Below are 144,179 nucleotides of genomic sequence, written 5' to 3' on the forward strand. Positions count from 1 at the left end.
ATATTGAGGAAGCAAGGTTTTACTTGAAGAGGTGTAACAGGTATCCTAAGCACAGTGTTTTTGGCAAAGTAGAGAACAAAAGTTTCTACAATAAGCTATGAGAGAAGCATTAGCTATTATGGCTGTCAAAGGAAACAAAGCTGCTTATCATCTCAGGGTCAATTAATGATGATTACAGGAGGAAGATTAATGGCTGTGGCTGTCTGCAAGTACTATAGGGCAGGAGAGTATAATGGTAATCACGAGAACCTCTTGTGATTTGTCAGAACAAGTCCTTGAATAGTAAGACTGAATTATTGTAAATGTGGGCTTAAATATATTAAGCCAAAGATTACAATTTCTCAGCATATTACCTTTTTCTGGGATAAGATAGTCTTGAAGTTAGTATATAAAAGTTCAAGGAGTGTGGAGAGAGCTTGATTTCCACATCAGGGGTACAGGCTGGCTTGAAGTCTGCAAAATACATCTTCAAAGGAGAACAGAGATGTTTGACATTCGCTGTTCTGCTGTATTTTTGGATTGAGCATTTATGTGTAGGAGAAATGGTTGATAAACCTACCAGTTTTTCCAGAGATGGCTTGCAACTCTCCTTTCATGGCTTTTAGTATGTCTAAAACTTATGCTGCCTGATAATGGATAATTTTTTAAGCAGGGCTCAGCTTCATGAATTCCAATGTAAAAAAAAAGATAGTTGGACCTACATTAAGGAAACACTTGAATGCATTTGTATAGTTACTAAATCATGGTTACAGTATATTGGCAGTGCTGCCACCATTCCAGGGATAGTATGTACCGTGCATTCAGGCCCTCTGGAAACTGTTGGGATGTATCCAGATTTATATGTAACCTTATCATCTTATACCAGAATCTGCATGACACTAATGTTGGGCTTCTAGAGGTCCTGGTATAATCCATTGAGAGCAACAATAACTTTTTCCATCTATAGATCCCCTTTCATATTAACTAACAACCAATTATCTTAACTCTTTAAATAGACTTTTCCAATATCATGTAATAAAAATCTACCAATAAACTAATATGTATTATGCTTATAAACAAATGTAAAAAACAATTTGTTAATGCATAGATTATTATGACATCACATTTCATGTAGTCAGTAATAACATATAAAATTTTTTTTTCATCTAAAAACTCAATATTTTAAAAAGTCAGCATAATAATAATACTTGTATAATTATCATAACTTCACTGAGCCAGAGTTTAAAAACACTAGAAATAGCCCTGATTTAGGTAGAATTTTAGGTGAAACTTCCCTATTTGTATATTGTAAAAGAAGAAACATGAAAAGTTAATGACATCTGGCATGTATAAATCTGCTGTCAAATCAGGTAGTCACAAGGATGGAAAAGGGGCCATAAATGTGGTTCCTGTAACCAATGTCCCTCCATCTTGGAATGTGACAAATTAGATATTCCAAGTGAAATAAGAACTGTTATTTATCCCAGTGATTGCAACTGTGCAATGCAGGGATTAGATTACTTTGAAGTGTTTTCATCTTATAAAGTTTTTTATGTAGGAAAAACAGAACAGCCATTTAGAAAAAGGGTTTGTGAGCATATTAATTACAGTAAGATAAAAAAGCTCCCACTAAGAATACCTTATATAAACACAATACTACATGTCTCCTTTTTAAAATGTTTCAGTTTCTAACTTTGGAAACCTTCCTAATTAATTGTAGGGGAGATGCTTGGGAGAAATGGATTGGATATAAAGATTTTTTTTGTCTTTGACAATGTAGAAATATGGAGCTTTGTTGACTGTGTCTATGAAAATTGGAAGTGCGGTGTTATTACTGTGAGAGAGGTGGAAGCCGTTTGTGTGAGAGATAGGAGTTTTCTTGATGGAGATAGTTTATCAACTGCTTTTGAATATATTTTAAGTTTGTATAGGGAGATATGATTGCTATTGGTTTTAAGTTAGTTGAATTGCCTCCTTTGTTTACAGGGATAATGTGTGATTTTTCACAAATGGAGGGAATATGGATTTCTGGATTGATCTGTTCATAAGGATCGAGACTGGGTAGGCAATGATATTAATGGATATTTTGAGGAACTCACTTGGAAGGTCATCAGCTGAAGTGGAGCATGATCTGAGTTTGAGTAATTTTTTTGTAGGCTGAGGGTATAGGTTTCAAAGCAAAAGTAGATGTGATGCTATATGGCTGTTAAGAGGATGTGGTTTAAGTTGAGGGGGGTTGCTGATTAAGGATGCTGTACTTTCTGTGAAGTAGGAATTAAATTATAAAGCTGGAGATTATTGGGTGAGGGTTTAGGGGTGATTTTTTTTACCAGGATGTAGGATTTCTTTGATAGATGCCCAGAATTGTTTAGGGTTGCTCTTTGTATTGTTCTAAGAGTTGTGGCAAAATCATTTTTTGTCTTCCTTTATTCCTTTTTAGTAAGATTATGGAGAATTCACTGTTTTCAAAATTCTGTAGTGTTTTATGTTTTTGCCAAATGGAAGTATTTAATTTTAGTCTTTTCCTTCTGGATGGTTCTGTGCTATTTAGGATATTAAGGAAAATGCTAATGAATTAGTTTAATGCTTCCTTTAAGGAGATGGTTTTCAAGACATTCCATGTAACAGAAGATAGGGTGATAGTAAATGTTTCTCTGTTAAAGTTGGTCAAATTATGTGCTGTTTTGTAGACATGGTTTAAGGGGTTGTGTGAGATGCCTGATTGAACAGACTGGAGGTCATCTCTGATAGAGTCTGACATTGTACCTGTGGAACTGAATTTACTGGAGTTTGATACTACTATCCAATCTTGTAAGGACGTAGATGATATAGTGAGTGGGGCTCTTAATTGTTCATATCCATGTAAGTTCATGCTAGATATAGAGGAGTTGGAGGTTATGTCCAATTTATGCTGACATCACCTACTAGTACTTTTTCTTACAGAATTTTAATTAATAGCCAATGTAGGATATCTTCCAGTATAGCCATATTGTCGCCAGGTGGAATGTATAGGGCAGTAATATATATCTGTTTATTTTTTTTATTTTCAAAAAGTAATAAAAAGTTCTGCTGAGTTGAATTTTGTTATTGGTTTATTGTAGGGGAAATTATGTAAAGTTTCATAAAAATTAAAGATACAACACTGTCTTTCTTATTTATGTGGTCCTTACAAAGGGTAATATAGTTGGGGTGTTTAATTTCAGAGTCATTTATGGAGGGTTTATCCCAGGTTTTTGCTGATGCTCGAATATATAGGTGTTATTTGGTTATTTAGGTATATAAGTCTGTGATTTTATTATTTATGCTTCTGTGACACTCGTGCCCTGGCCCAGCAATCAAGGAACCTCAGTCCTCATCACTAACATCAGAGAAGGTGCCTCATATGAGAGGAAAGGATAACAAATACACACAGTAAAGTGCAATTTCCCTTAAGAGCACGCAAGATCACAGTCAGTCTGGGGCTGGTTGCTCCCTTGCTCCCCAGGTTCCCAATAAGACTCCCCACTGACACAGCTATAGGGTACAGATCTCACCCTAGCTAGGCAAGCTAAAATCTCCAGCACCCTCTCTGTCCAACCAGTGCTTCGTGTCACTGCCCAAGTAGATGACACACACACACTTTGAGATAAGAGTTTACACAACCACACAGACACTTATGGGGAAGGCTGGCACAGGTTCTCCAGCTGTGCCCCTTTTACCCAGACTATACGGGAGTACCCTGCCACCACCCAGCAAATAATTATCAGCTAGGGTGTCCAATTATTACTGTGCAATATTATCCATTTGGTAAGTGTGACTAATCAGTCAAAGTTTATTCGGAGTGACTTGGACAGTAAACTCTATAAATATGCAGTCTATAGCTTAAATTACCTCTATACAAACCAGCCACAGTTAAAAGGTTTAAAAATATTTAATAATAATTAAAACCACAAGACGATACTTTCTACTACACAGTCAGTGCTAGTCAAGAGTTCAGAGATCACAGAGAAATACTTAAAATAATTCAGTAGTACAGTTCTGACATCACAGAAAAACACTTAGTCTAATCTTTCTGATTTTTAGCTATTTCTACAAGAAAACACACTTCTAAAATAACTTACTTACATAGAGCAAGGTAGAGTGATGTGAGTTGGATAGTCAAGACAAAAATGCTTAATGTCTTCTGGTTCTCTCTGTTTAAATTGAAACTGCAGTTTTGATAAAACATTACATCATTTCACATTTTTTTGGTGTTCCCAGGCTGACAGAAACTGCATGTACATTATTTTACACTTAGAGCAATAAAGGACATTCCACATGTAAATTCTGGTCATTAACTGTAGCCTTAAAACCGTAGGAAGGAAGACTTCATCTAGCCCGGCCGGAGCCGAATTGTAAACATCAAAGGCAGCGATGAAATCATTTTCATTTCAAAGGACCAACAAGAAATTCTTGACTTAGCTTTCTTTGTAGCAGATGGCAATGATGCCACATTGTTTTAAGTTCAACATATCACAGCATATTCTTTCATTTAAAAAAAAAACAAGCTTGTAGTTCAACATTCATATTTACAAATGATAGAATTATCTGCACAATTCTATCTGGCTAGGCTGGCAGCCTTCACCTTTCTCTACCAGTCTTCACAGCTTCTAATATTTCTGTGGCAAAATTTTGGTTATTAGATTGAAGGTTCAATACCTGTGAGATTAGCCTACAATTGAGGGATGACTCTTTAGGTTGACTATGATAGGTGGGGCCAGGATTGGGTTGGATGTCACCTCCTATGAGGAGTCTTTTAACATATTGTGGTTTTGTTGTTTCTTGTTTCTTGAAATGATTTTTACATTTAGTTTTGTTTTATTTTGAGCTGAGGTAGAGTTAATTAAACTATACTTTGGATAAAGATGGGTGGCACCTTTAAATAGGTTGGGGTGATGTATGGAGAGTTTATGGAGGAAACATGGGTTTTTGGTTTGGCTAGACCAGGAGAGGGGTGTGGGTTATTTCTGAGTCATGGTAGAATGAGACATGGCTTATTAGGAAGAGTAAGATAGAGGAGAGTTTGAGGAACAATGAGATTAATTAAATGAATCTGCAATAAATTAAAAGCTGATGGTAGAGCAGATAGTATCCAGAAGTGATTAGGGGGAATGCTGGATTAAAGGTTTTGTAGAAGAGGTAGGGTGTTCTAGCATGTGGGCGTATGTAGCGTGTAAGGGTATGGGCAAGATGGAAGAGTGTTAGTGTTGATTAAGGAGACTATGTATAATAATTATCTTTGTTAGTGTTCAAAAGACTACAGTAAGAAGTGGGTTTAGGTGGACAGGAAAGGGAAAAAGAAGGGATGTAATGTGCAGGAAGGGAGAAAGAGGTCTTACTAAAGAAGTGAAAGTGGGTGGATGAAGATGGATATAAATGTAAATGTCATGGGGTGGGTGGGAATTGGGGGTAGTGTAGATGAATGGCATGGACTTTAACCCTATGGTGGAATTATCACCAAAACTATCTTTTTACAGGAGACAGACTTAAACAATATAAATGTAAGTAGAGGGATCTAATGTAATGTTATAAAATATTTGAGAAGAAAATAGAAATTACACAATAATGGTCTAAATAGTTTTCAGTCCCAACCAAGTCCTATTTTTTACAAAATATTTGTAACAGTCCTTACACTTATCTTTTCTTTAACTTTTCTTAGTAGTGTCAGGCACACGTCAGTTTATTTTCTGTGTAGAACAGATCTTGTTTAAAGTTGCTGGTGCAACATCAGGGTTATTTTAGACAGATGTTTCTAGTGTGTGCTACATGTTAAACAGCTGGTCTTTTCTTTTAATTTTTTAGTAGTACCAGGCATACTTCAGTTTGGATTCTGTATATAACTGATCTTGTTTAAATTTGCTGGGTTAGCATCAGTGCTATTTTAGAAAGAACATTCCTGTTAATACTTTAAACTGCTAGTTGTTTCACATAATTATTGTAATTGTGTTGGGTACACTTCAGTTTATTACCTTTGTAGGGCTGATCTTGTTTTAGTCATTACAGCTGTGCAACACCTTTTGGTGTTTCTGCATTTGCATCCTACTGACACCTCTAGTCATCTAATATTGCTTATTCATATTTACATTAATAATTTGAAACCCACATTACATGAGAAGTATTAAAATGTTTAATCGTAAGACTTACACAATTGCAAATACAACTGTGTTGATATTTGGCATTGGTCTAATGAAGGTAAAGAGATATTAATTGTTAATATATTTATATTGTCATAATTTTCATGTTTTTCTAAATAGCTTAACAACAAAGTAGTATAGACTGAGCTGCTTAGCCTTGTATGAAAGTTCTCAGCTGGATGTAAAAAATGCTACTAACAGCATGTGTGTAACTTGAGTGGTTGCTGAGATATTGTACATTGTTTAGCAAATATTACAGACTTCATAGTTAATTTACGGTGACTTAAAAAATCTAGTTTAAGACATTGAACTTAATGAAAATGATCACTATAACAATAGTTTGTGCTTAACAGTTTACCCTTTACAATTATTTAATAATTTTAGACATATGAACATTTGTTTGCAATCTGAGGACATAATTTGATTCTATCAAAAAGCTTGGGCTCCACCCATTGGAAGTTACAGTGCAAACTTCCAGAGCTCCATTGGAGGGAATGAGTTAAATTTGATGGTGTGGCATCAGAGTTATTGTATAGAGAGGTTACCCATGCACTCTGGACTTTTATTGTATTTTTAAGTAGTGTCAGACACACTTCAGTTTGCTTTCTGTAAAGATTTGATCTTGTTTAAAGTTGAAGAGTTGGTATCAGGGTTATTGCAAGGGAGGTTTCCTATGCATGTTATACTTTAAACACTGGCGATGAGGTTGGAAGTGGTCTTATTGTTATTTTGACAGTGGAGATTACTGTACTTGAGTTTCTAATTGTTGTGAAAGTAGAACTCAATGGACTATGGCTAACCAAGTTTGCTAGTGACTGCACATGTCTTTACTATTATGAACTCCTCCTTTGATATCCAGATACTCTAACAATTGGTAGACATGACCAACATATTTTGTCACAGCAATTGGAAAAAGTCTAATATACTCTTATTATGGAAGCAGAACTGCACCAGTGCTTACACCAACCTTAAAACTAATACACTGATTAAAGCTCTGGGAACCTTTGTCTTGAACAAATGTTCCTTTGATTACTATGTCTCTGTCATTGTTAGAAAATCATTCTACAGGGCCATGGCTTCTATTAAAAGATGCATTTTGATTCCTCAATACAGCTGTCATATATCTCATCATGGAATACAGTGTTATGGATGTCTCCAAACAGATGAACCAGTCTGAATAACCTCATTGATTCCAAACAAAGACATTTTTCTATTATTAATTCCCTAAACTACTAGAACAGACAATAAGCATCTTATAACAATCCATGTAAAGCAACATGATGCATTAGAGTTTCTTCATACCCAAATAACCATCAGAAAGGTCCCATACCTTACATTAACTATTGAAAAAAAAGTTTTTTGTTTTTTTTTTACTTTTACTTTGAGGCTAAATTAGCTACCCATGCCAAAGATAATCACAATGTCTTTTCTAGTAATGCTCAAAATCTCAAAATCACAACACAGCAATATGCTGATCTGATTGTGAATGATGTTACCTACACTGAGGCCGAAGATGTAGCAAACCTATTGGCTGACAAATTCAGCTCTAACTTTACCCCTCCCTCCCTCCCCTCCATCTTTCCCTCAAGATATACCTGAAACTGGATTACCTCCAGCTAATACACAAGGACAGATCCTAAAAATGCTATCAGAAGCTAAAAATACTACATCAATGGGTTTTGACAGCATGCTAGGATTCATTGTAAATAGAATGAAGCATGATTTAGCCCCTAACAATGCTGCTCATCCTTACCCACCATACAGGTTTTGCACCAAACAAATGGTGAACAAATGCAGTTATTTCCTTTGCATAAGGGATAACAATCCACACACCCAGGCAATTACAGATCCATAAGTCTGACTAGCTTCATATGCAAAGCCATGGAAAGGCCTACCATGGAACTGTCAATAAGGACATAGGAAACCTCCAAACACTCGACTTCTTTCAGTTTGTATTCATCAAAGGTAGGTCATGCTTACAAATCTGGTTTAATTTTTTGAAAAGGTCACCAAAGCAATGGATGAAGGTAAAGCAGTACACTCTGCACACATCAGTCTGGCTAAAGCTTTGATACAATTCCAAACTTAGGCATAACTGAAAAGCTAAATAAACTGTCAATAAACCCCTCTGTTGGATTGCAAACTGGTTTCCAGACAGGACACAGGAAATCAAAATACAGGAAGTTACCTCCACAAAGACATCAATCAAAAGTGGCACAAAGACATCAAACAAAAGTGGAGTCTTTAAGCTTTCTGTGCTGGGACCTCTCCTGTTTGGCATCTAATTCTGTAACGTAAAAGCCAATGCCAAGGGGGTCTGTCTACCTAAATGTAAAGATGACTGCAAGCTAGGAGCAATCATTGAATTGCCAGGTAACTTAGCCATCTTGCAGGAAGTTTTGTCTCAAATAAATAACAGGTGCCAAAATCATGGACTGAAACTAAATGCCAAGCAATACCTTATCATAAAATTTGGGAAATCATCTACCCCAGTAGAACTACCACATTGACAATACTCCCCTAAGAGTCGACCAAGCTGTTTGGGATTTGGTAATGTATGTGGACAGTGACCTAACTTTAACCAACATATTTAAATTGTCATATGAAGGTCCTTCTATATTGTTCAGCTTATCAATACAGGGATTGTGTCTATATCTAGGGATGTCATTGTTCCCTTTTACTCAGACTTCAATGGGTGAATCATTGAGTATAATGCACCATTTGATATGTATCTGTTCAGACACATACAATGAATGGAATGCCCACAGAGATACTTTACTAAAAGGATAAAAGACCTGAACAATATGTACTACATGGATCGACTGAAAACCCTGTCACTATACTTGGTATGCTACAGACTGTTAAGAAGTGACCTGTGTCTGGCATACTAGGCATCCCCTGACCCAATACTGATGGATATACTGCATATCAGCAAGCCAAATTAAATCAGAAATACTCTGTCAAGGGATTTAAATCTCTTCTGCAGCTTCAGCAGAGCAGTATGGAGAGGGAGGTATAGCTCTTAGAGGATACCACTGCTCTGGAGTAGACTCCCCATCCATGTCAAACAAAGCTAATTGTAAGAATTGAAGAGACTGTACTGTTTAACTGGAAACAACTGAAATGAGACTGAAACAAAAGTCTTTATCTGTTAATTACCCAATTTAAGGCCATTGTCATTGCATGAACTATTAGCATTGTCTAAGTTATGCTGGAGCAATTGTGAATCATTAGAAGATCAAATGACAACTCCCAATTTGCTGTCATCTGCACATCTAAATGTTGGCATGAAGGTTTGAGAATTTAATGCCAAGTAGGAGATGGTACAACACTGAGCTCTTTGGTACAAAACTGGTATCTTTTTTTCAGAAGTGGTATCTGCTACTCTAACTTCAAGGGTTCTCTCAGATAGCCAGTTAAACATCCACTAAACAACACAAGGATTTATACTTAATTTTACAAGTTTGTCAATAATGCCTGCATGGGGAACAGATACAAAGGCCATGGCAAGGTCCAGATGTGCTGTATATATTGTGTAACCACTATCTAGTGCTTTGGTGCTTTTTTTAAGGAAATTAATAAATTGAGACAGGCAGGACACTCCTTTGACAACTGAATTGATGATGCTCCAAGGTTAACCTATTTTCACTGTCCAAATTAATGGTGTGAGACATATTGCATTCCATAACTTCATATATGATGCTATCTAGACTTTTGGGTTTATAGTTACTAGTGTATACGGTTGGACCACTCTTGTGTAATGGCATTACAACAGATGTTTTTCAGGCTTCTGTAATGTAACTATTGAAGAGGCTTCGAAGATTAAGTAAAGGTTGAAAGTGGCCATAACAGGCACTGATAATTTCACAATCTGGTATGTTATCTGAGCTCATGGATGAGGTGCCCCTAGCTTTTTGGGAGGGCTAACAGGAATTGTTCAATTTATTTATTCCAGTTTGATTACCGGGGAGGTCTACTGGGCTTGAGGGCCCATTTTCAGTGGAGGCCCAGGGAGAAAAGGTCCACAGAACAAAGTTTATTAACATGAAAAATTTCAAAGGTAGTTTGTAATACAAACAATGGGTTTCTTCAACAATAATAAGACAAACACAATTACAGTTTTGTTCAGAAAATAAAAACAAGCTTATAGCATAATAGCTAGATTTTACTATTTAGTTACATAGATGAATCAGCAGTTGAGAGATAGGTTAAGAAGGAAAAAAGGTTAGCCTGGAGTGAAGGGGGAGGAGGGCTTGAGAGGTATGGGTGGAAGAGTGCAGTTGCATTTCCTGTTTAGGTAGAGGTAGGAATGAAGTTGAGTTTTGAAGTTATTATGGTTGTTACAGGTCCTTGGAGAGGAGGGCAGAGCATTCGATTTTTTTGCTAGGGTAAAGGATAAGAGAAACTGACCAGCTGGGCGCTTGGGTTTTTGAATGGTGATCAGGTTTTGGTGAGAAGATCTAAGGGGTCTGAGGGGGGTATATGGTTGTAGTATATTGGATAGTGCAGGGCAGTTAGTGGGTTGGAATAATAATTTGTGGGCTGTGGTTATTTGGTGAAAGTCAAGTAGGTTGGGGAGTTCAAACCAGTTTAAAGAGTGAAGGGAGGTGCAGTGTTGAGAGGAGGATTTGGCATTGGTAGCAAATCTGGAGATTTTGTTGTAACATACTTCCAGTTTGGAGGTGAGTGTGGAAGATAAATTAGTGAGTAGAGGATCGCCATACATAAGAGAGGGAAGGAGATAGGTAGAGGCAAGTGTTAGTCTGGTGGAAGGAGAGAGGACGTGGTTGTTTCTGTAAAGTAGGCCAAGTTTTATGTGTGTTTTCTTGATGTTTAGCTGGATATGAGTGTTAAATTTTAATTGATTGTCAATTGTGACACCAAGAAGTTTGGCAGAGGGTACGATCTCGATAGAAGAGTTATTGAGGCTGGTAATTTGAAGAGAGTTATTATCAAGAGGGGAGGATTTTGAAGGGGAGAATAGAAGGATTTTAGTTTTGTTGGCATTTAGTGAGAGGTGATTTTGGTGCATCCAGTTTTCAGTGGTTGAGAAGGCCTTTTGTGTCAGAAACTGGAGCTCTGTTAGGTTAGTGGCGCAGCAGATCAAAGTGGAATCGTCAACATATTGCACAATTTTTGTGTTAGGAATGGCTTTGTGGAGGTCATTAATAAAGATATTGAATAGCAATGGGCCAAGTATGGAACCTTGGGGTACTCCAGTGGGGGTAGGAAGGAAAGTGGAGGTGGCTTGGCCCCATTTCATGGCTTGGGACCTGTTTGAAAGATAGCTAGAGAACCATGAGAGAGTTTTTTGGGAAAGGTTGAGTTTAGAGAGATGGTTTAGAAGGTGGGTATGAGAGATGGTATCAAAGGCTTTGGATAAGTCCAGCAGAACAGAAGATACCATATTACCAGAGTCACTGGCTGAGTTGACAGAATGTAAGAAGGAGAGAAGGGTGGAGTTAGTACTATGTCCTGGGCGGAAGCCGTGTTGGGTAGGAGAGAGTAGCTGGTATTTGGTAAGGAATGGCAAGAGCTGCAGGTGGATGCATTTTTCAAGAATTTTGGAGATAGGGGAGAGGATGGCTATGGGGCAGAAATTGGAGACATTACAATTTTTGCCACCCTTGTGGAGTGGAAGAATAAATGCAGTACACCATAGTTTGGGTACATAAGATTCAAGTAGTGATCTACTGATTAGGATGCTGATAGGCAGAGCAATAGCATCTGAAGCTATTTTTAGGAAGGAGGACGGAATGCTGTCAGGGGCATTGGAGCAAGGCTTTAGTTTATAAATAAGTTTCTTTATTAGATTGGTGGAGATGGGTTTGAGTTTGAAATTAGGGTGGAGAGAGCAGGGAGGGGTGGAAGGTTATTGTTGGTAAAGGTCTTAGCTCAGCGATAGAAGAGGTGAAGAAAGTATTGAATAGTGAGGCAATTTCTGGGTCAGATTTGCTGGCGTCTGGACAGGGGTAGTTTTTTGTACCTGGCCTGAGGAGGGAATTAATAGAGATCCAGAAGTGTTTGGGATTTTCTGCATGATTTTCTTGTAGTTTGATGTAGTAAGACTTTTTATCTCTAATGACTTGTTGTTTGGCTAAGTTTCTCAACTGTTTATATTTAAGTAATATTTCTGGCTGTTTATAGCAGAGGTAGGTTTTCCAGGTTTTATCCCTTTGTAGCATAATCTTTTTTGTATCTTTGGTGAGCCATGGGGTGGTCGTTGTTTTAACTCTTTTAGTTCTAATTGGAGCTAGGAAGTTAAGGACAGTTAAGAATGTAGAACTGAAGTAGTTAACGGCTTTGTCTAATGGTAGCATTTTTATGGGGTTCCAGTTAGTTAGCTTAAGGGAGTCAGAGAAGGTAGTAGGGTTAAAGTTAGATAGGTTATGAGTATGAATGTATTGGTGAGAGTGTGAGGAAGTGGGTGTAGCTCGAAGGGTGAAGGCCGGGAAGTGGTCTCTTAATGAGTCAGGAATTATACCAGATTTTATGACTTTGTTAGGATGAGATACTAGGATCCAGTCAAGTATGGAGCCTGGAGGGTTGGTTTTCTTAGGCCTAGTAATGGAGTTCGTAAGTTGAGTGAAGTTGAATAGGTTGATCGTTATGGTGGGATTAGGGTTGATAATTTTTCCCCAGTCAATATTTACATCTTCCATGATGTAGGTTTCTAGCTTAATATTGGATGAGGTTCAGGAGAGTATGTCTTCCAGGTTATTGGTGTTGTTACCAGGAGGAATATAGAGGGAAATGATACAGATGCTTTTATGGATGTTTATTTTTAGTAGGCCAATCACAAGTTCAGCATTAGAGAAAGAAGGGATGGGGTTAGGGTAAGGAGTGATGGACAATCGGTTGGAGTAGTTTAAAGCTACACCACCACCTCTTCTACTTGAGCGGTCAGATCAGAGAGAGTGAAATCTAGGGGGAAGGAATTCAGAGTCACTTATATGAGGTTTTAGCCAGGTTTCAGAGATGGCTACTATGTCTGGTAAGTTATGGTTGAGCCAGGCATGGAAGAGGGCTAATTTATTTATTAAGCTTTGGATGTTGATGGTGAAGAATGTGAGGTTTTTACTTGAGGATTTGTTGTTGGTGCTGGGGAGATGTTTGGTCCAGGATTGGGGTGGATGTCGCTGACTAGGCAAAGGTAAGTGGGATGTGGAATATGTTTATTAGGTTTGTATTTGGATAGAAGAGACTGGTAGAGATTCGGTTTGGGTTTGTAGTAATTAGTAGAGTTTAGGAAACTTTTACTTTTAGGAGAAGGATAGGGTGGGGAAGAACTAAAGAGGCTGAGATATTGTGATAGTGGGATGTAAGGATTTTGTGAGGAGGAAAAGGGGGAGGGTGTAAATGGAAATCAGTAAAGGAGGTGGCATGGTAAAGAGGTAGTAGAAGGAAGGGCAAGGATATGGAGATAAGGATTGTATGAGGAAGGGTGGGCATGGTAATGGAGTTAGTCAGAAGTGATAGAGAGGAGGGTAAAGTGATATTAGGTGGGTGGGGGGAGTGGTAGTGACAGTCAGGTGGGTTGGAGGAAGGGGTGGGGTCAGGTGGGTAGGCGGAAGGGGTGGGGGGAAGGTATATGAGGATTGGTTGGGGAGAGGGAGGGATTTGTAGGAGGAGGAATAAATGTAGGACTACTGGGGGCGGGTGGAAATTGAGGGCAGGGTAGGGGAGTGGAGTGAGCCCACAGGGCAAACAGAGCGGGAAGAGCCAAGAAGGCAGGAAGGAACAAAAAACAAACAATCAGAGACTTGAGTCTGGAAACGGAGAGCTACTGCTAGGGTGCAGGTATTCTGGTTACTAACTTTGGTTTTCCAGTTATTAACTTTGAATTTTGTGTTTGGTAGGTTACACTCTTTAGAGAAAGTGCATGAGTGTGTGTTGGAAATTCCACTGATTCACTGGAGAAGGGCAGAGACACTTTTAGGCAGAGTAAATAAGTGGAGCAGAAAAGAAAAAGGTGTCTACAGGACTACAATCGGTTTCTCTCAACATTTAAACAGATTGAACTCAGTTCCCTACAAAACAGTGTCTACAGGACTGCAATCAGTTTCTCTCAATATTTAAACAGATTGAACTCAGTTCCCTACAAAACGGTGTCTACAGGACTGCAATCAGTTTCTCTCAACATTTAAACAGATTGAACTCAGTTCCCTACAAAACAGTGTCTACAGGACTGCAATCAGTTTCTCTCAACATTTAAACAGATTGAACTCAGTTCCCTACAAAACGGTGTCTACAGGACTGCAATCAGTTTCTCTCAACATTTAAACAGATTGAACTCAGTTCCCTACAAAATGGTGTCTACAGGACTGCAATCAGTTTCTCTCAACATTTAAACAGATTGAATTCAGTTCCCTACAAAACGGTGTCTACAGGACTGCAATCAGTTTCTATCAACATTTAAACAGATTGAACTCAGTCCCCTACAAAACGGTGTCTACAGGACTGCAATCAGTTTCTCTCAACATTTAAACAGATTGAACTCAGTTCCCTACAAAACAGTGTCTACAGGACTGCAATCAGTTTCTCTCAACATTTAAACAGAGTAGGTTGCACACACAAAAAGCATTTGTTAAGCTTTCTCTTACAGTGCTTTGTAATTAAGCAGGTCACCATATTGGTCAGCCATAGAGCTCGTTGTTTCTACTTGAGTGGTTGCCTCCTTCACCTGTAACTGAAGTAAATTGGCTCTTACATTAAGAGCTGTAATACTTAGCTTATAGCTTTAGGACACCTTAGGAAACCTTGTAAACTGCAATAGCCTGACATTTGAACAAGTAACCCTTGTAAAAATTCCCAAACTTGTATACTGTTGGTCTGTCTTTCCTGCTAAACATAAGTGAAATTACAGTGCTGAGTGCAAGTAACATTAAAATTAAAGTACTAAGTGCAAATAACACAGTGTTGAGTGCAGATTTTAGGCCCTTACATTCAACTTATCTCTGGAGTGGTGTCTTGAGTCAATCAGGGTATTCCCTGTAACCACTCCCACTGCCTTCTCTTTTCCCCCACCTACCTCTTTCCTCAAACAGGTTAAACTGCTACAATTCAGTACAGGCATCATTTTCAAATCTAGGTGTTTAGGATTTCCCTCTCTCTTTCCCCCTTGGCTGACCTGGTGTGACTTAGTGTAAGTTTATTCATTGTATGGATCTTTTACTGTTTTTGTGTAACTGGATGACATGCTGCTAAATTCTGATTCTGCACAGACTGCTCTATTTTTTCCAGAGGCTCTATAAGTAGCTAGTAACTTTACTGAATTTCTGTGGTAATATTAGTGTTTAAACTGAACCTGTACCTACAGAAAGTGTATAATCAGAGCTCCTCCTTGCTGCATGTGTTTTTTAATGTTTAAATTGCACACACACATTGAAGAAGTGCTTTTATGACTTGAATATCTTGGGCTAGCTATACCTGAAGTGCTTTTACTGGCAATTTTCCAGTTGTACAATTGTGCATAATTGATTTAGTTTTTCAGGTATATCTTTAAAAATTGGCAAGTGTTTATTTACTGCATTGCTCTCTTGCTTAGGTTTCTTAGCTATAAATCTTAGTTCATTCTGAAGTATGCTACTTTACCCCCCCCACCAAACCTTTCTGAATGCATTAGTATATAATAACTGCCTGTTATCTCTGCTTTTCTCTTTTCCTAGTTGAACTCTACAGTTCCCTACAAAACGGTGTCTACAGGACTGCAATCAGTTTCTCTCAGCATTTAAACAGAGCAGGTTGCACACAGAAAAAGCATTTGTTAAGCTTTCACTTAGTGCTTTGTAATTAAGCAGGTCACCATATTGGTCAGCCATAGGGCTCTTTGTTCTACTTGAGTGGTTGCCTCCTTCCCCTGTAACTGAAGTAAATTGGCTCCTACATTAAGAGCTGTAATACTTACCTTATAGCTTTAGGACACCTTAGAAAACATTGTAAACTGCAATAGCCCCGCTACGTTCGCCTCGCTATGCTCGGGCTCTCTTCGCTCCCCTCCATGCCCCCAATTCCCTCCCACCCCAGTACCTCTAAATTTATAGTACTATGGCCACTCCCCACTTTCTAGATCCTATCTGCTTTCATCTGGGATAATTCCACCCACCCCATTCTACTGCCTACATTTTAATAACGCCTATTAGCTTTCATCAGGCATTCTCCCATCCCCCTTCCAGTACCTTTACCTCACCACTCTATCTTCTGGTGTTGTATCACCAGGTAAAACAGTTCCTTAACTCACTAGCTGAATCACAGATAATGATATACTCCTCTTTACTACCCCTCTTGTTCACACCATACCTCCTTACCTTGTATGAAAACCAGTTTCTCATGGGATTTCAGGTCCCAAAAGGCCATACTATCACGCCAGCTATAAATCCTTCCACCTTCAACCATACTTACAGTACCAGATCCTATCCAACATCTTGTTCAGTCTATCAACATCTCAACCCCAGGCACATTAGCTGTAGATCCAAACACTACCACAAACTAATAAACAAATTCCTGAAGTTCATCACCAAGTATAGACTCAACCTAATACTTGCTAGTGATATTCACCCCAACCCTGGCCCACTCACTTCAGATACACATACCTCCTCTACTTGCAATCTAAGCTACAAACCTACAATTAATAGGCCAACTAAATCTCTCCTAGTCTGTCATCTCAATATTAGAAGCATTAATAACAAGGTACATGAATTGCATGCACTTCTGGATGTCCACTCCCCTGTGATTCTCTGTTTATCTGAAACCTGGTTAACACCTAACACTAAAGACAATGAAGTATTACCACCTGGGTACAACATACACAGGCTGGATCGTGCTTTGAGGAAGGGGGGTGGGGTAGCTGCACTCTATAAATCTGAGTTGAATGTCACCATAGATGTAATACAACCTCCTCAGATTAATAACTCAGAGATTCTTGCCACCAAATTGCAACTTAATAAAAATAAATGCATTAATATCATCTGTATGTACTTTCCCCAGGTAACAATATATCTACATTTGAAGATATCCTGCACTGTCTATCATGTCACTACCCCCAAGAAACCCTACTACTTGGAGACTTTAACATAGACTGGGACATCTGTTCCTCAGAATCCCCAACCACCCATATTAACCTGCATGCATTTACACAAATCATATCCACCCCTACCAGGATAGGTAAACCCAACCAAAAAGAAAGTATACTTGACTGGGTACTCATAAACAGTCACCCCCAACTGTACACCTCTGGTACCCTCCTTAAAGGCCTAAGCGATCACCTTCTCACATATGTAATTAAGCACAAAACCATTAATTCCCAACAACCCTTACTCAGAAAGGTTAGAAACAATAAAAACTTTGACCCTGTCAAATTCCAACAAGAACTAAACTCATGTAATTGGTCTATTCTAAAGGTTGAGTTTAGAGAGATGGTTTAGAAGGTGGGTATGAGAGATGGTATCAAAGGCTTTGGATAAGTCCAGCAGAACGGAAGATATCATATTACCAGAGTCACTGGCTGAGTTGACAGAATGTAAGAAGGAGAGAAGGGTGGAGTTAGTACTATGTCCTGGGCGGAAGCCATGTTGGCTAGGAGAGAGTAGCTGGTATTTGGTAAGGAATGGCAAGAGCTGCAGGTGGATGCATTTTTCAAGAATTTTGGAGATAGGGGAGAGGATGGCTATGGGGCAGAAATTGGAGACATTACAATTTTTGCCACCCTTGTGGAGTGGAAGAATAAATGCAGTACACCATAGTTTGGGTACATAAGATTCAAGTAGTGATCTACTGATTAGGATGCTGATAGGCAGAGCAATAGCATCTGAAGCTATTTTTAGGAAGGAGGACGGAATGCTGTCAGGGGCATTGGAGCAAGGCTTTAGTTTATAAAGAAGTTTCTTTATTAGATTGGTGGAGATGGGTTTGAGTTTGAAATTAGGGTGGAGAGAGCAGGGAGGGGTGGAAGGTTATTGTTGGTAAAGGTCTTAGCTCAGCGATAGAAGAGGTGAAGAAAGTATTGAATAGTGAGGCAATTTCTGGGTCAGATTTGCTGGCGTCTGGACAGGGGTAGTTTTTTGTACCTGGCCTGAGGATGGAATTAATAGAGATCCAGAAGTGCTTGGGATTTTCTGCATGATTGTCTTGTAGTTTGATGTAGTAAGACTTTTTATCTCTAATGACTTGTTTTTTGGCTAAGTTTCTCAACTGTTTATATTTAAGTAATATTTCTGGCTGTTTATAGCAGAGGTAGGTTTTCCAGGTTTTATCCCTTTGTAGCATAATCTTTTTTGTATCTTTGGTGAGCCATGGGGTGGTCGTTGTTTTAACTCTTTTAGTTCTAATTGGAGCTAGGAAGTTAAGGACAGTTAAGAATGTAGAACTGAAGTAGTTAACGGCTTTGTCTAATGGTAGCATTTTTATGGGGTTCCAGTTAGTTAGCTTAAGGGAGTCAGAGAAGGTAGTAGGGTTAAAGTCAGATAGGTTACGAGTATGAATGTATTGGTGAGAGTGTGAGGAAGTGGGAGTAGCTCGAAGGGTGAAGGCAGGGAAGTGGTCTCTTAATGAGTCAGGAATTATACCAGATTTTTTGACTTTGTTAGGATGAGATACTAGGATCCAGTCAAGTATGGAGCCTGGAGGGTTGGTTTTCTTAGGCCTAGTAATGGAGTTCGTAAGTTGAGTGAAGTTGAATAGGTTGATCGTTATGGTGGGATTAGGGTTGATAATTTTTCCCCAGTCAATATTCACATCTCCCATGATGTAGGTTTCTAGCTTAATATTGGATGAGGTTCAGGAGAGTATGTCTTCCAGGTTATTGGTGTTGTTACCAGGAGGAATATAGAGGGAAATGATACAGATGCTTTTATGGATGTTTATTTTTAGTAGGCCAATCACAAGTTCAGCATTAGAGAAAGAAGGGATGGGGTTAGGGTAAGGAGTGATGGACAATCGGTTGGAGTAGTTTAAAGCTACACCACCACCTCTTCTACTTGAGCGGTCAGATCAGAGAGAGTGAAATCTAGGGGGAAGGAATTCAGAGTCACTTATATGAGGTTTTAGCCAGGTTTCAGAGATGGCTACTATGTCTGGTAAGTTATGGTTGAGCCAGGCATGGAAGAGGGCTAATTTATTTATTAAGCTTTGGGTGTTGATGGTGAAGAATGTGAGGTTTTTACTTGAGGATTTGTTGTTGGTGCTGGGGAGATGTTTGGTCCAGGATTGGGGTGGATGTCGCTGGCTAGGCAAAGGTAAGTGGGACGTGGAATATGTTTATTAGGTTTGTATTTGGATAGAAGAGACTGGTAGAGATTCGGTTTGGGTTTGTAGTAATTAGTAGAGTTTAGGAAACTTTTACTTTTAGGAGAAGGATAGGGTGGGGAGAACTAAAGAGGCTGAGATATTGTGATAGTGGGATGTAAGGATTTTGTGAGGAGGAAAAGGGGGAGGGTGTAAATGGAAATCAGTAAAGGAGGTGGCATGGTAAAGAGGTAGTAGAAGGAAGGGCAAGGATATGGAGATAAGGATTGTATGAGGAAGGGTGGGCATGGTAATGGAGTTAGAAGTGATAGAGAGGAGGGTAAAGTGATATTAGGTGGGTGGGGGAGTGGTAGTGACAGTCAGGTGGGTTGGAGGAAGGTGGGGTCAGGTGGGTAGGGAAGGGGTGGGGAAGGTATATGAGGATTGGTTGGGGAGAGGGAGGGATTTGTAGGAGGAGGAATAAATGTAGGACTACTGGGGCGGTGGAAATTGAGGGCAGGGTAGGGAGTGGAGTGAGCCCACAGGGCAAACAGAGGGAAGAGCCAAGAAGGCAGGAAGGAACAAAAACAAACAATCAGAGACTTGAGTCTGAAACGAGAGCTACTGCTAGGTGCAGGTATTCTGGTTACTAACTTTGGTTTTCCAGTTATTAACTTTGAATTTTGTGTTTGGTAGGTTACACTCTTTAGAGAAAGTGCATGAGTGTGTGTTGGAAATTCCACTGATTCACTGGAGAAGGGCAGAGACACTTTTAGGCAGAGTAAATAAGTGGAGCAGAAAAGAAAAAGGTGTCTACAGGACTACAATCGGTTTCTCTCAACATTTAAACAGATTGAACTCAGTTCCCTACAAAACAGTGTCTACAGGACTGCAATCAGTTTCTCTCAATATTTAAACAGATTGAACTCAGTTCCTACAAAACGGTGTCTACAGGACTGCAATCAGTTTCTCTCAACATTTAAACAGATTGAACTCAGTTCCCTACAAAACAGTGTCTACAGGACTGCAATCAGTTTCTCTCAACATTTAAACAGATTGAACTCAGTTCCCTACAAAACGGTGTCTACAGGACTGCAATCAGTTTCTCTCAACATTTAAACAGATTGAACTCAGTTCCCTACAAAATGGTGTCTACAGGACTGCAATCAGTTTCTCTCAACATTTAAACAGATTGAATTCAGTTCCCTACAAAATGGTGTCTACAGGACTGCAATCAGTTTCTCTCAACATTTAAACAGAGTAGGTTGCACACACAAAAAGCATTTGTTAAGCTTGCTCTTACAGTGCTTTGTAATTAAGCAGGTCACCATATTGGTCAGCCATAGGGCTCGTTGTTTCTACTTGAGTGGTTGCCTCCTTCACCTGTAACTGAAGTAAATTGGCTCTTACATTAAGAGCTGTAATACTTAGCTTATAGCTTTAGGACACCTTAGGAAACCTTGTAAACTGCAATAGCCTGACATTTGAACAAGTAACCCTTGTAAAAATTCCCAAACTTGTATACTGTTGGTCTGTCTTTCCTGCTAAACATAAGTGAAATTACAGTGCTGAGTGCAAGTAACATTAAAATTAAAGTACTAAGTGCAAATAACACAGTGTTGAGTGCAGATTTTAGGCCCTTACATTCAACTTATCTCTGGAGTGGTGTCTTGAGTCAATCAGGGTATTCCCTGTAACCACTCCCACTGCCTTCTCTTTTCCCCCACCCCCCTCTTTCCTCAAACAGGTTAAACTGCTACAATTCAGTACAGGCATCATTTTCAAATCTAGGTGTTTAGGATTTCCCTCTCTCTTTCCCCCTTGGCTGACCTGGTGTGACTTAGTGTAAGTTTATTCATTGTATGGATCTTTTACTGTTTTTGTGTAACTGGATGACATGCTGCTAAATTCTGATTCTGCACAGACTGCTCTATTTTTTCCAGAGGCTCTATAAGTAGCTAGTAACTTTACTGAATTTCTGTGGTAATATTAGTGTTTAAACTGAACCTGTACCTACAGAAAGTGTATAATCAGAGCTCCTCCTTGCTGCATGTGTTTTTAATGTTTAAATTGCACACACACATTGAAGAAGTGCTTTTATGACTTGAATATCTTGGGCTAGCTATACCTGAAGTGCTTTTACTGGCAATTTTCCAGTTGTACAATTGTGCATAATTGATTTAGTTTTTCAGGTATATCTTTAAAAAGTGGCAAGTGTTTATTTACTGCATTGCTCTCTTGCTTAGGATTCTTAGCTATAAATCTTAGTTCATTCTGAAGTATGCTACTTTACCCCCCCACCAAACCTTTCTGAATGCATTAGTATATAATAACTGCCTGTTATCTCTGCTTTTCTCTTTTCCTAGTTGAACTCTTCAGTTCCCTACAAAACGGTGCCTACAGGACTGCAATCAGTTTCTCTCAGCATTTAAACAGAGCAGGTTGCACACACAAAAAGCATTTGTTACGCTTTCACTTAGTGCTTTGTAATTAAGCAGGTCACCATATTGGTCAGCCATAGGGCTCTTTGTTTCTACTTGAGTGGTTGCCTCCTTCCCCTGTAACTGAAGTAAATTGGCTCCTACATTAAGAGCTGTAATACTTACCTTATAGCTTTACGACACCTTAGAAAACATTGTAAACTGCAATAGCCCTGCTACGTTCGCCCTCGCTATGCTCGGACTCTCTTCGCTCCCCTCCCTGCCCCCAATTCCCTCCCACACCCAGTACCTCTAAATTTATAGTACTATGGCCACTCCCCCACTTTCTAGATCCTATCTGCTTTCATCTGGGATAATTCCACCCACCCCCATTCTACTGCCTACATTTTAATAACGCCTATTAGCTTTCATCAGGCATTCTCCCATCCCCCTTCCAGTACCTTTACCTCACCACTCTATCTTCTGGTGTTGTATCACCAGGTAAAACAGTTCCTTAACTCACTAGCTGAATCACAGATAATGATATACTCCTCTTTACTACCCCTCTTGTTCACACCATACCTCCTTACCTTGTATGAAAACCAGTTTCTCATGGGATTTCAGGTCCCAAAAGGCCATACTATCACCCCAGCTATAAATCCTTCCACCTTCAACCATACTTACAGTACCAGATCCTATCCAACATCTTGTTCAGTCTATCAACATCTCAACCCCAGGCACATTAGCTGTAGATCCAAACACTACCACAAACTAATAAACAAATTCCTGAAGTTCATCACCAAGTATAGACTCAACCTAATACTTGCTAGTGATATTCACCCCAACCCTGGCCCACTCACTTCAGATACACATACCTCCTCTACTTGCAATCTAAGCTACAAACCTACAATTAATAGGCCAACTAACTCTCTCCTAGTCTGTCATCTCAATATTAGAAGCATTAATAACAAGGTACATGAATTGCATGCACTTCTGGATGTCCACTCCCCTGTGATTCTCTGTTTATCTGAAACCTGGTTAACACCTAACACTAAAGACAATGAAGTATTACCACCTGGGTACAACATACACAGGCTGGATCGTGCTTTGAGGAAGGGGGGTGGGGTAGCTGCACTCTATAAATCTGAGTTGAATGTCACCATAGATGTAATACAACCTCCTCAGATTAATAACTCAGAGATTCTTGCCACCAAATTGCAACTTAATAAAAATAAATGCATTAATATCATCTGTATGTACATTCCCCCAGGTAACAATATATCTACATTTGAAGATATCCTGCACTGTCTATCATGTCACTACCCCCAAGAAACCCTACTACTTGGAGACTTTAACATAGACTGGGACATCTGTTCCTCAGAATCCCCAACCACCCATATTAACCTGCATGCATTTACACAAATCATATCCACCCCTACCAGGATAGGTAAACCCAACCAAAAAGAAAGTATACTTGACTGGGTACTCATAAACAGTCACCCCCAACTGTACACCTCTGGTACCCTCCTTAAAGGCCTAAGCGATCACCTTCTCACATATGTAATTAAGCACAAAACCATTAATTCCCAACAACCCTTACTCAGAAAGGTTAGAAACAATAAAAACTTTGACCCTGTCAAATTCCAACAAGAACTAAACTCATGTAATTGGTCTATTCTAAAACACCTCTCCTTAGAGGAAGCAGTAGCATACTTTAACAACAAATTCCTTGAGATCCTTGATTTGCATGCACCTGTTCTTTCAAAGAGAACCAAGGCAAAAACTGCACCATGGCTTTCTATAGAGTATAAACTCAAAATTACCCTTAGAAACAAAGCATGGTCTTTATGCTGTTCTTCTAAAGACCCTCAAGATCACATTAAATACAGGCAATCCAGGAACGAAAACAAAAAATCAATTTTACAAGACAAAAAACAATACTACTGTAATTTACAGACAGTAAATCAAAATAACCCTCAGAAGTTTTGGGCAGGTTTAAATAATCTACTACATCCTGGACAAACTTCAACCCCAATCCCTGCTGCTACTATTGATAAAACCCCTGAAGATGTTTCTGATAGTTTTAACCAATTCTTTACTGAGACAATTCAAGCCCTAGCTAGCCAACTACCTCCTAGCTCCCTGGTCCTGAAAGTAGCACCCCTAGAAACCTACTCGCTCAGCTTCCAACCAGTCGCCACTTCACTTATCCGTACCTTGATCAAACATTAAAACCCACTACACTTTCTGCTGATCAACTCCCTGCTGAGTACCTACAAAAATCAGCTGATGCTATTGCTTACCCCGTCTCAATACTAATCAATCGAACTATAGCAGAAGCTAAAATTCCCACCATCTGGAAAATATCCTATGTAATCCCACTTCACAAAGGAGGCAGCTCTACTGAATTCTCCAATTATAGGCCAATAGCTATAATCTCTCCACTTGCAAAGATTATGGAAAAATGTATTCATAGACAACTCATGCACCGCCTAATCCAGAATCACCTTATGGCAGACACTCAGCATGGCTTTCGTCCTCATCACAGCACTACTTCAGCCCTCCTAACCTTTACCAACACCATAAACCATAATCGCAACAATAATTATATATCCTCAGCTCTCTTTTTGGATCTTTCCAAGGCATTCGATATGGTTGATCACCAACTTTTAATCCACACTCTGCAAACATTCTGTCTAGATACTGGAGCCCTCCAATGGTTTCAATCCTACCTGAATGGTTGACAGCAGGCTGTCCTCTGGCGGAACAAACTCTCTAACCTTCTACCTAACACCCTTGGAATTCCACACTTCTCTATACTAGGGCCCTTGCTGTTCTCCATCTTCATTAACAACATTTATACTGTCATCCCAAAAGTCAGCTGTATCCAATATGCTGATGACTCTACTCTGATTTGCTCAGCCACATCTCCATTAGAGTTATGGTCAGCTACCCAGACCATCTTTAGTGCAATAGAAAACTGGCTTTCTGAACATCGTCTGATCCTAAATCCCCAAAAAACTAAAATGCTGTTATTTTCAACAACACGTAGGTCTACCGCTTTCACCTTTACCATAAAATCAAACGATGGCACAATAATCTCCCCTGACCCATCTACAAAACTATTAGGTGTCATCATAGACAATAATCTAAAATTTGACCTACTTGTTAACCAAACTATCAAAACCATCAATAAAAAAACTAGGGTCACTTTACAGAATAAAAGCCTTCCTAACCCCTCCAGCTAAAATTGCCATAGCTCGCTCTCACCTTCTTTCAAACCTTCTGTATGCATCCCCTCCACTCTCGAATTTAAACAAGACTGTCCTTAACAAACTCTCAATTTGCTACAACCACATTGCCAGCTTTGCCACTGGGCTACCTTTTAGGACACATTGCATCAATCTAAATCAGCTTGGGTGGCTTGAACTACCCAGCCTAATCCAGTATAACCAACTGATTATGGCCTATAAAATCCTCTATAATCCGGACAATACTCCTGCACTTAAAAATATTATCACCCCCTATAACAATCCTAGACCGCTTCGATCCTCTAACAAACTACTAATTCAGAATAACAAAATTAATAACACAGTCGGTGATTCTCTCTTTGCAAACTCTGTAAGTAGATCCTGGAACTCTCTTCCAGCTGATATTACCTTACTTTCCACCTTAGGTCAATTTAAAACTAGATTCAAACAACATTTGTCACTTAACTAGATATGTCAATGTATCAAGCCTGGCTAACTCTCTCTAGAATGTGTAAAAATCTGTTAACCAGTTTACTGTGTAATTTAATTTAATCCTGACTTGTGCTCAGGATTAACTGTAACCCGTGGAACTTGTTTAACTTGCTTACTTATGTAATTTCTGTAAATAGTCTGTTTGTAATATGTAATGCTGGTATTATGTAATGCTGTATTTGCTTACCCTTGGAGCTTTTCTCCCCGGGCCTCCGCTGAAAATGGACATGCATCCAGTCGGACTATCCCGGTCAACAAATGTAAAATAAAATAAAATAAAATAAAATAAAAAGGTTTATTGCCGGTCTTTTTTATCAGGGGTATGCTGCCACCTAGTGGAGAAAGGTGGGAGGTACACTCAGAAAAAGAGGTTCCTCTGAGAAGTTTATTTATTTATTTATTTATTTTATATTTGCTGACCGGGCTAGTCTAGCTGGATACATATCCATTTTCAGTAGAGGCCTGGGGAGAAAAGCTCCAAGTATGAGAAGATTACTCCATACAATAGTTAGAATAAAAAAAACAGGCTTAAAATACATTATAAAGCAAAAAATGTTTGTAAAGAGAGTACAAGTAATTTGTGTGATTCAAGTTACAGAGTCATGGTATAGGTTTAAGCAGCAATCAAGCCATGAGTTTTCTGGTACAATCAGCACAAGTTTATACAATATTTGAAATAAAAAACAAATTGACATTCACTTAGTCAAAGAGGGAGAAAGAGAGTAGACTGGAAAATATAAATAGTAGTAAAGAGTTAGCTTGTAATAATTAAAAGTGTGGTGGGGCAGTAGCCCAGGAGGCAGGGGAAAAGGGGAAGTGAAAGGAGGATAAGTAATGTTTAGTCAGGCGTCGAGCAGGGACAAAGCCAATGTATTTTTTGGTGATCTTTGAGGTGTTTCTTAAAGAGTGGAGTAGATGAGAGAGAGGTTAGTGTTTTAGGAAGGTTGTTCCAGATTCTGCCCACAACACTGGTAAAGAGTGAGTCACCAGCTTTGTTGTTGGATTTATTGTTGGCAATTAGTAACTTGCTAGCTGAGCGTAGTGTTGTAGGATTTTTACATGGGGAGATCAGGTTAGAGAGGATAGGAGTATTAGTAGGGTGGTACAGAATTTTTTGTGTGATCACAAGTTGATTGTATCGTAGTTGGTTTTGTAGTTCTAACCATTTGAGTTGTTTGAGGTTGAGACAGTGGTGGGTTCTATAGGGAGAGCCAGTGGCAAATCTGACTATATTATTATAGCTAGTTTCAAGCTTGGTAAGATTGTGCTTAGATAGATTGGTATAAATGGCAGAAGAATAGAATAGGGTAGAAGTAAGATGAGCCTGGGCAATGGTGGTTCTAGCCAGTTGTGTAAGGGATGGTTTGATTCTATACAGGGAGCCTAGTTTTTTATTGATAGTTTGAATAGTATTATTGATATGGTCATCAAAGCTGAGGTTATGATCAATGGTTATGCCCAGAAGGCGTGCAGTAGGATCAGGGGAAATACAAGTTCCATTATAGGAGGTAATAGTGAAGTGGATCTGTGGAGATTTTTGGGTGGGAGTGAAGAGTAATAATTTGTTTTTTTTGGGGTTGAGGAGGAGACATTAATCAGTAAACCACTTTTCAACAGAGTTAAATACAGTTTGAGTAAGGGTTTGGAGAGAGGATGAGGACTTAGCAGTACAGATTAGAGTAGAGTCATCAGCATATTGTATGCAAGTGGCTTGTGGAACAGCAGTGTAGAGATTGTTAATAAAAATAGAAAAAAGAAGAGGGCCTAGGATAGAGCCTTGAGGGACTCCAGTGTTCACAGGAGGTGTGGAAAGATTATTGTCCCAGAGCAGTGCTTGATGTCTGTTATCTAGATAGGATTTAAACCAAAGAATAGCTTGTGGGTCAAGAGATTGGGCTTTTAGAGTACTGATAAGTAAGCTATGGTTGACCATATCAAAAGCTTTTGATAGGTCTATAAATAGAGCAGATGAGAGAGAGTTATTGTTTCGATTCCTGTTAATACAGTCAGTAAAGCTTAGTAGGGCAGTAGTGGTGCTATGAAAGGGTCTAAAGCCATGCTGACAGTTAGCAAGTAAGTTGTTATGGAGGAGGTGTTGAAGTAGTTGATGGTGGATCCATTTTTCCATTATTTTGGCTAATGGAGAGAGTAGAGCAATTGGTCGGTAGTTGGAAATGTCAGTGGATTTACCTCCTTTATGCAAAGGGATTATATGGGATATTTTCCATATGGAAGGGATGGTACCTTCTATGATTATTATTTATAAGGATGGATATTGGATAAGCTAAGGCTTTGGCAGCTACTTGAAGGTATTCTGCTGGGAGATTATCAGCAGAGGGAGTACAAGGTTTGAGTTTCTGAAGGAGTTTACAGATAAAGGAAGTTGGAACAGGTTGTAAATGTAAGAAAGGAATTGAACTGTTTGTATTTTGAGAAGGAGAGGGGGTGGTGGGTGTTAGTGTTTTTGTTAGAGTTTGAATTGCTTCAGTGAAGTAGTTGTTGAAAGTATTGGCTATTTGCAAAGGACTATCATGGGGAATAGAGTTTGGGGCTGGAGTTCTAGCCTGCCCTGGTTTGAGAAGTTTATTAATGCCTGACCAAAACTTTTGAGGGTTATTAGAGTGTGATTGTTGTAGTTTGGTATAGTAGTGTTTTTGTCTAACAAAATGTCTTTTTTGGTAGTGTTTCTTAATTGCTTAAAGTATAAGTGATCAGCAGAGTTCTTTGAGGCTCTCCATTTAGCCCATATTTTGTTCCATAGGAACATTTTTTCTCCGGTTTGTTTTGTGAGCCAGGGGGCTATTTTAGTCCTTACACAGGAGGAGTGGATGGGGGCGTGGCTATTTAGGATTTGAAGGAATGAAGTATTAAAGTAAGAGACTGCTTCATCCAGTTTGAGTTGCTTTAGAGGTGACCAATTACAGGCTTAGAAAGTTAGGTTTAGAAAGTTAATTAGAGGCAGTGAGGGGACTATGAGAGTAGACTGTAGACCAAGGTTGGGGGGGGGGGGGCAATGCAATGGCCTGCGGTAGGCTACTTTCAAGCACACCAAGGTAGGATGCTGCTCAAGTTTAGATAGTCACTAGAATAACATATTTAAGACTAATTACATACACTGAGTTTCTTTAGCAATGGGGAGGCAAGGTCCCAGTATATTTAGTGTAGCTCAAACAGATTGTCCATGGACATTTTCTCTTCGAAAGGAGGGATTTTCTGTTAAATAGTAACAAAGTAACCCGAGGGAGCAGCTGTAAAAGGAGAGAAGAAAACAATGTTAAAATGGGGGTAGGGGGAAAAATAGGATGAGGGAAAGTGCAGGAAGAGGTCAGTTCAGAGTAGAGCAGGGTAGTCTTACAGAGTGGAGTAAGAGGAGGAGAGAAAGGGAGAAGGGAAAAGAGAGCAGGCTGAGGGAGACAGAATTAAGAAGTAGACAAAATGGAGGCAGAAACAGTTGAGCAGTAGTTAGGTCCACAGATTGTAACAAACTTTCACTTCAAATCACATACAAACTGTAGTTACATGACAAGAAAACAGGTGCTATGCAAATTCACACTAAAAACAATCAGTGACCATTTAAGTCACCCAAATAGCAATAAATAAGCAATGTTCCTAGGCAGGAGATTATACAAAGGATAATTACAGGTTGTGGCAGGCCTAAGGGAAATCTAGAGAATGTCTAAATATATCTCAGTGATAGCAGTGACTGCAATAATACTAATAATATTATGTTGCTAAAATCAGCAGGCAATAATATTCTGACTTATTGGTACGGCTTCTAATGAGTGGAAAAGACACAGTTAATGCAGTTACAGGTTAAAAAGCATTGGTCACTAAGGTTCGAAGGCTAAATGTTGTGTCAGCAGGTAAGACACTGATTATGCAGTTGCAGGTTAAAAAAAAATAGATGGTCGCTAAGGTTCTAATGCTGAAAGCTGTTTCTACATATAAAATACACTGTTATGCATTTAATAGTCAAAAAATAATGCTCGCTAAGAGTATAATGTTAAAAGCCATATCAGCAGCTAGATTAGTTAATGCTGAAAGCCGTGTCTGCTGGTAAAAGACACTGTTATGCATTTAACAGCCAAAAACAATGGTCACTAAGAGTATACTGCTATAAGCCATATCAGCAGCTGGAGTAGCTAATGCTGAAAGCCATGTCTTGCTGGTAAAAGACACTGTTATGTATGTAATAGTCAAAAAAACAATGGTCGCTAAGATTATACTGCTGAATGCCATATCAGCAGCTAGATTAGGACACCTCTGGATAAAGAGTGAACACGTTCAGTCCCTAGGTAATAGTGCAACACATTAAACCAGAAATAATGTCGATGACAAACTGTTAAAGCTTGCTGAGACACTAGCATTATGTGCAGCTTCTGGTGCTGCTTAATAAACACTTTTAAGCAGATTATACGGACATATAGCAGACGCTAAGTAAATATAACAGAAAACACAAAAATAAGTGCTGTACTACCAGAGCAGTGAGTAATTCAGGCACATTGGTGCATAAAATACGGTCATAACGCAATTGCTATTCTGAAAGAACAGAAAGCACAAGAATACACGCTGCTCTTCCTACGCGATGTATAAATCAGACCCAAATCCAAGGTGAGATGGAGTAATTATAAAATATTAAACTGCAAAGGTAGAGGCAGCAATAAAAATGAGTGAGTTTCAGTATTTTTAGCAACATAAACATATTAAACAGTAAAACAATTGAATCTGTTGCACTTATTAAGTTTCTCTTTTGAGCTACACCTACTGGGAAGCAAAAGCAGCAGCCCAGACGCAGGTCCGATGCACAGAGGATAGAGGATGCGTGTGGCCCAGATTTAAAAATGGTGCTGCAGAAATCACTCCAGTGAAGTAACTTTCAGGGCGGGAATGAGCCTTAGGGGGAGGGGATAAGTAGGGGGAGATTTAGGAAGGGAGAAGAGAGAGGGGGAGGGATGTAGAGCCAAGAAGGTGGGAAGGACCAAAAAAAACAATCAGTGACCTAAGTCTGGAAAAGGAGAGCTACTGCTGGCTCCATAATAATTAAACAGAGGTGCTGTGATTGTGTAATAGCTCTAACCTTAGGGGGAGTAAAATTTGCACTAAATAAATCATCTTAGTCATTATCTATTTCCTGTAGGTTAGAGTGGCAGTATTATGGACTAGCTCTTAACTTTTTGCATTAATTCTTAATTTCATGGCGTAGTTGGAGAAAGATTGGCAGTTATTTTTTATTTTAGTGGCTATTTTAAGGATTTACCTTTATAAAGGCAATACACAGTCAGGCAAACAGCAAGTGTTTGAAAGGCTGTTTGCAAATTTTGCAAACGCCAAAAGAAAAAAGGTTCAAATGTGCAATGAGCGAATGCACAGTGACATTCGCTCATTGCACATTCGACATTGTGGGGCAGATTGCACTATAGTGGGGATCGGGAAATGGTTCCTTTCCCCACTGTAGTGCGATCTCAGAGTTAGAATAATAAAGTAAGGGGGTGTGGGGGCACAGCCCCCCACATGGGACGGTGCAGGGGGCCTGCCCCCGCTTACACTTCATTTTTTTTTTGTTCGACATTCATGTTCGAAAAACAGCAAATCTGCTTTTCGATTTGCTGTTTTTTGGACATTAAGGACTGCCGACGTTTTCACTTTCATGGTTTCGAGTCGCTCATATGAGCACTCAAACCACTGTGATTCGAGTTTATGAAGGTAAACCTATTTTAAGTTCTCATTTAACTGTTTGCTGCTTAATAGTTTCATTAAGTTCTACACTGGTTTGTTTAAGTGATTTCTTATGTTAAGTGGAATGAAAAATCTTACAAGCATTAAGTACTTTCTTTTTATTGTTATGTAATTTATTTATTTCTATGGGTGTTCTAATAATATGGGTTTGTTTTTAAATTTCTCATTATATTTGCTGTGAATAAGGAGTACCTTTAAAGTATAACTATTTAAGTCGGGGTAGAAGTCAGAGACATAGGTAGTGGCCTTCGCAATTAAATCCACTGGATTACAGTGGAATTCATTTAGGGCATTACTAATTAAAGAATGTCACGATACATATGGATGTGATCAAGAAGTGGCCATATTTGTCAGGATGATATGAAGGGTATCAGGGCCCCGAGTAGGATACTTAACTATTTGCACAATGTCAAGAAAGAATTGCCTGACATGTCAGACACTGACAGTGTAGCCAAGCCAGTTTATTGATGGATAATTACAGTCCTTCAGTTGATAAGTATTGTATTTTATTTCAGTTAAGGTGCTAAGAAATCATGAACATCTAGGTGTTCAGATTTTGTGTTCTGAGGTAAGGTGATTATATGCTTGACAAATGTTGATACTTCCCATTAATTTATAGAAGATCTGAAGTTATAATAGGCACTAAATCCAGTAATAGAGGGAGTACTTTCATTTCTTTAAAGCCATGTCTCTGTAACTGCACATATAAGAATTAATTTAAACTGCAGCAGAGCCTCAGGGTCAGGTATTTGTGTTAAAACTCCAGGCATTAAGTTGAGACACATTAATGTGCTTCTTCAAATTAGAATTTAATGTAGTAGAATGTCCAACGGATAGTGTCTGCTTAAATAAGGCACTATTGGACAGCAGTGTCTTTGGCCAGAATATGAAAGCCATGATAAGAGAGGCACAATTCATCCCTGGTAAAGCAGGAAAGCTTGTCAGTCATGTAAGACATACTGGATCACCCTAGAATGACACCAGCTACATAACTAATTATCTTAACAAATTACCTTGTCTTTGACGTATGGAATCATTCTGGGTGATGGCATACTACTACTCAAGACCAGCTTTTTTCCTCCCTCAGAAACATGCGTTGCAAGCTCAATCATATCCTTCTGTATGTCTCTCTGGGTAGACCATTTAAGGACATTCACTCCCCCAGTATGGGTTATTGTCATGTCATAGTCATATTTATCAGAATAAATGGTTCTATGAATCCTTGTCAGTAGTAGCCCTGTTGTCAGCTGACAGCATGCAGTTATGGTTGCAGCTTGACATCACATGCAGTGGTGCACTTATGTCTATGTCAGCTGATGAAACCTTTTGATAGCACATTATCTTCTCATCATTTGCAGCAGTAACCATTCGATATTCTTTTTGCGTCTTTCGGCTTTTCCCAGTTAGGGGTCGCCACAGTGGAACTCCAGTCCACTAATGATTGGTAGTTGATTTTTACGTGCCGAGTTACCAGCCCTGACACACAACCTTCAATGAAGGTACGCCCATTCACACATGTCTTCATGCAGAAGACGCTCTAGCTAAGAAGCGAACCGGACAGCGTCTTACTGTGAGGCGACAACGCTACCACAGCACCACCACTGTGACTCATAATTATGAACCCTGGAATAGTGAGACTGAATGCACACAAATACAAACTTGCATATGCTAAGACTGAGACTGCTGTTTCTCTAGAGTGTTTCTATTTCTTTAAGATATGGCAATCTCAGAGTAGGAATATATAAGTTGGTTGGATGTAAAGGGGTTGTCCGCCATGACCAGTGCAAAAACAACTTTAAAGAAGAACAGCAATGTCTGACATTGTGTTACCCTGTATTTTTATACTATCTTCTAATAATTCCAGGGGTTGCACTTATGAGCCTTTTGTGGCAGACAGCTATAAGTTTAAGTTAAAAGTTATTGAAGTTAAACTGATTAATTATAGGCAGTGCATAGTCCAAGTCCGTCTATGATTACTTCAAAGAAGACTCTACTTTTAACTGGAAAGCATTGGAAATGGGAAATGTTATCCTTCAAAAAGGGGATTAAAATAAGATACCATAGATTTTCCTATGTATTATTTGTTGTTAAGTGGTGCCATGACCATCAGCCACTCCTCATAACCACCAGACCATTTAGTGTATTTTTTTTTCCAAACTAGATTAACCTACTAGAGAAGGAAATATATCCAAAAAGTCACCAAGAATGATGAGGTCAGGCAATGTAGCTGGGATGGCCCAAGTGCAGTATCTCCTCTAGCATCTGCTGTAAAATTTCTGTAACATAATTTCCAACATTCCACTCACCAGTAAGCATACTATTACTCCTGGATATATAGCACTAGGCCATATATTTATGCTACCAGTAAGCATGCTATTACTCCTGGATATATAGCACTAGGCCATACATTTATGCTGCCAGTAAGCATCCTATTACTACTGGTTATATTGCACTAGGCCATACATTTATGATCCATAACCCAGGGCCAGCTACAAACTGCAACTCTGCTTAGTAGTATAAAGTACCCATTTCACTACCCAAACTGTTGTTCACTCAATATCATGCCCACCTCTAGGAGGTGATCAAGTAGCGGAACCTCAATGCCGCCCTCTCTGTTATGTGGACAAATAATAATTATGTTATTTACTACTGTTCAACACAATAAGTTCTATAGACACCAGGGAATGCTAGTTAGGCTGTGTCCCTGGGGCTGTAATCAGAGCTCACCTCCCCTCTGCCACAGAGCCAGCCTATGCAATAAAACATAGTTGCAGTTTACTCTAAACTGCCTCAAACATTCTCAAATAATAGCTTGTTTAGCCAAGCATGAATGATAATAGCTGATAAATGTCCGAGCAGATTCTAGCCATTGTTACCATGATCTCATACTGAGCAAGGATCTGTTAAATAAAACAAAAACTCATCATTCAACTGCATGGACTACTGAAAGAAAGATCTAGCATTATTAAGTGCTTTTATTTATCATATACCTTTCTCTAACTTTAGAATAAGAAGACTGCACATGAAATTACTTCATATAAAATGTAAATAATTGACACCAGAGCCCCCTTAGTTTTAGTCTGTATTTGAAAAATGAAAGCTATTAAAATGTGCATTTTTTAAGGAATGCAAAATCGATTTCTTCTTGTTGACTAAGCATTTAAACCTATGGTAATGCAATTTTAACGTGCAAAGCATATTTTGCATGATTATTTTGTTAACAAATGTCTTTTACAAATGCATTATTCTTATAATCTGATAAAGCAAAACAACAGAACATGAGATACAAGAAAATCTCTGACAAAGGACAGGTTCTAGTCTTCCATTGATTGCACATTACTTTCACAAAGGCAAGCATCCTGCAAACCACTGTAGGCAATGTTATCATTTTTAGTTGTCTCGCAGATCACAGACCCCAGACCCATCACAGTATGTCACTGCAGAAATGGTGTTGGCGTTTGTATACAGCTAGAGCTGTGCTAGTACTTGATAAACCATTACTCAAACCAATATACCTACGCAGCAGTCTGCCGCTACTACCTTAAGTGCAAGTTTAATCTCCAGTTATTCACTCAGAGGTAACTGAGATGATGCATTCATACTTACTACATCCCAATTTGATTCAGTTACAGCAGCTTTCTTTAACATTTACTGGGCTTTCCGAAAATCAGTTATGCGCAGAAATCAGAAACCAGAAAATTCTGCATGACTTTCAAGACATATTAAAAGCACACCTTTACAAATGGCACAAATACAAATTACACTGCAAAACACATAATTTGTAGAAAACTGAATACAGATGTGCACTCCAATATATATAAACCACATATCTCAATTTTATTACATAAGCTTAATTTTGATATGGTTTGCAGTCTTTGTCTAAATGTATCAGTTGTTTTCATAACCAAAAAGGGTTTGTGCACTTACCCACTCACATAATAATTAACAAATAGACAAGGACATATACAGGTACATGAAATAACAAAACCACAAATAAAGGTCTGGGGGTTTCAAATAAACTAGGAACACAAAGCAAGAACCCCAATCAATTGTCGCTCACTGCCTGTATTTTGTTGATTTTAGGATTCTTTTCTAGCATTTGATGCTATTGAGGCACTGAGTGATGATCACCTGGGGCTCTTGTTTTGTGTTTAGGTAAATGAAATAAGCTAGCTAATTAGTAACATAAATATCCCCTTAATCCTTTCTCAGGCTTTAGAATGGGCTAGGTGGGATTTATCAGCCACTCCCCCTATCAATTGATATGAAATGGAAATACTGTTTGCAGATATGTTTGCAGTGACACTTAACGTGAATTTCTTTAGTTACCTTGTTTCGTGGAGGTAGGTAAAGTAAAATTGTATTGTTTTTTCTATTTTGCAAAAACCTTTAGTGCTCTTCTTCTCTGATGTTGATGGTTTCTCCTGACAAAGAATTAATAGTACTTTTGTTAGGTTTAACAAATGATGATGCCATCATATGGTGATGGCAGAAATCCTAAATATTCCAGCCCTTCTCACTCCTAGAAAGATTGGAGAGATGACATTCCGTCATTCACTCTTCCCCTTCATATAATGGTTGGTGCATGCGCTACTAATCTAGCGGTACTGATACACACACTGTCTCTACAGTACTGGATCCATTCTAAAAGCCAATCAGCTTCAGATGGAAATGGAATTTGCCATCATAGTACTCAAAATACTGAATTTCTATCATACTGATGAATCAGTACTAATAAAAAAGCCAGCTCTGATAGTAGAGAGGGATAAAACCCTAGCTATAGCTTGGATGATATGAGTTCAATGAGCAAATTGACTGCTTGATGGAGCCTTCAGGGGAGGATGGCATGCCCTTCATGGTGGGAAAGCAGACAGGACTAGGACACACACACAGGCACCAGGGTGGATGGGCATGCCCTTCATGGTGGGAGAGCAGGGAGGACCAGGAAACATACAGCCACAATTTCTCAAAAGAAGTGTGACATCACATTGCAGATCCTGAGGTGAGATTACAGCTCACCAAGCTTCCATCTCATGGTATCATTCTTTAGCAAGTGCACAGGAGTACACATGCGTGGGGAAATGAATTCCATGTCAAAGCAGTGAAGTGAGTAATTCATAAAAGGAATAGGGTTAGGTTAATGAAATGTTCTAATAGCTATGATGCTGGTAAGGACACAGGCAACCCTCATGGCTACTTGAAGGATGCCTCCTGTAAGTGGCTATCAAATCTGGGGAACTTCCCACCACTGGATTTGAGTCCACTTCGGCAAGACTTGATTAGCGATAGACATGGGGATAAAAATAACCTCAAAGAAACAGTAATGTAAAAACAATGTAAGTGAGTTCCCACCTGAATGGATCCAGATATTTCTCATTCTGACATCAGTTTGAACTCATAATAAAGTTATTGATGTTTTTACTCACTCCTAAGTTAGTACAATTAGTGCAATCAGATTTTAAGACAGTTAATTATTTTTTCAGCTGAGAATATAATCGTTTTCATAATTTTGGGACAAGCCAATTTGCATTAAAAGTCTGTCGGTATTTGACTTTTTGATGGTTCCTTATTGAAGTCTAAAAATGTGTATTGATGAATCCAAGAAAATTGAAAAAAAGACTGAGGCTACAGGAGAAGAGCAAATACTAGGCAAGTTTTTTCCCTTTTAGACTTTTTTTGCATGGACAAGCTGACCTGAAGTTACCAATGTGGAGGGGTTAAGCCCCCACATACCCAACGTATACATGCTAACTCCAAAACTGCCATAACTTGGAGGAGAAGGGAATATTTTGAGAGCTGTCATTACTGGACTTATTATATATAACTTTGAATTTTTGGCCATTTGGTGTCCATATTTTGGGACTCGCAATGTGGATCCCAAAATTTTAAATGATTACCCTTTTTGGACTATTGGGCTCAGTAATGGCATTGGTATTCGATTATGACTTTGTTTAATAGAAACTATCTGGAGGATATTTCCTTTATACACAACTTACTAATTAAACTAGCACAGAAAAAAAGACCTTGTAGGATTAGTTGATCTAACTAGTCCAGAGTATCAGTACCTTTACAACAAAAAAAAAGCTTCAATAGCTTAAATGATACATTTCAGTAATAAATTAAATATAACTTTATAGAAAAACAACTAGATTCCCAGAAAAAAACTTCTGTCATTTTGAATAGGTCCACAATGACCCATTGTTGGATCAAATGATGGGCATTTTTCCCACTTTGTCAAATTAAAAGGCTTTCCATCTGCCCATAGCCGTTGTCCAGACATCCTTTCCTTTCTTAATCCAATACACACACTGGTGTTTCTGCATTCTTAGCAACCTCTGCCCCTCTAGGCTTGTGATGCTTACTAAACTGGTGTAATGGGACTGATAGTAAAATAAAGAATTTATCCATGGTTTCTTCTCTTTGATTAGCTGCAGTCCACCTGTGGTGTTTTCTGTAATTCAAATATAATGAATTATCAGGTATTTATGTTGTGGGACATCATAACACAAATAGACATGGCACATGCCATACAGAGAAAAACATCTTTTCAAAGACCAGGTTACTCTTACCAACTTTCAAACATAAAGGTAATTAGCATTTGCGTGTCTTTTCTTATACTATTTAATCTCATATTGGTAAAACAAGGTAGTGGAAACTTTTGCTACAAAGTAGAGAGTTCTATAGTTACTGAAAAGATCCAGATGAAATAGAACAATACAGTACAAAATGATGTGCTGCCCTGGTTCTACTCTGCATTCAAACTACCAAAGAAGTCACATCGCTATTGCACACTGAGACAGAAACTGTGCAATCAAGAATTAAGAGGTTTAGTAATCCACCTATATATCTTTTATCAACTTAACTTTGGAAACTTGTTTCTATGTATGGGGGTCACGAAATAACACATAAATATTGACTGATATTTTACTTAAAAGCAGCTGGGTGGTGTGCTAGAATATTACTGACAGGTGCATTACAATTAATAGCACAACTTAAGCTTAGCAGAGACAGCCATTTCAAGATGCACCTTCTTAGGTATCATAATAGAAAAAAAGGTTTAATGAAAAAAAACGTACCTATTGAACATCTTGGGACACACATTGCTCAGTCCCCAAATACGGAGTCCAAATAGCCAAAAAAATGAGACTCACATTATGTCTAATATTGCCATATCTGTTCCTTAAATCTTAGAAACATTTTGACTTAATAAGTATAGTAATACTTTATACAGTGTTTTAGGATAATCTAAAAGGAAAGGCTTTAAAATGTTCCTCTTCGTTTAGTATGCAAAGAGATATTCTGGTGAAAGCACTAAAGGTTTAATAACTTGAAATAAAGAATAAGATATCCCAGTTTCAACTGTTTTACACACACACACACACACACACACACACACTTTCATTTAAATGAGTTAGTCTAGTGAGGCAAGGCAGGTCAGTAGTGGAAAAGTGGAAACCTAGAGAGAAAGGCTCTAGTAAGTAGTATAGAATAAAACAAGAATCTATAGAAACACGCTAGAGTAACCTGAAAACTAGTACAGTTTGTACAATATTAGTAAAACCACAAAAAAGGCAAAATAAGTGCAAACAATCCAGAAAAACAGTGATTTGTATAGAGAATAAATTGAGCTTATTGTTGAAAAAGAATCCCTAGTTGGAAAATCTGTAAGAACACTTAAACTAAGACTTGCAACAAATAAACTTCTTTCTCTCCAAACCGTAAAAGCATCCTCAGAAAATGTTGACCAACTTAACTGCTTTCATTCTTTGTTAGGTTAGAACTTCTTCATAAAGCTCTTGATCGAATGAAGAATGAAAGTGCTTAAGCTATTCAACATTTTCTGAAGTCATTTTTGTGGTTTAGAGAAATAGTCAGGCAATCTGACCGGTAAGTGTGAAGCTAAAGATAACCAAATAACAAGGAAAAAAATATTCATTCTTTGAAGATTTCTAAATAATAAATACTTTTCATGTGAACTGTATAATCTGTTACTACTCTTACCTTCAGCCTTGACCCTAGCTTATGGCTATCAAATCCACACCCAATCTAGTCTCCATGGGTACGTCTATTCAATCATGAATGTGTCTCTTCACTAGGTGAATCTTCAGACCCCTTATGAATTTAGTTTTATGGCAAAAATCCTAGACCCTAGGAGGAAGGACCCAATAGGGACCCATGAACCTGGTACAGGATGCCATAATTCTATCGCAGTAGTTTTCATGATCCTTACCAGTAGGACAAGCTATTTGCAATGGCATTGGCATGTCTATCACTTCTAACAGAACATGCTGAACTATGAGGCTGTTGCTCTGCACCAGAGGTCTCACTAGAGCAGTTCTTCCTAGCTTTTCTCTGGGACAGTAAAATTGACCATCAGCTTTATAATGATACACCCCCCCCCAAACCAGCCTCACCAATGGCCTGCACCCATTCCCATACTCAGGTCAACTTTTACAGTGCAAGGCTGTATTTAGAGCGTATTCATGTGATCGCTAATATATAGATGGAAGCTTGTTTGTACAGTATAATAAGTGAATGCCTTTAGTTAGAACATAAAGCTACATCCTGTGAAAATAATGTAATATTAATATTTAGGTATTAAGTGAAAATGTGTAGGTGCCCTGTAATGTACCAACATGATTGTAAGTAACTCCTCAACTAGGACATTTAGATGGCAGTTTGATGACTTAAATAGCTTTTCCCTCAAATTTAGCCAAACAAAAAATGCTTGATGCATGCAGGGGAAAATGTTATATATTTGTGGAACACCTATGCAGTAGGCAATGTATGTTTGCTGCAGATTATCACCTAGCTTTAAGCTGCTGCATGAGTATAATGTATTTTTGATAAGGATAATATTAATGCTCAGCAGGACCCATATGAATTTAATAATGTGCTTAGTTGGTTGAAGTATTATTTTTAGCAGTGCCTTGGTAAGAGAGTTGTCATTCTTTGTTTCTCTTAGACCTATTTGAAACAGTAACAAAAAATGGAACTCCTTACCTTTAACTAACAGAACTTTTAATAACCTGCCCACCTTTAAATGTTTCCTAAAAGGATACCTTATAAAATCATGGACCTACTGATGTGACAATCCTGGCTGAACTTACTCACTATATTTCACTCACCCCCTTCAACCTAGATCACACTTCCCAGACCCCACCAGCCTCCTATGCCACTTCTTTTTGTTTTGCCACTACTTGCCTTATTTAATTCATCTCTGCAGACCTTTCCTCTACCTCTTCATCTAAGGTACTTGAAGACACCCTGCGCTGCACTCTTCTTACAATCTCCATCTCTCCATCCTTCTTCCTTTTTCCCTCTGTAACCATAACACCTCTCTCATACTAAGACATCACTCAGTTTCATCTCACTGTCTCTAATCATGTAATCTCTGATATCTCTCTAAATATCCTATTAGAATTGTCTCTGGTATCATTTATCGCATGCTAATCTATGTAACAAATACTATGACTATTGAGTTGTTCCTCACATATTCTCTTCAGCTGATGTTATTGTTTTTATTACTTCCCTGGCAAACTCTTCAGCTGAATGATCATCAAGGGCAAATGGCACCTGCATTGTGCTACGCAGACAGGCATGGATGAGGCTTTGTTATTTCATGGGGCCCTTTAAGGTGTCTTTTGTCAATGCCCCCTTTGATTGGTCTTCTTTGGTCCATCAGTGAAGGACACCCTGACCTGCAGCGAGCAAGAGGGTAAGACCTTGTTTGCCATGGGGATCAGGTTTTCCAGCCCTAAACGAACATATTCTAGAAATCAGAGGGGCTAAGAAGACTTGGTTCTGGAAATCACAAGGTTCCTTTCCTGATCAAAGTGGAGACTACTCCTCCAAGGCAGAGCAGGAGGGTTTAATAGGAGATGCTGCCCTAGAGGCAGAGTGGGCCCACAAAATCAGGGCTCTAGGGAACCATTTTCAGACAAGCCCTTTCAATGCTCCTGAAGTGCTACCCAACTGTCTGACTCTAGAGGCAGATGGGGGCTGTTTTTCCTTGCACACAGGCACCTGGGCCCAAATAACAACAAATGCTTGGGTGCAAAGCATAATATCCAGAGGATACTACATTCCCCTTTTCTCTCCACCCTCAAAACATTTAAAAGAAGCTCCTCAACACTTCACCAGCCAGAGGGAGTTGGCAGTTTCAGAGATCAAAAGATTATTGCAAAAGAGAGTCACCCAAGAGGTCCCAGCCAAACAGAGAGGATCTGTAACTTATTCCCATTTCTTTGTGGTGCAAAGAAAACATGGGACCTGAGGCCTATCCTAGACCTAAGCAAACTCAGTTTATATATAAAGAAAGAGAAGTTATGGATGGTTATGGTTCAGTCCATCCTTCCATTACTAAGGAAAGATGATTGGATGTACCCTGTAGACTTAAAGGATGCATACTATCACATAAAAAATAGACAGGTGCTCCAGAAGTCACCTGCACTTCCACATGGAAGCCACTCACTTCCAGTTCAGAGCCCTGACCTTTAGACTCACTACAGCCCCCCCCCCCGAGTGTTTATTAAATGCATGTTAGTGGTTACAGTTTATCTATGACTGCAAGGGTTTCAGGTATTCCCATATCTAGACAACTGACTCCTAACTGCCCCCACCCAGCATCAACTTTCTCAGGCCAGAGATTATCCATACTGGATATCCATTGAACTAGGCATCACCAAGTATCCAGACAAGTCACAACCATTGCCTGTTCAAACTTTGGAATTCTGTTGAAAACAAAAAAATGCAAAGTGGAAAACTCGGTTTATACAGACCCGAATTTTATTATTAGCGCTTTCATTTAAACATTGCCAGACTTCTTCAGATCTAACTCAAAATTGCATGCATCAACTTTAAAACTTTTCCTCATCACATGACCCACTAGTCCCCACTGTAGTTACTAGATCTTAGATACCATGACCAAATATTCCATCAGAAACTACCTTAAAGATGGCTATTAAATAGCAGAAAACATTGCAAATGTAGTACAACAAAATAAGGTGCCTGACATTCATTCAATACATGTCATGTTATGATAATTTCCAGGAGTTAAATTATTACTTTATTGTAAAAGCTTAAGAATCATTGTCGCTGTTGTTGTTGTACCACTACATTATAAAATTACTGTTAAAATGCTGTAAAAAACTGCCACTTTTTAAAGATTTATATGGATAAATATATAACCCAGTGTATAGATAAAATGCATATAAAAGCCATATGAAAAAAACATAAAAAAATACAAAAAGCATTATAAAAAATATGCAAAAAAGCATTTAAAACAATACATCCAAAAAATAATACATGCAAAAATATACAAAAAAAGCATGAGAACCCCTGCTTGTCTATGACAGTAATTATACTATGCTAGAAGTACTAAATCTATCTATTCAAGGCCTATGTTTAAGCACACTATTGACAGATGAATATTAATTCAGACCTGGCCATGCATATGCATTAAGCATGATTTGCCATTTTAATTTTTTCTCGTCTAATTGCAAAGACCAAGGTCCACCCCTTGGGCTGACCAAAACTTCATGACTGTATATTTAAATTAATGGCCCTCATTACTAATAACATGTTTGGCTAGAGCATTAGTTAAATTTTGCTTTTTAATACCATATTCATGCTCATATATTCTTTCTTTCAAGGTTCTCTCTGTTTTCCCTACATAGTATGAAGGGCAATCTTGACAGGTGGCCAAATATACAACCCATTTTGTGCAACAGTTGTATTTACCTCCCAGCTTGTACTTAATACCTCTTATTTCAAAACTGTCCCTTACATTATTTAAGGCACAATAATGGTACATGCCACATTTTTTCATTCCTGGGTTCCTTCCATTTGTGCTTTTTGCTCTCAAAGAGCCTTAATATTTGTACCTCTTCTTGTAATTAATCTAGGTATTTCTTTTAGTCTGTCCCTTAGATGGTCATCTTCCTTAATAAGTACCCAGGTTTTACTAGTATGTTTCTTATTGTCTCATAATCACTAGTGTAAGATATAATAAAACTAGAGGTATAAGTTACTTTATCTGTGTTGTTGTCACATATATTTGCACCTCACTTTTTTTCATTAATTAATATCAGCTGTAAATAACCACTTTTTGTTTTTTGGGAAACCTCTCCAATCAGTTCTGTCAAAAATCTGTCTGGATAGCCCCTAGTTCTAAACATTCCCTTCAAGTTGTCACATTCTATTTGAAACTCTTCATCTAATGTGACCATCCTGGCTGCACAGGCCAGTTGTCCTTGACAACTGACCTCTTTCAATGGGCAGGGTGTACAATATCATAATGCAAAAACGAGTTGGAATATGTTTCCTTGCTACATATTTTAGAAAAAAATCATTTAGCATATTGATCTTTATGCATGTTTACATCTAAATAAAAATAGCAGTGTTGCTCATTTCATATGTAAAGGTTAAAAAATCATTAGTGCCATTCAAGTAATTAGCAAATTCCTTTCAGTCATTTTCATCTCCTGCCCACAAAATAAAGATGTCATCCAGGTATCTTAAATACTGGAGCATTTTCTCTCTGTATTCATGCCTATTTAAAATACACTTCATTTCCCACTGGGCTATAACCAGATGTGGAAAAAACGGTACCACATGGTGACCCCATGGCCACCCCTGCTTTCTGTAGAAAATACCTTCCCTCAAAATATATGTAGTTGTTTTGTAGTACAAGCTCAAATAGATCCACATATAAATTAATTTCAGATTGTGATACAGTTTTTTCAAATAGGAACTCACTGACCCAGTCAGTAACCAGCTGTTGTGGGATCACAAGGAAAAGGTCCTTCACATCAATAGTAAGAAACAAATAGGCATCATTATACTCTGCTTCATTTAACAATTTCAAAAATGCCACGAGTCTTTCCATATTTGTGTTTCTTGTTGCAAGAAACCTTTTAACTTAAGATTCAAATACTTAGCACAAGCATAAGTGACAGAATTGATCCTAACGACTATAGGATGCATAGGGAGTTCATTCATCCCCTTATGAATCTTCAGTTTACCAAAATGGTATTGTCGGAAAGGATACAGTGAGATAGTTATACAAGTCGGTATCAATAAGTCTATCAAGAAACATGTCCTGCAGGGTTGCTGTTCTGTTTTTGTAGGCTCTAATTAACTTGATTTTTGGAAACTTCTTCATATCTATTGGTTTCCAAACTTTTTGTCATTCTCTTGTTGTAGTCATGCATATCAATAGTCACTAACCCGGCCCCCTTGTCAGGTTTCATAACTCTGATATTCTGGCCTTTGAGATATGTTAACAGTTCCCTTTCATTACTTGTTAGATTAACTTCAGCCTTGTTGCTCTTATGCAGCGTGTCCAGAGTCAAGTTCACATATTTTCTCATAAATCATAAGAGAAGGGTGGAGGGGTGGGTTGAATGTGTTAGCTATATGTGTGTCAGCAGACACTGTCATGCCACCTTTGAACAATAATGTGAAATTAAGCTTACATAAATAAAGCTTTAGATCAATAACAACTGTTGCGATATTTGTCCTAAACCTAGGTACAAAATGTAGTCCTTTACTAAGAAAATCAGCCATGCTGAAATTAACCAAAGTCTGTGAAAAACTGTGTATTTTAAAGTCCCCATGTTTGTTTGAAAACACTATTGGGCCTTGTTATTGCAAGTTAGTTGCATAACCTATCTCTGGTTGTTCCTGTTCTGGTAATTGTTCCTGACCTGCCTGCCTCTTTGTGGCCAATTCTGTTGAGGCACCTTCACTGATTCCTCCATGAAGGTGAATAAAAATCCTGGTCATTAAGATTCAAACAAGTCCTTGCTTTTTGGTTTCTTTCTCTCATTTTTTTCAGAATTTCTTAAGTAAAGAAATTGTTGTTGGTCATTAACATTAAATGACTGCTGATTATCATTAACAAAAAAGTACTCATTTTGTATCGGCTGATGACTTTCCACCAGGAGCTGTGAATATTCAGGAGTATTGACAACATCAGAAGCATGTTTTTTTTTCTACCGCACTGTTGACTTTTTGGAAGCTTTGGGTACGTTACCCCTCTTATATACTCATCTCTCTCTCTCTAGTCAGCTTTTTTTTATTTTATTTTCCTTGAGCATTATTAAATTTTGTTCAGTACTGCTATAAATGCATTGATGCTCAAACTTATATCTAGCATATGTCTCATTCTGCTTTATGCTATTATCCAGTTAGTCAAGTTCCTCACCCAAATTATCTATGTCCTTAGTATTATATTTGATTAAAACTTTGGGGAACTCACAACCATGTCTTTTAAATAAATCGACCAGTTCAGTATGCAGAGGGGAATTCGCAACTAAGCCTGTGTGGTAGCAACATAATCTTAAACCCTTTGGTATAATATTATTACTTAAACATTCCTTCAGATAAGCATTTTCAATCTGTAATTTATTTGAAGTTATGCAGCTTACAAAGTTATTTAGTTTCTCATACATACTGTCATTAAATGTTTGTGGAGCAGGGGAATTACCAGAAAAATTGAGGCCCCTTTTAAATCAGTATCTAAACGCAGGGGCTTCCATGTATTGAATGAATGTCAGGCACCTTATTTTGTTGTACTACATTTGCAATGTTTTCTGCTATTTAAAAAGCAGCTTTAAGGTAGTTTACTGTTTTTAATGGAATATTTGGTCATGGTATCTTTAAGATCTAGTGACTCCAGTGGGGACTGGTGGGTCATGTGACGAGGAAACGTTTTAAAGTTGATACATGCAGTATTGAGTTAGATCTGCAGAAGTTTGGCAAGGTTTAAACAAAAGCACTAGTAATAAAATTGGGGTCTGTATAAACTGAGTTTTTCTGCTTTACATTGTTTTATGTTTTCAACAGTTTTTGGTTGTTTTTTTCAGTTTATTCAAAGTTTAAAATTCATCAGGCCTCAGCTGAACACATTTATGCAGGTAGCTTCCTTGCCCCAACATTGCATCAATACTTTGACTCTTCAGGTACAAGCTATTTTATCTCATCCATCTCCTTCTGCCAGGTTGATTCTTTGGGCTTCGAGATCTATGGTAGCTACTATAGTTCTGATACCTCTAGCCAGGTACTATATGAGCATTCTACAATGGACACTGGCTGTTCAATGGTCAATTTTACATCAGCCCCTCTCTGTTGGTATCAGACTGATAAATATTTGCAGAAGTCATTTAGAGTGGTGGATTTGCTCCAATCTGTTGGTAAGCAGATCCTTCATCCTTCTCCCTCCAATAGCCACAGTGCCACAACCTAAGGTGGGGGGTGGGGCATTTTGAGGGGAAGATGGTCCAAGACACGTGGACTCACCTAGAGACCAAATTGCATATAAATGTCCTGGAGATGACAGCTGCCCTCCTATCATTGCAAGCCTTTCAAGAAAGTCTACCTCTGGAAGCCATTGCGATTCACAATGACAACATGTCAGTCATCTGGTATATCAACAAACAAGAAGGAACCCATTCATACCCACTGTGCAGAGAGGCCATGAGGGTATGGGAATCGGTGATCTTTTCACACCACTTTCTACTTGTAACACATGTACCAGGGAAATCCAACATGTTGGCAGACAGGCTCAGCAGGTCCATTCTGATGTCCCATGAGTGATCCCTCAATCAGTCAGTAGCAAACAAGAAATTCAATCTTTGGGGTCTCCCCTGCAGCGATCTCTTTGCATCCCTGCACAACAACAAGTGCAGCAGTTATTTCTTTTTGATCCCTCCTTCAGGGAGTTCCCCCAGAGATGCTCTAGTCCACAATTGGCCTCCCAATCTCCTTTATGCTTACCCTCCTCTTCCTCTGATCCCAAAAGTTTATTCAGCAAGCCAAACAATTGAAGGGTATTGTGATCCTCATTGCCCATTTTTGGCCTCATCAGATTTGGTTCCCATTTCTCTGGTCTCATCTGAGATATCCTCCATGGATACTGGAACCCAAACCAGACCTCCTGTATCACCCCACACTAGGACTCCACTTGGATTTCCCCACCTTCAAGTTAACCACTAGATTTCTCCAGTTTCCTTGATTGCTAGAGGATCCAGGTTTTCCTTGCCTGTCAAAGCTATCATTCTAGCTTCCCAGAAAGGTTCCACCAAGAAAGTATATAAAAGCAAGTGGAAAAGATTTTCTATTTGGCCCGCTAATCATAACATTGACCTTTTTTCAGTGGCTATTCCTTCAGTTCTATCATTCCTTGAGTCCTTATTTAAAGAAGGTTCCAGATTTGTGACTATTAAGCTCCCGTTAGCAGCCATTTCCAATTTTCATTAGGGATTACCTTCCAGATCTATAGCTTCAAGTAGAATATGTAAAGCTGTTTTGAAAGGTGTCTTTCTTCTCAGGCGTCCAGTCAAACATCCCACTCCCGCATGGGATCTGACTATCATTTTGCAAGGGTTGACCAAAAACCCTTTGAACCAGCTAATGATTGTGACTGAAATTTTTTTCCTGGACGTCTGCTGTTCTCATAGCCGTTAGCTCAGTAAAAAGAGTTTTTGAGTTGCAGGCACTTTTGTCTAAACCTCCATACATTACTTTTCACAAGGATAGAGTTTCCCTAAGTACTAATCCATCTTCATGATAAAAGTGGCCACAGAGTCTAACATTAATCAGTGCATTGAGTTACCAGTGTTCTTTCTGTATTATTCTAACAAGGGAGATAATATGTTAGATTCCTTGGATGTTCACAGATGGTTATGTTTCTATCTACATAGAACAAAACAATTCAGAAAATCTGAACAGTTATTTGTCTCCTTCTCCTGTAACTGTAAGAGCGGAGCAGTTTCTAAAGTGACAGTAGCAAGGTGGCTAACCAGTTGCATAACATTTATTTATGAGAAAAATTGTTTGAAATTGCCTAGTCTTCCAAAAGCCCATTCAACAAGATCAGTAGCTGCATCAGCAGCTTTTTCATCTAGAGTTACAATTGATGATATTTGTGCTGCAGCAGTTTGGTTTAAGTCTCATACCTTCATGACCCATTATAAGTTGACATGGTCTTCAGCAGCAGGACATCTTTTGGCTCGTCAGTGTTCCAGCATATCTGTCCTTGAGGCCACCCAAGAAATCATGCAGCTGGGGACACTGACCCATCAGTGAAGCAAACTGAGAGGGACAGCATCAGATTTGTTAGTTATGTACTTACCATAATGTGGTATATGTGTTGTCCTTCTCTCATTCTGCTTCACCTTCCCACCCAGCCATTCCCCTCAAAAAAAGTCTGTTTTTTAGAGGAAATGAAGAAACCTTTTTTGGAACCTACATTCTAGGTTGAACCCTTGGTTCCTCTTTTCTTCTGTCTACTTTCTGTTAGAGGCAGCAAACTCGATCTGAGGAGGTAGAGCTAGGGGCAGAGGATTATGGGTAGGGGAGGAGCTTGAGCCTGGAAGCTAAAGTCTGTCGAAGGTGACTGAGTCAGATCTGAGGATTGGATCTGTAACCCATCAGTGAATCAGAATGAGAGAAGGACAACACAGATACCATGTTATGGTAAGTATGTTACTATTAAGGACTCCGCACAGTCTAGCTAGCAGAACTTCATTGTAATGCATCAGCCTGGGTGAGAATACAGTGCTAATTCTCCCCAGGTATGCTTCTGGCATGATTTACACCTCTGAGTGATTCATAAAATCACTTGTCAGTGCAAAGTTTTATTGCTGGAGGAAAAGTGAACATTGTCGACTGACAGTACTCACCCATTCACTCTTAAGTTCAGTGAAGATGTAGGGGGTAATGGTGTGTTAGTGAGTGGAAGCGTGTGTGTTTGAATCTCTGTAGAGCATGAATGAAGCTACACGTGTGTGCGTGTTTGCGTGTTTATCTCTGTGGTTGCACTGGGGTGTAGGAAGAGATTCAGGAGTCTGGATGTGAGTCAGTATAGGTAGGCTGAAGCATGTCTGTGTGAAAAGGAGAATGTTTCTGTGACTGATAACATCTGGTGACCCTTGTTGATTGTGTGTGTGTGTGTGTGTGTGTGTGTGTGTGTGTGTGTGTGTTATATGTATGGATGTTTGAATGCTTGTGTATGTGTGTAGGTGTATATGTATGTATGTATATATGTGTGTATATATATATATATATATATATATATATATATATATATATATATATATATATATATATATACACACACACACAGGTGGTACCTTTGGCAGGACTGCTATCTGGTCTGACAGTAGTAGAGTTAGAGTGTAATTTAGAGATATGCAAATTAGTCAATAATGAGGTCTTTCTTTGCATCTATTGGTGTCTTCGAATCACATTTTCTCACCATTGTGGAAAATGTAGGCATTTTCTGTGAGTAGTGAAGATATTTCTGAATCAGAATGGTTTATTTTATTAACTTTTTAAGTGAATTTAAGTAAATGTTTAAATTGTCGTTTGATTCTGGGCTTTTCTCTCCCCATTATTTTTAACTTTATCCAGAATTCTTGAGAAAAGGAGTTGAGAGATATGGTCCCTGGCATGAAGCATTCACCCACCCCCATTATTTTTATTCTGTCCAGAATTCTGGGCCAAAATAGTTGATAGTACTCATTAAAATCTGAATGCAATTTGTGTGGAGTAAGTTGGAATATTTACTTTCTTTTTACTGTTTATGTGTTGAATAGTCTTTGTGTTTGCCTGATATTTTTGGCCCATGCCTGATAAAATTATGGTTTACTGTGAGTAACTGAGGATTGCAGGTATAAGATAAAAGGGCAAGTTGTTAATAAAAGCAACTTTTACCCTCTTATCATTTAGTTAAAGTCTTGCTTTCCAGGGCTAGTAAGAATTTTTGTGAAATTCATTGCAATATTTCTTTTTATAGCAACTATTTAAGTAATACAAAGTTGATGCTATCCCTGATTTTACAGAATGCCCCTGGCTTTGACTCATATTTGTGGTTTGTACTGTAAAGCATTTATGTTTTTTTGGTAAATCATTGAGGATTCCATCAATAAATAAGAGGGAATGGCTGTGGATAAAAACAACTTACCTTCTTGTTGTTGTGTCATTTGAAAATTTTATTTTATAAGAAGAATGTACATTTATATTAAATACAATAGATTTTTTTTGTCTGGTGCCTGTGTGATACAAAGTTGTCACTGTCGCTGATTTCACACAACACCCACAACTTCATTGTATTTTTTTTGTCTGTGCAAGATAAGATTTATAGTTTTCTGTCAAATCTTTGAGGATTGTAGTCACTGAACGCTGACAAATATTTGATTTTTTTCAGACTTTATATCGTTCAGAAAATGCATGCTAATTTAAAAATGATATTCTAGCAATATTCTATATGTATAAGAGGAGTATATCCCTAATTTAATGCTTTTGTCTCTCATTATGCTTTTGCTTTGTCTCAGATTCTTGTGAATGCAGGCTGTGAGGTATTTTTATCACAGCCAGATGAGAGGCACATAACAAAGTAGCTATAACTGGAGTGGGACTGGTAGCTGTCTGGGTAAAATAACTTACCCTCTTGTCTGCTCAGTTTTAGCAGTGTAGATTTGCAAGAATAGTGTGTTCTTGTATGTAGCATGTTGTAATACTTAGGCTACTGTGTATTTGTGTGACACAAACTTGAAATATGTTGTTGTGTCCATAATTATTTATTTTTTACCGCAATCTGACATCTGAGATGTGTACTACTAACAATGAGGCTATAATTTGTCATTATGAGGACTGTCTGTGGATAAGAATAGCTGACATTTACTGTCATGATAAAGTTAAACAGTCTTTAGAACTAGTATGCATTTGTGTAATGCAAGTTCATATATGTTACTGTGGCTTTTTTATTACAGCTGGATATTGAAGGTGTATAATTGAATATTGACATTTGTGGATTGTAATGAGAGAAGTTCAAATGGTCTTAAATCAGGACGTTCAATTCAGAAGAACATGACCATCAATTCATGGTCAAAAAGCACGTGTCTGAGGTAGGTGGTTTGAAAACTGCCTAAGTACTCAATGTACGCTTAATCCAACACTGATTGCCAGAAAAAAAAAACATAGTATTGGTTAAGGTAACTAGAAAGCTGCATTTAGTGTACTCTTTTATTGCTTTTTCTGAAGAGGTATACATGGGGTTGTTATACTAACTTGTTGTGGCATTTTTTCTTTAACATCATTCATGTGGCCAGTGATATTTTGTTTTTAAAATTAAATTCATCCAAGACTTTAAACAATAGTAGTCATATGGATAATGGGTTGTATGTGAAAAGTACCTACATCCCCCATTAATGCCACCTCCAGTTTTATTTGAAGAATTACATGAGCATGGTCTAAAGAAACTGAATGGAGAAAGGAGTAGCATTCATTTTTTAAATCTTATTCAACAAAAGAATGCCTTGTTACATACCATTATCAAGGTCTGTAGTATTAAGGTAATGAAACTGGACAAAGGTGGTAGGGTGGTAATCCTGAAAAAGAAAATTGACTATATGTGTAAGATGTTACAGGGGATTTGGTATAGTGCTATGTTGCTCTGACTCTAGCCCACAAGGTCCTGGGTTCAAGGCTTGGCAGTGATGACTTTTAGGCCTCAGTGCCAGTAGCCTAGTAACTTCTTATGATCCTATATAACTGGATGGGAAATAGAAAATACATCCCTGGGATTCCATCCATATCCCTGCTGGACAGGGGCATCAGATGCTGATTTGTCTATACATGGGCTAAACTTTTGACTAGGCTAATAAGGGCCAATAGCCTATTAACTTCCTATGATCCTAAATATCTATATAAAAAAGAATTCTTTGAACCAGTCACTAAGAGTGAGATTTACATGGCCTATCATAAAACTGATATTTGACTCAATAATACTTTTCTTGCGAAAATTGCACAACTGATGTTTAGAAGTTTTTAACTATTTCCCACCCAATAATATCTGCTATTTTGGGATACCCAAAACTCTTAAGGCTATACTTGATCCTCCTTTAAGACCAGTGATTTCTACCAGGAGTTCTAAGTCTGAACTCATGGCTAAAATGGTGGATTTAAATCTCAAGTCCTTTTTTGATGATACATTGTATACTTTGAAGGACTCCTGGCATTGTCTTAAACTTTTATCTAAGACTAAATTTAAGAAGGACATAAGTTTGGTCACAATTGATATGAAAGATTTGTTTTGGGTGATGCCATATGTGGAAGCATCGGACTGGTTTCAGGAAGCATTGGTGATGGGAACAGGTTTGTCCCAGCCTGAAATTAATACAGTTGTGGAATTTATGGAAGTGGTGATGCTGAATAATTATGTGTTTTTGATAATGAGTATTATAAGCAAACCAAAGGGATAGCAATGGGGGTGGCATCAGTCCCACTGTTTGCAAAGTTTGTATTATGGTATTGGAAGAAAACACATCATCAAATCTGGTTATTAGAGATACATTTCAATTGTTTGTTAATTTTCTCTGAAACTTGGCTGCATAGTAACATTACTGACAATGCTATGAACCTAGATGGGCTAAGTCTATTTAGAGCAGACAGATGTAAAACACAGAGTGGTAAAGCTAAAGGTGGTGGTGTCTGCATCTATGTTACTAACAGATGGTGCAAAGACTGTAAGCTGGTTCAACCATATTGCTCCAAAGATGTGGAAATATTGACACTAAAATGCAGACCTTTCTACGTACCAAGGGAAATCAGTTTGATATATGTCACAGCAGTGTACATCCCCCCAGTACTAACACCATTGAAGCTCAAAATAAACTCCATAATATTATCTGTGAGATACAAAGCAGAAACACAGATTTTGCACATGTGATAGCCAGTAACTTCACCAGAGCTGAGCTTAAGGAAGTGCTACCCCATTTTTATCAGTATGTGAATCTCCCCCACCAGAGAGGAGAATACCTTAGACAAAGCTTACAGGAATATTAAAGTAGCCTTTAAACTGCACCCCAAAATAGGCATCTCTGATCATTCTGCCATCCTGCTTCGGCCTACAGCTTTGATCACAGAAAAACAACAACTAAACAGATCAGAGTCTGGCAAGAGGGTTCCATGGATTGTTTTCGGGACTGTTTCAATACAACCTGCTGGGAAGTCTTCATAGAAGCAACTATGCACAACCTCCAGTTAGACATAGACACCTATACCAAATAAGTTTTTGCCTACATTAATAAATACATGGAGGATGTAACCACCACAAAAGCGATCAATATAAGAGTTAATCAGAAGACCTGGCTCACCAGGAATATCTATGAGCTACTGAGGGAAAGAAACACAGCCTTCAAGGCAAATGACAAAGTAAGGTTCAAGGAGGCCAGGTCAGATCTGAAAAAGGGCATCAAAGAGGGAGTATGGGAGGAAAATTCAGATCCACATTCAAGACATGAGGTACATGAGAAGCCTATGGCAGGAGATACAGCAGCTCATAGACAATAAGACCAAAACACCCCAATGTGATGACAGCTTGGGATTCATAAATGAACTGTACTCCTTCTTTGGCAGATTTGAGGAGAAGAACACTGCAGTACATTCTAAAACAAATAGTGATAAAGAGGAGATAAAGCTCACCTTAAACTCTGAGAAGGTGAGACTTTAGCTTATGAAGGTGAATCCTAGGAAGGCTGCTGGATTAGATAACATACCTGGCAAGGTGTTGAAGGTGTGTGCTGATCAGTTATGTCTGGTACTGACAGACATCTTCAACTTATCCATTGCTATGGAGAAAGATTCCTCATGTTTCAAGGAAACAAGTATTGTCCCACTTCTGAAGAAACCCAACCCTGCCTGCCTCAATGACTTCAGACTGGTTGCCTTAACCTCAAACGTCATGAAGTGCTTTGAGAAGGTTGTGAAGAAACATCTATCTGTGCATCTCCCTAAGTCCTACAGTCTGCTCCAGTTTGCATACCAGGCAAGAAGATCAACTACGGATGTGATATCAGTCCAACTATAGCTTGCACTAAAACACGCAGAAGGGGGGAATAACTACATAAGGTTGCTGTACTTCGACTTCAGTTCTGTGTTCAACACTGTGATACTGATGCAACTGGTGGATATGCTTGTGAAACTCGGGAGAAACAAGCACCTATGTAACTGGACTCTTGCCTTTCTGATTGGTAGACCCCAATGGACATGCATTGGAAACAACACATGTCAATGCATAGTCCTGAGTACTGGTGTTTCCCAAGGTTGTGTGCTCAGCCCCCTTGCTCTTCTCTTCACCATCCTCACCCATGACTGTACAGTAAATCATAACTCAAACCATATTATAAAATTCACTGATGATACCACAGTCGTGGGTCTCATTAGTGATGGGGATGAACATAACTACAGGGTTGAGGTGAACACCTTGATTGCCTGGTGTGACAGGAATGATCTGGACCTGAATGTTAATAAAACCAAAGAAATGATTATATACTTCAGGAACAAGGCAACGGTTCACCCACCACTTGCCATCAAAGGGGAGATAGTAGAGAAAGTCAAAACAACCAAGTTCCTGGGCCTTCACATCTCAGATGACCTCTCCTGGGCTATCAATACCAACCAAAGGCTCAACAAAGGCTTCACCTCCTGAAAAAGCTCAAAAAAGCCAGGCTCCCACTGTCTGCAATTACCACTTGATACAAGGAGCTATCGAGAGCATCCTGACTAGCAACTTCATAGCATGGTTCAACAACTGCACAGCTGCTGAGAAGAAGAAATTACAGAGAGTGGTGAGGGTGGCTGAGAAAATCTTGGGCACAAATCTCCCTTCTATTCTGGAGCTTTTCTTTACAAGAGCAAGAAAGAGAACATACAGAATACTAGCTGATTCAACCCATCTGGAAGGAGGTACTGCAGCTTCCGCTGTAGGACTACCAGATTCAGAAACATTTTGTATCCTACAGCTGTGAGACTTATTAACTCAGACACCAACCATAATACATGATACACTGAAGATTTTTTTTCATTTAATTCTGCTGCCCTGAGCAATTACTGTCAGTATTACTATTATGCAATACGATGACTATACTGAGTCCTGTCTAAGGTTAACAAGTGCAATATGGTACCTAGATAGCTGCTATTCACTAGTCTCTATTCTCTGTCTTAAGAGTGATGGGGTTTGGTAGTGGGTATTTATTTATCATTGGATAATGGGTGTTGAGTGTGTTTATGTACTGTGAACTACCTCTTGCATGTTATACGTATTATTTTCTTTCTTATGTTATTCTCTGATACCACTGTATCTATGTTATTTGCACTGCATTTCTCTCATGAGCTGACATTTGTAATTTTGTTTAGGCTGTACTTATTTGGTCCTAAATGACAGTAAAGTTTCTTTGAATCTTTTGAATCTTTGAATCTCCTTATAGCTTAGATTTTTAGATGACATATTATCATTTTGGACAGGGAGCATTATGTTACTTCATGAATTCATGGAATTTCTTAATACTGCGGCTTGTTTAAATTCTGCACAGTTATAATTTTAATCATATTGATTACTTAGACATTACTATTTATAAAAAAAAATGATTGACAAAAGTTAGAAGTTGGTTTTATATCAGAAGCCTGCATGTTCTAATTTACTTTTGCAGTTTTTTCTAATTTTCACTCATACTGGCAAAACAGGAATTTGGAGAATGGGCAATTTGTGAGATTATCTAGTTTTACATCACATGATTGTGTGCTACATTTTCTAATTCATATTTGCATTTTCTTTCTAGTTTTTACTCATATTGCAAAAGAGAAATTTTGGAGAAAGCGCAATTTGTGAGATTATCTAGTTTTACATCAGATGATTGTGTGCTTAATGAAGAAGCACTAAAACATAGGGGACTGTTTTTGGAGAGAGCCTATCTAGAACAGCTTGTAGATGACATGTTTAATATTGTTCTGAAGGGTAGGAAGTCAAGGTTTACCCCAATTGTAATTGTAGCATCTAATATGGAGGAGAATAAGTCAGATTCTGTATGTCCAGATTGTGATCAGGCTATAGTCCTAGCATATAGTAATCATGGGAACAAGGTCAAGGAATTGATTAACAAGAATTGGAAGGTATTGGTTGAATCATTCAACATGGGGAATGTTATGAAGGGAATAAGTGTTTAACAGACAACAAAATTTAAAAGGCATTGTTGAAGGTGCTCATAGAGGCAACAATAGATAAGGTATGGTAAAATGTCTTTTTTATTCCCTAGTGTAGGTATATATATGAGGGGATCCAATATTTTTCTGAATTTATATCCTAAGATTATTAAAAACAATGCTAGATGTAATTGTAAGACAAAAGGCATAGTTTGCATCACATTTTTTATGTTGTGCGATGGTTTCTACTTTGGGAAGATGGAAAGGGAATTGAGATTTAGAATTTAAGATCACCAGTATGACATTGAGTGTCTTATATAGATATACTTTAGTTTGTAATAATGTAATAATTTCACTTCATTTTTGTTCTTTTTGTTGGGAAAAATTCTGGTACCCAGTGTGGGTGTGTGGGGGGGGGGGGAGTGGAGGCCTAACTGGAATGCACAAATAGAAGCCACAGAATTAATCTGTCAAAAAATGGGCAGCGCAGTGGTGCAGTGGTTAACGTTGTCGCCTCACAGCAAGAGGTTCACCAGTTCGATTCTCAGGTGGGGTGCCTTCTGTGTGGAGTTTGCATGTTCTCCCTGTGTTCGCATGGGTTTCCTCCGGGTACTCCGGTTTCCTCCCACATTCCAAAGACATGCATCTGGAGCATTTCTCCCCGGGCCTCTGCTAAAAACAGGCTCTGTGGAACCTAGTCGGACTTTCCCGGTCAACAAATGATAAATAAATAAAATAAATTAAAAAAATAAATAAGACTTGGAGCAGATTCAATGAAGCCTACATGATCAGCTAAGACTTTGTGTGTGTCATGATGCAACACGCACATGGTAACATACTGTTTTGGATTCAGTAAGCAGCTCGGCATGGTATGTAGAACCATGTAAACATTGTGGTATGCTAATTACAGCTGATTTGAATGTTAATCAACCAGTCCAAGATGAAAGAGCTATTCAACAAGCTATAAGGTAACTGTGCAGACTCAGTGCTGATTTTCACTGTGAATTCCAAAACCTATTGGAGTACAGCTCCATAAAGAAACCTGCACAGAAAGAATGTTAGGGGCTGCTGTTGCTTTAATTCATATGTAGTGCAACAAGCTGAAGTCTATGCTGCTGCTGCTGCTAAAAGACCATGATCAAGAAGGAGAAGGGTTTTTAGACCCCATTTAACTTACCACAATCTGCATGAGGCACAAATTGTAGAGTGCTACATGGTGGATAGAGACACACTAGAGCAACTCTGCAACCACTGTCGTCCTCAACTCAGAACAAGGGCAAACAGAGAAGAACCAATACTGGTGGAGACAAAGGTATGGTTAGAACTTAGAATTTTAGCTACAGGAACCTTTCAGAGACCAACAGGGAACATACTGGGGGTGTCACAGGCATCAGCATCCAGGATCCTCCATCAGTTCCTGACTGCCATGCTGCAACATGCCAGTGATAACATATGTTTTCCCTGTACACCCTAGGACAGGGCCACAAATATGCAGGAATTCTGCCATGTAGTAGTATCACACTACTGTGAGGTACTGGGTGCCATAGAATGTACACATATAGAAATCAGCACTACCTGGGGAACAGGGAAGGATGTACATAAATAGAAAGGGCTTCCACTTCATTAACTGCCAAGTCATGTGTAATGCTAAGGAAATCATCTTGAATGTGTCTGCTGGCACACCAGGCAGTTACTATGATTCATATATCTATATCTGGTACAACTCTCAGCTGTATGAGATATACCACAGGGTCAATAACTGTGGGCTGCAGATTATGCATTGGAACAGTGGCTGATGACGCCCATCAGAAATGCACACAAATCAGATAAGGAACGCTATAATGAGGCACATACTCAAATCAAAAATACCATAGAGTGTGTGTTTGGGCTGTTAAAGTCCTTGTTTCAGTGCCTAGATATATCTGGGGAGCCCTGCAGCATAATACACATACATGTACTGAAATCGTCACCTCCTGGGCCATGCTTCACATTATCATCCTGAGAACCATAGCTTCAGCAGGATCAACAAAGGGAAGGGGCACACATCCCACCATCACTGGCAAGGTCACCACAGGCACATGGAAGTGAGGAGTCAGAGGGGGAGCCAGCCGTTGCTGTGTGTCCAGGCAGACGTTGGCATGTTCAATGTGTCCTTGCATTGGTTAAGAGGCAATGCATAGCAGACTCACGCACCACCTAAGGGGCTAAAATCTTCATCCTTCACACATACATACATACACACATACACATAGTAACACTGATGCCAGGCAATGCTCACAATCTTTACCTACCCATGTAATGGTGGTGTACACCTAGTATCAGACAGACTCATAAAACTGTAGTAACTGCTGGATTTATAAGGTAAGTATTGCTTGGTATTATAAGTAAATAAAAGGTGGGAGATTTTTACAGCAATGACTTCAGCTTGAAACAGCAGTGACTTACTTGTATATATATATATATATATATATATATATATATATATATATATATATATATATATATATATATATATATATATATATATGTGTGTGTGTCCTCTATCATGTAACAGGCCTCAGACGTCAAAGATTTACACATGCATACCTCTCAGAAGTACTGATGGTCAGTGAATGTCCTCACTTTAGCCTCATACTTTTGTACTGGCAAAGCATTAAAGAGAGGAGTTAGAAATTAATGACATACATTTAAATTTCAGACTTCATATCCATCAGACTCAAACAAATCTTAAAAATAGTGATGCAAAAACTGTTTAATTCTATCAGCTGTCTGACTTTGTAAGCCCATAATATTTGAAAAGTCTCCATATTATTTAGCCTTTGTCCCACTTTTGTTTATGGCTTGGTCCAGCTTTGTTGTTGTAAGAGTGTGGGAGGCATGTACACATTACAAAAACCTGTAAGAAAGCAGTACAATTAGCAAAACAGCATCAGAAACACAGATGTTCTAAGCACCAAGTCAGCTATGCACCCTGAGCATCAGACACAAAAGATTATCCATCCCCGAATCCAAAAGATAGAAAACAAGGATATGGCACAGTTATCACTTGCACAGAGTGTTATGTCAGGGGGTACAGAAAGCCTAGGCTGACACAAAAAGGAAATGAGTGTATGTGAGTAAGAAAGAAAAACAGGCAGACATTTGTTTAAAGTATCAAATGGCTATTGAGACAGAATGAGCCTTAGGCCTCATGACTGAACCATGTAACTGTTGTGTGTGTGTCTGTATGGGCACTCCAGGTAAAACTGGTGTGCGAGGGTGTGGAAGAACACAACCAAGCTCTCTGCTAGCTCTACATCTTGGTATGTTGGATAGGTGTGAGCCATGTATGGTAGAGGTGACAGTTCATCATAGTCGTACCCGTCAACAAGAACTGGCTCTGCCAGGAGTTGCACTGGCACATTTACACCCATGGTCAGATGCACTGCTGCTACCTGTACATGACTGATGTCTGCTGGAGGAGCTCTCCTCACAAATACGCCCAGGACCATGACACCATCACCCGCCATGTCTGGGTGTGGACACCTCAACCACTGATGGAGCACTGGAAGTAATGCCACTATGGAAGCATGATTGGGCATGGCTATGTTGGGTAATGTCAGATGATGTGGTTGACCTATGCCCACATGGATGCCGTCCTCCATCCAGTGATGTTCAATCACAGACATTGCCTGTTCTAACATGTCATTTATCTGATCCATTGAATTGTCAACACGGTGGAGGCAGTCATACATCTCAGCTTGTGCCATATCTACAACCCTAAGTATTTCCTCAGAGGTCTCATTGGAACATGCCTGCACCTCCATGACAGTCCTAAACAGACACTGAATGACAAAGAAAGACACACCTGGATAAGGTGGAGAATGGACAGCATGCCACCTCTGAGCACCCCTAACAACCTTCCTGTGGGGTACCTTGCCCATACTTTGGATACATCCAGAGTCAAAAGGCACTGCAGCCACAGTAACCACACTACCCTATTTAAGTGTCTCACCAGCTACCTCTCCAGTATCTGAGAGCTGACTGGAATGGGTTGACGTAAGCTTGCTGGCTGTGTCAGATGGAAGTACAGGGGATGGCTGAATGTCAACTGCAGTGTCATATTCAACCTCTGCACCCCCAACTGTGCCTCTGTTTGGCCACCACCATCATCATCATCAGAGTCTGCCAGTAGTCTAACGTCAGGTGGTAAGAGTCATACATTTCCACTGTAAGGATCACCTGTGATAATAAGCAACAAACAATGGAAAGAAATTAATAGCTACACTACTACAATTAAATATATGCCAACAAACTAACAGTGGTGCCACGATTAGACAGTACAGAGATGCACACACAATTCTGACATCCACATCACACATAAGGATAAAATGTATATTTCTATAAACTGCTCATCAGTACTGAAATAAAAGCATTTGGCTTACTACGTGCAGATGACTCTACATATCCTAAGGAGGACGGTCCTGGAAGAAGTTAAGGTAATGGTAAGGAAACCATCATCACAATTAACAGTAAAACAAGGGTGAAACTTTTGGTGCTTTATATGTCCATTAACAGTACATTTAACGGAAACTTGGATGACACATCCACCCCAAGCCCATGTGTAATGAACCATAATGTGTTGTTAACTGTATCAATCTATAACTAGTCCCCCCCCAAAAAAAAAAAAAATTAAACTTAAGTATTGCTGTCAGTATTTTACCTTACAAAAAATATTTAACAATTGACATAGGTAAGCTTACCTGGAAGCTCCTCCTGGTGCATACTTGTCCACCTTGAAACAGCAACACCAATGTCAATCAAATGCTGTTGTGCACTTTTCACTGAGCTCTCTGGATCCCTCACAGTGAATAGGAACTTTTCATTTGGTATCAGTCGTGGCTATGTAGTAGCCCCCCCCCACGGTAGTCATCTATCCATGGGTCACTGCAGCTGTTCTCCTCTGGGGAGATGAAATCATGTCAGTGGCCCTACGATGCACTTGATCATATGTCTTGCTGCATCCCCAACAGTGTTTACAACTTCCACTATCAGCTTCCAAATTTGCATTCTTCCAGACATATCTTCACATGCTCTCTCAAGCAGAAGGCACTGTGTCACCTAAATGCTTGGATAATGACATCATTCACAGGGTCACTGAAGGGGGGGTTATTTATTTATTTATTTATTTATGGAGGGACTGGGACACTTGGGTGCTATAACCCTAGGTGACATAAAACATGAAAGAAGGATACTACATTACACATAAATATCACACAAATAAAAGTTGCTTAGATATAACACATACGTAGTTTTTCAATATTATCCATGGGAGAAACAAAAAAGGTTCAAGATATTGAAATATAAAAAAGGATTTTATGTGGTTGTAACATATCACTGTCACACACAAAGCAAGGTTGGATCCAAAAACAATTGTAGTAACAATAAAAAGCAAACTTCTGTACAAGCATTTATGTTTGTGCCAACACATGTATGTGGCTCCCCCACCTCCAAAACAACAGGCAAATGACAGTTTGCTAATAAACAACGGAATAAAACATCAGTGAATTGTTATAATTGCTATCAAAGAAACTGTCCCAAAACATGTGTATACATTTACCACAGAACATTCATTTTTATGCAGTTGTGAGTCACCTCTACCTGTGACCAGCACTCCTTTAGAGGTGTCTATGTGCCATCCTAGAAGGCTAACACACCTGTGTCATTGATAATACAGAACATTTACATTTCACTGAAATAACAATAAGAGAGTGTGAAGCGAAACAGTTGTAACATTAACACTTGTGATAAAAGTTAATAAAGCTGTGCATCTGAGCAAGTAAATCACCATGACAAAAATTGTCTATTCCATCAATAAACTTCTAAGAAGTACATACAGATAAAAGTAGCATCTGTTAATGAATATATATATATCTATCTATCTATATATATATATATATATATATATATATATATATATATATATATATATACACACACACACACACACACACACACACACACACACACACACACACACACACAGACACACACACACACACACACACACACACACACACACACACAAACTTAGTTTTCTAAGTGACATATGAGCATATCCGGTATATAACTGAAAAATTAAATCATATCTTGTTGTCAAGGTCAGTAGTCTTCTATGCAGATAAATCCAAAGTAATGGCAATCTTCTGTTATCCACATAAGCAAGTTTCCTCACCTTCAAGTTCCCTAGCTACACAATTCCCTTTTTATGGTGTAGATTCATACATGTGAGCATGGTCAAGATGCAAATGAGGTATGAACTCATTAAATTTTTGAATCCCATATTCTTGGCTCCTTGTAGCACGTGTAAACTAAGTGCAGGCACTCTCTTAGTGTTTCTTCCTAATAGACTGCAGCTGTGAATGATTACTGGTATGGAGAAGTAAAACACAACAGCAATTTTGTGTCAACCAGGTTAGACTTACAAAGTGTAGAAGTTATTGTATCAAGGTTTTAAGTGTAAGTACAGCAGAACTCCTTTCACAGTTTCTGCTCAGTAACATCCAGCCTCCCCTGCATTTGTTGAAAACTGTATATTATTGCCATTTAATATTCTCACATATTTCAAGGGAAATTTTACAAAATGTCTTACAGACTGCATGTCTCAGATTACTGCTCAGATAAGAGAAGAATGAACACCATACAGAGATAAGACAACTGCATTTCTGCAAACAGTGCTCATAAAAGGTTGTGTGATCACTCATTGCACTACATATGAAATGAATACATGTATAAGCAAATCAGAAGTGTACAAGTGCTGTAGGCCATGGTGATATTGTCAGTGATGTTGGAGTTGCTTGTATGCACAATCATTTTCATTCTCTGCTGCAAAGCTGTCTCTGTGGCAAAGGGTGATAAGGCACTCTTGCTGTGTTTTGAAGGTTCATTGGTGTGAGAGTTCAAATCCAGACTTGTGTAAAAATCTGTCATGTTTACTAACATATATTTTGTAGTGTTGTTTACTTTAGAGATTTCTTTTCTTTTCAGTTTTTAATGTCATTATTTGTGCTGTGTGCAGCTTAGTACAAACATGGGAAACAGATAAACACAATAAATGACATGTAAAGTTCTTTGATAACCAGTACATCAGATACAGTTGTGAATCACTTGTGCATGTAGCATATCTGGTAAACATGTTGATCCATACAGCATATACTATCTGTAGATCAGGGTTCAAGTCCCTCCTTTGTCTTTTAAGGATGAAACATAAATATTATTCACAAGGCTAAAACAAGTTTAGAATTTCTTGTCCTGTTTATGCCACGCTTACCATTGTGCAAATTTGGAGTAATGGCCTATACATGAAGTAGACAGAATACCTGCAGATAGGATTCAGACATTCTTAATTTTAAAAAGGATGCATTGTTTGCTTTCCATCTCACAATACTGCTTAGTGATGTAGCTCAGCAGTTAGCAATCTTCCCCAACACCTGCAGGTCTAGAACAGCTGCAGAGATGAAGCAGACAGTAGACAGTTTCAAAATGGATACATTCTATTAAGCATATCAGGCACTACACAAATATGCTAAGTGGTGTTGCATGGCAGTTAACACACAGATGTTAATAACAAATAGGGAAATATCCAACTATTATTCAACTATTCCTATGGCAGCAGGTGTAAGTGTAGTGCTGGAATACAGATTGTCCTTGGTTCTAATACAGGAAATTCCAAATATTTTTACTGTTGTTCCATTTCACTTTATATTAAATGTCACATAATAAAAGTTAAACATAATTATAAATAACAATAACAATAAATGTGTATAGCAGTGGAGCTCATATGATTTATATGTATGACTAAGGGTATACAGAGTACTAGGTTTCTGTAATTATAATTGTGCTATCTGACCTTGGATGGCTTTCAGACTTCAATAAGACTCATGCACACATGAATGTATAAGCCAGAACCTTGTCAGGCCACACACGTACATGGTTAACCCTTCAATCTGACATGTGTATTTAGATATAATTCATGATTATGTCTGAGAAGCACTTCTTCTGTGGCAAAGATGGAAAATCACCAGTGTAGAAGAAAATGTTTTATCTGTTATGCATAGGTTTGCATCCTCATAGATTCATAGATTAGTACTAAGCTAACTGCCCTTGTGGTCCATTTTAAGCCTAGCCAATTATCCCTTGTGAGACTCAAACCCTGCACTTTATATTTGCAAGACAAGCACCTTAACCATTAGGCCACCCATCCAACCCTAGATCCTACATTGTAAAAATCATTATCATTATATAAAGCCAAACCAAAAATGTATCAGGTCATGAAATGTATGCCTCCCGTACATGTCTGCAAAGTGAGATCATCTAATAGTTCCATCAGGAAACAAGCCTCAAACTAATACCAAGTCTCAGATTAAACAAAAATAGCAACTCTCCGCACACGGGGAGAAACCACAATACTGATAAATAAAACCATCACTAGGTTTTAACACAGTTTCACATTTTGTACTGGTGATAGTTTTTACATTTGGTGTGCATTTTTATTATCATAAATTCTATTGGAATGTTTTGATGTTCTTTTTAACCATGTGTTTGAACTCTGCAGATCTCATGATGGTTATTATACTTGATTTTCACTGGCCTTTTAATTAATTGCAACAAGTAAGGGAGGTTGACGTCATATTGTATTGAGATGTTTTATGGTGATTCTGATGAAGCCTAGAGATTGAGAGGTGAAAGCAATTAGTCACTTTTGTTTTTTTTGTCAATAAAGCAGTGTTTTTTCATTTGACCTCAGGTATGGTTCACCTGGTTACTTTTATTATTTTTTATTTACAAGTCTCAGATTAACCTTCTATTTTCTAAAACTGCTTTCCTCTCTGTTTAGCACTTTTGCTACAACAAAATTGCTAAATTTGCCACTGGAACCTAACCTCCTACCGCAGCCATCACTATATCTCCCTTAAAGAACTAAACTGGCCAGAATTCCCACAACTCCTTCACTTTAATCAACTCACCCTCACTCATAAACTTATTAACCACCCCCTTAACATCCCTTCCCTTCAAACCCTCATCCAACCCTATCACTCCACTAGGCCTCTAAGATCAGGCAACAAAAATCAACTCACTGTTATCAAACCCAAAAACTCAGCAGGAGAAGCCATATTTTCATGTACCATATCTAAACTTTGAAACAATCTTCCACCCTCTGTAACTACTCTACCTTCCAGCAGCCTTTTCATGACTGTGCTCAAATTGCACTTAAATTTGCACTGGCTTTGTCCTTGTTCTAATCCAGACTAACACCCCCCCCACACACCTAGACTCTTAACCCAACTATACTACTGCCACTACTAACCACAGTCAGAATTAGATAGTTGTCTTTACTTTGTTACTAATATTATAAACGACAAAAAAAGATCTTAACTTGCAACATTTACTGTATATACTGTTGATAATCAATATTTTGTTAATGTATTAAAGCCAGCAACCTGTAATGTTGTTTACTATTGCTGCAACTTTCTATCTCTATTTATCATGTAAATGATGTGGAGCTTTTCTCCTCGGGCATACGCTGAAAAGGACCTGCGTCCAGTCGGAATTTCTCGGTAAACAAATGTAAATAAATAAATTAACATTGTGCAAAAGTGGTTGGCATTGTTCAGGTTTGCTCTGTACCAGTAAAAGTGATAATATGAATAGGGAAATCATTATTAGCTATTGCTGTTCTCTCTGGTTAGACATGTCTGATGGTAGAATGGAAGATGCCTAATTTAGGGCGCAGAGGTGGGATATTGAGGAGTCCAGAATCGTTACTAGTCTACTTGTAAAGTGCCACAGTTGAAGGCTTTTGCAGGGTGACTCTGCCGTTTCCAAGTACAAGTCTGGAGACTCGTAATATTCTTGCCAAACTGTTTCCAGTGCAACTGGCATTCCATGCACTGGAGAACAGTGTAGGCATCACTTTAATGACATGAAAAGGCACAACAAGGATACACTCAACTAGTGGCTGGATGAGTTCAGAACTAGTAGCATCCCACAGTTGTGTAAGTATACTAATAAAGAGAATTTATAATAGACAGAAAGCTACATACATGCAAGAATGGTATGAATAATGATCTTCTGTTCTCTCTTCATTCTACAGCTAATGCAGAGATTACTACAAATAGAGAAGTATATGCTGAGCATCTAGAGAGACTTAGGGAAGCAAGGGTTATGTATGCAGCACAAGAGAAGCATTATTGTAGCTTTTAAATTTAAATTTTACTTTTCTATACAGTTGTTTCAAAGTAAGCATGCATATCCGAAATATAAAAGCAAGCGTGTGCTTCAGTCTGTAGCCCAAAACCACTGTAGGAATCAAGTGTAAGACTGCACTCAGACATTGTGGATTCCAGTACCACAAGTAACAAGTATAAAATAGTGCAATTGTTTAAAAATATTACATAAATTAATTTCTACACAAGTGGCATAATACCTGATGTTAACTCAATCTGCATAACTTGACCAAACATGTGCAGTATCTGCACATTGCAAGGATTACTTTGATAAATCCTTAATTATAGTTTGTAGTTAAGTATACTTAAATATAAAATTCCTGATAAAATACTTTTATTATTGTGATAATGCATCAGATGTGACATGATGGTACTAATTTTATTTCTCTTTTATTTGTCACCCCAACCCTTATCTCTCTTTTTTTGTGTGTCATCGAAATGTTTTCATGTCATCCATCTCTAACACTATAGCACAGGGATGTACGGCAACCCCAGTGGCTCAGCTTGCCCCTGCTCCACTGGCTCCAGCACTGATGTCCAGCACATTTGGGACCTAACCTGGCAGTACTGCTTCTGCTGTCCCTGCACTGCCTGCACCCTCAGGTAGCACTACCATAGGTGGAGGTGGGGATTTTATCACCCACCAGGAGATGCCAGGGTTTATAGGGTCATACACAGCACCATTGGTGCATGCCTATGCCAGATAATGAGGCTCATCTCCCTCATGATCTCTAGGAGGAGACTACTAGCATTCCAACAGCTGGTAGTGTAGGGAGATGGTGATGATAGTCCTGTGGGTAAGGTCTAGATCCTCACTGTCCCCATGTTTGATGGGCATGGGCTTCTGCTGTCAACTCCCTAACCTCAATCTTTTGTGTCCCTTACCATCTCTGTGTCTTGTCTTGTCTTGTTTGTCCTGTTTGTTTGCATATACTTTTTCATCTACCCTACTTACCTGACCCAGGAATACCTACATCCATTACCTAACGTTCCTCTCTAACTGAAGGAAGAAAAACATGGGTACATGTCCCACAAAAAAATGTCCCACAGATTGCTCTTCACTTCACACATCTTCTTGACAAATTTGATTGTCCAATTGGCTATACAACATAATTGTGTTGTTGTCACCCCCCTTTTTAAGGTGACATTTCAAATTCAGCTAATATTGTGTACATATTTTAATTTTACACTGTTGAAGAAGTGGATAGCTATGTTTTTTCCTACTTCTCTCCTGCACATTCATAAATTGCTTTCCCTTTGTTCTTCCCCATGCTTGTCCCCATTTCACTCCTTTCCTATTTACCCCATTTTAACACCTTTAATTTGGTCAAAAATAGAATCACACACAACACACATAAGAAACAAAAAAGCAGTGCAGCCCTTCACTTTTTGGGCTCTCTGCATGGAGTTTGGCATCTCACATTAATGCCAAGTGATGGTGAATGGCTGTCCCGTGGTGCAGTTACCTCCATGCAATGCCACTTAAACAGGCTGCACTAGGGTACCGCACAATAATGCACAGTGAATGTAGTCCAAAGACTTATTTCATTGCATTATCATTATTTATTTAAAACTATTACATACATCTGGATTCAAACCCTATATCATCTGGGCTGCAAAAGAAATGTGTCAATGCATTTACTCCTGCTGCCACAGAGTGAGCTAAGCAGCAAGTGTGTTTCATACACTCAGTACTGAGAACTTTTATAATTGTAGTAATGAGGTTCATGTTTGCTCACCTCTTAACTATGTACAAACAGGGAAAGCTGTAGAAATATCTGTCTCACATACTCAAACACTTTGCCATCATCCGTGAAAACCAGCTGCTTGATGGTGCAATATAGAAAGTGCACCACAGCATGTATTATTTTGGTGTAATGTCCATTTTGTCTTCATCCCATGAAAGTATATATGAAAACACAAACAAAAGTAAGGCACTCTTCAAGAAAAGAGCACATATTTACACTGCAGCCATCTGTTACCTTCCCCCATGCAGTACAAACTTGGTCTGCCAGTGTTTGCTCACAAATATATTAACTACACTACAGAAGTAAATAACAAATGATTTCTTATATACCATGCACACTTTTATAATGACAATACACATTCAGATTTTTCAATACTTGTAATGTGGACAGCTGTTTGCAAATAGTTTGTAAAGCTGTCTCTTAAAGTATACCTGCACATTGGAAACACAACAGCAAATACTACACATTGCACACTCATTAGTCTTGTAACATGGAGAACATTAATATCTTGACAGTTGGACATGGCTAGCTGTCCATTTCATGCAGGCCTCCCAAAATCATCTCTCCAACATCCATTTCTGATGTCATCCTTATCCATTATAAACTGTCCTGCAGCCTTATAAAAGTCAGACTTGTGCCATGTCACTTGCATAAAATGCTGAGTTCTCTAGTCCATGCACTTGGGTAGGGGTTCTAATCTCACTGCATTCAACTGGTGTGTGTGTGTGTGTGTGTGTGTGTGTGTGTGTGTGTGTGTGTGTGTGTGTGTGTGTGTGTGTGTGTGTGTGTGTGTAATCAGAAGAGCATAATTGTGTATTCTACAGTTGCCACTACAATCCCATTGAGTACCAGTATTTTGACAGTTGGACATGCCTAGACATCCATTTCATGCAGACCTCCCAACATCTTCTCTCCCACATCCATTGCTGATGTTACCCACTATAAACTATCCAGCAGCCTTGTAAAAGTCAGACTTGTGCCATGGTACTTGTGTAAAGTACTGAGTTCTCTAGTCTGTGTACTTAAGTAGATGCTCTAATCTCACTGCAGTCAACTGGGTTGTGTGTCTGTCTGTGTTTGTGCACTTGCTTAACATTAGCGAGAGCATTTTACACCAGCATGTGGGACACTGCTATTACCATCTTCACCCCACCAGACACTGCTGATGTCATCAGCTATAAAGTATTGTCTGACACTCTATTGACATTAGAGAGAACATATTACACCAGCATGTGGGACACTGCTATTACCATCGTCTCTTCACCAGACACTGCTGATGATATCACATATAAAGTATTGTCTGACACTCTATTGACATTAGAGAGAACATATTACACCAGCATGTGGGACACTGCTATTACCATCATCTCCTCACCAGACACTGCTGATGTCATCACCTATAAAGTGTTGTCCAATACTCTCCAAGTCAGAGTTGTGTTGTGATATTAGTATAATACAGACAGTATCAACACACAACAAAGATTGCCGCCACAGCCATGAAGACACATGAGATGACACATAAACATGGGAGGATTTCTAAAATTATGAAAACAAATGTACAACCCATTGGTAATATAGACATCATACCCCTATCAGCAGACCAAGTGGTATGTGACCTATGTACTAAGGTAGATGATATGCGGAACATCCACCAGCATGTGCCTACAGTGGTGACTACTCCCTTGTATGCAACACATCTCCTGAGTATGTGCAGGACATCCACATCAAAGGCCATGATACTACATAGTTCACAGCCTTCATCACACCAATAACTGAGTACAATGCACCCTTCTTCATGTACTTCCCTACACAACTTCCAGGGATGCATAACTCAAGTGTATCACCTTTCCCACAGTGAGTTCCCACACATCTTATTGGCCATACATAGGTATTTTTTTTCTTGCATAAACATTACTGTCTGATGGTGCAGAACCCCCATCAAGGTTGTATAACAGATGCATGTCTGATACCTATTCTGGTGATGTACACAGTACCTACATAGCTGTTTGACTACATTGATGGCATGGGTTAACATTTGTGATAGTGCAGATTCTGCCATATATATGCCATACATACCTGTCAGCTAGACTGGATTGATAATAATGACACATGCAGGTATAGTAGTGTCCCTTCTAACACCTCCAACAAATGTTACAGTGTCAGGAAGTCTGCTTGATTACCCTCATAGATTGCTGATATATCATAATAGTTGTACAAATGTGTTTGTGCAGAACCATCTATGATCACTCACAATCACATATGTTATGTCATAGACATGGGATTACTGTGGTGGTATTCTGATATTGTCCATGATTGTGCATGCTTCTGTTTACTGTTGTCCATGAGCCTGTAACTGTGTGTCCTACTTGGTGGCGACCTATGCTGACATTACAGTCATAGTCAGACAATTCATTTTCCACCTAACCTTTTATTGTATATAACATCCCAGATAGATATTCTCTCCATTTTTCATATCAGGATGCTTATATTACAAAAAAACATCGTCTCCATTGTTATGTCACCTTGCGTGACAGTAACATAATATATAGTTTCACTGTTCAGTCCATACTGTATCATGTTGATATGTGATTAGTGTTTCTCCTACAGATTCAGTTACATGTCCTCATCTGCTGTACATTGTTGTTTCTCCTGTCCTCTTTCCCTGTATTCATGCCAACAGTTCATCTGTGTGTCCCTATTTAATACACACATTTCTCCTGACTGTTTATTTTAGATGGCAGTCCATGTAACATTACAGATCATTTACACAACTTTTGTACAAAATGCCTGAAATGGGATTCCATAATACTCTGCAGTGTATACGCTGTCCTGTACTGTGTTTGGATCATATATATTGCTATATTATTAACCCTGGTAGTCACTGTGGCATTCCATGCAATCCCGTAGACCTAGTTTGCCCATTGGTAAACAGGTCTGCATATCTGCTGCAATCCATGTTACTTTACATGGTTTACTGGCTTACCACATTGTTGCCAACCATAAAACTTGTTTGATTATGTAAACAAAGTATGTGACATGAATATGTAATTAGAACTGCTGCTCGCCATACAAACGCGTAAACTCCTTGTAGGCTTTGTGCAAAGTCTACATGGAGTTATTGAATTTGCAGTTTAGTGTGACCCATCCACCGGGTCTTAATGTCAGGATGAGTTTAAATGGAATACTGGACTTGAGAGCCATGAAGGTTTAATTTTTTTTTTAGGTTCACTATTTTATTATTATTATTGTTGTTGTTGTTATTATTATTATTATTTTTATTATTATTATCATATCTATTTTACTGGATTATGTATTGAAAACTTTATACACGTGTTCATTTTTATATTAGGGTAGACTATTCATTTTTTTATTTTTTTCACTTCAGTTTATTTCAGTATTGTAACTGTGGTTTAATTAATGATTTAATTGGTATTTTTTTTTTGATTGGATGGATTGCCTATGAGATTTGGAAGTTAAATTCTGTGGAGAGCTGCAGTCAATACCTCTTAACTGTCCAGATTTTTGCCTCGTATTTTTTAGTCTGTTTCCCATAAAATCTGTGATTTTCTGGCAAATCACTGGGATGATCTGAGGACTGAAGTCACTAAATAATGACATACAGTTGAGATTCAGATTTCATATTCTTCAGAAAAAATGCATGCTAAGGAAAATCCTGTTTTTCTATCAAATTTCTAAGTTTATAAGAGTGATATTTAAAATCTGTCACTATTTTTGGGTCTTTGTCCCCCATTATGTCAAGCTTTGTCAAGATTTATTGCACTAAGAGGTCGAGGTGTATAGTTGCAGTGGATTTTAATCTGATGACTTCCCTGACTGTATTGGGGGATGTAAGTGCATATTTCTATTTCCATTAAATTTGTGTGTGTGGCATCTCTGTTGGTGTTTAGTACTCTGATTTAGGTCACTATTGGTGGCATTACTAGTTAAATACATAATGAATTAAATCTTTTGGACTCCTTAGATATAAACCCCCACATCAGAAAGTGATCGAAACATGCATATAAATTATCCATAACATTTCAATGACTGTCTGAATTAATGTAAACAGTAGCTATAAAAGAGTGCCTAGTTTACTTGAGGTTAGAGGCATGCATCCTGATCAAAAGAAATCCAATCTAAACAAAAAGTATATACCTTATATGATTATAGAATATTCCTGCTATATATAATATACTGCTATATATAATTAATTACTATAATTCCAAGGGTACATGTCGATCCATTGACAATTATTCCAGTGAATGTAATACCTTGGGACATAATGATTAAAACCCTTACTACAATGGCTCATGTACTTAAAGTACCTTATTAATCAAAGCATACTTTGCTTTTCTGTATGTGCTTATGTGTAACTTCCACAGTTACGTATGCCATATTTTTTTTGCATTTTATTCAAGGATACAATTATTTTATTTATTTTAGTAATTGTTAAATAATCTAAAGTACAGAAGAAGAATTTGCATTCATCCTTGCCATATTGAATGCAATTGGGCCAACCAGGCCTTATTATGCTATTTAACAGTGTGGCCCTAATTTACATGTATTTTCACAATATAATCACATATGACATAAATTTTCCTTTCATACTTTTCCACAAGCACAGGGAAGACAAATTTCAGAATTTTTGTATCTCTTTTGCAGGAAATTAATTTTATGTATTTAAGATTTGTAACTTTCCCCTACTTTAGCAAGTCCCTGTATACATTAATGTTCTCATTAATCAATTTACTTAACAAAATTTAGAAAACTTGCCACTTCTAATGCTATCTTTAGTTTTCTACTTTCCATAATTCTTCTTTAGCCTTTTAATAGTTGATATATGCCAATTATAGTTACTTTTGGATAGTTTACCATAAAACTCATCCCATAATTTCCTAGTATTTTTTATGAAAGATGTAAACTTATATTCTTTTTCCTATGTATTTCTTTTCATTAGAATTTGTCCACATTATATTACCATTATCTAGCATTATGTTTTTAAACCAATTTGTAAAAATAAAATCTTCTATCCATTCATACATACTATTTCAGCATTCCTAATTCTTCCCTCAGATATACTTCCATGGAAATATTTAGAAGAATCATTCAGTAAAGTAACAATCTACAGACATTAATTAGTAGCCAGTTATTTTCATTTATGACCCAAAGCTTCAATAAATCAAAATTCAAACTGTAAATGATTGATCTTAATGTTGTTCTGAGGGGCCTTATATGGTAGTTACCAGAAGTTTTTTTTTCTTCTTCATTGTTTGACAATCTATAAACTACTTTTTCTATTTTCAATGTTAAATATTTTAAATGGTTATTCCAGTAATTATTCAATGTAAAGTGCAGTCCCAGATAATTATACATCTGGATGTGCTCAATATTCTTATCATTATTTATGATAGTCATGTTTCATTAAATACCAATAACATAGTTGTATCTTAATTTATTTCTCATTTATATTTCAGCACTTAATTTTCTAATATTTGGGACTCCTTGTTTTTGGTGGAAATGCTAGCATAAATATTACTAAATCATCTGCATGTCCCAACACTGGCATTATTTTTCCTTCAAAGTTGGCATATTTGTCTCATGTTTTGAAAGCTCATTGATAATTTATTTTATGTAAGCTATAACCAGGGTCCCAGAAGGCATCCTTGTGTCACATTGCTTTCCATGGAAAATCATTCCATATATCTACAGCATAAAAAACAACATCTCATGGAACTAGAATGAGAATTCCAATAAACAGACTGTTTAAAACTGTAATTTATTAAAAACAAAACAGACTCAGTAGGTTAAGCGCTTTTGTCCACCACAATACAGGACTTTTCCAAAACAAATAATGCCTGTAAGCAAACTCAATTTATAACTACATCAATTAAATAATTAATCAAATAATCAAACAATAAAACAATTAGAGAAGTTAAATGAACAAGCTATATAAAAAAATCAATAGCTTCATTGTAAAAATGCAGAAATAACAGCTCAGGAAAACATACTAAAATGGTAAACAATACCACTATAAAACTGATGCCCTGTCTTTTAATATGGGCAATAATGAAACATGATCATTTAGCCCTGGGGGCTAGTGGCATTTAAAAACAATTGCCATCTAAATTCACTCTTATGAGTGAAGAGTTATATTTAACTTTTGCTTGTTAATGTACAAGATTTTAATTATTGCAGTCAGCTTCCTGAAAACCTTTTTTGCCATTATTTGCCACAACCTGTTTTTTTTCTATACAGCCAGGACATCAGTTAGGCCTAAGAAAATAATTTTTGATTCATATACTTAGCATATTTTTCTCTTAATCTTGTAGAGCATAACAAGTACCTAAAAAGGACTAAGTTTCTAAACACACTGCAAGTCTAACTTATTTACCCTTTCAACATCATGTTTTTACTTCTTTAAAAATGTTGAGGAAAGGATCTGTTTAACAAGAAATATATTAATGTAAATGTATATAACAGCCAGAAATCATCCCATTTTACATATTTGTATGAATAAACTTTTATTCAATATTTTGTATGATTTCCTTATCCTGAATGGCATGAGTGATTTCTGGTCATTAATATTGCAATGTGTTTTTTTTTTCTACTTAATATTTTGCCCAGTCCTTGGATATTACCTGACATGTGTAATTTGTAACTCATATAATCATATATTGATCTTAACATTTTGATGATTGCTTTCATTTTTCTTTGGGATACAGAATTGACATAGGTATAATTAATCTAAAACTGTCACTTTCTTGATCTAAATTTTTAATTTCAAAATGTTCTTTATAACATGAAAAACATTTTTCATAATATATAAACCAGTCTTCAAGTGCTCCTCTTTTTCCTGTCCAGTTAGCAGCTAAGCTCCAAAAAGGCTTGCACTCTGGAAAATCATCTAAATGTATTTTCCATTTGTACTGGAAGTATTTTTCTTTTTTCTCTCATTACATCTCAGTAACGCCTCCAGGGTCATCTGCAGTTAACTCCTACTGATGCCTGTAGGTGCCAATTATTGCTTGTTCATATTTGCCTCGATAATTCCAAAACCATATTATGTACAAGTTTTAAAAGATTACATCATAAAGCTTACATAGTGGCAAACTCAACTGCATTAATATTTGACGTCTGTCTAGTGCAGTTAAATGGATATTAACTGTTGTTCTTATGCTTTCATAGCAATTTCTTCCTCTTATTGTAAAGCCTGTTAATGGCAGTTGTCCACCAGGCAGATTTGGTGTTCCTTGATGAGCTTGTTTTGGTACTATCAGGTACGGCTGAGTCAATGCAGTTATACAGGTGTTTGTATAAAGCACTGGTGTAGGTCTTGGCATAGCTGCCAGTTCCACCTGAGGGGGGGAGGTGCAGTGAAGCTATCTATACCATCCCTTGTGAAGTTATAATCTGCTTTGGAGAAGTTTTTTAGTTTAGATGCTGCTGGGGGGGGGGTGGTCAGGTGTGACAGTTACTTCAAATGAGACTGACTTGTGGTCAGATCTTACCAGGGAAGACCTCCATATTGGTAAGCAACAGATCCAGGATGTTGGCACCCCTTGTAGGGGTGTCAACCAGCTGGTCCAGGGCATTGAAGTTAATGAAGTCGGGGAGCCTTTGGGCAAGTGAGTTTTAGCACAAGTAATTTAACCAGTCAATGAATGGGTAGTTAAAGTCACCCAAAACCATGGTGTTCAGATGTATTTTGGTAGTCTTAGAGCCAAATAGGCATAGTGGGTGTCCTGATTCATGGAGAGGGTCCTGTAGCTGCCAATGACTTGAGTACATGTCTTAGCAACAGCTAATTGCATCTGAAGTATCTCCAGGGAATCAAGCTGTTTAACCAATCTGGAGGTGTATTTATCTTTAATGAATATTGATACACCGCCTCCTTTAGTTTTCATGCCTTCAGTTTGTGGTCTTACCATGTGGAAGGAGGTGTAACCAGGTATGGCTGGGATGCTTTCCACAACCTTGAACCAGGCCTCCATGATTGCACAAATGTCTGCATCTTCCAAGGTGAGGTGCTTTCAGTGAGTGCAGTTTCGTGTTAAGACTCCAAATGTTTGGGAGCATAGCCTTGAGGTTGTTTTTAGATGGAGTTTTTATGTCAGGAGTTTTGTCCTTGAGACACTGCCTAAAAAAGGCACTTTGGGGGTGGCAAGAGCCCTAGCCAGTAGCCGAAATCTCAGGGGTAACAGATGAAGACCATCTCTGGCAAAGCATCAAGGTCTGTCAGTCATGTCATCCCAGGCTGACAGATACTGGATATCCTTAGAATGACACCAGAAACTAAGCCAATTATTGAGGTCAGTCATTTTCTGTTTGTGTTGAGACATCATCTTAGGTGAGGGTAAAATGCTGCTTAATGCTGGGGGACATACCTGCCTGAGACACACAGTCTGAGAGCTCAGTCATGTATCTCTTCATATAGTCTGAAGTTGTTCACACCAACATGGACTATGATGGAGTTATAATAGTACCCGTTGCTGACAGACTAGAGTGCATGTGTGATATGGCATATCTTGGCATCTGACAGACAGCTGACTGTAACCTTTTCCTTTCCAGCCTGGAGAGAGGGACATCTCTGTGTCTCACGATGGAATCACCTATGCCTAACATGTTTATTTTTGTGGTTTGCCTTAAGGGCTTGCCAGGTGAGACATTGGTGCATGAGCTATTATGTGTATTGTGCTCTGCAGAGGAAGTAGTATGTGTAGCACGCTTGTGTTTGTGTTTGTGAGGTCTCTCATGTTTAGATATGTTTCTGGTGAGAACCTCTGCACATGTAAGTATGTGTGATGTGGGTTTGGGTGGAGAAGGAGTTGAGGTGTGCATGCTGACAACCTGCTCATTCTCATATGTACTAACTGGTGTGTGAGAGAGCATGGATTCAAAATTCTCACATGTTGAGTTTGTATGGATTAGGAGTAGAGGGTTGTTGGTGAACATGACGGCAGATGCTACGCTGCCTCAGGATGCCCATATTGACCAAGCTGGCTGGAGAAACTGTGGAAAATTCTGTCCACAGTGTTAGGTAAATTTATATGGTCAGAAAAAGAGGTTAGCCCCTATTTACATTTATTGAAGGTACTAGAACTTGTCAGAGATTTGGCATGCATGGCTAAGCTTAAAAAGGCTCTTGTAGTTGATAGTCCAGTAAACAAATATGAATCTATGATCAAACAGTGCAAATGCTTCCACATAGGTAAATGGATCCAATTTTAATATCCAGAAACAAACAAAAAAAAAATATTCAGCACTCGAAATAATGTCCAGTAAAACAGGTTTTATTAAACCAGTGTCTTCTAAAACTCATAAACTGGTTTCATTTAAACAAGCTTTGATATTGTGGTGCACTTAACAAACCAAAATTACCTGCTTATATATAGGCTGTTATTTGTATCTCATGATCACTAACCCAATATGAAAAACTTCCTGTACGTGTTTAACAAAAACTTCAAAAGGCACAAAAGGTCAAGTGATATAAATCAAAATGTAAAACAATTAAAAGAATCAAAAGCATGTTTCTCAGAAAGCACATTATCATTTTTAAAGGTTAAGTACATCGAAACACAATGGCTAAAAATCATACCAAAATTCACCATACTTTAATAAGTCAGCTGTATCACTACTCTTTCTAAGTGTAAGAGTACTACATATTAAAGGAGGACATACATTAACAATATATCTCAAAGGAGAACCTAACTGAAGAAACTGTGTTTATTGTAAAACCAAAGTAAAACCTTTTTTTGTTTTGCAACCCAACAAAATAAACAGTTCTTTTATTACCTTTGTTGTCATCACATATTCAAAAGCAAGAGTACAAGGCAGCTACATATTCAAAAGATATATATTTGGACCCTAAGTACATAAAGTATATAGGAAAAATATGAAATAAATTAAACAGTGTAGAAATCCCCATGTAAAATAAATGAGCATTTCAAAAGCAAATAAATCCATATCATAAATACTAGCCTAAATAAGTACATACAACTTAGCAAAGTGTAAGAAGTCTGCTGCAACATCATACTCCCTTAGTGTGGTATGAAAGAACCAGGTATGCCTAAAGCATTCATGCAGTCCATATAATAGGGGATTGATTAACTTTCCAGCAACATTTTCCAGGGGAAGACACGACTAAAACATGCCCTTTGCAAAACAAAAGCTTTTCTTCTGCAAGCCAAAGAAAAGTAAAGTGGTTCAGTTACCCTTGCTGCCACCATGTGGTCAGAATCAGTAATGCAAGGAAACATTCCTATTGTCATATATATGCCTAAATGCAATATATTTGTATAAAATTAACAAATGTAAAAATCCCTTGACAAAAACATACATTATATACAATATTAATCATGTTCTATGAACAAGTAATCATATATGCTCATTTTTGCTGGGGGCATAAAGGGCAGACCCTCTGTCATTTATACCTCCCAGCTGTCCGGATTTCTGCAGAATGCCCAGATTTCTGTCTCATATTTTTGGTCTATTCCTCCTAAAATTTGTGGTTATCTGGTAAATTGTTGAAGATTGAAGTCACTGAATAATCATATACATTTGAATTTCAGACTTTATATCCTTCAAAAATATATGCTAACACAAATTCTGTTATTCTAGCAACTTTCTATGTTTGTAAGAGTAATATTTAAAGTCTTTCCCTATTTTTGGTCCTTTGTTGCCTGTTATTTTAGGCTTTGTCCAGATTTCTTGCACTAATAGGTTGTGAGGTATATCTAATCAAAACCAATAAAGGTAAAAACAGCTGTATTGTGTTTTAAAAATGTTTGTACAACAGTATTCTCTCTCTTTTACAGTTAATATCACTCATGAGTAATGAAATTCTTTTTTTCCACGGTCTGCTTGTCTGACCCATATGCACTACAGGAGCAAACAACCATGTATATTACCCATTCAGTTGTGCAGGTGATAAGATGTCTAATTTCAAATAGATGTAGAATATTTTGTTCTTTATACTGTACCCCAATGTGAACACTTATGACGTGGTTAATATCCCCTGAGTGTATCTGCGTTCAACTTCAATTTATAGTTGGTTGCCTACACCAAGTAAAACTTTGGTCAACCATATGACCCATTCATAAACTAAACCTGCATATATCTGGTACATAATTTCCAAAAAAAAAAAAAAAAAAAAGAGAGAGAGAGAGATCACTGCCAGAGATTTGTATTTCTCTGTTTTGTCTGATTTATTTTTTATGAACTTTCTTGTATGTAATTAACTAACTTCAGCTATCATTATGGGTCTTTCATCTTTTTAATTTAAATACACATTTTCATAATAATTTATGCTGCATGTCTTCATTAGCATGTACCTTTTCAAGTAACTGTGGGTAAGATTCATGAACACCTACAATAAGCATACATGATCTGTATTCAAGAACATCGCTACCACATGTTTTGTGCTGTCTATTCACTCAGAAAGATTACACTAAATGTACACATAGTCTGCACTTTGTAGTAACCTTTATGAATCCTCTTCAATATTTAAGCCCGCAAAAAAAAAAAAAAAAACTAAAATTAGGAGGAAGAAGGTGGGAGTTATGCTTGTGTAATCTATTCACTTAGAATGGTTTACTCTTAGTGTAGACATTCATGAATTTGTCACTATATGTACTGAACTGGGACCTTTTCAGTTTTCCTTTCAACCTTTCTGACAATTATTACTACATTCCTTTTTAGCACATTCTCATATGTTCTCTTTCTTGCCCACAGATGGGATACCTCCTCTGCTTATGTTCTACGGCTCTAGAAGTGGATGTGTTTTTAGGCTTATGTACTTAATACTTTAAATATTCACCATTTGAAAATGAGAAGATGCCAAGAAATACATAAATAGCCTAACTTTTTAGGTGTATATATGCAATATGTTTTAGAAGAGTGAGCTTTTTAGAACCAGAGGTTAGTTTAAGCCGTCAAAGCAGGTTCTAAAATAAAACTTGATATTCTGATATATTTTTTATTACCATTTCATTCCAAATATTAATTTTATTCTATTTGCTGTACAGTGATTGCCAAACATTTGTCATGTCCAGTTATCTTAATGCACATCTGGGCTTTCTTAAATTATTATTCCCCTAGTCATTAATCCCAAAAACATTATAAGGCTGATCAGTAAACTAGCAAGCTTAAAATTATCAATGTCCTCTAAGGCTTTACTCGTAGGTTGGCACTAGGCTAGTGGCCCTAGGGCATATACGCCATAACAATTCCCTAGCTATTTCTTCCCACAATATTTACTTCCCTGGACCCCTGTCTAGCAGGGCAACTGACGTGATCCCGGGGTGAATCTCCCATCCAATTGTCAACTTTCCTTTTGAAGAGGGCCAAAGAGGCACTCTACTTGACATGTATGGGCAGTCTGTTCCAGAGTCTAGGGAGTCTATGGGTCAGAAACCTATCCCTTCAGCATGTTTTGTTCATTGTGATAAGAAGGTTTAGATCCCTGGAGTGTGTGGCTCTGAGGGATTGGGATTTCTTTAAGTGTAGCATGTCCAACAGCTCTGTGTTTGACATGGCCTTGTATGTTAAGCAGAGATCGCCTCTGAGTAGATGATATGCGACAGACTATAGCTGGAGTTTTTTTAGACGGTCAGCATAGGGCATCTGCTTTAGGCCTGTGATTCTTTATCTTCTTAAAGAATGTTATATTGTGTTATTTTTACATTTCTCATAAATATAATGCCTGAGGTTGAAGTTAGCAACATATTTAGTGTGTTACACAAACACACACACACTCAGACTCACACAAACACACACACACACACACACACACACACACAGATGAAAGCACATGGACAGATCCTCTGCTGAGTAACATATTACCATGAAAGAAAATTTACATACTCAAAGTCAGAACTCTGTTGGCTTATTTATGGATGGATTCTTGTGAGTTTTCCTACTGGGACCAATCAGTTCACCAAACCATTTTCTAATTGGTGCGCATATGTAGTGATTTGCACATGTATTCTGTGCATGGAGTATAGTGTATGCTCAATGGGGTAAAACAGTCTAAAGTGTATTCCTTATTGTGTAGTTCTTTTTATGAATCAAAACAGACTGTGACACACAAAACTAAAGTGCACATCTAGACTTGTTTCATGGTACCAAACACCTATGAATAGCATCCTTAGTATTTACCTGTTAAAGAACCCACTTTATTGGAAAAAACCTTTCAAGAATGGAATACTGACATTTAGCATGACCATATTTCCTTCTTCTTCAAGTGATAATGGATTTTGTATTCATAGGCCAAGTGGCACTGGATGGATTCTAAATCTATTTTCATACCAGTCATGCTTGAAATGAAGTATAGATCAAATTAATGCAGATACCATACTGGACTAAACCTACCTTAAGGTCCCAACAGAATTTTGCAAATTTCATATCAAATTATTCCGGGTTTTCTGTCTTTAAGTGTATTAAAAAGATCATTTTTTATATCAAAGCAGTGAAGAAAAAAATTAATGTACCCTGCCAAATCCAGGGAGGTCCTAAATTGCTTTTTCCTAATAGTCTGCCAGTTTTGATTAATGTGTCTACTATTGCCTAACACTATCTTATGTTTCTCATGTTGAATATAACATTTTACATAAAACATTTTTGCTCACTTTTCCCCTATTGTCTAGTGATTGGCTGCCTCTTCTATCCAACCAACCCCCATTCATTCCCAGTCTTTGAGATGATTGACAGCCATCATGGTTGATTTGTGATTTTTATGTTTTTCTTCCCTCACCTCCCCCCATAAATGCAATATAACATGATGACAGAGGTGAGTAATGGGCCTTCTAGATAGGACGTTCCCTCACTTCCATAGTGGTGTTTCCCTTTATGTAGCCATAATCCATTCCATACAAGAAGCATGGAACATGGTTTCCCCAGGCTTTGTGATAAAAATTATATATTTGCGTACTTTCTAAATTAAAATATAAATGCTGCAAATTCACGTTCAATACTAAGACCAACAATTTTCCTTTCTCTCAGTTGTAAAACTATATGTAATTGAAGATTGATTTTTCTCATTTTTAATAAATATCACTGGATCATGTAAGTTTATCACTCTTCCTCTTTTACACTACAATACATTCAGTGTGTGATGAAAAGAATGTCAGCATGCCATAAAATACCTTATATAAATAAAGAAAATAAAGAGGTACTTATAGTAGGTTTAGACATAGAGAAAGCTTTTGACTCTCTAAATTGGGGTTATCTATTTAGAATACTATCACTATTTGACTTCCCCGCTTGTTTCATTCACTTACTAGAAAACATATATATAAACAATTTAGCCTATGTTAAATTAGGCCTATTTGCATCGACTCTATTCATATAACAAAAGGCACTAAACAAGGCTGCCCAATGTCACCCATTCTTTTTGCTCTAGCCATTGAAGTATTTGCAGAAACAATATGCAATAACCTAAAAATAAAAGGGGTGGATGTTTACAATCAATATAATTCTAAAATAATGCTTTTTGCCGATGACATATTATTAACCTTAATTAATTCTTAAGAGGCCTTGGAGGAATAAGAAGTAGAGATTGAGAAATGTTACTTGATCTCAGGTCTTCACTTCAATAAGTCAAAATCCAAATTTTTATTCTTAAAAAGAAAGAAGTAAGCACCTGTTACAGAAAACCATATTGTAGGAAAACAAGAATCCACTCCTAAGTATTTAGGAATAGTCTTATGTAAAGATCCAAATGAGATAACATCAGTAAACTATAACAATATCATTAACACAATGCACATTTCTGTTGATAGATGGAATAAAATATTGTTAACTTTTGAAGACAGACTTCAATTAATAAAAATGGTTTTACTACCCAAGATTCTGTATGTGGCTACAGCTATTCAGTTGCTTCCCGACAGATGTGTTTTCAAAGAAATTAATTTAGCTTTCTTAAAATTTTTATGGTTCCCTAACAGAAATAGAATAGCCTTACACATCACATTAGAACATGGAAACTAGGAAGATTAAACTTTCCAGATATAGAAACATATATAAAGGCATCCATATCCAAAACTACTATAGACTTTTATCTAAAACACTGATCCTTTTGAATGTGAATGAAGGTCCGCGTCTGACTAAAACAAATATGTATCTCTTATGGATAACACTTGGAATCTCAAGAAAATGTATAACCAGAAGATGGAACTCAAATATAACACCAACGTTAGAAGATTTTTACACCTTATTAAAGAGCTCAGTTTTGATGGAGATGAAAATTAAGGAACTAAGGACTTTTCCAAGACCATTGGTAAATCCATGGAAAAAGGTTTTGTCATTGATTGATACTTTACACCAATGAACAGTCACCCTGTGATAAGCAGACTTTTATATTCATGTACTATTTGTTTTCACCTGTAACTATTATTTATGTCAGGCTGATGTATATATTGTATATAGTTATTTAGAATGTCACTGATAAAATATTATGAAATTATATATCATTTCCTGAAATAAAAATCTTTTGAGTAATAAAAAAATAAATAAAATATCTTATATAATTTTTGAAAAAAAAATGCTGCCATATGAAAACTTAAAAGCGCATCCTAGGAATCTTTAATAAACTAACAGAAAATTGAAAAATATTTTTAATTCTCGTTTGCAGTTTGGGACTACCAGCATTTTTCCAGGTTAAGGAAAGAAAATATACAGCCCCAATTCCTTTGTTCCAGTATATATTCTGTATGTTCCATTAGGTCTGCACTGAGTATTATTATTTCTTTAAGTATGGCAGAGATCAATCCAGACTAGATGCATTTGGATCTTGTAGTCACTTAGAAAATAGCCATTTACCAAAGACTCTCCTGGGATTTTCTCTTCAAATATTATATAATAACATCTTCTCATATTTTCCCCTTCAAAGACAGTGGTAATCTTTCTCTTTTAATGTATATTACAGCATCCATCTTAACTTGATTTTGTTATGCATCATGAACTGATCCCACACCCCACCAAATTAAAATCATGCTACTGGTTTAAATCTCAGGGACTTTAAGAATAAGAAGTTAGTCAATGATAGTTACTCAAATACACATCAAACCTCAAATGAATTTAAATGCTTTTATTCTACAAACTTGTGTTCTTAAATAAACACTGACTTGTGCAGCCAAACACCATCTGTACTACTTTCTGGGACAAAGGACTCATATTCTGACATTTTTCAGAGATGCAGAATGTCATCTGGGATCTGTGTGATAAAAAAATCACAAACAGAAAAAGTTCAACTTGTTTTGATAGTTTTATCATTTCTGTATATGTCTTCTCAGAAAATACACGGTGAGGATGAGGTATTAGAAATAGCACAGAGAAATAGGCAATTCAACAAAAAATAGTTCACTAGCTAAAGAAAACACAGCTATATTATTATTGATAAAGAAATGAAAAAAGAAAACAGCCATAATGTTTTATATACTAACACTATGAGCATCTTTTCATTTAATTTCTGTCAAATTCCTTGTTGTTTATCCTAGACTGTACTGTGGGGCTCTTGCTAGATACATTACTTGTTGTAAATCCTTATACACTATGCAAACTTTTCATTAAACACCATGAAAAAAGACAAAAATACAATCAGTTAAACCAGAGTAATCATTAATGAATGCAGCAATAGATGAAATGGCTTTTCTGACAAGTGACTGCATAGTATTGTCCTGCTTATCTTTTCTCATTTATGTGTTTTACGTCAGCAACTAATTTCCCTGTCTTTACTTAATCGTGAATTATTTTGACTGTAGCCTGTGACCTTGCTGCAGTGTTTGTGTAATAAAGTGATACCTGTTTTTTTTCTTTCAGTTTCATAGATACTTACTAGGCTGTTAATCCATGAAGATCTTTAGAAGCCTAACCATACATTCCCATGAAGTGTTTCACCCTTATATGTTAAGTGCAGATCACATGTAGAAAAGGAGAATATTTACATGTTGTCCTTATCCTTGAGGGACAAGGGTGCTAAACGAGTATGAATTTGCCATTACCCATCCATTTGTCCAGATTACATTTGACTACTGTTACAGAAGTTCTTTGTTTATGTGGAAAGGAACACGATTCCAAAGAAACTGTATTCTCTGCGATGCACATCTACCCCTCCAACATGTTCTATTTATATTGCAAAATAAATTCGTATTTCTTGAGTAGGCCTAGGTTTTCACAAAAAATAATAATGAAATAAAAGATTGCAACCTACCTTTGTAAAACATTTTAAACACAATAATCCCATTGACAGTGAACATCTCCCTTAGTGTCTAGGTAGGCATACAAATTGACAATGTGCACCATGACCAAACACAGAGAGTAATAAATTCATGAAGATAATAGAACTGCATATATAGCATTCAAAATTCTGAATTTTACTTTGGCTGGCATCTGACAAATATCAGAATCCTCTGTGAAAAGCTACGACTAAAAGCAAAAACAGAGCAACTCTAATTACTGCAAACCAGGCAGATTGTGAAAAGTGGATAATGACCTTTTAGGCAAATCCAGTTCAATCTGTAAGTTTAAAATTAATTGTAATGACCATCCCATGTCTACCCCAACCATCACCACCAGATTATTTGCCAAGCATTTTAAATAGCCACTAAGTACCCATCCATACAAATCCAGAACCTTAAACAGAAGGCTTTACTCCCTTTATTCTTATATATCTGACCACCCCATATATATATATATATATATATATATATATATATATATATATATATATATATATATATATATATATATAACACATGGCTTTGCTGATACTAATATATTTTACCTGTACCCAAGTCACTATTCTTTCAGATAACTGCAGATTGGGTGCATTTGTCAATTTCACATCCGACATTCAAATTCTCCAGCAGGGCATATCTCAGACCATTGCCTGTTTTGTCATTTATGCGCTCATCACTAACATCGGAAAATGCAAAAAAAGTTAAATCTGATAAAAACACCATTGCCACCTCTTACCACATTCCTTAAAATAGACACAGTCATCAAGGACTTGAGTACCTCTATTAAAATCAGCTTTCTGTTGACCACTGTGCCTCTGTCATGGGGAAAAGTCCTTCTGCCTTGTATAGCTAATTCATCTGGCTGTCTCGTCCAGATCCATTGAAGTCTTGATCCAAATATATTCCTCCCTGATCAGACCTACTTTAGAATATGATGCCCCCTTTGAGCTGCATCTGCCTTAGCACCTTACTTAGCTTAAAGACCCCCAAAGATTTTTCAACAAAATAAACTCTCTGGCTTAGTCAACGTTACCCTAATAGTTTGATAAGCCTTATTCTCTTTCTCTCTCTCTCTTTCTCACTAGTCCATATAATATATATACTTTTGAGTGGTGACTTCTGCCTAGCTTATTGTACAGTGCATAACTCCACACATCCCAACCCCTCCATGTTCAACTGAATCTTACAAATTCCCATTTAAATTAATTTACCTCTGTTGTATTAAAAACATCTAGAAGTATGATCAGTTCTTCATAGATTGCATTTGTTGCATTTGGAATCAACTATCTCTTTATATCATGAACAGAGCAGCTACTTGGCTATCGTCCAAGGCAACCTAGATGAGATGAAATGCCAAGCCTTTGGAGGAATCATCTATCTTTATTTTAAAACCTTTATTGAATTATCATTTGACATGGTAATGTTCTTTTAACTAGGGAACACCACCATATTCATACTACCGCTCAGTTGAATTTGCCATGCTTCCTTGTAATAACTTAGGATTGGCTTATTAACATGTACCTCTCTGTACATCATCCTCTCCCTGTGGTCCATTTATCTGTGACCTACTGAATCTAACCACAGTAATTCCATAACAAGGTTCTCCCCTGCTCCTCCCTTCTTGCTGCTCAGTCTTGCTTTTATCACACCTATCAAAATGTTTAGAAGAAGCAATCACTCTTCATTGACCTAAATAAATTTGGCCTTCTTAGCTAAGAGCAACATGGCATCTAAACGAGACATAGTACTCTGACAGTTGCTCTCACTTTTGATAATATCCTGCAGAGCATGCATTACTGAAGGCTAATCAAGCCAATCTTTTCGATCAACTTAAAGAATTTGTCATAATCCAACAATTAAAATATTAAATGAACTGTCCCTTTTGTGGTTGCTACCTTATGTCTCTTGACTGGACGAAAAGTTATGTTTCAAACAGAACACAGCACAAAAACATATAACACTTTCTTTTACTTTAAAAGGCAGTTATGGGAGTCCCAAGTAGGTTCAGTTACATGGTCATCATCATTTTATATATGCCCTAATATCTTCATCTTCTCTCAAACCAAGATTATTAATTCTGTTTTATGAAAATAATGTGGTCATTTGGTCAAGTGACTGGTCTGACTATAAAATGAAGAATACACTGTTTCATTTCATTAACATATATTCATCTGCTATAGTGCTTTTGGACTCACCATAGAAAAAAAAGGCTAAAGTTTCTGTGCAGCCAGTTTTCATTCTACTGATTATCATATGTGTAGGTTGGATCCTATCCAGAAATACTTGGGAGCTCCAATAACCTTTGGCATGTATTATGCAAACTATTCATTTAAGTTAAGAGCCTATAACCATTATACAGCAAAATCCCTGATTTCTTGTTCCAGAAGTAAAAGCCACTAGTGAAAAAGGCATCATGATTCCAACCCTGGAATATGACCTGCCACTAATCACATGGAGTTCATCTTGTGGTTGCAACAGATTTTAGAAATCACTAAATAAAATAGATCCAGGGTTCAAATGATCAGACCTGAGCACATTCTTCATAAAGAAAAAAAACGTTCTATTCCTTAAAGAGCAGTTATCTCCATGATCTTCAAAACTTTTTTTTTTATTTCTTATTTATTAATGTGTTTGTTTGGTTCTTTGTTTATTTTGAAGCACTGTCTCACCTTCCGCTCTCTACATAGGTTGAACCTTTTTACTCATCTCAATTTGGTGTATCCATGCTCACTAGAGTGCTTTAAACGGCTTTTTCCTCCTGGACTCTAAAGCCTGTAATGCTCTAAAGCTGTCTATCACAAATATTTCAACTCATCAGGAATTCAAGGCCCATCTGATAAATTATCACATAAATCAAAACAGTGACTATTTGCACATGTATCTAGGCAATGCATAGAGAGTAAACACCATGAGTGAAAGAGGGTTATGAGGAATCTACCCTAACCTGTGTTGTGACATGTTTGTCTAACCCCTAAGGTTTAGCAGCTATGATCTTTATAATTTGTTCCAACTCTGCACTTAAGCAATGACATTACGTATACTCCAACACATCCTACCACCCTCCCTCCAAAGAGGTATAAGGAAGCTTTCATTGTCATTCCCACCTTCCCCTTGATTAGCTCCTCCAGCATTTGTGGGTCTCATAGAGCCAAGGTAATCTGGGTAATAGTCAAGGATTCAGCACTTTATGCATTGGAGTTGTCATCTCACAATCTTTTAAAATATGCATGGATAAAGTGTAATGGTCAGGAGGCATGGCATCAGAAGGGGTAAATAACTGTGTTTTTTATTAATTATCTTGCATAACTTTATCAAGAACAGTTTAATGTTAATCCCTCCATATGCACTTCAGTGTACACTAGCATGAATTAAGCTGTACACGGATTCATGAATGTGTATACAAAGTGTACACAATCTATATTGAAAAACATTCCTACCACGTTTTTTGTGCTATTTACTTAGAAAGATTATACTAAGTGTACCCATAGTCTATACTTTGTGGTAACCTTTAAGAATGCCCAGTATTTAAGGATGCAAGAAAATCTGTAGGAAAATTCAAATTAGGAGGAAAAAGGTGGGAGTTATACTTGTGTTGACAATTCACTCAGAATGATGTACACATAGTGTAGTGTAGTGGTTCGTGAATCCGGCCCTATGTCTTTAATGTCATTTACAGACTTTAGTCACATTAATGACATGTCACCGTAACAGGTTTCAGAACTGCATACAGTGCACTCAAGACTCAGTGGGATGGCAGAGCAATAGGTAAACCTACCAGATTTTTTATCATCATGAGACCATTGTGAGACACACAGATATCCCTCCCACCAGGCTGGATTTGTTTATTTTATTTTATTTTACATTTGTTTACCAGGAAAGTCTGACTGGACACATGTCCTTTTTCAGCAGAGGCCCGGGGAGAAACACTCCAGAAACAACAGTACAATACAATACAGCAGTACAATACAAACAAGAAACAACCAATAAATGCAAGTAACACTTATAATGTTTTGAGATGTTTCCAGGAAAAATTATGATCTGTTACATATTTACATTTAATATATTTAAATATAATCTTAGGAATAAACAATGCATAAGAGAGCAGTCTAAAGATATAGATGTAGGAGATATACTATCTTTGTTTGACTAGAGAATTGGGATAGGTAGTGAGATAGTAGAGGAATTGAAGAGCAGCAAGTGTAGATGGAAATTTGGACCTTATTCAGGGGTTGTGCATGGGCAGATCCATTTGCTAAGCAGATAGTTTTTTAGGGTTGGTTTAAATGTTGTAATTGATGATATGGAGGTAAGATTGGATGGTAGTGTGTTCCAGAGTTTACTTATATAGCTAGAGTAGAGGAAACCGGCTGCTTGGTTTTTGGCCACATAAGTTTGAAAGTGGTTTATGGTGGAGGATCAAAGTGGTCTATTAGTAGCATAGGGTTGCAGAGGAGTTTGCAATGCAGGTATTTTATCTGGCTCTGAAAGAATTTTGTGGGCCATAGAGAGTTGCATATAGTATAGGAGTTGCAGAAATTCTAGCCAATTTAGCTGCTTGAGTGCTAGGCAGTGATGTAATCTAGCTGACGAATTAGTGGCAAATCTTAATATTTTATTGTAACAGATTTCGAGTTTTTGCAGTTCAGATTTCTTTAGATTAGTGAGAATGGGAGCTGCATATAATAAGGTGGAGAGTAGGTGTGTTTGGGATATGGATATTCTGGTATTACTTGTAAAGAAGTGTTTATTCCTATATAAGGTACTGAGTTTTTTTATGTACCTTTTTAATTGTCTGAGATATGTGAATATCATATCTAAGTTTGTGGTTAATTTCAACTCCAAGTAGCTTAGTGTGAAGTGATGGTGTTATACAGGTTTTGTTGTGGGAGGTAATGTGGAAATAGGGGAGGGGGTAGTTTTGTTAGGGGAGAATATTAACAGTTTGGTTTTTTGGGGGTTTAAGATTAACTTAGAATTAGTTAGCCAGGTCTCTACATCCTGAAAGGCTTTCTGGGTAAGTTTTTGCAGTTCCGAGAGGGAGGGTGCAGAACATATTACAGGTGAATCATCTGCATATTGGATGAGAGATGTGTGAGAGGTTGTGAGGTGGAGACTGTTAGTAAATATGGAGAAAAGGACCGGGCCTAATATGGAGCCTTAGGGGACACCACGTTTGACTGGTATTAAGAGTGATGGGGTCTGTTCCCATGAAACAGTTTGTTGATGGCCTGTGAGATCATCTTTGAACCATGCAAGGGTGGAATTACTGAACTGGAGGTCTGAGAGGGTGCTGAGAAGGTGGGAATAGGAGACTATGTCAAAAGCTTTTGATAGATCTAAGAAGATGGAAGAGACAAAATGATTTTTACTTCTGTGGAGATTTATGGTGTTAGTAAAGGGCAAAAGAGCAGTAGTTGTGCTATGGAATGGTCTAAAACCATGTTGGGGATTGGTTAGAAGTTTGTTATTTAGTAGGTAGTCTATTTATTAATAACTTTTCCTAGAATTTTGGAGAGTGGTGACAGTATAGCAATTGGTTTATACTTGTTTAGCTCAGTTGATGGACCACCCTTATGAAGGGGAATGGTATACGTGGTTTTCCAGATGGACGGGACTTGGTGCTCGGCTATTGATCTGTTGATTAGTATAGATATGGGGTATGCTATGATATCTGCCATTAGTTTTAAGTATTTTGTGGGTAGACCATCTGCAGCTACTGTAGTGTTCTTTAGCTTTTTCAGAAGTTTTTTGATAGCATTGGTTGTAACTGGTTGTAGTGAGAAGGTTGATGTGGTGTTAGCTGTAGGGAGGAAGGGTTTATTTTTTAATGATGATTGATTTTTAGCTAGTTCAAGGATGGTTTCTGTAAAATATTTGTTAAACTGGGTGGCTATGTTTTCTGAGTTGATGGGGGGGGGTCCTATTTTCCCAGGGTTAAGGATATTATTTATTACAGACCAGAATTTTTGTGATGCTGGGCTTGTATTTCCATATAGTATTTAATTTTGTCAGTTTTAATCTGTTTTTTAGCTTTATTCCTAAGTTCTCAATAGGTTTGATAAGAGAGTTGGGATTTATTTGTTTTCCAGGAAGACCATGCTTTATCTCAAAGCCTGAGGAGATGTAGTGTTTCTTTTTTTAACCAAGGGGCATAGTTAGCTTTGACACTTTTTTCTGATTGGTACTTGTGAGATTAGAATGGCTAGGAAAGTGGTATTGAAGTGAATTATTGCATCTTGCAGGGGGAGGTTTTTTAAAGATGACCAGATGCAGTGTTTGAGGGTTTCTATAAGGTTGTAGGGATTTAATTGCCTTTTGTTTCTTATTTGTAGGAGAATGGATTGTTTATTTTGCAGTGTTTTCTTTCTGACTAGAAAAGTGGGTAAATGATTACTGAGCTTGTCAGGTAAACAACCTGATTGGGGGTAAAGTGTTGGTCTGTTTGTTAACATCCAGTCCAGGGTGGAGTTTCTGTCTGAATTTTTATTAATTCTGTTTAGAACTTGGATGAGTTGTGAGAAATCATGTAGGTTAATATGAGTTTTGGGTTGTGGGGTGTTACATTCTTACCAGTCAGTGTTTAGGTCACCCATTATAAGTGTTTCTTGATGTAAGTTATTAAAGCACCAGTGTCATAAGTTTTCTAGTGCTGAGATATTACCATCCGGTGGCATGTAAAGACCTATGATATAAATGTATTTTTGGGGCTGATTTTTAGTTTGGTATATAGTATTTCTGAATGTTCAATTTCAAAGGTTTGTTCAGATAGTGTTTCAATGGAGATGTGTTTTTTTATATAGTAGAGCAACACCACCACCATTTTTATTTATTCTGTCAGAGCATATCATATTATAGCCTGGGGGTAGTATTTCGTTACTGTTGTTGTTTGGTTTTAACCAGGTCTCTGTGAGTAGAGCAATGTCTGGTGAGTAGACATGGAGGTCATGAAGTTTATTGTTTATACTCCTTATATTCATGTTAAGTATTAGTATATTAGTAGGTCTTATTTTCAGTACTGGGGATGATTGGTGGCAGATTAGTGTTTGTTTTCTGGTTAGGGTGTAGTGTTGAGACAGGGGGAATTGTTGAGGTTGGGGGATGGTTGGTTGGGACAGGATTTGGATGTATGTCCCCACACAAGGAATGCGTAGATAGAGTTTGGGTTATGTGTTTCAGATACTTAGTAAAGTTTTTATCATATTGTATAGATATAGTAGTTGAGTCTGATTAGAGAGATTTTGGCAGTGTAGCTTGGGTAGAGATTGTAATATTAAATAAGGAGCTACCTATATAAATATTGCATGGTTTGAAGTTGAGGGGAAAGATGTTTGAGGTGGAGTGGAATGGATGCGGTTTGATAGGGTTGAAGTTTGAAGAAGAGACGAAGGTTATTATTATTAGTAGCTTTAGTATTGCTATGAGGAAGAGAAAGTAATATGTTGATAAACTGAGTATTTGGGCTGGGGCAAGTTTAAATGATTTTGGAGGTGGTATTAGCGTGGGCATTTGAGGTATTTGCTGATATTACTTATTTATGTTAATAGGATATTAAAGAGTGAACTAGTAAGAATGGTATGTTACTGATATAGAATTTTGTATTGAGGGAAGCAAGGTACTTAAGGGTTCAGGTGAGTTTGAATTTTATGAGGTAGCAGAGGTGGGATTGAGGGAGGGGTAATGGCAGTAAATTATTATTGGGAGGTAATTGTTAAGGGAGTGGAGATTGCAGTAATCTATGAGTGGGAGGGGATTTTTAAGGTAGCAAACTTTTGATTGGTAAGTGATAGGTATAAATCTAGTAAGAGTAAGGTTGGGTGAGAAAGGGAGTAGTGTAGGGGAGTGAAGTGGAGCTCGAGCGAAGCGAGGGTGGAATGGAGCGAGCCCGCACCCTGTTCACAAAAAACAATCTCCAAACTAGATCCCAGGTAAGGAAAGTATAAGTGAAACAATAATATATACTACAGTTACCGCTTTAAAGGTAATTTGTAGGAGTTACTAGGGGAGAGGGAAAATTATAAGTATCATGGGGTGATGCCACTAATGTTGGTAGGGTTAAGGAGAGAGCCCACATTCAACTGAAATACCCATAATGCCAAACAGCTGTCATCTTGAGGGAAACAAAAGGGAACAAATGCATTTGCCAGTTGCTAGCTCATGTTCAATTAACATAATCCAGATATTTGTTTTTAAAATACCTTAGCAGAGTGACTTCTGCAATTGTTTGTTATAGGTTGTACAGAATGGAAACATACAAGTCTTTCCTGTTTGTGGGTTACAAATAGTTGCCTCAATTCTGTTCCATGCAGAGATATTGTTTGTTGGAAGATGACCTTGGTAAGGACTGAACAGGGATGGGCTGGACAAGTTATTATCAGGGACAGCACAAAGTCTTTCCTGTTTGTGGTTTACAAATAGTTGCCTCACTTCTGTTCCATGCAGAGATTTTGTTTGTTGGAAGATAGTCTTGTTAAGGACTGAACAGGGACAGGCTGGACAAGTTATTATCAGGGACAACACATATGTGGTCACTTTCACTTCAGGGCGTTCAGCTGTTATGGCTATTGGTAAGGAATGGTCACAGTCAACTGTCTGTCAGGTGCCAGGATCTACCATATCACACATGCAATCAAGTAACTCAACAACAGGTACTGTTATGACTCCATTATAGTCCTTGTTGGTATGAACGATTTGAGATATACCTCTCTGGACTATATGAATAGAGACATGGCTGAGCTAACAGACTATGTGTCTCAGGCAGGTATGTCCCAGCCTTAAGCAGCATTTTACCTTCACCTAGAATGACGCCTCAATACAAACAGAAAATGATTGACTTCAATAATTGGTATCATTCTATGGGAATACAGTATCTGTCAGCTTGGGATGACATGATCGACAGACCTCAATGCTTTGCCAGAGATAGTTTTCATCTGTCACCGAGGGAATTCAGCTACTGGCTAAGGCTCTTGACACCCCCATAGTGCCCTTTTTAGACAGTGTCTCAAGGACAAAATTCCCAACATAAAACCTCCATCTAAAAACATTCTGAAGGTTATGCTGCTAAACGCTAGGAGTCATAACATGAAACTGCACTCACTGGAAGCAGTCCTCACCTTGGAAGACGCAGACATTTATGCAGTCATGGACACCTGATTCAAAGCTGTGAACAGCACCTCAGCCATACCAGGTTACATCTCCTTCCACATGTTTAGACCACAAACTGAAGGCATGAAAACTAAAGGAGGCAGTATCAACATTCATTAAAGATAAACACACCTCCAGATTGGTTAAACAGTATGATTCCCTGGAGATACTTGAGGTGCAGTTAACTGTTGATAGGACACCTATTCAAGTAATTGCCAGCTACATTATCCCATCCATGAATCAGTACACCCACTCTGCTTATTTGGATCAAGATACATCCGAACACCATGGCTTTAGGCAACCTTTACTACCCATCCACTGGCTAGGTAAATTACTCATGCTCAAATTCACTTGCCCAAAGGTTCATCATATAAAAAAATGTTAACAATATCTGGCTGTATACTATGACATGCACTCTGTGGTTTATATATAACAACAGATATGCCATGGTATCATTTATAGGCTCATCATTCATCTATGTTTAAGAAGGTACAGTAAACTGTTTATTTGAACCACGCAAAATAGAAATCACTTTGTGATTGATTTTTGACAGCATAGAAGGGTTGTAAGCTGAACGATTATGTTATAACATGTTTGATGTTACTATATCTTTCATTTGAAAGGACCTAGCTACACCACAGGATAGACTTGGAGGGATATTTAAATGTGTGCAATATGACTTGATCCATGAATGTGTATGTAATGATGTATTGATATGAATGAGTCGAGCGAGTGCTTGACCATATAATCAGTTATACCAAGTAGGAAATGTTATTCCACAATGGTATAAATTTATTATTGTGTGGTGATCTATATATAACAAAAGCAACTAGATAGCTAGTTGATCTATAATGCACAACACAATTTATGCTGCTAAGGATGAGATATGCATATATTTTAAAGTGGAGTATGCATACAATTTTATTATGTGATGAATTTTGAGTATTATAATGTGGATTTTATTTATGTATCAGCAACTAAATAGTTAATTTGTTGCTGTTTTAATCTGTTTATGATGTCAAGCAACTAGGGGCATTTTGTGCTGAACTGATTTGCTACAACAAACATTTGAATTTAATTAGGGGGAGGTGTTATGTATAAATGGAAATGTTTGGCAGTTTATGCACTTTTACTTGTAAATGGTCTGATGACTGCGGTGGTGGTGCTGCGGTAGCATTGTCACCTCACAGTTAGATGTTGCCCGTTCAATTCTCAGAGTGTCTTCTGTGTGGCGACATGCGTGAATGGGCATTCCTTCATTGAAGGTTGTGCGTTAGGCCCGGCAAGCCAGCACGTAAAAATCTACTGCCAATCATTAGCGGACTGGAGTTCCGCTGTGGCGACCCCTAGCCGGGAAAAGCCGAAAGACACAACACAACAACTTGTAAATGGTCTGATGAAGCCACATTTTGTGGTGAAAGCGCTTATCTACTTGAAAATAAATGTGATTTTATTTTACTGAATGGTGATACAAGTCGTGCTTCAGTTTATCATTGCTGTTTTCTGCTATTTTGCCTACATTTTACTACGGGGACTGTTTGCCTACTGGGGAACTTTCTTTCTTGGATAAAAGACATGCTACCCTACTAACATAATTTCTTAAATGACACTTTTTTTACTTAGCATTTTCTTTTCTTCACCACAGTGTTCTTATATCTGATATTATTACAAAATCTTGTAAAAGTTGCATTGTATTTCACTTTCATTACTACAACATGGTCATAGTTGAAATGTGAATGTTAGTCCAGTCTATTTACCTAAACAATAAAAATAATAAAATACATATATTAGAAGTATACTAAAGACAATACTGGAGAAATTACTTTTGTTAACTGTAGTTAGTCCACATGCTGGCCTGCAGGGCTATCAGGAACAAAAGAAAATATAAAAATATAGTTAGAGGTTTTCTGCTATATCAATGCATATGTAGGGATCCGCTGTGGTCGTGCTGTGGTAGCGTTGTCGCCTCACAGTAAGACGCTGTCCGGTTCGATTCTCAGCTAGAGCATCTTCTGCGTGGAGACATGCGTGAATGGGCGTACCTTCTTTGAAGGTTGTGCATCAGGGCTGGCAACTAGGCAAGTAAAAATCAACTGCCAATCATTAGCAGACCGGAGTTCTGCTGTGGCGACCCCTAACCGGGAAAAGCCAAAAGACACATACATGCATATCTGTAGGTCTCATATGTATTGTATGCTTGTGTGACTTAAGCTGATGTGCTTAGCCAGTACATGTGAGTTACTGTGTGAGAACTGTGCAGGTGATATAATAGAGGAGAAAAAGCACTAGAAACACACATTCAGAGCTGCTGCTATCTGAAATTTGGGAAAGAAAAAATAAATGAATGAGACTACAGGTTTAAAACGGAAATTCCAGGCAGTGTATGTCTTATAGCATTTGATTTAGTTTTAGAGAGAGAATATTTAAATTTTCTACCTTGATACATATAGCTTGTTTAGGTCTACTTTGGTTAAAGGCATTTTCATAAAGAAAAAAAAGTAATCTGATGGATGGGATACTAATAAATATTCCAAAACTGCCACATATGTAACCTCATAACCTAATCATAATCTGCCTGTCTGCAAAATCCCAGCTATTAAATGCACATTAATTTTTTAAGTAGTAGTGCTGGTCTGCTTCACTTAGAAAAATAAATAACTAAATACATTTTTAAAATAAAGCCAAATTTGTATCTGAAAGCAGTGCCAACCGTGATCCAAGGTCAACTATCTCCAGTTCAAAGAGATGTATTTGCTTATGGTTGAACATGCATGCAAATATTGTTTCTTTGTATATAATATGACTCTTCTCTATGCCTTATTAATAATTGTACATGAAAGCAAACTATAGACTTTTTGTATTCAGCAGAGTCACCAGACAGCAGATCAGATTTTGATGTAGCAGATAATAAAAAAGGTGCAAAAATAGTTGTGATCTTTATCTTATTCATAAGTCTGTATTTATATATGCTACTCACATAGCACAGTAAGGTACAGCCAAATCAATGAAGCTAGATGGCTGTGGTGAATCCCCCCCCCCTTTTTTTTGCTCATCTTTTTTCTTGCACCTTTAACTTCAATCCAGTCCTGTCCATGCTGGGTCTACAAGCTCCTAACCCCCACTCTCAGACTTAATTCAGTGTTGTTTGGCTCAGTTGAAGAACAAGGCATCCAGGGGGCTTGGCACATCTGTACTTCTATCCAGGGGGTTGGGGGGTTTTACTTTAGTTCTGCTGATTATTTCATCCCCTCCAGCCCTTCTGTAAGTTTGTGATGAAGTCCCGGGATGGGTGTACAATGGGGGTCTATGTTCGGTTATGGAAAACATAAACCCTCAAATGGCTAAATATCGTATGGAAAATATTGATACTAAACATTACTGAACATGAGTAACTGCAAAAATAAATTTGTCGAATAGCCATAGTTGACCAACATCTTGAACATACACAAGGTGGGTTCTCACCCCCACACCCTTCCTAACTATATATACCAACTCCAAGATCGCACTACAGTGGGGAATAGAACAACTTTAAAAGATTTTCTTCTCTTATCTTATTCATCGTGTTACTTCCTGGTTGTTGGCCAACTCTGGCCATTTGATGAATGCATTTTCGAAATTCTACATGATCGGTAATGTTCGGTATCTATGTATTCCATACAGTATTTAGCCATTCGAGGGTTTATGTTTTCGATAGCCAAACATAGACCAGTGCAATGGAGATGTGTGGCATTTTGCCTTGCCTCCACAGCAGCCTAGCAATATCTCCATCCTTAAACCCCACTTTAGTTCCTCACACCTTTGACATCCTCTGCTTACACTTGAGATTGTTACTGTGAGGACTCATGGACCTGCCCCCCCAAGGATGGTCATGCCCATCCCTTCTGTCGCTCTTCTGTCTTGGCCACAATAGAAGAGTCTTCATGGGTTCTGTTCAAGCAGCTTTATTTTATACAAATGCGTCTTGATAGAAGATTACTGACTTTAAGTAACATATAAACTAACTGCAGGATTCATACATGCTTACTCTCTGGCTCCTCTCTCAAAATGACACTACGTATGACACGTGCACAGTCCTTATACATGCACGTTACATCTTTGACATTTTTCTTAAAGATATAGTACACAAAGCAAGTGCACTCTGATCTACATCCTCTGTCTTGAAAAAACAAAAACATGCAAAGTTATAAGTCTATTTGGCATGCAGTTATAACATATAGTTTTGTATCATGCAATTACACAAATGATATACATACATGCATACATACATACATACACAGTTAAATCCATGTGACTGCATATTTCACGCTGAGCCTGGATACTTGTCCATATCATGTGACATAAAACTGGGAATTGGCTTAACAACTGGAACAGTCTCCATGTATTGATCAGTCTTTGAAGAGTCTGAAACACCTTCAGGACTGGAATCAGAGAAAGTAACACACTCTGGGATGGAAACAGCATTCGATTCACTCTGAAATTTAGAGTCTGTGTCCTTCAAATGATATTGTGATGATGATTCTGGTACAGGGAGTAAATATCTGTGGTTTCTCCTGTACTCCATACCCTCAGATTCTATTAGGTAGGATCTTGGCTTGGTACATATACCTATAACTTAACCAATCTGGTCTAAACCTTTCACCGTTTGTACTCTCACTGTTTCTCCTTCCCTCAACAGATGAAGAAATCTGCTTGATATATAATAACTAGACTTGTTAATCAAACACTTTTTGAATAGTTGAGCCTTTACAGTTCTGTTGTTCTTTGCTTTAGGTCTTAATAAACTGGAACAAATAGGTAGCATCATTTTAGTTTGCCTGGAAAGAAGTCTTTGAGCAGGTGAGCCAAGAATATCGTCATCGGGTATGTTTCTGAGATTAAGTAAATTCAGAAAGACATCTGTATTGTCATGCTTTGAGCTTTCGTGTAATTGCTTTGCACTCTGCACTGCACATTCAGCTATACCATTGGACTGTGGATATTCAGGACTGCTAGCAGCAAGAACAAAGTCCCAGTCTTGTGCAAATTTCTGAAACAACTGACTAGTAAATTGAGTAGCATTGTCAGAGACAACTTTGTGTGGACATGAGACCATGGACTGAGAAATGACATTTCAACTTAGTAATAACAGTAGAGGATGTTAGGTTAGGTAGTAAGTCAATCTCGAACCAGTACGAATAAGAGTCTACCAATACTAAATAGTGTTGATTGTTCCACTCGAAGATATCAGTGGTTCTGTCGACCAAGGTAGTTCAGGGACTTGACTTAGATGAAGTGGTTCTCTTTGCAGATGTGGCTTAGTACTATTGCATACAGAACAAGAAGAAAGTACTGTTTCAATGTCTCTCAGTAATGACGGCCAAAATACTAATTCTCTAGCTCTTCTCTTAGCAGATGATGAACCTGGGTGACCATGATGCAAAATCTGGATATTCTTGTTGTAAGGAAGCAGGAACAACAATTTTAGGACCTTTGAAAATAATGCCATCTTCCATCAATATTTCATCTCTGTAAGGAAAATAGGTTTGCAATTCAGGTGATACACTGGACTGTTTTGATGACCATCTGACATTAATGTAGTGATTAAGCTTTTGCAAAATTGGATGAGTCTTAGTGTGATCTCTTAACTCAAGTCTAGTGGTAGAACAATTACTCACTGCCATCACATCAAAGTCAACATTCTCTGCAGCAAGCTGTTCTGTCATATTTCTGAGTGATCTGGTTAAGGTAACAGCCAGATAGAGTAGTTTACCTTTTGTCTAGACTATTTTTAAGTTAAACTTTTGCAATCTAAGGATCATTCTTTGTAATCTTGCTGGAGCTGAATGCATAAGCTTTTTTAGAATAGTAAGTAGAGGATGGTGATCAATTTCTATCTGAATAGCTCGACCATAAATATAATCATGAGACTTGGAACATGCAAATGCCATTGCCAAAAGCTCTTCCTCAATTTGAGCATACTGCATTTCAAGTTTGGGTAACTGTTCTGAAAGCATAGGCTACTGGTCTGCCCTCTTGTAGTATAACTGCACTGAAACCAAATTTTTAAGCATCACAGGAAAGAGTGACTGGTTTGTTCACATCATAGTATCTTAACGTAGGCGGAGTGGCAATTTTCCATTTGAGATTTTCAAATGCCTTCTGGTGGCGTTCCATCCATGGCCATACAACATTTTTGCACATTAGCTCCCTTAAAGGTGCTGTCAACTCACTGAAGTCTGATATAAACTTGCCTAAATAGTTGATCATGTCTAGGAAACATTGTAGAGCTTGAACATTGTCTGGTGCTGACATCTCAAGAGTAGCTGCTTGTTTGGTTGGATCTGGCCTCAAACCAATACTGGTAAACAAATGACCTACATATGTAACTTCTGGAAGTCTGAATTTGCACTTCAGATGGTTGAGTTTCAAGTTTACTTCATGTACTCTATCTAGAACTCTCTTTAGGTTTCTGTCATGCTCTGCTTCAGTATTGCCTCCAACCAATAAATCATCAACTATTATGGTACAAAGCACAAAGATAACTGGAAAAAATTTGCTCCATTGCATGCTGAAAGACTTCACTTGCAGAATTTATTCCAAATGGCATTCTTAGAAACCTGTATCTGCCAAACAGGGTAACACAACTGGTTAGCAATGAGGATTTGCAATCAAGCATCACTTGCCAAAATGAACTCTCTGCATCCAAAACAGAAAAAAAACAGTAGTGACATTTGGTGTTAGACCTGCAATCTCTTGTGTGCATGGGATGATATGATCTCTTCAATGCTTTGTTCAGATCTCTTGGGTCAATACATATTCTGATTACATCTGAGCCTTTTTTGTGGGCTGCTACCATAGATGACACCCATTCATTTGGTTCTGTAACTGGACAAATTACACCTTGTTGTACCAGTTTATCCAAATCAGCCTTGACTTTAGTCTGCATAGCTACTGGAACTTTTCTCACTGGTGTGACCACTGGAGTGACCTCTGGGTCTAATTTTATAGAATATGCCACTGGAAGTTTTCCCAACTTGTCATCAAAAACATCAACATACTCTGAGAAGATAGCTTCAGAAGAATTAGAACTCAGAGATGCACTTACATGATGAACTTCTTTGGTAAAAGAAAGCAGATTCATTCTCAAACTATCTTTGAGACCCAATAAAGACTGTACTGGCCTTCTGACTACATAGAATAACAAGTTGTAACAGCTCTTGGCCAAATAACATGAAAACATCACTGAACCTTCGGTTTGAATTTATTCACCTCCATAAGCAATACGTTTTGCACTACTGGTCGCATTGAGTTGCTCATTAGCTCTCTCTCTAGCAAATGTGTCTGCCAATATGACATTATACTTTGAACCGGTGTCTACTGTGAGCTCTGTGGATTTTCCATTTATCCAGACAGTAAAAAATAATTTGCTCTTTGCCAATAAATTCCCTGCATCAACTCTTTCACTAAGCACTGATACACCATCTACGTACAAAACTGACTGTTGTCTCTACTTGATCAACTTGCTTTTATGTGAGACCTTTCTTTGCAACTGTGTGGGTTTTACTTGATCTGCAAAACTTTTGAACATGGTTCCATTTTTTACACTTGTGGCATTGCTGACCAAATGCTAAACATCTCTCTCTTTTAGACTCATGATTTGCACCACAATTGTGGCAGTTAACAGTAAAGCTGGACTTAAGTTTTGCTAATTCACACTTGTACTGCACTGAGGATGCTCCTTTAACTGCACTAGCCTTAGAACTTGCTGGAAAGGTACGTGGTTTCCCTGGTGAGTTAGCAGGGACTGTGGCTGCCATGTGTTTAGGCCTACTTCTGTTTGCCATGTGTTGCATCCTATCTATATTTGCTCTACAGCTTGCTGAAATCATGCTCTTGTCACTCGCAGGCATACTTATGTGCTTTTCTGTCACTTCATGGATCTGACAAATCTCTGTAGCTTTACTCAGTGCTAAATCATTGTCACAAAGCAAGATCTTTCTCACAACAGCACTATTAATACCACATACAAGCCTGTCCTTTATTAACTCATCTTTTAAGTCACCAAACTGACACATTTTAGCTTTGTTTCTCAGCTCATTTATGTAAGCTGTAAAAGTTTACCCTGGTTTCTGATCTCTCATGTAAAACAAATGCCTCTCTAGTGTAATATTTGTCTGGGGGGATTACACATTTCTATGAACTTGCGCTTCAAACACTCAGGGTCTTCCCTTGATTCAGCCTGTACAACAATATTATGGTTTTCACCTTCTCCCTCATTTACTGCTGGTGCATACACAAATGAAGACTCTCTTTTGTGGCATCTGACCCCGCTAGGTTTAACAAAATGAATGCCTTGGTGCATGAATCTTTATCTGAATAAGCTGCTTGTATAAAAACATTGTACTCTTGCTCAAATATTCTTCAGTTCTCTGCAATACTCCGCTCAAATACAAGTTGTAAGGGCTTTCAAAATCCATCTGCCATATTAACACATATCAGTGAAAGATTCTGCAAATAAGCACAGACACAAACACATATGCTAGTATTTGTAACTTTGTGCTTCTGAAATTATGTTTTTAGGCTTTACTGCGAAACAACTCTCTCTGGCACTGTAACACCTTTGAATCATTATTACAAGAAGTCACCTCTTAGTGTAAGAAACATATCAAACAACTGAATGACACAAGTCTCTATGCAACTGGACTTTGTGAAATAAGTCTCTAGAGCACTGTAATAGAAATTATTGTCTTGTAAAGTAATTTATCAATATTTTAAGAAGCATTTCAAACAACATCACGATGCAAATGAACTGGGTAGGAGAAGCTGAGTCAATAACATCTCGAAGTAATTGCGCTTTGTGAATAAACTGTACAAAGCACACTGAAATTTCCCCAGAATGGAGGTACTTTGCTAAGCAACTCTTTAAAGTGCAACGGACATTCTGTAATGGTGGCACTTTGCGAATAGACACACCCAGCACAAGAACCTTTTCAAAATGACTATACTTTGACTGTAAATCATGAAATAGTTGCACTTTACACACATATAAGTTCTCTGGAATACATACACAGTGATAAGCATACACTGTAAGTACTTTTATACACTTTGAGATATTTTGAACAACTATAGTTATGCCCTTAATACAATACGAACTTGTAGTTATGCCCAAACACAGCACTTTGCTAAAAAACATACAGTTGCCTTGCTTTATTTATGCTTAATGTGCCCTTTTTGCTCTTATTATATTTGTTGTGCTCATTTAATCTCTTTTCATGCCCATTGTACTTTTCTTGTGCTTGTTTTAGTCTAAACATGTCTGGTTTGCCCTTAAACTTGCTTGGTTTACTTTAAACATGCTCGTTTTAATTTTCTGATAATTGTTTTGTAAAATGTCATTCCCCCGGATTCACTAATCCTCCGTGTAAGACTTAATAAGTCTTACTTGGAGGCTGAAGTTGAATGGTATGACGTCAGCATGCCATGAATATGCATGAGAGCATGCTGACTCAACCGCAAGTCTTACACGGACTGTGTAAGAAAGCAGGGGGCGTGTCTGACTGCCAAGCAGTCTAAATGTCCATGCCCCTGCAAGAGTTTTAAAACTAAACAAAGCACACACACAAGAGCAAGTCCGCTCAAATGTCCCTGCACCCAACACCACACTCCCTGATATTGTAAACCCCTATCACAGTTCTAAAATGCAAAACATTAAATATATTTTTTTAAACCCCCAAAATAGCTGCCTGTATTTGCACGTGTGTGCGCAGGTGTGCCTATTATTTAGCTAAAGTTAGCAATTCTGACATGGAAGAGCATAAGAAAGAATGTTAATTCAAATCACACCAAATAGCAATAGCGTAATGGTAGAGCGTTCGCACAAAGAAGAGGCATTCACAATTCGAGTCCCACCACTCCACTTCGTATTTATTTTTTAAATCAGTATATGAAATAATACCTGACAAATATGTTTAAACATTACTAAAAAGCAGTGAAATGGCCAATGTATCAGTAAACAAAATAAATATTTTAAAGGATCTTGATATAAAATTGCCTGCAGTTAAGCAGCGCTTCACCCAGCGCAATAGAGTTTCCCATAGTTTAATAATGCTTTACCTAGTGCAATAGAGTTGCCCATTGTTTCATAGTGCTTTACCCAGCACAATAGAGTTGCCCATAGTTCAATGGCGCTTTACCCAGTGCAATGTGCTTTTGCAGACATGCTCGCCGTGCCAACCAGGGCACCGTAGGGCACCGAGGAGCAACATAGAGCAAAGTTGCTTAAATGCAGCCACACCCTCTAGCCTGTCTGGATAGTATGAAAATAAAATGAATGACAAGGTTCGAACCCAGGACTCTGTGCATCAGAAGCAAAGTACAGAACCACTAAGCCATGACAACATAGGGGAAACAGCCACTATTAACATTCATATACTTACGAATGGTAGTTTAACCATTACTAAGCAGGTCTGCAGTCAGCAGAGAATTTTACAAAACGGCCAATCACAAAAATGTGCGGGAAATGTAGCATATTTAAGCCCCACAGGCGGGAATACATGCCATAACTGATTGTAGCTCACATCTGCAGTTAGAATGTCTGGTGTTGGAGAGGGAACATGCTTCCGAGCACAACATTGGGGCATCGAGGAGTCCAAATACATGGTTTGGCTCCTTGTCCACCGTCACGAGTCAAGACTCCTGCAGGGCCAGTTCCAAGGGATGGAGTACAAGGCAGAGGCTTGGAACCCGTTAGCTCTTGACCTCACCAGTGCCACAGGCGTTCCTCGGACTGGTGAGCAGGTCCAACACCACCATGCAGACCTGAAGAGATGAAAGCAGGACTGCCTGAACCAATGGATGCAGGAGGCCCATGGGATGCGGGATGCCCCACAACTGAGTATGTAGCCATGGAATGCAGTATGTAAGATTTGATAATGGAGTATGTATAATGGATAGGTATGTCTCAATATCCCTTCATTTACTTTACAGCTGCAGGTGACCATGCTATGAAGCCTATGCTGATAGGCTGCTAAGGCTGCGCCACCAGGAAGGTTAGTGATTATTCTGCATGTATTGTTATATAAAATATGGGAGAGAGAGCATGAAAGAAAGTGTTGTAGTCCAATAATACAGCCATAAAATTGCCTGAATAAGTCCTCTACATGTACTGTCAGATAAAAACATCAGAGAGGCAGAAAAAGAGTGTAGAAACCCATTAAGAAAGGTAACATATGTCTAGAATAATATCTCTGCAGGCACTGTCATATAAAATAAGTGAGTGAGCCTGAAAAAAGATTGTTCTAACCTATTAATAAAGGTATAATTTGTCTTGAACATGTCTGCCATATACACCGTTAAAACAAATAAAGGAGTGAGCCTGCGGAAAAGTGTGTAATGTCATTAATAAAGGTCTAAAACCCAGAGTGTGCCTGTGTCACAGAGTCTGAAATGTTGATTTACCCTTGCAGTATACAAACAGTACTGTTTGAAAAGGTGCTGGCAACCCAGAGTTGTGCAGTCCCATATAAAGTAGGTGATGGAAGTACTAGTAGCTGTGAAACATATATACAGTCCACAACAGGCAGTTACTGGCTGGCATGAATAAGTAAACCTGGCACACATGTAGCATGTTATTTTTCCCCAGAAATGTGAGTGCGTGTCAAGAAATGCAGGGTTCTGTACAAATCGAAGTGAAAATGTCATGTGAAAACATCCCAGATATGTAGATAAAGAAATATAAATGCAATCAAGAAATATGTAGCAGTAACATCTGCATCCTGGACAGTTAGTATGTCAGATATAGGTCAGGCATATATTAAACTAGCCAAACCCAGTACACAACCTAATGTATGGTGGCAAGTGTAATAATACAGGTAGGGGATATACACTTGCAGTCACTAGGAATGTAGTGTAGACTAAAAGGTCATTATAAGATGTTAACCGAGGTTTTTTATACATCCTACTGTATGTGCATAAACCATGCAATTCCACACCTCAATGGATATGTGTAATCTTAAATATTTGTTGGGGCATATGTCCTATTGTTCTATAAATATTTGCATTCACGTTGATGCATGTGCCATGTTTAAACACCACAGTCATGGTGGCCTCTTGCTACCAAACATCCCTGCATGCTGTTGGAATAACCACTGTGGTTCAAAATATGCATGTGTTATGCTTGCTGCTCAACTGTTGTACCCTTGGTGTGTTGGGTTAATAGGAATATTATTGCATGCTGTTACAACTAATCTGGAATGCTGTTTTGCTTATGTTGTAATTAAACACACCTAATCACAGAACGTATGGGAAGGCTGGTCCCAGCGGACCCACCTGTCCCTCCTCAGCCGGCGAGTGCACCTGGCACCAGCAGGTCCGGTGCCCAGCCCGGGCAACCTTCCTCCATTGGTCCTGTGCCACCTTCGGGTGGAAGCGCTGCAGGGGATGGGGCTCATCCCCCTGTGCAAGCGTGGACGGAGAAGGGCCACCTGTCACCCTTCAAAGGTTCCGGGCTGTGGTGCGTAGGGAGAGCCAGCATTCAGTTGCTGATCCCCTACGCCAGCTTGAGGCGAGAGTGGCACATCTCACGGGTGAGCCTGCCCATCCTATGCAGCCCCCAGCAGAGCCACCCTCGGGGCTGTGAAGGTTCAGTGGTGACTGCCCATGGGTGGGGATCTCAGTTCCACTGTTATCATCTGTGGGCTCATGGGCTTGCGATTTCCAAACATCTGACCCCGTCAATTGTGTCACCCACCCCATGTGTCATACACTGCCCCTGTATGCATCTTGCCTGTCTTGTCTGTTTACCTTCCCAACCTACCTCCTTGGACATACCTACTTCCTCTACCTCACTTCCCACTCTCACCTGAAAAAAAAAAAAAAAGGGCAATCTGTACCCACAAAAAAATTACGCCCCATACATAGCTGCCCATTTTGCACACATGTCCATCGGACAAACATGTAAGCTGATAATTAGAATTGGCAGTACAACATACTTTGTTGTCCTCACCCCTCTCCCAGGGGTGGAAGGTTTCAAATTTCACTCCAAATTCATTGCATATGCACAGCTGTTGCTGTTAAAGAAATGGGCAGTTATGGACTTTCCCTACACCCATCCTGCACATCCCAAGCTTGTTTACCTACAGTGTGTCCCTCTTTGTGCCCCCTGTTTTCACATCTTTCCTATCTCCCCATTTTCTTTTCTTTAAAAGAAATTAGCACAGGGGTTAGCGGGAGTAAGCACTTTTAAGCAGTAGTTAGCTTTTTTGCACCAGTGTGCGCATGTGTGCGCTTAGCTAAGCATCTCTAAGCATCACGCAAACCCGCGCAAACCCGCTTACAACTGCTTAAAAGTGCCTTAGTCACTCTATGGCAGGGCCCTTGTACTGCTCAGCAACAAAATAAAATACCCCTGTCAATCTCCAACCCCAGACCTTGGACTCACAAGACTGCATGAAGTACCACTAAGCCACAGCAGATATACAATAATGTGATGCTGAAAGAAATATATCATGCATTACAATGAGTGAATGTAAAGGGAGAATAGGAATGGCATAACACAAATCTTGTTCTGTGGCCCTTAACCAGCAAGTGTTGTGGAATTGCATGACATGACTGTGAAAAGAGAACCAGCCATGCTAGTAGGGAATAATGTTACAGTAGCACCTTACAAACCCCACACAGTATCAGAGCAGGATAAACACTGGCATATTTGAATAGGTCAGAGGCCAGACCTCCCAAATGTGAATGATTTACAGGGATGTCCATGATTTGCAAACAAATGTTAGCTGTGCCCCTCTGACTCCCTGTGAAATGTACAGTAGGCAGAAAGGTGGGGGATCTCACTTAATGAAAAATGTCAATAAGTGAGAGTAGACACTGCTTGCACGTCAGAAAAGGTGTAGTAATACATATGCTCAGAATCCCCCAAAGTCTCAACAGCAAAATATCTGAAATATATCACAGGTGTATCCCACTTATATGTACCTTTCCCTGAGGCTGTTCAAATATTTACCTGAGAGTATCTGAGGCCTGGAAGTGTCAGAAACACACAGGCATATCAGCTTGTCTGCTGTTACACACTCAGCAAATAGCTGTAGAATGAATTCCACAAGCATGCCCGTATGTAGGAGTACACCACAGAAATATCAAAGGATGTAGCCATGTACTGCTAGCAACCACCTGTGACAATGCTATTGTTCAGGTGCTGAAAAGACTGGTGTGGTGCACAGTCAAAGGATAATAGGCTAACCTCTGTCTACCATCTGGATATGTCCACAGGTGGGAGCTACTGATACAGACTACTAGCCTTTATAGACTAACATGTACACAGCAACTCTGCATGTTCAGCAAGATAAACAGCACACAATAATAAATAATGCTCTCCGCAGTTCTGCACCCCTACCCAAATGTACCATATACCTTTATAGTCAGGCACACCCACGGGTGTAGGTAGGTATACACAGTACTGAAATATGTCCAGTTGTCCAGAGCAGACTGTGCTAATGTCAACACTAACAAACCACAAACTGTTCAGAAGTGAGTAATGTACTAACGACAGTATAGCAGTTCACAAACAGTGCATGAGCCTGATATTCATAATTGGTAGTACAACATACTTAGTTGTCCTCACCCCTCTCTCAGGGGTGGAAGGTTTCAAATTTCACTCCTAATGTATTGCATATGCACAGCTGTTGCTGGTAAAGAAATGGGCAGCTATGGACCTTCCCCACACCCATCCTGTACATCCCGAGCTGGTTTCCCTACTGTCTTCCCCTCTTTGTGCACCCTTTATCACCACATTCTTATCTCCCCATTTACTTTTCTGTCAAAGAAATGAGCATGGGGTTAATGAGAGTAACCACTTGTAAACAGTAGTAAGCAGGTTTGCACCAGTGTGCACATGTGTGCGCTTAGCTAAGCCTCGCTAAGCATCGCGCAAACCCACAAAAACCTGCTTACAACTGCTTAAAAGTGCCTTAGGCACTGCGTATGACAGGGCCCTGTTACTGCTCAGCAGCAAAATAAAATACCCTTGCCAGTCTCGAACCCCACACCTTGGACTCACCAGTCTGCATGAAGTACCACTAAGCCACAGCAGATATACAATATCTTGGTGCTGTAAGAAATATATCCTGCATTATGAGTGAATGTAAAGGGAAAATAGGAAAGCCATAGGAACACATTGCAATAACTACTGTTGTATGCCAGTTCATAGGTTCATAGGTTCATACTAGGCTATCTGCCCTAGGGCATTTATAAGCCTAGCCAGAGTGTGTGTGGCTTTCACCACCCCTTAGGATGAGAATACTATACCCATTAGTTTGCTGTGCCTCTGTCCAGCAGTGATACAGAGATGATTCCCGGGGTAAACCTACGATCTCCCATCCACTCGTCAAGATTTCTCTTGAACAGAGTCAGTGAGGGGCTCTGCCTCACATGGACTGGGATTCTGTTCCATAGTGTAGGGAGTCTCTGGGTGATGAATCTGTCCCTCCAGCACGTCCTATTTATATCCGTGTTGAGATTTAAGTCTCTTGCTCTCGTGGCTCTGGTAGATTTGGATTTTTTGAGGTGGAGCATGTCCATTAATTCTGGGTTGGACATGGCCTTGTATGTCAGGCACAGATCACCTCTGAGCAGATGGTATGCGACTGAATAGAGCTGGAGTTTCTTCAGTCAGGCATCGTATGACATATGTTTGATCCCCTTTATCCTTTTGGTGAGGAACTTTTGAGGTCTTTCCAACTGCTGCAGGTGTTGGGTAAGGTACATTCCGAATGGGGCGTTGTACTCAATCATTGGTCTGATAAGTGAAGAGTACAGGGGTACAATGACCTCTCCTGATCTGGATGTGAATCCCTTCATGATCAGGTGGGCAATGTAGAAGGTCTTCCTAACCACTTTGGCAATGTGAGTGTCAAAAGAGAGGTTACTGTCAACTTGGGTCCCCAGATTCCTGATAACTTCTTTCGTGTTTAATGGATTACCACCTATGTGGTAATTAGGGGTTACCTTGTTTTTCCCAAAGGGTATGACTATACATTTTTTGGCATTTAGCTTAAGGCCATGGCTCTGGCACCAGTTATCCATTTCTATGAGACCTTTCTGGAGGATGTCTGTGTCTGATGGAGTGTCAATTATGGTGCCCAGTTTGCAGTCATCTGCAAATTTTGTCAGCCACAATCCCCCTATGTTTGCCTGCACTTCAGAAAAATAAATGCCGAACAAGAGGGGGCCCAGGACTGAGCCCTGTGGGACACCGCTCGTGACCGGCTTAGAGTCTGACATGGCACCAGCAACTCTAACCCTGTGGGTTCTGTCCTTGAGCCAGTTTGCAACCCATCTTGTGACATATGGGTTTACATCTAAGCTGGTGAGCTTTTCTATGATGCCCGACCGGGGTATTGTGTCGAATGCTTTTGCTAGGTCAAGGTAGGCTGTGTGAACTGCCTTACCCTCATCAATGGCCTTAGTGACTGTTTCGAAAAAGTCGACCAGGTTCAAGAGGCAGGATCTGCCCTTGACAAAGCCAAATTGGGTAGGATCCAGTGTCTGTAGGTCCCCAATGTCTTTATTTATGAGTTCCATTATGATCCTCTCCATAGCTTTGCAGACAAGGCTCGTCAAGCTTATGGGGTGGTAATTTCCAGGGTCCGTAGAAGCACCGCCTTTGTGGAGTGGGACCACAGTTGCCGTACACCATTCTTTGGGTACGTAGCCTCTAGTAAGGCTAAGACTAAACAGCCGCCTTATGTGTGGGTTTAGTTCCTCATTGAGTTCGTAGCACACAGCCGGGACACCGTCCGGTCCCATTGATGCTGTGTTTTTGCTTTAGAGAGAGCAGCTCTCACCTGGGCATCTGAGATGTTTGGGAGGCTAGACTCTGGTGGGATAGATATTTCTCCTTTGGGGAGGGAGGAGAAATTTGCATTGAACCTGTCTGCCAGTATGTTGGCAATGTCTGTGGGTTCAGTGATTTTTTTATCATTTTGGACTAATTCTGAGCATATCTGGGAGTTTCCACCCAGGTTTCTAACATAGCTAAAGAAGGCTTTATGATTGTCTTTTGTGTCATTAGCGATTTTTCTCTCAAAGTTGGCCTTGGATGATTTTATGAATGATCGTAGTTTTTTGCTAGTATTGATCAGAGATACCTTCCCTTTTAGGGATTTTGCTCTGTCATGTAGTAGCTTTCTCCTCTTGTTGTAGAGTTTGTTTGTGGCTGGAGTCCACCAGACCGGGTGCCTGCCTTTGGTGGAAAGGGTCTTGATTTTATTAGGGATTGCTTGATCCATACATTCCTGGACGTGCTCGTAGAAGGCATTTGTAAGGGTTTCAGCAGCATGGGTTGTGGTTTCCACTGGCTCGGGGGCCTTGAAGGATACCACTCCAGTCTTAAGAAGTGTGAAGTTTGCTTTTGAGAAGTTCTTCACTGTGGTCTTTTTTGCTGGGGGTGGGGGCGGGATGTGGATCTCCAGTGAGATTAATTTATGATCTGATCTCACCAATGAGGGATATACTTCTGGTGTGGAGCATTTTGTCCCCATGTTTGTGATGATCAGGTCTAGTATATTTTCTCCTCTTGTGGGAATGGTGACTAGTTGTTCCATAGCATTTGAGTTTATGAACTCAAGAAACCTTTGGGCTAGGGTGTTGGGGCTTGAGTAATGTTCCCAGTCTATGTTTGGGTAGTTGAAGTCACCCAATATGATGGTGTTTGGAGAGACATTCATACTCTCCAGTGTCTTTAGGAAGGCTGTGTGGGTTTCCTGAGTTTGAGAAGGTGGTCTGTAGCATGTTACAAACTGTAAGGCAGTTTTACCTATAGTTAATTGCACCTGGATGGTCTCCGATGCTTCGTGTGATGCCACTAACCTGGAGATGTGGGTATCCTTTATGAATATGGATACTCCCCCTCCTTTTGTGGTTCGGTCCGGATTTTGGGGCCGGAACGCATGATATGAGATATAACCTGATAGTGCTGGGGTGCTCTCAGGAGCCTTGAACCAGGTTTCAGTCACAGCACAGACATCGATCTTCTCCATACTGAGGAGGGCTTCGAGGGCATGCATCTTGAGGTTTAGACTTCTGGCATTGAGCAGTATTACCCTTAGTTTTTCTCCATTTTTGTTTTCTAGGGCGGTAGGTTTATCATTTGAGCCTTGCCTAAAAAAGGCACTATGGGGGTGGCAAGAGCCTTTGCCAATATCCAGAAGCCCAGGAGTGACAGGTGCAAGACGTCCCTTGCGAAGCAGTGTGGCTTGTCAAGCATATCATCCCAGGCAGACAGACATTGGATCCCCTTAGAATGACACCAGTAATTAAGCCAATTATTAAAGCTGATCATTTTGTCTCTGTATTGTGGCATCATTCTTGGTGAGGGTAGGATACTGCTCAGGGTCAGGGTCATACCAGCCTGGGCTACATAATCTGAGAGCTCCTCTATGTCTCTTTTCATGTAGTGCAGGGAGGTACGTCTCAGGTTGTTCACACCGGCATGGACAATGACTGAGTCATACTTGTACTTGCTGTGGAGTGACCTGAGTGCTTGTGTTATGTGGCGGATTCTAGTGCCTGACAGGCAGCTTACTGTGATCTTTTCCTTGTTCAGTCTGGTGAGTGGGACGTCAGTGTGTCTGACTATGGAGTCACCTATAACAAGTGTGTCTGGCATTGTGTTTGGCCTTAAGGGCTGTGACTGTTTAGCACACTGACTTTGAGAACTATGTGTTGCATGTCTTATGTCTTGAGGTGGCAGTTGCTTGGGTGTCTGCTTTGGAGGCCTCTGTAGTTTTGGCAGATTTTTGATCAGTGCCTCCGAGTATGTCTTTGTGTGTTTATGTGTTTGTTTTGCAGTTGTGATAGTTCTATGTGAAACTGGGTTTGCGGTGTGCGTGGTTTCCTTCTCCTCCTGTCTGGTCTTGCCAGTCCTGAGATGAGAGAGCTCAGCCTCCAGTTTGGCTATATAGTTGCATCTCTCACATGTATTTGTGTTTTGTGGGAGAAGGAGTGGGTTGTCTGTGTACATGAGGCAATTGCCCAGAATTACCAGCTGAACAGGAGAGGAGGCCAGCAACTGACCCTTCGACATGCTAGAAAAAGTGAAAAAGTTTGCTGTGTAACTGAGTCAGAAGGGACCTATAGGGAAATGGGTACTCAAGGGGATTCTAGGCTAATGTAGTACTTTGTTTAGTATACAAGTACTTTTACCTATATAAAAATGCTTTAGGAGCAAGTGCTGAGCTTTACTTATATAAAAATGCTTTAGGAGCAAGTGCTGAGCTTTTGAGATAGAGAATAGACTGTTTAGATTGCAAGTAGAGCAGTTCTAAGGGAAAAATTGAAAAGCAGACTTTACGGAGCCAGAAATAGTTTAACCTTGTTTAACCGGCGCTGCCCGATGGTGCTCTATGGGCAACTCCGCGCTAAATCACGCAAAAGCGCGCTAAAGCGGGCTTTATAGCAGGGGGTTGAAAAGAGCTAGGAATTGACCCAAAAGGGCAATAGACTACAGGTTTCTGGCTGGAACCACTGCTCTAGGGACAAATAGGCTGCTCAGTGCTCCCCACTCCCACTGGTTAATTCTCTAATTTGAAAAGAAAGTACATACTCCCATGTATCCAGTGTTAGCATTAGGAGGTGTGAGTAAACCTACACACTGAGAAGAGTGCACTGGAAGAAGCAACAGTCAGGTTTCAGTACAACATGGATATCACTGGCTACAACCCTAGCTTCAGATATGAGACATATACCAACCTTCTGACTGAGACAACAGTGTCCTCAGCAAACAAGCATGGCTATCACAAAGCACAACTGAAAGGGCTACGCCTACCTAAAGTAGCATTTTATAGCAGTGTCCTGCAATCACAGTGAGTACTGCAATTACCACACAGCAGGCTGCATGCAATTACTAAATGGTGGGCACCAATTGGTGCAGAGGCCATCACATGCACATGTGCAGATACCTAGAAAAGCAGCCTGTACTTGCTATCCACACATGCAATAATATCATTGCACCAACTGAGAGAGAGAGAGAGAGAGAAACTGACAGAGACAGACAGATGGAGACAAACAGGCTGTAAGAGACAGACACTGAAAAGAAAGACCAACACACAGAGGAAACCAAAACCAAAAAATAAATAAATAAACAGCTACAACAGATGGAGGTGAGGAATACAAAGGTAAGGTATGTAACAGATATGTATTAGCTGGCATCCGAATGATGTGTCTGAAGGGTACTCTACATACTGTGAATCATCCATATGTGGCAGCAGTCCTTATCTATATGTATATGCACATGTGCATAGGGCAAGGGACATACTGCAACTGTTAGTGAAGGCTGGACATATAAATGTTGTTGAAGGTTGCTATGTGCACATATGTATGTAGGTTGTAGTGTGTGGCATTGCAGACAGCAAGCAGTGCCGGTATATGTCATGTGGTGGTTAAATGCTGTGGGACTGAGCTACAGGCAGTGAGGCCTGCTACAACTATATGGCCTGAGGACAGCAAAATGCATTCTGCACAACACTGTGCAATATTATTACATAACCGTATGTCTCACAACTGTTGCATAATTGACATGCCCACCATGAAAGATGGGCAGTATATATGTCTATATGTGCATCTATATGTACAGCAATGGATGTATACATGTATGTATATATATATATATATATATATATATATATATATATATATATATATATATATATATATATATATATATATATATATATATATATATATATATATATATATATATATATATAGATTGATATATAGATATAAATATATATACATATATAGATCTATGTAGATATAGATGTATATGGATAGATATGGTTATAGATGTATATATATATAGATATATGTATGGATATGTATAGATATGTATATATATATATATATATATATATATAGATATAGATATATATGTATATATATATATATATATATATATACAGATATATATATAGATATATATATATATATATATAGATATAGAGAGAGAGAGAGAGGGAGACATGGGGTCATACGTACTGCAACAGGTGCCTGTTGACCAAGGCATGGACTGAACACCAGTGTTGGTACGGTAGTGCCATACCCCATTCTAAAACACTTTACCCAGTAACTACCACATAGGTGGTAGCCTGCCTAACACTGAAGGTGTCAGAAGGGAACATGGGACACAGGTGGACAGTAGCCTCCCCTTTGATAATCACAGTGCCACACTAGTCTTGTAATCTGTCTACGTGGTATGTGTCATCACAAAAGGTGTGTCATCTAGGGAAATATAGGTCAGTGTTCCCCTCTACTCATCACAATGCCCCATGTGGTATGTACCTCACATGACAACTACAGCAAGTGGAAAGGCCACAGACATACCTCACAAAAAGTAATACTGCCCTCAAACACATGCCCTATGCAGACTGACAGCTAGAGTGCGTTGCATACCGCCCACCCAGAGGTTACCTCTGCTGGACATACAGAGGTATGTCACACCCATAGCAGTCAGCCAACCACCATGTCAACACCTCACAATCCCTCCAGGCTACATGACCTAGGGCCCTAATCATCGCCACCTCACTAAACAGCACATGCTGGAGGTACAGGTTCCTATCCACAAATATGCCATACTCTGGACTAAACCACCCAGCATTAACAAACAAGGCTCCTCTTTAGCAGATGTCATACACTCCTCTGATGATTGTTTGGGAGATAGGTAATATGCCCTTGGAGTCACCTCTGTGTATCCGGTTGACAGGAGAAAGTGAAATCACATTACATCTGTGTCAAAGACCAGGGTAGCATATGGCAAGGCTGCTGTAGGCCCTAGGGCCAATAGCGTATTACCTACCTATGACACAATGCACACACACACATGTACTCAGTGCAATACCTGCTATGTGAGGTGGAATGAGTGCGACAGTGAATGTGTGCAAGGTCTGTAAAGGTGTGATAGCTTAGTGTGAGGTTGTTTCTGTCATGGTAGTTTGTGTCCTAGGTGTGAGGCCAGAGAAAGATGTGTCAGTTATCGGGATGCAGACATAGTAGGATGGCATATGTTGTGACGTAGTTCCTTGTGTACGACTGTGGTGTCCCATTGTAGGCTGAAGCAATACATGTAAGTGGTACTGCTGGTGAATCCAGCTCACATATGAGCTGTTGCACTACCTGAAGCTGTAGGCCTAAACAGCACAGTATGGTGTATGTTCACATTCCCTGGTAAGACTGTCTTGTGTTTTTCCTGTAGTTTGCACAGATTACATACCTCAGGCATAGGTATCTGTAAGTAGGGGCACACAGTACTGTAAGGTACACAGGTAATGCTCATCTTTGCCGGCATACATTTGTGTGTTGTATGTATGTCTGATGTGTGTGTAATGATACCTGTCCCATGCCCGCAATCACATGTGTGTTACAGGGTATGTGTGTGTACCTACCAACATGTATACTCTGTTACAGCAGTATGCCAGCTATATTAACAACCATGCACATATGTTAGGTAGGGGTATGGCATCAACGACTAGGGTGGTTTACTGGTAATACTGTAAATGTACTTTACATTCATTGCATTGGATGACATATTTCTTCATGCATTAGCTTGATATATACCCCTGTGGCAAGGTTGTGCATTGTATCCCAAACAGTGTGCCGAGTACTGGTTTATACTGGTTTGTTATATGGAGTGTGGCAGGCACTGTCAACCAGTTGTGGGCTGAGTACTGATATGTGGTATTGAACGTGTGTATCCTCTGACAGACAAACAGATGCTATATATGGCAGTTAAGTGATATCTGTACTTAATAATGTTAAGTGTGCCACATGACTTGCTCACACATATCGTTTAATTGTCTTCCAGGGTTATGGCTCATCAACGTAATCCATCATATACAGCTGCGGAGGAACAGGAAATACACAACAGCCTGGTGCAGCATTATACACTGCTGTTTTCCAGGGCCAGCCAGCACCAGCATGAGCGTATTGCACTGTGGCAAGATCTTGTTCGTCGGGTATATGACATAGGCATGCATAACCGGACATATGAGAAGGTACGCCATCACTGCAGTGATTTAATTAGACATGTCCGGCGGCGTGCATCTGATATCCATAGACAACAGCTTGCCACAAGTGGTGGGGCGGCCATACATCCCCCCCTCACCAGAGTGGAGGAGCTGCTCCTAAGCATGGTGGCTCCTGGCCTACAGCAGCAACAGCCTCACACATGTGTCATCATGAAGGCCGGAGCCACCCAGCATGATGACATGGTGTGTGCAGGTAATATGCCCTAGCTGTAGACTACTGTTACCTGTATTGTTAGAATATGCATATGTGTGTACTGTATGTTCAGCAGTTGTGCTGCCTATTGTGTGCAATACTGATATTTGGAATAGTATCTGTACACCTGTGACTGTTGACTGTTGTTCTACTGTAGTTTAGCACACTCACAGTAGCAATGCCACAGTTGTGGCCACTGACAAACTGTGTCATATTCTTGTAGGTCCCTCTGGTGTGACAGCAGGGCAGACGATACATGCTGGTGAGTGTGTTAACACTTTAATATTGGTAATGACATGTGCATGTCATAGGTGAGGTGTAGGCCATGTACACGTAACACACCTACGCATAATGCATGCTGTGCATGTTTGCTGTGAGACATTAAACATCTCAGTAAAGTCAGTAGCTGCCTCAATCACATGCAATGCACAGAGCAGCAGACACATTTGTGGCAACACTGTACTGCACATTGGATATGCATAGTTGCTACAGCTGTTCACAACAGAACACGTTTATCATACGCAGTACACGAAAACATGCTACATTTGGCATTACCACACACCCACTGTAAGGTCACACTTCATTATCCCACATGCCATGCACACACACACATGATGTACCTCAGGGGTAGAGGCCTATCATGGGGCTGTGCAACACTCTTCAACACATAACACAGTCATGTTAGGCAATGCTCCCTATTGGGCACCTCACACACCCATGTACAAAGTGGCTGTGTAATTGTGAACATAGCCACGGCACTGCAGTTCAGGTACAGCATGCCAGGCAGTGGTCTTGCACACATTAGTAGCTGTGAGTGACCACAAGATGAATGATGATGATGGCACAGGGTACTACACCCCATCCAGTTACAGTGACCACAGTACTACTCATAGCAGTCATTGCTGTGCACCTCAATGTTGTGTGTGTGCAAACATATGCACCTATACACAATATGCATAGCATGTTGTGTGTGTGCTTACATATGCCAGTATACACAATATGCACAGCAGTTGCCATCAGAACAAAGTGTCACATATATGTCCTGGAATGCTAGTGGGTGTATAGGTCACAGGACACACATTGGGTATGTGTGGTGTTTAATGTTGCAGTCGTGTAGCATGCCATGCCATAACTGGCACCAACATATCTGCAATATGTCCCACACTCACCATAACCACTGTACACTGGCCATGTTGAGCATTGGGATTCCTTCATGTCAACATGCACCACTCATCCCATGTGTGTACATAGCATGCATGTGCTACACCTGTGTCCACTATTATCTGCTATGGACACAGACACTGTACTCAGACATGGAAATCTATGTGTCACACAGATAACACATACAGCCATGGCATGTATACCAGTGAGTGATGGTGCACAGGGCATTGCAGAGCTGATAATAGTTGCACAGCAATGTTGTGTCCAGGTACACATTGTGTTCCAGGGTGTAGCCAATCACAGAACAACTACACAGTTGCATCAAAGCCATGTACACGGCCATGAAATAGGGGTGTCTACACTTGCACTGCATGGTCTTGTGCAACACATATTCTGCATGCTGACGTGTGTGGTGGCTGTTTGCCTTGTGATACTGACACCCACCTTCACCCACTATAGAGTATGTGTTGGATTGCTGGTGTGTGTGTGTATGTGCTGTAGTGAGGAGTGTATATGTGTGCATGTGTGCATGTGTTCATGTGTTCATGTGTTCATGTGTTCATGCATTCATGTGCGCATGTTTCATGTGCAGACTGTAAGGTGTGTTTCCTGTCTTCCTCTCACAGGTGCTGAGTTAGGGGTGGCCGAAAGCAGCAGGGAACCTGAAGCCACTGCCATGAATAGTGGTGATGATGAGACATGTATTCTGGCACAGGAAGGTTTGACAGGGTCTGTCGTTGGTCCACCAATCGACAGTACACAGCGTTCAACCCCATCTATGCGCACACTCATACTGTCAATATATCCCTCATCACCAATGGCCATAGGTGAGGGACAGCATACAGTTGGCATTGACCAGGAGAGTGTGGTACCCATGGCACATGCATCCCCGCACAGCAGCCATAGCCGGATTCCTGGAATGGTACCACATAGGTGGAGGTCCAGGGGTTCTCGCGGGAGCACTGCTGGTCGTATTGCCCCTGGCAGGCGTGCCCTCACAGGTCTTATGACGTCCAGTATGTTCCGGGCTGTAATGCAGGCACAGGCACATATGGAACGGTACACCAGGCAGGGACTTAGGGCACAGAGGGCCCGTTACACCGCTATGAATGACAGCATCCATGACCTTGCCGGTGCCATCCGTAATTACACCGAGGTCATTGATAGACGTTGGGGTGAGACAATAGATGCCCTCCGCAATATGTCTTCCATGAGCCAGGGCCATGCGGGATGGTTGTCACATCGATGCAGACACATGCCAGCAACAGCTGGCAGTGGTCGCAGATGGCCCACAGTTCACAGCTGCTCCCGTAGTGGCAGTACCATCCCCAGCCATGCTGGGGCTGGCCTGTCCATTGACCATCCCAGTAGACCATGTGCACGTGGCTCTGGCAGTCCCAGCAGGGACATGGGTCCAGTCATCATACCTCTGCCTCTGATGACAGTACCCAGTCGGGGTTGGTACCTGATACTGTCCGTAGCACCCCTGCCATGCACAGGTACTGTGTCCGTGGCCGGAGACAGTGATCTGTACAGCCTAGCAGGTACAGTCTGTGGCTGTCCCACAAACTACCGTATATGGCAGCCACATGGTGGAGCTGTGTGCATGCAGACACACACACACATTAACCAAACAACTAGGGCTCACACATACACACACACATTACATCAATGTTGGCCCATGCTGTACTTTTGTCCCTCACACACACACACACACACACACACACACACATGTTGATTGGATGGGTTAATGTCAGGCTCTGGCAAACAACAACACACCCTGTGCATATGATGATACCTGTGTCACCTCCTGTCATCTGTAACATTGATGCAGGAACAGGCTAACATGGTGCTGATGCACAGGGTGACATTATAGCAGTGTAGCAATATTAGCAAGTTGTCAACAGGAAAGTGTAATGACATCCTTGTAGGTATGTCTGAGCAGGCATTATGCATCAAAGCTCTGATTGTCAATGTAGCACTGTTTACGCCACTGTTAGGTCTGAGTATGTATTGTCCACTCATGTGCCACTTGGCTGAAGTGTAATGTGTTGCCAGCATGTGTTAGTGAGTGGACAGTACGTGTGTGATGTGTGCAGTACAGATTAGCAAGTGTACATCTGTGAACATGGTGGGTGCGCACTGTCTGCATGTACATGCATGGTGGACACATAGGACGTGTGGCATACCCTATTGTACACAATGTTAACATCTCATAGTAACTTTCAATGGCCAGTATGCATTCTGCTACAGTTATGTACTAACATGGGTCCACATGTGTGTATGACATGGGCTGACACTATGCTGTGGGTGATACTGTTAATATCTGTCAATGATTTGCGGTCTGGTAGTATACACAACCTCAACAGCATGACTAGAAGCAATCATTGGATGATGTCCTGACAAATGACACACAGTTGTAGGAAACTCAGTAACAGTTGGATCTTTCTGGTACTATACTCTAACACTAACCAGTAGTATTGACCGCCATCCATTCCTGGGACCACACCTGTTTGGCATATAGCCCCTTTAGGTACATGTAGACACACTAGGGATGTGTCCATCCACATCTGGAAATGCATGCATTGGCCTACAATGCATTCCCTGGATGGGACGCATATCCTACACAAAGGTATCATACAGACAGATACCTGTTGTCTGATACATGCTGTATAGCAGTAAGCCAGCTATGGCATAGTCATCCACATTTACTATACATACTATCCCGTCAGTACCACATCGATGGTAGACCTCAACATGTATGTTTGGTACCAATATGTACATACAGCCTCGTGCTATGTCATGTGTCCCTTGGTATCCACATATCCATAGGTATTGTGGAGTCCCTCGGTGTATCACATAAGACATTAGAGTCCTGAATGCATATCCACAAGGCAGTTGTACACCTATACAGAATGTCCATTATTGCCAGTCGTTGTTGTGTATGAACATGTCTGACATATACCTTCACTCACACTACTCTTTAGTAACTGTCATGGGTGTGTGTGGCACAGATGACCTTGGCCACAGATCACAACAGTGGACGGCCTTGTCACATACATACATATGTGACCTACGATCTGAGAAGCAGCGGCACAACCTGTCAATGGAAACAGATGTATTCGTGTAGTATGCAGGCTTCACACCTATGTACTGATTGAGGGGACATGTACACATATATATTTGCCATGCAGATACCTGATGTGTGCAATGCACTTACTGTTTTAATCATAATATGTCCTACCATAGTAAAACCAAAACCCATACCGCATTGACCAACAGTGACACACACACACTGTCAGTGTTTTCAGGATTCAAACCCCTACCTACCTATGTTATGACACTAGTGAAAGACACATTAACACGGTGCTCTATTTGCTTTACTGGCTGGTTCACCTTCTCTGTCTGTATTTGTAGGATGGTGACATCATCAGACTTTCCAAAGAGGAATGTACCTCTTTTAGTGAGTTTTCCCAGTCTCCAAAAAGGGTACTCCTTTCAAAGGAAACTGCACACATACACCCCCCCCCCCACACACACACACAGTCAGTGTTTGCAGGATTTAAACCCCTACCTAACTATCTTATGATACTAGAGAGAGAGACGCATTAACACGGTGCGCTATTTGCTTTACTGGCTGGTTTCCCTTCTCCTGCTGTATTTGTAGGATGGTGACATCATCAGACTTTCCAGAGAGGAATGTACCTCTTTTAGTTATTTTTCCCAGTCTCCGAAAAGGGCACTTCTCTCAAAGGAAATTGCACACACACTCACACACACACACACACACACACACACACACACACACACACACACACACACACAGTCAGTGTTTGCAGGATTCAAACCCCTACCTAACTATGTTACGATACTAGAGAGAGACGCATTAACATGGCACACTATTTGCTTTACTGGCTGGTTTCCCTTCTCCTGCTGTATTTATAGGATGGTGACATCATCAGACTGGACATGGTGATGTGTGTACACTTTGTTTTATGCCATTCCAGGAATGGTCCATGTAGGTCAGCAGGTGTCAACAGCTTGAACAGGACCTCATAATCCTTACCTTGTGTGTTCTATCTGTGGACACATTGACATTCCTTCATATGTCAACACATATTTATGCACAGCTTGTTGGTTTTGTGGATACTACATGTGTCTGTGATGTTGATAAAGGGCTATTCAAGGTCTATGTGAGACATGTGTAGCTGTGTTCAGTGATGTATATCCTGGGTGGCTGCCTTGCAAACAGTCTAGCATGTTTGGGAACCATGATCCGCACATGAACATACCACAGTTGGTAGGGTTGTGTGTATGTCAGCTTCCAATAGCTCTGTTTATGACTTCAGCCATGATGGACTCCATGACCTTGCAGATCAGACTTCATAGGCGCACTGGACTGTACTTCCCATGGTGTATTGTGCACCAACACTTGTGGGGAGTGCCATAAGTTGCTGTAACACATTCAATGGTTCCGCATCCTGTGTAGGGGGTGAGGCTCATCTGACTCTTCAGGTGCAGGATCTGTTTGTTCTGTAGTTTATGCATGACACATATTGGGAATCAATGTATTCCACTTGCTGACATGCTTTTGGCATTGGGGGTACCTGCTCATCCATTCTACATGTGATATCTCCTGGTATGATGATATGGACTATCGTCAGTGGGAGGTGGGTATGTATATATGGGCCTGTCTGTCAGGATGTCGGCATTGTCATTCAGGTACAGCTGGCCCTGACTCAGAACATATATGGGTGCACATCGCTATTTATGACATAGCTGAAGGAGGTGTCATGATTCAGTCTGGACTCCTTCTCAGCTACTCTTTACAAAACACCAACGAATCTGAGCATTAATCCCTGTTATACTCTTTTACACACTTAACACCCTACTGATCCTTTGTGATCAGGCTACAGAGTATGTTATCATAATATCCTGGCATGTCCAGGGGTCGGTTTTGTGTGTACTCTCCAGTCCAGCTGGTGAATATTGTGATGTTGACACAATGTCACATCTGCCTCATGTAAACAGACAACCCTCTCCTCCTCCCGACAAACTCAGATATATGTGTGAGATGCACCTATATACAGGGTGCTGAACTCTCTCGACCCATGACTGGCACAGTCTATCAGGTGGTGAAGGTAACCACACACACCACAAATCAGTCTCACATATCCTCTAGTGACAGCACTCAAACCACATTATCACACATAGACATACTCGGATGCTGTAAATGAACTCTGCCTGAGCAGCAGAGACCTCCAAAGCAGGCACACACACAACTGCTACCCCACTACAATACCCACATATCACATAGTTCACAATGTCAATGTGCCACACAGTCACTGCCCTTCGGGCTAAACAACACACCTAATACACTTGTAATAGGGGACACTTATTGTCAGACACACTGAAGTACCACTCACCAGCCCAAACAAGGGAATAGTCACTTTGGCTGTCTGTCGAGTGCCAGGATCTGCCACATAACACATGCAGTCAGGTCACTCCAAAGCAAGTACAGGACTGGCACCATTATTGTCCATGCTGGTGCGTAAAACCTCAGACGTTACTCCCTGGACCACATGACATGATACATGAAGGAACACTCTGATCATGTAGCCCAGGCCAGTATGACCCTGACCTTGTCTAGCATCTTACACCCACTAATTATGATGTCACAGTATACAGACAAACATATCACGTTTAACAGTTGGCTAACAAATTGGTGTCATTCATAGGGGATACAGTGTCTGTCAGCCTGTGGTGACATGCTCGACATGCCACGTAGCTTCAGTATGGACAGCTTGCACCTGTCACCCTTGGACTTTTGAATGCTGGCTAAGGCTCTTGCTACCACCATAGTGCCTTTTTTAAGCAGGGCTCAAAAGACAAACCCACCTCCACAGACATTACAGGTTAAATGAAACTAAGGGTAATGCTGCTCAACTCCAGATGTGTTACCCTCATATTGTGGCCACTCAGGACTCTCCTCAGTATAGAGGATAACGATATCTGTGCACTAACAGATGCCTGGTCCAGGCTCACCTATGCACACCAGCACTACTAAGTTATGTTTCATACCATGCTTTCTGACCACAAGACTTGGAACAGACAACACAACTAGGGGGAGTATCCATATACATCACAGATACACAGACCTCCAGGTTAGTAGCACTGCACAAAGCATCACAGACCATACATATACAACTACCATTGTGCAATACTGCCATTCAGTTTGTTGCCTGCTACAGACCACCCTCCCAAACTCAGGAACCACACTTGGCTTTCATGGGAACTATGGAGAATATGAAGGTCTCCACAAACACCATTATATTGGGTGACTTCAAATACACAAATATTGACTGGGGATACTACTCAAGCCCCAACACCCTCACCCAACAGTCACTACAATTTGTAGACTCATATGCTATGGTACAACCAATCAGCACAACCACAAGGGGGAATACATATTGGACCTGATCATCACCAACATGGGGACTCTATGTTCCACACCAGCGATATACCCCTCATTGGTAAGGTCAGAACATACATGTATCTCACTGGACATACATATACCCTCCACACACCCATCCTGGGTAATCTTGGTGAACTTCTCATGAGCTAACGTCTCACTTCACCAAAGCAAGGTGGTATCCTTCAGAGACCCTGAGACAGTGGCGAATATGGCTCAGACTGCTGAATCCTTTACATACACATTCTATGGACACCTAGTGGACTGCATGGATTGTGCTATCCCAAATAACAACAGGACTCACTCCTCCAATGGCAGGGGACCTGTCTGGTAGACCCCAGCCATTAATAAGCTGTACAATGTCAGGAGGAAGCTACTACATGATAGAGCACAATCCCAGACAGGAAAGGCATCTGTGATCTGTACTAGCAGACAGCTACGATCACTCATGAACTTTTCTAACGCCCACTTCTACCGGACAATTGCACCAGACACGTAGGACTATCACACGGCCTTCTTCAGTTATGTCAGGAACCTGGGTGGACACTCACTAATATGCTGTGAGTTACTGCATACTGACTAAACTTACCCTGCGCCCACTGGCATTGCCAACATCCTGGCAAACAGGTTCAGTGCAGATGTCTCCCCCCATCCCCCCTAAGGAGCAACTATCCATCCCAACAGAGTGTAACCTTCCTGACATCACACAGTAACAGGTGAGTGCTGCCCCCCCCAAAGCATACATCACAGCATCAATGGGACCAGATGGTGTCCCGGCCTGGATCTTACACGAGCTTCATGACAGACGTAACCCTCACATTACATCACTGTTCAATATCATAGTTACTACAGGATATGTACCCAAGGAATGGCGTACAGCAACAGTGGTCCCACTTCACAGAGATGGTGCCGCAACGGACCACAGACAATATTGCCCTATAAGCCTAACTAGCCTGTTCTGTAAAGCTATGGAGCGTATTGTCATGGGACTCATACACATAGACTTCGGGAACCTACAGACACTGTGTCCTACACATTTCAGCATTGTTGTGGGCAGATCTTGCCTCTTGAACCTGTTTGTATTCTTTAAATGGTTAACAGGTCCATCGACATAGGGACGGTTGTCCACACAGCCTACCTGAACCTTGCAAAACCCTTCAACACAATAACCCACTGGGCCATTATGCATAGGCTCACCAGCGTCGATATGGACACATATCTCACACGATGGATTGCTACCTGGATCAGGGATAGCACCCACATGGTCAGAATTGCAGGTGCCATGTCTGACTATACACCAGTTACACGTGGCATCCCACACGGCTCGGTCCTGGGATCTCTCTTGTTCAGTATATATTTGTCTGACGTACAGGCTACCACAGGGGGAATATGGCTGACCATGTTCTCACTTGACTGCAAACTAGGTGCCATAATCAACTCTCCAGCTGCCACATGCATACTCAAACAGGGTCTCACAGAGATGGATGACTGGTGCCTGAGCCATGGCCTACAGCTAAATGCCATTAGTTGCATAGTCATCCCCTTTGGGAATAACAACATGCCCACACATTACCACATAGGTAGTACTCCATTACATACGGTAGGAGTTGTTAGGGGTTTGGGGACATGACTTGTTCGTACTGTCACCTTTGGCAATCATGTTGCCAAAATGGTTGGACAGACCTTCTATATAGGCCACCTTACCCCATATGGTTTCACATCTAGATCGAGTGAGGTCATTGTGCCCCTATACTCATCACAACCATGCTTGGTTACAATGCCACATTTGGGGTGTACCTTACCCGACACCTGCAGCAACTGTACTGGCCACAGAAGTTCCTCACCAAGCAGATCTAGGGACTCACACGGATGCCCTGCACAGTTCAGATGCAGTAACTCCAGCTCTACTCAGTTGCTTACCACCTACTCGGATATGATGTGTGCCTGTTGTTTACAGATACACCCAACCCAGAATTACTGGACATGCTCCACCTCAGGATATCCGACTCCCTTGGAACTACACACTCCAGGGACATATACCTCAACACAGATGTTAATAGGACATGCTGGAGGGACAGATTCTTATCCCAGAGGCTCCACTCACTCCGGATTGTAATCCCAGTTTCACATAGGCAGAGCCACCCACTGACCACCTACTGGAGACATCTTGACGACTGTATGGGTGATTATATGTTTACCCCTGGGATATCTTCTGTGTCCCTGCTAGACAGAGGCACACTAGCCTAAATGTACATTTGCTATCTTGTGTGACCTACTATTCACACGCACAGTGTAGTAATCTGACAGGGTTGCGAATGCCAAACATACTCTGGCTAGGCTTGTACATGCCCTAGGGCAGATAGCCTAGTATCGACCTCTGACCTATGCTAATGTTCGGGATGCACAATGTTTATTGCTGATACTGTTTGCAGATCTTTATCATCTTTGCTTTACCAGTTACTATGAACAACTTAGGTATCTGCAGAATATATTTGATTATGACAGGGTTCCACTATATTATATATGTGTCTGTTGTCATATAACTGTGTGCACAGGGCAGATTGCTGGATAGTGAGAGGTTCCTGGGTTAACACATGCAACTGCCAGATATGTGTGGCCCACTGCTGTACTCACACATGGCCTAAGTGTGTGAGCATGCCCAGTTCAGGCTTTCCATGTTTTGTTGCCTGACATTTGTCTCATTTATTCAAGTGTGTGAGCATGCCCAGTGTGATCTTTCAGTATGTTGCTATCTGAGGTCCACTACATTTATTGATGTGTGTGAACATGACCAGTATTAACATTTATACTGTGTGTGTTGGAAGTCAGGTTCTGTTCTTACTGCAGGACTCACCTTTGTGTCATAAATCGATAGGGATTATGCTGTGCCTGCAGGGTTTCCATGAGATACTTTGCATAGACTCATCAACATTCCTTCATACAGGCTGACCACTGCAACACTGTCATGGTTTAGTGGTTCAGTACTTTAACTATAGTGCACAGTATCCTGGGTTCGAGGCCCATCACTGCTTTATATTTTCATACTGAGCAGACCAGACTGCTTAAAGGCCAGTTAAGCAAATATGAGCATGTTGGCTGTTGTTCAGCTATGCCCTACTTAGACCAGGCTTGTCCAACATTGCTCAATATTCACCAACATTGCTGGACATTGCCCAATATTACTCAACACTGACCACAGTTGTGCTAGTTGGTGTGTGTGATTTTGTTTGCATATACACTACATGGTGGTAAATGCTGTTTAGCACTGCTTTATATTGCTTAACACATGACAATCATGCCTCAGGTGGTGCTGCAGGGCTGCCTATGTCAGATGCACATACTACACTCCCTGTACATGTTTGAAAGCAGGTAGTGTCAACTTAGGCATCCCTTTTACTATATGTGCAAGTCAGAGAGAGGTATCATTTCCAGAGTTCCTACTGAGCCAGTGTATGTGCTATGTGTCACCTCTTTGTCAAGGCCAAAGCATACTGGGCATGCCTCCTTCTGCCTACTGGGGCAGGCTCAGGTTGTTCCTCCTCCGAGTCATGCTCTGCCTGTGATGGCCTTGGCAATGGTGGGGGCCTGTTTGGCCCAGGCCTATGCTGGTCCTGCTGCAGCTGTTTTCGCAGGATCATATTATGTAGCATAGCACTTACCATGACAATTTGGATACATGTAGTTGGTGAGTACTGCAAGGCTCCACCAGATGTGTCCAGGCACCAGAACCGTGACTTGAGCAGCCCAAACACACACTCGATTACATTACGTGTTTGTGCGTGTGCCTCATTATGGCGTTCCTGTTCAGGTGTGTGTGCATTTCTGATGGGTGTCATCAGCCACGGCTCCAGTGCATAGCCAGCACTCCCCACTAGGTGACCATGTCGGATGTCCCCATTGGCAAATGTCTGGTACAGCTGCGTCAGATGCCAGATATGGGAATCATGGTAGTTTCCAGGGCAGCCAGCACACACATTCAGTATTATGCCCTGAGCATCACACATGACCTGGTAGTTGATGGAGGGGAAGCTCTTGTGGTTGAAGTAGACCCTACCCCGCTCGCCGGCTAGTGCTTTGATGTGTATGTGCGTGCAGTCTATTGTACCCACTACCTCAGGGTATTCCAATATTTGCTGGAAGAGACGCATATTTCTGGCCAATACCTCATGGGAATTGGGGAAATATACATGATCACCGACATGTGCTGACATGGCATCCAGGAACTGGTGCAATACCGTGGATGCTGATGCCTGTGATATCCCCATCATATCACCGGTTGGTCTCTGGAAGGTACCTGTTGCTAATATTCTTAGGCCAACACATACCTTGGTTTCCACTGGGATGGGTTCCCCTCTGTTGGTTCTGTGTGTGAGGCGTGGTCTGCACAGCTCAACAATTTGCTGCAGGAGGTCTCTGTCCACTCTATAGTGCTCCACTATCTCCAGCTCATGTAGCCCCTGGTAGGTTACCCTGGACCTGTACACTCTTCTCCGTCTCCTCACTGTGGGTTGTGCAGCAGCATTTCCATTGTCACCACGCTCAGCATGTTGCATATGTCGCCTTATAACAACAATGGAAGCCTCTAACATTTCTTTGTCTCAGTAAAGCTTTTTCAGTTTTCACTTCTATTAGCTTACTGCAGTGTCTGCTGTGAGAAACATAATGGACTGTTGTTTGCAGAGTTTTAAGTGCTAGGCTGGGCTGAGCTAGTGTACTGCCTGTGTAATTGCCTGATTCTGATTGTTTTCAACTGCTAGCTCTGCTAGTACTCCCTGGTAGCATCCTACTATTTGTTGTGCTTCCTTTTTCCTTTCTGTTTCTCTGGGGGGGCAGCGCCGAGCACACAAGCGCAAACATGCTCACAGCAGCTCACACGCATGCACACATGCTTACACGGACTAAAACTTGCTTATTCAGGTTAAAACGCACGCACACCTGCGCAAACGCTCTTACAACTCTTTAAACAGCCTTATACATGCTTACTCAGGCTTAAATGTGCGCACTCACACTTACACGTGTGCAATCTGTCTTACTCTGGTTTACAGGCACGCACATGCATGCATACCCACTCAGCAAGAAACTTTGGTGTTATCCACGGCATACACCTTCCATTTCTTGCCTTTACCTAGCCTACCTGTTGACACACCTCTTTCCATGATGTGTAAATGACAGCTGACACATGCCACTCTGCTCCAATGAGCTTCTCTTCTTTCATACATATGCCACTCGTGATGTCACCTATCTTCTACTCTGTTACTCCCCTTATCCTACTCCTACACTCCACTGACTGTGCTCATTTGCTATGTAAACTTGCGATTCACTATCCTAACCCTCCTTTGCATAGGATTGCCTACTAGTGCTTGGTTACATCTCTTAGACTGAGCTTCCCCCCTTAGCAACCTCTACTCGGTGGCCATGTTGTTTTCAGCCTGCCATTCCCTTGCATTGTACATTAACAATTTAAATAAAATCCACATTTGTGGGTTTTAATTTTTAGTTTTCTGGTTTTTAGATTGCAGCCCATTTGTGCGGCACTGTGCTACGCTTAAACATCAGAAATCGGAGAAAAAAAACAACATTTTTTTTTTCATATTGCATCGGGAAACATTGCCAATGGCCGTATATTTGGCCATTGGCATGCTTCCTGCACTGGATGCAACCTTTATTTGGAGCTGTCATGGCTCCGTTTTGCTATTTGCAGAACGGTACTCCATTGTCAACTGAGTACATTTCTGCAAATAACACTGCTCTTACTCGGACAGGTTTGGGTTTCCTGAATCACAAATCTACCTCATTTGCATGCCTTTCACCTGCAATTAAGGTAATTTGCATATCCCAGTGCTGTCCGTTTAAGAGCCATTTTAGGAGCTCTCTTGCACACTCCTGCAGGCTGTTCCTGGATCGCTCGTCGGACATGATGGCTGCATGGAGTCTTACTCTACTCTTAGACTCCATGCAAGCCATCGTGAATCCGGCCCATTATTGTAACATTTCCTTTAGTTAAGAAACCTTTTGTGCCTCCTAACTTGTTTAATAATGCAGTTTGTGCCCATGTAATGCTCCGTTTTACCTTTTTTTATGAAAGAAGTAGTCTGTGCGTATTCTTATTACCTTTGATTCTTTTCTGGCTATTTTTCATGCTCTTTTCTCTTAATTTACATTCACTGTCTTCTCTGCACCTTATGGCTCCAAATCTTTAATCTCTGGCATCCCAGTTCTGACACCATGTCACTCTCCTATCTTGGACACAATAGAAGAGTCTTCGTGGGTACTGTTCAAGCAGCTTTATTTTATACAAACACATCTTGATAGAAGATTACTGACTTTAACTTAAGTAACTTATATACAAACTAACTGCAGGATTAATACTTGGTTACTCTCTGGCTGCTCTCTCAAAATGGCATTAGGTATGGCACATGCTCAGTATTTGTATATACACTTTGCATCTTTGACATGCTTCTTAAAGGTATAGTACACACAGCACGTCCACTCTGATTTACATCTCCCTACCAGTCAGGCAGTAGCCGAGCCTCTAATCAAACACGTGTCACTTGAGCCATAGTCAGGTCTTTATCCATCTACACTACTGGAATGGCTTGGTTGTGATAAATCTTAACATTCTGAGGTAATCTATCGTATCCAGAACATTATTCTTAGTAGCATTGTCTTTAGGCTCACCATTATATTGTTAGATAAAGTGGCTGGCATATTACAGCACCATATCAGAATTCCAAGATTTCCATTTTCAGACAACCTCATCATTAGCTACAATTATTGAGTTTTACTGATTATCATCAAATACATTGAGATAGTTACCTGTACAATATATGGAGGATACTCCTCCATTAAAATAATCCAAGTTACTTGATTGTTAACACCACCCAATTCACCATATTAGCTGTGCTTCATGTGAGAAAGCGGAGCAACTTCCTTTTATTGGCAACAGATAATATAATTCTGTAGAAGTAACCAAGCAATGCAACTTGAGAGATGTGTTGTCTTTTGTAGGATGAATTTTAAAGCAATCTGATATCAAAGTAAGACAGCATCATAATGGACCACATTGTTATAAAAGTGTGAAGCATAGAGAAAGTTCATTTTCTTTCTTGTCTTGCCAGCAGTTCTTCATAAAGGAATTCAAATAAAAGGAAAGAAAAATATAGAGATAGCCATACGTAGGAGAAAACAATATATCTCAAAATAAGTAACATGGAAGGCAAATAAATGGAATATATATAGATATATAATTATAAAATACACAAGTTGCTTTTCAGTCAATAGTACCAATGCTACTCCTAAAAGCTAAAAATAGCACTACCCTTTAAAATGAAATTGTAAAAATCGAAGTGGCATTTCAATAACATTTTATTCTAGGTCATCTAAAAAGTCAGCTTCTAAACTACTGTCAGAATCCTAACAAATAAGCCATAATACAGAGGATTATGACTAGGTCTGCCCTCATAAACAATTTTAAATGTGTTGTCTGCCCTCATAAACAATTTTCAATGTGTTCTTGACATGGATGTCAAGAAATTCACCTCAAGAACAAAGTTTAAGAGGTGAATCTTAGCATTTATGTCACAAACACATAAAGAGTTATAATCCATGAGATACAATCTTAATTCTTTGCTGTGCATGGAACTTTATCTGCTCTATATATTACCAGTAAGAGGAAAAAGTGTAGGAACATTAAGTGTTTTACCAGCTTTCAAAGACTTTGAAAGTTAATAAAACAGTATTGAACTGTCAAACAGACATAATGCAGTAACAGTGTCCCTCTGAAGAAGAAAAAACTTTAAAAGCTGCAAGGCATTTTCTTCTGCCCCACATTTTGTTTATAATGTGGCAAAATAAAGTTCCAATAGATTTTAAAACCTTTTTATATTCAGCTGCTCTTCTCTGCCAGTCAACACTGTCACATCTGCTTAACAAGTTTATCTTTCTTCTGATATCTGAGAATAATCATGGCATTCCATGCACTACATTTAAAGCAGCAGACATCATTTTTCAGATACCCTAACTTTTGACTTAAAATGAAGTTCACATAATTGGAAATAGCTTTCTCTTAAAATCATTTCCAAATGCCTTTGGTGTAAAGGGGGAGGGGGTGATAACTATTTCAATGTGAATTGGGAATTTCAAGTGACAGTTGACATTTTCTGATTTGGATATCTAAGTAGTTTGTAGTACATGGAGCAAGGTGATTATGCTCTGATATCAAGAAAAGGACAAACCAGTTAAACAGTTTTGTAGTATGAGACTCAAACATAACAATTGTTAAGCACCCCTTGCTCTAGCTGTTAAGACTGGGTATCATGCTAGACAGTAAAGCCTGTCACTACTGGCAAACAAACTACAGCTGCAGAATTAAAAAATAGCTTTCATTCTGCAGGCTTACTTTGCCAGTAATCTGCCCTTGTCTTTCTTTCCTCTAATATAAGATGTGCAATACTGCCTTTTTGACAATACTAGTTAAGTGCTTCACAGCATTGAAAGCTAGCAAAACACTTTGCATGTTGTTTTCTGTAACTATTAATACATGGAGCTGATGACGTTTCATTGTACTGCAAGAAATTTTGTTAGGGACTCTGATTATAACTCTCCATTATGTATTCTCAACATAATCATCAACAGTCTCCGCTTGAGATTCGCTCTTGTAGTGACTTTCTCAGCATCCATCTCTTGAGCACACAATGCCATGGATATGATTGGAGACCCACTCATTGTCCGCCATGTGTTTATTAAACACACACACAAAAAAATAAATTGCTATGAGCAGCAAATTATCATGTACTTTATTTTGCGTTTGTTGACTGGGATAGTCTGACTAGGTAAATGCCTCTTTTCAGTGGTGGACCAATGCAAAAACCTCCATAAAAACAACAGCAACATCAAGTGCAAATTTAAAACCACAAATAGAAATATTAATATCTATTGCAACTTCTAAACAAGAAAAGTCAGTATAACTACAAAGCTTATAACAGTAGAATTAAGCTAATTATATAGAGATACAGTAAAATTCAAGAATACAGGGAACAGTTTTTGTGTATGTATATATATATATATATATATATACACTCAGGCTATATATAGCAGTATCGTCTCAGATTTCTTACACACACACACACACACACACACACACACACACACACACACACACACACACACACACACACACACACGTTACTTGTAAAAGTATTGATTCAATTTTATTTCATATCTCTAATAAGGCTAAGCCGAAGTAGATATTGTCAGAAAAATATTGGTAAAATTCCTAATGGCACAGTTGGCATAATGGTTAAGGTCTTTACCTCCCATGCACAAGGTTCAATTCTAACCTCTGGCCAATGCTTGTGTGAAGTTTGTATGCTCTCCCTATGTTTCTGTGAGGTTCCTTCCACAGACCAAAAGCATGATGAATGTTTCCACCTTAAATTTACTCAAGAATGGGGTTGTGGGAAGCAGCTCAGACTCTAGAATGTGCCTTTCATAGAACAAGTTGTTTAGAATAACTCAGTTTGGGCATCAACTGTGGTACATAGTATACTCTAGATATTAGAAAATGGATTGTAGACCAAGCACCATCAGACTTAGCCACTCCATGGTGTAAAAACTGGCTCTAGGTGATTTGTTCACATTTACTAATGCTGTTAATGTATGGGTTTACATTAACTAATGCTGCCATGTAGGGGTATTTTTACATGATAAGTGGGTTGAGGACATCCAATCCATGTCATTAAAGTGTGAGGGATCTATGCACCCCTCTTGTCAAATGTGTACCAAAATAACAGCTGGTGTCCAGTCGCCCAGCTTAGCATTTTTGTGATAGCTCTGCTGAGTGAATGCTGGATGTAAAACCAATCAACCTGCCAAACATGAACTAAGGATAGCTTCACTCAATAAAAGTTCCTGGAAATGACACAGCCTGGAAGTGGATGACATCCTGGTAATGCAGCAAAGCCACTTGGCATGGGACTCAGCATCTACTACTTGGGAGGGTAGACAGGCAGACTAAACTGATGGCACTCAGACTCCAGTGTAAGTGAGGACAGGGCAGTTTTTGTGATCTCAGCCTATGCTCTACAGTTGTGAAAGGAAGGAAGAGAGTGCATTTAGGCAGCAGTTGCAGGACCTGCCAGATAAAGTAGGAACATATGTGTTGATGTGGATAATGGGGGACCGGAATGCATTTATCAGGAGAGTCAGAACAGGATATGAGGATTGCCTGGGTCTACATGGGTGGGGCAAGAGAGAGAGATCATTTCAGACTTCTGTCTGGCAAGTAGTGGCCAACACACAGTTCAACAAGAGAGATGATCACAAGATCAAATACAAGAGCGCCGGCATGCAACTTGGGTAGACTTCCTTCTATTAAGTATAAGGCACTGAGGTTGAATCAGTGATTTCAAAGTCATCCCCAGTAAAACAGTTGGCACACAACATAAGTCACTGGCTGGCACAATAAGCTGCAAACAGTGGTCAAAGAAAACATTAAGGTCAACAGAAACTAAGCTGAAAACCTGGAAATTGACTGGGGAAGCACAAGAGTTTAAGGAAACGTGCAGGGTTCTAGCACCTCAAGGAGAAGATAAGATAGGGTGAACTGAAGAAGAATGGCAGCTCCTCAAAATAGCTTGCATGAGGACTATAAAACATATGTGGTCATTGATTAAGGAAATAAGGTACTTAAGGGAAACTGGTGGCATTATGCAGAAGTCGAAAAATCAGTGGAAAAAGGCGTATGTGAAAATGTGAGAGAGAGAAAAGATGGACCTAGCTAAAAAGTGATACTGGCTGGCTAACAAAGAGGCTAAGAGAGCATTTGTAAAAGCAAAGTACAAGGCATTGGGGGCACTGTACCAGCTTCTGGAATGTGACCCAGCAATAGGCACAAAGAAATTCTATCTGATTGCAAGGCAAAGGAAGGTGGATAAAGGAGATATTCATTAGACAACCTTCGTAAGGAACTCCAGCAACAGTCTGCTGACCAAACCACAGGACAGCAAAGGTAGATTGAAGAACTACTTTTAGCAGTTCTAAATGAAGAAAACCCCACAGAAGCTGTATTGCACCACAAAGAACCTATGATGAAAGAAAAAGCAGAGGCCAATACAGAAGCGGTAAGCGCAGCACAAAGGAAAATAAAGTAAGAGAAATCAGTGGGTTCAGAATAGGTCACAGCAGGTATGATCAAGATAAGGCTATTCATAGCACTATGAACAGAAGGAATACTCAGATGACTGTATAATAATCATTCTAGCGTTAGTGTATAAGAACAAAGGGGCCATTCACAGCTGTGGGTGGTATATCGTAAACCCCTCTCACACTGTATGAGATTTCTGATGACAGAGAATGATAAGCAAATATGCAGAGTACTAGAAAGTAAGATGGGAGATAACTAGTTCAGCAGATAGTTGAGAAGAAGCTAGAGATGAGAAAAGAGTCCACCTAAGCATTTCTACAATTTGAGGAAGCATTTGAAAAGGTCCCAATTAAGCTGCTTTGGGGAGGCCTTTGATGATTTGACATCCCTGAAACATTTGTAGAATTAGTGCAGGTTATATACAAAGACCCAATAACAAAAGTATGATCAGTGTTCCCAGTGGGAATGAATGTTTATAAGGGTTCAGGTTTGAGCCCCCTGCTGTTCATCATCAAACAGGATGGCGGGAACAGATCAACAAATCCTTGTATGAGGATAATGTGACATTAAAGACAGACTTTTAACAAAATCTTCAACAAGTGATAGGGTAATGGAACGCAAAACTAAAGGCACATGAGATAAAACCGAGTATGAATAAGATAGCTGTAATGGCAGCAAATGGGGGAAATCAAAAGAGGCTGGAAACTGAGATAGAAGGGAAAACAGTGGCACATGTTAATAACTTCAAGTATCTGTGAGGGGTGGTTGAGGAGAAGGGATGTCTGAATGTGCAAGTCAACGTTAGAATCAGAGGGTATTCAACCAATTGGCACAGAGTGCCAACATAATATCAACAAACTTGACCAAATGTATGGAGTAATTCCAAGAAATAAAATAACTCAGAAGCTTAATAAATCCATAAAAGATAGGTCGAGGCTAAAATAGCTACTCAAGCCAACAACAATCATAAGGTATTTGTAGTTATGTTCATAGTCTCAAAAGCACAACACAATGCACTGAGCTGATGATGAATGATGTTACCTACACAGAGGCTTTACTGGCAAATAAATTCAGTTCTAACTTAACTCTTCTCTTCCCTCCATTTGTCCCTCAAGATATAGCTGAAACTGGTTTGTCTACAGCTATCATAGTAGGTCAGGTCCTAAAAGTGCTATCAAAAGCTAAAACTATTGCACTGACAGGTCCTAATAATATCCCTGAATGCATTTTAAATAGCATGAAGCATGATTTAATCACCCCATAATAACACTGTTCAACCCTGGCCTCTATACTAGTTTTATATTAATCCAAAAGAGAGCAGCTACAGTCATTCCTCTGCATAAGGGAAGATCTTTCCCAGACCCAGAAGTCTGACCAGCCTCATATGCAAAGCCATGGAAACGCTTATCATGGAGCTAATCAATAAGGACATGGGGAACTTCTAAACACTGGACTAGTATCAGCTTGGATTCATCAAGGGCAGGTCATGCTTATTCAACATGGTGGACTTTTTTGAAACGGTCACCAAAACATTGGATGAGGTAAAATGATGCACACTATATACCTTGACCTGGCCAAAGCTTTTCACTTAATCCCCTATTCAGGCATAGTAGAAAAGCTAAATAAACTGGCAAATAAGCCCTTACATAACTCACTAACTTGCCAACTGGCTCACAGATAGGATGCAGGAAATCAAAACAGGGCAGGTTACTGCTACAGAGACCTCCCACCAGTGGTGTCCCCCAGGGTTCTGTGCAGGAACCTCTCCTGTTTCTCATCTCCTTCCCTTAAGTAAAAGCCAATACCAAAGGGCTCTGTTTAGGTATGTTTGCAGATGACACCAAGCTGGGAACAGTCATTAAACCCCCACACAGCTTAGACATCCTACAGTTAGTTTTGTCCCTAATAAATAACTGGGTCCAAAATTATGGACTGAAACTGAATGCCAGAAAATGCATTAATATATCCTTCGGAAAGTCATCTACCCCAGGAAACTGCCACTTTGGCAATGCACACTCAAGAGTTCACCCATTTGTTCAGGATTTTGAACTTATGCAGACACTAACCTAACTTTCGACCAACATGTGTCCATTGTTATAAGAAAGTCTGTTTTATACTGCACAGCTTATAAACAAAGGAATTGTGTCTAGATCTAAGGTAGTCATTGTCCCACTTTACTCAGCCTGCGTTAGACCAGCCATTGAGCATAATGTCCCTTTGGCATGTGTCTATCCAGACACATGTAACAACTGGAACACTCTCAGAGATACGTTACTAATACGATAGAAGGTCTAAACAATGTGTCCTAAATGGAGTGACTCAAGGCTCTGCCCCTATACTTTGTATCCTACAGACTGCTACGAGGTGACCTGTGTCTGGCATAGAAGGCATCCTACTACCTGATACTGATGGATTTATTGCAGAGCTGCAAGTGAAATGGCATCAGAAATACTTAGTCTTGGGATCTAAATCTCTTGTAAAGCATCACTAGAATGTTTTGGAGGGACTGGTCTGTCCTGTAGATGATATCGCTGCTCTAGAACAGACTTCCCATCCACATAAAACAAAGCTCATCCCTATTCATATTCAAGTGCATCTTGGATCTGAGGAAGGGAAATAAAAAATCTGCACAATTATCTGTTTTATGATCTTAGTTATTCTCACTAAGAGTAATATATAACTATTAACCATGGAATGGGTGAGCCAATCTAACACAAATGGGATCGATTAATTCAAAATGGGAAATTGGCTAGGCTTGAAATGGCCTGTAAGGGTAGCTAGCCTAGTACTTACCTATGCACCTATGAGTGCCAGGGGTAGTGCACGACAAAAGAGTGCCAAAGAAGCTGAATAGTAAGGAGTACAAACCTGTGGTTCAGCCAGCACTATTGTATGGCACAGAAAACCTGGGCAGTGAAGGCAGAGCTGTTCAGGAAGTGAGATGATGATGGAGGTGCAGTGCCTAACATGGGTAATAGGATGTCTACTGTGCAACAGATGATGAAATGAGGGCACCAGAGCAGAAGCCTGAGTGACTCCATTGCAGAGATGGTCAAAGAGAACAGAGTATAGTGGTTCAGGCACATGTGCTGGAAAGCAGAAGACAGTCTTGTGATGAAGATTTAAGGTATACATGAAGATGGCAAGAGGAAATGAGGGCACCCAACAAAGATCTGTATTGTTTGAGGGAAGAACAGTGATAGGCATGACTATCAAAGTAAATAGGAGAGTGCCACTGATTGAGAGAGTGGGCAACCTTTTAACATGACACCAAACATAAGAATATGAGGGAGTTTTTTTTTTTTATTCTTTCAGTAAATAGAGTGATGCAAGACAAAAGTAGTTTAATTAGCCACTGTTGTATGAAGGTATACAGTGTCTGGTTGCAATAGGGGTGTGATTGTATGGGTCTATATTAGAACACTGAACATTCAAAATGTCGAGTGTTCTAAACTCGAACCCTATCAATCGAAAATACTAAACATCGAACATTCAGAACAGCAAATTTTTTCCTAGGGAAAAAATTTGCTGTTCCAAAACACAAGCACACCAAACAAATGGCAATCCACACACATACACCTAAACTCTTACACCTCTACACTAAACTATACACACGCCACTAACTATCCACTTACCTTAACCCAAACCCTAACTCAAGGTCCGTCACTATCGCACACTCACCTCACCTGTGCCCTAACCCCCAACTCACCTACCCTGCCCTATCCCTCACATCCACACAATTGCACACTTACCTGACCCGTGCCCTTACCCTAACTCACCTAACTCGCCCTAAAACTCACGTCCACACAATCGCACACACACCTAACCCGCGCCCTAACCCTAACTCACCTAACCCGCCCTAACCCTCATGTCCACACAATCGCACACATACCTAACCCGCACTCAATCGCACACTTACCTGAACCCAACCCGTAACTTTCCACCAGAGTGCTGAAAATACCAAAACAACAGAAACGGACAACCGAATTCTTTCCCTAGGAAAAAAATTGGTTTACTGTTTCTTCGATATTTTCAGCGTTCACTGAAAATGGGTCAATATTAGAACACTCGACATTTTAAATGCTCGGTGTTCTAATATAGACCTGATTGTACAATATTATCCTGGTGTTGAACAGGAACATAGGAGTTGTTCAAATCCTACTTAAATTTGAGTATCAAAGGTTTCAGTTTGTCTATTTATTTTAGGAAAAGTGAAATGGTGTTCTAACATCTTGAGATATTGTTAGAATAGATTGAGCCCCTTGCAGAATTGTTAGATTTGTTAGCTATGATTTTGTGTTTTTATTTCTTGGGTATAGATCTCTCAGTTTTAATGTATAATAAAAAAAGGAAAGTTGCCAGGTTTATGGATTAGGTTGAGGGCTAGATGGAATTGTGTGCTGAACAAGTAGAGAGAAAATTCAAGCCAGTGTAATTGTTTTAAGGCCTGGCATTATCAGGTTTTGTGAATGAAGATAGTGAATTTGCTGCTTTGTTGCAACATGTATCTTGTTTTGTCTTAAGGGGGTGTGCAGGTTAATAAAGCATGGTAATGTGTGATATGTAAAGTAGTGATGAAAGAAGACACGATGATACAATGATTTTCTCACTGTGTCTGTGAGATTGGGTCTCTCTCTCTATATATACATATATATATATATATATATATAGTTGGACAGTTTGACAAAAAGAAGAAGAGAGAGATGCGTTGGTTTGGACATGTGCTGAGGAGGGTCCTTGGCTTACTCCCCCCACGGAAAAAAAAAAGAGAGAATGATGATATATATATATATATATATATATATATATATATATATATGGAGAGAGAGAAGTTTCTAGTGCTTTATCATGGTTTGCATACTATGTTGACAATATCTTAGATTTTCCTCTATTGTGACACACAGTAATTGAGTCTGTGATAATGTTCCTACATTGGTATTGTTTTTGTAAATTTTCTTTAAAAAACTCTACCTTTGGTCTGAAAAGTATTTTGATATGAGGGAAAAACAATCAATCAAAGATATTATCTTGGCTTTCATTTAGAAGCAGTTGGGAGTTGTTAAGCCTCGATTCCCTGGATGAGAATGCTTCTTGGGTGATTTCTTATAGAGTTAACACGTAGTTGGGCTGAGCATATAAGCACAAAGTCCTATGTGCACTATGTTGGCATGGTTGGTTGCACTGTGGAGCTTATTATGAAAAAATTACAGTGCAGAGGTCATAAGATGGATATCCCTGTGGGACACCAAATGAGGCAAGAAATCTTGTTGCTACTTGATAGGTTACTGTCTGTTTAGTCTCTGGGATATGTATCTCTCTCTCCAGCATGACCTGTTCATTTCAAAGGCTAGGTTAAGATCCCTGGAATGAGTGACCCTTGTATAGTTTAATTTACGAATGAATAGCATTTCCATCAGGGGTGGGTCAGAAACTACCCTGTAAGCCAGACACAGGTCATACTTTAGCAACCTGTAGGAGATAGAATACAGTGACAGGCCTTTCAGTCTTTCTGCACAAGACATGTTTTGTGTACCTTGTAATTTCCTGGTGAGAAACCTCTGTAGTCTCTCCAATTGTTGCAGGTGCCTGGTGAGGTAAAAGGGAACAGTGTAGTCAATTATTGATCTGATGAGGGCCAAGTATAATGGAATTACAACATCCTTAGATCTAGATGCAATGCCTTTACTTATAAGATGTGTTACACAGAAGGATTTTCTTACTATTGTGGATACGTGATGGTCAAAGTTCAGATTTCTATCAACCTGACTACCCAGATCATGCACCACTGGGTCTACACTTAGGGGGTGCTGTCTATAATATAATTAGCAGGGATGTCAGCTTTCCCAAAGGGAATAATAATTCAGTTTTTTGCATTTAGCTTTAATCCATGACTTTGGCACCAGTCACTTGTCTGTGTTAACCCTGCCTGCGGTATATTAACATCATTGGGGGACTGAATGATTTCTCCCAATTTGCAATTGTCGGTGAAGCTGGTCAGGCACAGGCTATCCAAGTATGCCTGGGCTTCTGAGAAATAAATTCTGAACAGTAAGGGGACAAGCACAGAATCCTGTGGCACGCCACTGGTGACTGGTCTTTTACTAGAGGTGAAGTCACCCACTTTGACAGTATGTGTCCTGGCAATGAACCAGTTGGCTACCCACCTAGTAATGTAGGAGTTAATCCCCAGTTGGGAGAGTTTCTGTATAATACCTGAGTGGGAGGTTGTGTTGAATGCCTTGGCTAGGTCAGCAGAGGCAGTATACACTCTCTTTCCCTTGTCCAGGGCCTTGGTAACTTTCTCAAAGAAGTCAACCATGTTTAGCAGCCATGATCTTCCTTTAATGAATCTGACCTTGGTTGGATCCAGAGTTTGGAGATTAGTTATGTCCTTGTTAATAAGGTCTTTCCCTTTTTTAATTTCTCCAAATCTTTTGGGTTTCTAATACCATGATGGGAATGGACCCCATTCCTAAGTCAAAGTACGATAAACGTTAATGAAATTAGTATTGTTTCACTCTGTGATGTCAGACAAAAGTACTCTTTGCAGCACCCACAATGTGCCCAGTAATGACTCCTTCTGTAATTCATACAGAGTTACGTATATTGGTAGCTTGCTTAAATATGATGGTCAAAAAATCTGTTGTACTAATGAACACAAATTTTTATTTGAAGCTTCTGACCATTTTTCCTGTGAAAGTATTTTTCTTTTTTCTAATTTCTCTCTTAATCTCTTTGTATATCCTTTGTCTGGTAATTCTGGGTCCATACAGATTCTTTCCATGGCCTTGTAGATGAAGCTAGGCAAGCTTATGGGTCTGTAATTCCAAGGGTCGGTGGATGGATCCCCCTTTATGCAGAGGGATTACTGTTGCTGTCTTCTGTTCCACTGTAACATAGCCAGTACATAGGCTGTGGTTAAATAGGGATCCTAGTGAGTCTGGCTGGTCATGTTTTGTGTTTATTTAAAGGCAACCTGGGATGTTGTCTGGTCCCACTTATGCTGTGTTTTGACCTTGGAGAGCACCGAGATGAGCCTCCTTGTTGCTCTCTGATGATATTGGTGAAGTAAGACAGTTCTGATATGATGTGGATGGGATCACTGCTGTGTATTGTAGAGAGATTATTATTAGTGAGATATCTGGGAACTTATGAGAGAATGCATTTTACCAAATTTTTTGATACAAGGAATAAGATAGCTAATAATCTGAAGCTTGAGAAATAAGCAGAGGTCTCCCATTTATGTATGGGTATAATGAGTGAATTTCTTCCAGATGGTAGGGCCATGGTTTTATCTGAGAGAAAGTGATTAATCAGTCTAAAGAATAGGTATACCGGCCCATCAGCTGCCATTTTAATATATTCAGTTGGAAAGAAATGTGTCTGCGTATATGGTGGTTGGTTTTGGAATACTTATTTTTTTTAGTGAAGTTGGGACAGGTTGAACTATGAATGTAGCTGATTGGTTTTACATTCTACACAGACAAAGCCAGGATATGGGAATATGTCCTTGAGTAAAAA

The sequence above is a fragment of the Protopterus annectens genome, chromosome 9.part0, assembly GCF_019279795.1.
Source record: "Protopterus annectens isolate FY-2018-M chromosome 9.part0, PAN1.0, whole genome shotgun sequence".
NCBI lineage: Eukaryota > Metazoa > Chordata > Ceratodontiformes > Protopteridae > Protopterus > Protopterus annectens.